General features: G+C 45.3%; 1 protein-coding gene across 1 annotated transcript; it reads right to left on the bottom strand.

Annotated features, from left to right (window-relative positions):
• Positions 1-17,696: 17,696 nt before the first annotated feature.
• Positions 17,697-88,501, bottom strand: LOC138292877 (mucin-17-like). Its single transcript, XM_069231724.1, has 6 exons — positions 88,305-88,501; positions 46,328-46,866; positions 43,199-43,301; positions 31,721-31,896; positions 23,686-28,050; positions 17,697-19,615 (listed from the first exon to the last, which is right to left on the bottom strand). The coding sequence occupies exons 2-6, from the start codon at positions 46,791-46,793 to the stop codon at positions 19,197-19,199; spliced, it is 5,529 nt and encodes a 1,842-aa protein (XP_069087825.1). The 5' UTR covers positions 46,794-46,866; positions 88,305-88,501; the 3' UTR covers positions 17,697-19,196.
• Positions 88,502-144,179: the final 55,678 nt, after the last annotated feature.

Genomic DNA, 144,179 nt, shown 5'->3' on the forward strand with positions numbered 1-144,179 from the left:
GTGTCTTTATGAATTTGGATTCTGGCCTGTTTGTTGTCAAATTCCTCCATTTGCGTAAGTTCTTCCGCAAATCTATGGCTTTCTTTCAATTGCTTGGAAAGTCCATGCTCCTCTGTATATGTGTGTCTTTTCGGCTCCGAAGCCGGTTTCCTCGGGATCGAAAGGCCTGGAGTATTTGTTGGCCTCGGCTCTGAGAGGGATTTTCGGGGCTTTGACTCGATGGGTCGGTGCTTGAGGATTTCGGAGCCTGTGCTTCGGCTTGAGTCCGAAGGCTTCGGTGGTGTGGCCCTTCTCGGTGCCGAAGATGTTGCTTGGTCACCAGTAGTTTTTTTACGGGTGGAGCCATGGCCTTCTGGCAGTGGTGTCCCCGAGGCCTTGTGTTTGGGATTCGACTGGGTCGGGGCAAGCGTACTCAAGTGTTGGCCCACTGTTATTGGTATGTCGTTGTCAGACTCATGCTCGGAGTCGGAACCCCAGAGACTGAGGTGTGGATCATCTCCTCCTCCTCCTCTGCGTTGAGGCATTCCGTGCTTCTCGACGCCTTTTCCAATCTTCGCGCTCTTCGGTCTTGTAGAGTCTTTTTCAAGAGAAAGGATCTGCAGGCTTCGCAAGTATCCTCTCGGTAGTCTGGAGATAGACACATGTTACAGACTAGATGTCGGTCCGTGTAAGGGAAATTGGCGTGGCACCGAGGGCAGAATCTAAAAGGGGTCCGGTCCATGAGGCTTCGACAAGACGTTTGGTCGGGCCAACGAGGCCCGAGTTGGGCACGGGTGCCCCAAAGGGCAAGTAGAGATCTGTAGCCGTCGGTACCGAAGTGTCGATGATAGATGGTACGCGATCGGAAACAATACCGACGATTTTAGAGAGTTTGTAGTACTTTTCCGACTCGAACAATCGGAGTGAAAAGAAACATGTCCAAACCCGATGGCGGAAAGAAAACAATCTAAGATGGAGTTGAAGCCCATGCGCAATGGAGCCGAAAAGGAGGAGTCACTCGGTCCCGTGACTCGAAAAGACTTCTTCGAAGAAAAACAACTTGTAACACTCCGAGCCCAACACTAAATGGCAGGACCTGTGCATAGCATGTGTATCTGCAGCTACACATCCCATCAAATATATTGAAAATGTCACTTACCCAGTGTACATCTGTTCGTGGCATCAGTCGCTGTAGATTCGCATGTTTTGCATAGCTCGCCATCTGGTGTTGGGTCGGAGTGTTACAAGTTGTTTTTCTTCGAAGAAGTCTTTCGAGTCACGGGACCGAGTGACTCCTCCTTTTGTCTCCATTACGCATGGGCGTGGACTCCATCTTCGATTGTTTTTCCCCGCAGAGGGTGAGGTAGGAGTTGTATTGTAGTAATAGTGGCCATGCAATGGAGTGACTAAGTATGTACCTATTTAAGGTTAAAAGTAATATATATACAAATAGTTGAAGGTACCTTCCGAACTGCTACAGGCTCCCGGGGAGGCGGGTGGGCACATGCGAATCTACAGCGACTGATGCCACGAACAGATGTACACTGGGTAAGTGACATTTTCAGTTCGATGGCATCTGTCGCTGTAGATACGCATGTTTTGCATAGACTAGTAAGCAGTTATCTCCCCAAAGCGGTGGCTCAGCCTGTAGGAGTGGGAGTAGTTTGAAACAATGTTCTTAATACGGCTTGACCTACTGTGGCTTGTTGTGCGGATAACACGTCTACACAGTAGTGCTTGGTGAATGTGTGAGGCGTAGACCATGTGGCTGCCTTACATATTTCTTGCATTGGGATGTTTCCTAGAAAGGCCATGGTAGCGAGAGGTAATTTTGGCGGTCTATTAACACCAGATCTATAAGGTGACCCTGTGCTTGTGACCACTGTGATGCTAGGCACTGTTGTAAGGGCCTCATGTGCAGTCTTGCGTTTGGGACAATGGCTATGCATGAAGACATCATGCCTAGGAGTTGTAATATCATCTTTGCTTGTATTCTTTGTGTTGGATACATGCGTTGTATGATGTTGTTGAAATTTTGAATTCTTTGTGGGCTTGGAGTGGCTACTCCTATTGTGTTTATTATGGCTCCTAGGTATTGTTGTACCTTGCATGGCAGAATGTTGGATTTTGCGAAGTTGACTGTGAATCCTAGTTTGTAGAGGGTTTGTATGATTTGATTTGTGTGGTGTGAGCACGTTATTAACGAATGGGTCTTGATTAGCCAGTCGTCTAGATACGGGAATACATGTATTTGCTGCCTTCTGATGTGTGCAGCGACTACTGCTAGACATTTGGTAAAGACTCTTGGTGCGGTTGTTAAACCGAAAGGCAGTACCTTGAATTGGTAGTGTATTCCTTTGAATACAAACCTTAGGTATTTCCTGTGCGATGGATGTATTGGTATATGGAAATATGCGTCTTTGAGGTCTAATGTTGTCATGTAGTCGTGTAGTTTCAGCAATGGTAACACTTCTTGTAGTGTGACCATGTGAAAGTGGTCTGATTTGATGTATGTGTTTAGTATTCTTAGGTCTAGGATTGGTCTTAGCGTTTTGTCCTTCTTTGGTATTAAGAAGTACAGTGAATAAACTCCTGTGTTTATTTGTGTGTTTGGTACTAACTCGATTGCATTCTTTTGCAATAGTGCTTGAACTTCTATCTCCAGGAGCTCGGAATGATGTTTTGATAAATTTTGTGCTCTCAGTGGTATGTTTGGAGGGAATTGTAGAAATTCTATGCAATAACCATTTTGGATAATTGCTAGAACCCAAGTGTCTGTGGTGATTTCCTCCCATGCTTTGTAATAATGACCTATTCTTCCCCCCACTGGTGTTGTGTGGAGGGGGTGAGTGACATGTGAGTCACTGCTTAGTTGTAGGGGTTTTGGGGCTTTGAAATTTTCCCCTATTCCTAGGGAATTGCCCTCCTCTATATTGGCCCCGAAAGCCTCCTCTGCACTGTCCCTGGTAACTGGATGTTGTTGCCTGTGAGGTACTGGCTTGTGTGGCCTGACCCCGAAACCCCCCTCTAAAGGGTGTTTTGCAGAAGGTGCTGTAATTTCCTCTGCTCTGCGGGGAGTAGAGTGCGCCCATGGCTTTAGCAGTGTCCGTGTCTTTTTTAAGTTTCTCAATCGCCGTGTCCACTTCTGGACCGAACAGTTCTTTTTCGTTGAATGGCATATTGAGAACTGCCTGCTGAATCTCTGGTTTAAACCCAGACGTTCGTAGCCATGCATGCCTTCTGATGGTCACAGATGTATTTATTGTTCTTGCAGCTGTGTCTGCTGCATCCATGGAGGAGCGTATCTGGTTGTTTGAAATGTTGTCCTTCCTCAACCACTTGCTTTGCCCTCTTTTGTAGGTCTTTGGGTAGATGTTCAATGAGATGTTGCATCTCATCCCAATGGGCTCTGTCATAGCGCGCAAGTAGTGCCTGAGAGTTAGCGATGCGCCACTGGTTTGCAGCTTGTGCTGCGACTCTCTTTCCAGCTGCATCGAACTTGCGGCTTTCCTTATCTGGGGGTGGTGCATCCCCAGATGTGTGGGAGTTGGCCCTTTTCCTAGCTGCTCCTACAACGACAGAATCTGGTGGCAGCTGTGTGGTGATGAAAATAGGGTCTGTAGGAGGCGCTTTATACTTTTTTTCCACCCTTGGTGTGATTGCCCTACTTTTGACCGGCTCCTTAAAGATGTCTTTTGCGTGCCGAAGCATACCAGGGAGCATAGGCAGGCTTTGGTAGGAGCTGTGGGTGGCGGAGAGGGTGTTGAATAGAAAGTCATCCTCGACTTGTTCTGAGTGGAGGCTTACATTGTGGAATTGTGCTGCTCTAGCCACCACCTGAGAATATGCAGTACTGTCTTCTGGTGGTGATGGCTTTATAGGGTATGCCTCCGGACTGTTATCTGACACAGGGGCGTCGTATAAGTCCCATGCGTCCTGATCCTGGTCACCTTGGCTCATGGTGGTGTGAGCCGGGGAATGTGATGGAGTTTGTGCTGGTGAGACGTGAATTATAGGTGGAGGAGAGGGTGGCGGAGTAACCTTTTTCACCATTTTTGTTTGTGGTGTTTGGTCAGTTTGAAATTCCAGTCTTCTCTTTCTCCTAATAGGGGGAAGGGTGCTTATCTTTCCTGTCCCCTGCTGTATAAAAATACGTTTCTGCGTATGGTCTACATCGGTGGATTGCAGGTCTTCCTCAAACCTATGCTTTCGCATTTGGGAGGTCATTGATTGCTCTTCTGTATAAGAGCCTGAAACTGGGTCGGTTGCAGGTTGTTTTGGCACCAAAACCCTGTCTGCATCTTTTTTCGGCTCCGAGGTGACTTTTTTCTTTTTCGGAGTCGAAACATCTCGGCGTCGATCTTCGTCAGTGCCGCTGTCTCGGCGTCGAGCCGTGTCTACACCGCTATCTCGGTGTCGATGTATGTCTCCAGCACTTTCTCGGTCCCGAGAAGGCTGCGTGCCGGTGTCTTGACCGGAGTCGGGCGGTCTCGGCACTGTTTGGGCCTTTTTCGGTGCCGACGGTCGGTCACCGAATTTATGGGTGGAGCCATGGCCTGGTGGCAGTGGCGTCCCCTGGGCCTTGACAATCTTCTTATGAGTGGTTTTCGACGTCTTACTCACGGTTCGTCGAATTCCTCGGAGTCCGATTCGTGTATCGAAAAGGTTTCTTCCTCTTCTTGTATCTCGAACTCTCGGTGGGCTGTCGGCGTGGACGCCATTTGAAGTCTTCTGGCCCGACGGTCTCGGAGTGTTTTTCGGGACCGGAACGCACGACAGGCCTCGCAAGTGTCTTCACTGTGCTCAGGTGACAGGCACAGGTTACAGACCAAGTGTTGGTCTGTATAGGGGTATTTGTTGTGGCATTTGGGACAGAAACGGAACGGGGTCCGTTCCATCGGCGTTCTTCTACACGCGGTCGGCCCGAGCAGGCCCCGACGGGGGATCGAAAACTACCCCGAAGGGCTCCGGAGCTCTTCGATCTTCGATGCGGTGTTGATTCTAACTACGCCGATCCCGAACGCAACAATACCGACAAAAATCTTCCGAAATTTAGCTGTTTTTCCGTTCCGAAACTCGGAGCGACAGGAACACGTCCGAACCCAATGGCGGAAAAAAAAACAATCGAAGATGGAGTCCACGCCCATGCGTAATGGAGACAAAAGGAGGAGTCACTCGGTCCCGTGACTCGAAAGACTTCTTCGAAGAAAAACAACTTGTAACACTCCGACCCAACACCAGATGGCGAGCTATGCAAAACATGCGTATCTACAGCGACAGATGCCATCGAACATATATATATATACACATACAAACACACACGCAAAATACTTGCATTTCATTGTAAAGGCATGCATGGTAAAGGTGTATGTGTGGTAAAAAATGTGTATAGTAAAGACGTGTGGTAGTCATGTGAGTTGTAATGGATGCATGGTAGAGGTATTGTATGGAAACGGCTGTGTTGGTAATGATGTTTCCCCACCAGCCCCCACTTCACCAATGATCATTGTTTGTTCAGCCTTTCAATAGGCCTCATTAGGCTCAAAATTAATGGAGTGTGCCATCATTCCTTTTAACATCATTACAATTCTCACGTTCAGATACGGAGACATCTGATAGGGGTTTGTTCCTGCAATGCCACTACCATTTTTGCTGACAAGGATGCCAAAGCTATGTTCAGAGTCAACATCAACCCTAGAAAAGGAATATGTTACTTATCTGGAAAGCATCTGTTTGTGACATGTAATATTGTAGATTCAGATGTCCTGCAACATCTGGACAGCTAGTGTTCGACTTTGACGTGTGCAACTTGTTTTTTCTTTGACGAAGTCTTTGGACTCATGAATATGCCTACCATGGTTAAACTGTCACCTAAAAACCTAACACCCTAGGGGCTACTTCAATATGCTATACTAGAAGAGCATTGAGTAGTATAACTTGCACTTGCATCTAGAGTTTCTTAAGGAAAATCATCTGTTTACAGTCAAGCTCTGTAACTATCAGTAGTCAGGGAGGCCTTGTTCCCTGCAAACGGCAAACATGTGTCACATCAGCTCCTCCCCTCCTGGACTCGATATCAGCTTTCATTTGGAAAGGTGATACAGCAGCTTCTCCTGCAGTCAAGATTGTCTCTGGCTGTATCTTGTGCGATAATCTAGGGGTGAAGGACATCTCCTTACAAGTGCCAGCCCTTTTATACTACATCCTATTTAAGATGTCTGGCATAAACAGTGGGTATCAAAATGCTAGTCTTTTTTTTTTTAATTCCGTTTGATTGCAAGTAAAACAATAAAACAGTGCAGCAGTAGAAATAACATTAGCAGTTTGTAGCTAATCAATACCACATTGTCTGGATGGCACCTGTTCCCCTCCCTTCGCACCCAGAGTACTCAAGAGATACCCATATTGTCAAGTTGTGTGCATCACGATCGTCGGGTACTGCGAGACTGGGCAGGGTACACAATCTACCTTGATTATTCCACTTCCCCCAGGTTTTAGTCCATTTGTTTGGACAGCCCTTACTCTTATATACCACTCTCTCCGCCAACAGGCACCAATCTAGATCAGTCTTCCAGTTAGCCAGCTCCGGCAGCTGATCTGCCTTCCAAGTTCAGGCAATATTGCATTTCACCACCATTAACCCCAATCCAGGTTTGGTCCATACGGGTAATGTCAACACCATTTAGGGGAGGATTCAACAATTTTTCCAGTAAACCTATTTAAACAGGACACCACAGACTCCCAGCTCCATGTGGCTGGGCAGTTCCATAACATATGATAAAAACGTCCCCATGCCACAATTTCAAGGGCAGATGGGCAAGGCCACTGTATCCATCTTTGCCAGGGTGGCGCAAGCAAAATAACACCTATGAAGGATTTTCAGTTGGACTAAATGGAGTCTAGAATGGAGAACTACTTAGCGTGGGGAAGCTGACGCCTCCGTCAATCGTGGTAGTCTAATTCTCCTAAATCATGCACCAGGTGTTTCCGCAGGCTGCCAGGTGTATCGGAAGTGTTATTGATGAGTCTGCAATATGTGAGGGAGATTGCTTTTTTGGGCACGTATTTGGTCAACAGCCCATCTTCAAGTCGGGAGGCTTCTAGGATGTCTTCTCCTTTCGGCATTATCTTATGGAAGTATGATGGATTTGTAGGTCAAGATGCTAGTCTCAGATGAATTTTTATAAACATAAGGTAAAAATGTGACAATGCAGACTTCACTCTTTTGGCTACTTTTTTTGCTTGACCTTGAAATAGAGCTAACAAGGCACTTTTCCAGACTGGTGTAGCTTCAGGTGTCTTATTGATGTCTATGTCTGAGTGACTTGACATTTTAACATGGCCTTGGAAAGGTAAGCACAGACGACATCTGTGTCAAAGGCAGACATGATGATGTTGGGAAAATACACAAAATGGAATCTTGGCCTGCTTAAAATGGATTTGGGCCTTATGCTCTTTATGTCAACAAGGTATAATGACTAATGGTTCTGTCAATTTAGTACGAGGGCACGCTTGACATCCAGAGTATGGAGGACCCTCTCTGCCAGTCTCACTGTGGGAAGAAAAACAGTAACTCAATGGTTTGATTAAATTGGAAAGGGGAAACCACCTTTGGCAGAAACTTAGGATTTGTTTTAAGGACAATGAACCTGGAAGAAGGCCTCCTCCAGGGTAAGAGCTTAGAGCACACCCCCACACCTAAGACACAACAGCAACAAGAAAGGAAACCTTCTAAGACAGGAACTGCAGAGGGCATGAGTGGAAGGGTTCAGAAGGAAGGCCCATGAGTTAAGTAAATACTACAGTGAGGTTCCAGACACAGGCTGGAGGTACCCTAGGCAGAATAAACCGTTTGAGCCCTTCCATAAACATTTTGATGACAGGGACTCTGAGCAAGGATGACTACTCTCTATTTTGTAAGCAAGCTGCCACTACAGCCAGGTGAAGGCATATGGAAGTGTAAGCAAGGCCTGATGTTGGAAGATATAGAAGGTAGCAGACTGTAGCCCTCATTTCAACCTTGGCAGGCGGCAGAGGCCGCCCGCCAAGGTTGAACCGCCTAAAGGCAGCCTACGCAGCTGCAAACCCACCAGCCCAGCGGGGATGTGGGCCGTAACATTGCAGCCGGCTCCTAATGGAGCCGGTTGCAATGTGGCAGTGCGGCCAGTGCAGCAGCTCCCGTTGCGCTTTCCACTGTCTGCCAAGCAGACAGTGGAAATCACGATGGAGCTGTGCCTGGGGGCCCCTGCACTGCCCATGCCAAGTACAGGGGCCCCACGAGTCCCCTTACTGCCAGCCTGTCTGCCATGGACAGGCTGGCGGTAAGAGGAGTCAAAATCCCCAGGGCAGCGCTGCTTGCGGCACGATGGGGCTGTGCCTGGGGGCCCCTGCACTGCCCATGCCAAGTGCAGGGGCCCCCAGGGGTCCCACGAGTCCCCTTACTGCCAGCCTGTCCGCCATGGACAGGCTTGCAATAAGAGGAGTCAAAATCCCCAGAGCAGCGCTGCCCTGGCGGATTGCGACCGCCGGGACATCCAAGGCGGTAAACCGCCTGTGCCGGTACCACCGCGGTCATAATGTCACATTTTGTACCGCTAGCCTGTTGGCGGTACGAACGCCACTTTAACCCTGGCGGTCAGTGACCGCCAGGGTTGAAATGAGGCCCTATGTCTTGAACCACTCATTTGAGGGGACCTATGTGTTTGTAAGGAAATACTGGACAAACGTTTTCACTTGGCCACATAGCAGGCCTGTTTGGTGGGTCTGGGGCCTCTTTAAGAACAGACATGCTTTCTGCAGGCAGATTAAGGTAACCAAACTCTAAGACCACAGGAGACAGATTGCAAGATTGAGCTAATGGGGGTATGATACCTGATGGTGCTTTGGTTCTGCGTGAGAAGGTCTGGCTGGTTGAGCATTTTCTTGAGGGGAGCCACTGACAATTCTAGAATGGTCATGAACTGGAGTTGTAGGAGTGGGAGAGGCTTAAAAGTTTAGGCAAATCTCCCTGATCAGTTCATCCACACTGCATTGACCATGAATTGTGGAAACATGGAGGTAAAACTTTGGAATTTTGAGCAGCTACAAAGAAATCCATTTTGGGAAACCCCCCTCCCTCCCCATTACAGAAGTACAGGAGTAGGACTTGAAGGTGGAGTTCCACTCGTGGACTTGCAGCATCCTGTTGAGCAGGTCTGGAAAAGTCATTGTCCACTGCCAGTAAGTACTCCGCAGGAAGATGCATCCTGTGGTGAAGTACCCAACATATCCTAAGGTGAAGTGCCCAACACAAAATGTTCTGCGCTAGGGCTGACAGCTGCAGAGTGTATGCCTCCCAGTTTGTGAAGGTAATACATGGCTGCCATGTCATCCATCTTGATAAGGACCACCTTGTGTTGGACCTGGCGGGAGAAAGCCTTGAGTGCTAGCTCCAAGTAACTGATGTGGAAAGCCTGTGTGTGGGCCACTCGCATACCCTGGATGGTCATATGCTGCAGATGCCCCCCTCCACTCCATAAGGGAAGTGTCCATAGTGATGGTCACCTGTGGACCTGGGTTTAGAAAGGGCTGACCCTGCAACAGACTATTACAGTTTCACCACTGCAGAATGATGTGTGCTGACCTGAGTGAACACTATATCCTCCCATTGACCCTCAGTGGGTTATTATGTCACTAGGAACTCTTGCAAAGGACACGTGTAGTCTTACATGAGGAACTATAGCAATACAAGAGGCCATCATGCCAAGAAGGCAGATTACTGTTCCTGCCAGTAAGTGGTGATCTAGCTGAAAAAGAGCTAGTAGCAGTTGAAAAGGGTCTACCAGTGCTTGGCTGGGGGTAACCTTTCCCAACGACTGTTGAGAATTGGGCCCAGGAAAGGCTAGAACTGGATGGGTTGCAGGTGGGACTTTACTATGACGATAGTGAACCCTAAATTGTGGAGGTCTATCGAGTTAGGAAGCTAGGCGAGACACTGCTGCCTGTTTATGGTCCTGACCAGCCAGTCATCCAAGTAAGGGAATAAGTGGATGCCTTATCTTCTGAGGTGAGCAGCTACTACTGCAAGGCATTTCGTGAATACCCTGGTGGCCCTAGAGACCCTGAAGGGTGGCACCTTCAACTACCCACTTACCATGAACCACTGGTATTGACTGTGAGCAGGATGGATGGCTATGTGGAAATATAGATCAAGAATGGTCATGAAGTCACTTTTTTGCGGCAGAGGGATGACACCTTGTTGATTAACGATATAGAACTGTTCTGATATGATGAACGCATTGAGCGGCTTGACATAGAGCATGGGCATGAGAGTCCCATCTTTCTTGGGTATGAGGGAGTATAGGGAGAACACCCTTCTGACGTGCAAATGTGGCGTTACAGGTTATATTGCGCTTTTGAGAATGAGATCCTCTATCTCCTCTTGAAGGAGGCACGGATGTTCTGCAGGGAGGGTGTGTCTACGAGGTGGGATGTTTGGTGCAGATGCAATGAGCTCTATGCAGTAACTGTGCTGTATGATGAAGAGGACCTACTGGTCAGAGCAGATTCCTTCCCACTGCAAGCGCAATCTGTAATCTTCCCCCAACAGATGTGGTGTGATCAGAAGAGAAAGTTACTGCTTTGCGGAAGCGGCCCCCTTTGGCCACACCTCCTTTGCGCTTTCCCTGGTGTTACCTCTCTAACCCCATCTACCCGAGTAACCCAGTGTTGACTGCCGCTATCACTGGTAAGTGACAAGCAGGTCATGGGATGTGGTTTTAGGCTACCCTCCCCCTCCCCCAATGTACTCCTCTGGAGTGGGTGTCTGAAGAGCACCCATATCCTTTGTTGCGTCATCGCCTTTGTTAATCCTCTCCAGCATCTTATCCACCTGCTGTCTGAAAAGATGTTCACCATCGAGTAGCAGTTTTAACTGATGCTGTTAAATGTGTGGTTTAAAGGCAGAGACATGAAGGCAAGCATGGCACATAATGAGGGCACTAGAATTGATCCCCCTAGCCATGGTATCAGCTGCGTCAAGGGGGCAAAGGATAGTAGTGTGATATTATCTTGCCCTTCAATACCAGCTCACGGCCACTTTGTCTTTTGGTCTGGGAGGTGCTGGGGAAGCTCCGCCATCTAGTCCTGCGAGGGTCTATCATAGCAAGAAAGCAAGCTGCCTGAATTTGGAACTATCTAATGCGTGGCTGACTGCAGCAATCCTCTTGCCTGCTGCAACAACCTCCTTCCTTTCTTTATTGGGGTGTGGCATCACCAGTCCTTTGGGCACTGGAGTGTTTGCAAGCTGTGTGGACCACCAGTGAGTCTGGCAGAAGCTGACGTGTGGTAGACAGGGTCTCAACCAGGAAGCTGTAGTATTCTTGGACGGTGTGCAGATCAACCTTATGGAAGATGGCAGCCCTGTGTATCACTTTGCAATACAAGATAGTGTTGTCAGGAGGGGAAGACTTCGACTAGGTAGCGATCCGGATCGGTGTCCCTCGTAGCCATCCCACGAGCTGTCCCTCCTCTCTTGTAATAGAAGGCTTCATATGAGTCTACAGAGCACAAGGGGCTGTACCCTCCATGAGGGGAATGTGGTGAACCCTCTGAAGGAGGCATATATGGTGGGAGCACTGGAAAAGGGGGGGGGGGGGGCGGGAAGGGGATGAGGAAGACAAATAGGAGGTTAGGTAAGGGGAGGTGAAGGGGGTTGAGCTGGGAAGGGGCTAGTGGCCCTGGTCCTTTCTTGATGCCTTACTATGCTCGAGAGGCGGTTTACTTTCCAAGGCAAGCTGTTCTTAGAAAGCCAGTTTCCTCTTTTTAGGAAGTGCCTTGCACCTTAGGTGGCAGCTTTGTGGAGATCTTCCTAGTCGGTGGGTGGATGAAGAGCCTCTTTTGATGTGCATCAAGCTCTTCCAGGAGATGCTGGAATATCGACTACTCCAAATCCTTGGAACTTGGCATCAATGGGGGTGGATCTTCCACCAAAAGACTTGTTGAAGGGCTCTTTTGGCTTCTTGGCTCCAAGATGCGTTTCAGTGCTAGTTGAAGTTTCAGAGCCGAAGGGGGGTTTCAGTCCCAGCGCTGACAGAGCGATCTGAGCCGCAGATTGTAAGGACTCTTTGGTGCTGGTAGAAGGAGTTGGGGTTGTATTGGCTTAGAGGCCTTTTGTTGGTGCCAACTATGGCCTACAGCTAGTGGTGGACAGGGGGGGGGACCCGTTGCCAGGTCTCTGGGCTCGATGTGTAACCACCTGTGAGACATAGCTCAGCCTGTGCAGTGACTGGGTGCAATTGGAAGGTAGGAGGCTGTACTCGCGGTTGATAGCTTCCAGACCTGGTGCGCTTCCAGATCCACTTTTCCCCCGTGTCCAATTCAGGCTTGGAGCTGGCTGTGAGGCTGCACTATAAAGGCTGGGCCAGTCTTTGGCTTCTCCTCGACATCCCTTTTCCTCCCCCCGAATATGTTAGGGGCGTTATCTTCTTGGTGTTGCATTTTTCTGCATACATATCTCATATCATGTTGATACTAGAGTGTCTTTTTGGAATGGAAGGTGGGGGAGGATGGACAGGCAACCTCATCATAGTCGGGTGACCTGTTATGTGTTCCGAGGCTGGAGTGCTAAATGAATTGATTGTGTGTTTGGCGGATATGATTCTCCACCAAACAAATGGTCTGCCCATTCTATGTTGATCCAGACCGGTCGTCATGTTTCCAGCAGCACTGGCCTTGCTGGCTCTGCCATCTAAAACCCTACACTGATTGTCCAACGCTGTTGGGCATTCGGTGTAGGTACATCAGATATCTACTTGATTTAGAGTAGACTTCTAATGCACTGTTTGATGTTTTTTTTTTTTTTAGCCAGCCCGTGAAAATCTGCATACCCCGAACTTAAATAATGAACCCACACCCTGTGAATGAGCTTTGAGAGTGTCAGGGTTATTTATTTTTTGTTTTTCAAAAACTAACTCCCACTGAAGTATGGCAGCCACTTAAACTTTCAGTAACTTGACGTGACAGAAGCTTCTCTGAAGCCACAAAATCACTGCAGGCCAGCACAGATCTCTTGATACAATGGGTGTTATTCAAATAGGGCTGTGGAGGAAAGACTTCTGCCACTCTGATGGAGGGCAAACTGTCCACCAAAACATACAGAAAGCATAGTTTTTTTAAAGTTTTTTTATTGCCTTGGTCGGAACATTTTAAGATTTGAGATCATTCTGTACCTGTCCCTCAAATATAATATTAGAAGGATATCAAGTATAATCAATGCCCTTGAGGTTAAAAGAAATAAAAATACTGCCTCTAGTTAGCGCATTGTTGGGGAGTATGCCTTGCCCAAGTCTTGTTAATTGAAATACCTCTCCGGAAAAAAAAAGAACATCTAATCTACAGGTCACCCTGATCCCAGTTCTGCAAAGACATTGCCGACCTCATCACCCCCCCAAGGGCCCATCTACTAAGTCTACATCATACTTGGTGACCTCAATTTCCACCACAATACCCTCAATGACCCAAACACCTCAAATCTCCTGGACAGCCTCACAACTCTCAGCCAACTCATCAACACAGAGCCGGAACCATTCTCGACCCAGTCTTCTCAGCAGAGGACATCATCACCATCTCTCACACCTACTAACACCATTGGACTGACCACAAGTGCATCCACTTCACCTACAGAAAGAACACTGCACGCCACCACACCCCTGGATCCCTGGCAGACGCTGGAGCAAAGTCACAGAAGCACAGCTCACCAACGCTTTCAACCACTCCCTCCCACCGGATGCAACAGGCATTAAAGAAGCTGCAAGCAACCTACACAGCTGGCTCTCAAACTGCACCGACAACGTAGCCCCCCCCCCCCCCCCCCCCCCCAAGGAAATCAGCAGGGAATCAACAGAGCAAAACACCCAAGTGGTTTACATCAGACCTACAGGAAACCAAGCGTGTCTGCAGATGGTTGAAACGTAAATGAAGACTCAGCAAATCCACCAAAGACCACACAGCCTACAAAATAGCAGTCACCACGCACCACCAGAACCAATAAAAGCTGTATTTCAAGCACGCCTCAACACCAGCACTGCCATCGTCAAAGAGATCATGAAACCCAGGTCAGACACCTTGTCCATCCATCCGTCCATCCATCCATCCGTCCATCCATCCATCCATCCATCCCTCCCTTCCTCGACCTCTGCAACAACCTTGCCAATTTCTTTCACTTTAAGACCCAGGACATCTACAAATGCTTCAGGAACAACAGCCTGCCAGCACCGCTCACCACCAGGGACCCTGCACCTCACCAGATACTGAACTACTGGACCCCCATCACCATGGAGGACACCCAAAGACAGATGAACTCCATCCACTCTGGAGCAACCTCATATCCAGGCCCTCATCACATCTGCAACTTGGCTTGCACCTCCATAGCACTGGAGCTCTGCCGAACCATCAACCTATCCTTCAAGACCGCCACATTCACCTCAGACTGGAAACTCTCCGAAATCAGCCAGCTACTCAAAAAACTTACTGCCGACCCTCAGGAGATGAAGAACTACAGACCCATCTCTCTGCTCCCTTTCCCAACAAAGTAACAGAGGAAAGAGGTCAACCAGCCACTCACAGAGTTCCTCGAAACACACTGTATCCTGGACCCTTCTCAATCCAGTTTCAAAAGCAACCACAGCACCAAAACTGCACTCTTCGCACCCACTGATGACCTGCACATCATCCTGGACCACAGAGGCACTGCCACTCTCATCCTCCTCGAGCTCTCCGCTGCATTTGACACAGTCTCCCATTCCACCCTCTGCGACAAGACTGCACGATTCCGGCATCCGAGATAAAGCCCTGAACTGGATCAGGTCCTTTCTCACTGGAAAAACACCGGTCAGACTAACACCGTACACATCAGAACCTAAAGACACTTGCTGTGAAGTGCCCAGAGCATCCTCACTCAGCCTGATGCTTTTCAACGTCTACATGGCCTCGCCCACTACGATCACCAAACAACACGAGCTGAACATAGTCTCCTGAGCTGACGACACCCAACTGATCCTCTCCATGTCCAAGGACACCGTGCAAGCCAAGAGGAATTTCCAGAACGGGATGAGAGCAGTTGCCACCTGGATGGAGGCCAAGTGCCTCAAGCTCAACTGAGACAAGACAGAGATCCTCATCAGATCCACCCCTTCTGCCTGGAACGACTCCTGGTGGCTCACCGCTCTAGGTAATGCCCCGCCCCCCACAGACCATACATGCAACCCGGGCATCATCCTGGACTCCACTCTATCAATGACCCAACAAGTTAACGCTGTCTCATCATCTAGCTTCCACACCCTCCATCTCCTGCGGAATATTTTTTAATGGATTCTCTCCCCCCCCCCCCCGACACGAGACAGTCAGTCACCCATGCACTCATCACCAGCAAACTGGACTACAGCAACACACTCAATGCCAGCATTACCAAAAAACTTCAATCAAGACTACAACAAGTCCAGAATGCAGCAGCCAGTCTCAACCGGGACATCCCCGACACAGCCAAATCCCCTTCCACCTCAGAGAACTACACTGGCTTTCATTCAAAAAGTGCATCACATACAAACTCTTGATCCACATCTTCAAGACACTGCATTACATAGGACCAGCATACCTCAACCAGAGCCTCACCTTCTATGTACCCAACAGATGTCTCTGATTCTCCCAGCTCACCCTTGCAGCCATCCTTAAGATCCAGAAAAGTACAGTAGGAGGCAGATCCTTTTAATGCCTTGCAGCCTGGACATGGAAAGACACTTCCCCTCAAGCTCAGGCAGACCACACCACTGAAGCAGTTCAGGAAGGACCTCAAGACCTGGCTCTTCGAATGAGCAGCACACATACATTCAGCACCTGGAAACCCTATGGGTGATTAGCCGGGCTTTACAAATCCCTGATCGACCAATTTAACTTGCAGTGCTTCCACTGCCCTTGCTGTCTTATTAGTTCAACAGATTGATCCACTATTGCACCAAACCATTGTTAACATGTGAACGGTTACTTCAATTTTAAAACGTGAAATGTTAGCCCACGTGAGCCTGTGCAAGTCTGTCCGTGTTGTTAGTTGTCTGATAACTGCAGCATCTTGAGCAGATGCCCTCATTACATCTGCAACTTGGCTTGCACCTCCATAGCAGGTGTGTGCGATGGTCTTTCCTACCTCTACTACTACACTATATAATTTGACCTATTATGAAATTATTCTGACAAATGGTTAAGTCAGGCATTAGTAGTAGCCATACACCACTGCATCCACCCACTACCATATTTTTACACTAGACGCATACTCCTTTATCTGGTGGTGGGCCTTGCATAGTTAGTGTTTGTGCCCTGTTCCTTGATGTTTTACTAATAAGGGAGGAGGATTCACATATGCTCTAATAAGTTGTTTATCCTCAAGCGACAGTAAATATTTTTTTCTCTACTCTAGGTGAAACCATTCTTCGGATAGCTGGTTTAATGACCATGCATGTATTGTTGCAAATGTGTAATCTGCTCTTTTTTAAGCTGCCCACAATATACAGTAATAAACCTGACAGTGAAGGCCTAAAAGTGCATTTCCACTTCATCCTGTGGTGAATATGTGTTTTTCAGTATTTCCTCTTCTCAAATATTGTCACCGCTTCTTAATCATCTTGTATTTCATGTAAGGTATAGTGTATATATTCCCCTCCTTTGTTCCTGCCCTTCAGAGCTCGAGGTTTTTTTTGCCAAACTTTTCTGTTTCAATATTCCATTTTCATCTTCGGGTCTTTTAATGTTAGCCCTTGGTGTGATATTTGATGTCGGGTATCTTTGAATGTGTTCATTTTTTTAAGAAACAATTTTCAATAGTTTTTAGTCTTGACTGGCTTCAAAGTATAAAGTCTTTCGTTCGAGGTCAACAACCTCTCTTGACTCTTGTAAACTCCTTCATCTGTAGAGGCTAAGTTGATGCTTTTCCACTCTTCCCTTCCATCAGCTTTTGTCTTGGCTCTAAAGCAATGGAATTTCTCAACCTACTCATTGATTGTCATTGTTTTTTTCTCATCATTTCATGTTGTAATCTACAATTTGCTTTTTTACACTCATTCTCTCGCTAAAAAAATGCAACTAAATCTACCAGTGGGTCAAAAAAAGCCTCTAAGATGGAGGCCACATATTGGAGCAGTGTGGGCTTACGGTCTGCATCATAGTGAGTCATACTGGCTCCACCTGTGTTGACACTTAAAGTAAAAACTTTGAAACAGATCTACTTCTGGACCTAACCAGCAGCTGGCAGAAAAACCCGTGCCTTGTGAATCTGGAAAGATCCGCCAAAAGATGGTACCACGTGGACGGGTACTGCGAGTTTTAGGTTGACAGCTTAAATATGATCTGTTCAACATGCCACTCAGCTAAGACTTTCCAAAATACCTCAGAATTTCAGGTCCAACAAGTAGCTGGCATGACAATGCAAAGTAAGCTGCAAAACCTTTACTGATTAAAAGAAGTTTGCACCCAATGCGGACAGCATAACAAGGAGGCCTGCGGTCTCAAAAACCTTGGTTAACCTCTGAAGGAATGAGAGATAGGTTGGCTGCTAAAATTGCCTGCAACCTTTTTCCATTCATGCTTTGCAAGTTCAACTTGTTTTTAAATCCGAGTTTCTAGCAGAATTTAAGAAATAAATGATGTAGTCAAACCCCTTTCCGAGCACATTAAAGTCCAAAGCATAACAGCACCTTTCAAAGCAGTCTTTATTAAAAATGCAACTATAATTTAAAATTCATAACAAAACACTCAAGCTTCTAGATTAGATTTCATAACACAGCTCAGTCAAACAGGGTCCGATGTTCTTCCAGTGGCTTCAGCGCAGGAACATTTCGCCACAGCTCACAAAATAGATTTAGTACAGTGGCTAACTACAAATGGCTCTTTCTCTGCTATTTAATTGGAAACGTCTATTCTGAACAAACTAAACAACTCAAACAGTTCTTAGGGATTGGGATGGATTTTCTAGTATCCCTCTTAGGTAACTCCTTAAATGTATGAGCCGCTGGGGCATTTCTAGGATTGCCAGGTAACCAGGAACAATACAATTCCCTGCCTTATTCCTACAAAGGGAAACAAAGCGGGAATTGGCCATTCAGTATAACTTCCCAGCAGTTATGTCAGCAAATGCTGTATGTGTACGGGGAGCAACAAACTCAGCTTTGCAGGTCACTGGGGGGAACCACTAAAGGTTTGTGCAAAGAGGATAAAACTATTCGTCTACTTCACCAGTTCCCAGGCAAAAGTAGAGAGGTTAAAGTGCCTTCAGTAAACTTTATTCTGCCATAGGAAAGGAACTGGGAACAAATGTGACCAGGGACAAGACGTAGCGAAGACAGCTGCAGAATTCTGAATATAGGAATTTGGGAGGGTGGAGTCTCATAACTGCTATTTTGACTTAAGGGGGAAGCCTAAACGATAGAGGGCTTTAGCTGTAAATTCAGGGGTGAAATTAATATAATATGGCTTTGCCTGCGTTTCGCTCTTCACTCCAACCATCTGTGAGGGCCTATCTTTTACTACAATCACTAAAACACTTTTCTTTAGTGGGTCCCATTCTTTTGCAACTAACTTCCAAACATTAAGGGTCCTCACTTACAGGTGTTTTCGGTTACAACTTTACTCCCTCAAATATACACAAATACACCAGTGGTATACTGAAGATAGTAACTCCCCTCATTCCAATACACCAGAGGTGTAAACTGGCAGGAATTTGCTTGGTTGATCTTTGTGCACTCCCCTCCACAGCAACGATGGGCCCAACAATTCCTTCTAATTAACCGTGGACAAGGAGGACACCATCTGCCACTCCCCCACCACGAATCCCTAGAGGGCACCAACTAGAGCTTAAGTAGTACGGTCTCATTTAGTAACCCATATTGTAAGAGACCGCATATAACCACGGGGAATCCAGCTCACCTTTGAGTGACAATTTTGTGTTTGCTCTTGACAGTTAATGGGATCAACTTCTTTGATGATCAGTACCTTGGCAGCCTTATGATTGACAGAGCAGTGCAATCACAGTACCATCAAGCTACGATCGCGTACCATCATGCACAGCTGGCAAGAAGAGTAGGAAAAGGCTGAAAAGCAAGAGGAATGCTCAGTAAAGCAAAGCTGTTTCAAGTGCAGGATGGGTAAGAGGGTGGGGAGAGGAATAAAGGGGAGTTGTGATAAAGAAGGATGGGTTAATGGAAAGTTTCAACTTCAACCACTGTCCAGTCGCCCTGGGGCGAGGCAATGTCCTCCGGGGAAAAGCTTGTGACTGATGTGATGCTGGCTCGGGACTCCTCCAATGGGGACAGCAGCTCCGTCCACTTGCCGAGCTCAACTTCGCTCATCACACCCTTACTCAGTACTTCACCACTGCCACCCGCTGTGAAGAGCAGCGTCCGACTGATCAGCTGCTGCACAACATTTGCCTGAAGACTGCCAAGGTTCATCTCGGTCAATGTTGAGTCCTCCTGTTTTTGGGCCTGAGGGAGCGGCTCCGCTTGTAGCAACCCCGTCTCAGCAGGTGGGTCCACTTCGTAGATTGTAGAAAGGATTTCTGGTGGGCCAAGCCCCTGTGCCCGGAGGAAGGGCTCCGGAGGGGTTCTGCCGACACCTGGAACAGGGCACAGCACTATTGGTTGGGACAGCCATCCTCACAAGACAAGGATGAACATGTACACAAGAACACAGGAGTGAAAGGGGTCGGGAAAGGGAACAAGGGACTGCAAGCCATCACAAGCACAGACAAGAACAGAAAGACAAGGTGGGTTAGGAGCAAGAAGGGAGTGGGAAGTCAACCGGGGCTGCCAACCGGCCCACGTTGACCCATTCCAGATGAAGATTATGCCAAGAAATAATGCATTACCCGTCCCATTAAACTGTCACAAAAGCTTAGTTTTCCTCCCAATAAATGACTCTACAAGTTTTTAACTCTGGCGTAAAGAGGCTAAATCACCCATGAACAGGCTAGAGTTTCACAACCGGAATGACAACACTGCCTGGTTGGCAACCCCCAGATCGGCAGCAGAGGGACCCACCCAATTTGCAAATCTAGCAACAAGGTAGTTCTTAAACCCTTTGCATGCCCCATCTCTAATCGTTAGCTGATAAATCTTTGTTGAAGGTTTGACAAAGGGTCCTAACAATGAAGAGTTAATCTTGAAGCTGAACGCATCCTGACTATTCAAACACTTTACTCTTATGTGTGCCTTGAAGTCACTGTTCATCTTAGGCCGGAGTCCTTTTATCCTTACTCAGAAGCCCACATCCCTGCAGTAAGAAAACCCTCACCAACCCTGTGTATGTACAGGAAGGAACGCAGGCCCAATATTTTGCAAAGCTAGCTACCCATTCTGCAACCTAGATGGCCTCCTGAAAGCAAGCTCACCCATTTGGGGTTTGACCCATTCCTATATGCTTACCATGATATGTAATCGAGTATCTGTTACAACCCACAACAATGTTTTCCAGGGACGAGTGGAAAAGAGATCTTGCTGTCTTCCATGCTTTTTACAGCAGAGGTGGCCAACACTGACCCATGGTGGCCAGGTACAAATCAACCCTTCAAGGCCCACATGGGATCAATTTACCTCCAATGATTCTTAATGGAGGTCAGCTATAGAGTTAATAGTTATCCTGAAAAACGTAGCAAGAACCCTGCACTAACTTTGGACATTACAGTTCAAGAGGATGCTTTTTTTTTTTTAAAACGTGCACCACCCCTCATCCACTGCTTCCACTTGTTTTAGACTGAAAACGTTTGATAAATGGCTGTGAGGAACAGGTTGGGTATATTATCACTAGATTCATTTCAACAGTTTTTCATAGAAGTGTTGATCACTTCTTTATATATCTCAGAATCTGACTCAGATGAATGATTGTTTGATGGAAGAAAACATTTTAGTCTCCACATGTTGGATCCTTCTGGAGTGCCTCTGGCACGAGTAACAGCGTCACGGAGCACTGGCCAGCCTCCTGTGTTAAACAGTCCTGGAGACCATGGTGACCTTGGAGGGCTGCCTACCTCAAGGCAGAGAGTGCAAGACTCTGGTGGACCATCTTAGCCTGCCCAATATGCAAAAATTCAGCATACAAATCGAAAGATTTATCTGTGATGAAGACAACGCTAACGGGCAGTCCCAGTGGACTTGACGGAGCAGTGTCACATGCCATCATCCTAAAAAGCAGTCTCTGCCATTGGCACAAAGCAGACAACAAAGTGGAAGGGGACGAAATAGGCTGCTGCTGAATGAGTATCTGAACTTGGTCTACCTCACCAGATTTCCTGTAGCAACTTCAGAAGACTTCAAGCTTTGAGGAAATGCAAAAGTGCAGGATTAAGATTCTTTACATTATGTATACAGTTTTGTTTTTATTTTTCCCCCCCCCTAGTACTTGGGAGGCACCCCGATTCAGATGTGTTGACACTGCATGTATGTAATATTGCAATAAAGGATGAATTTTCTTGAATAATCTAGGTAGTAGCTATATCGGCTTGGAAAGCTGAACGCGTGAGACACAATCATTTCCTATAAATATTTCTATAAGAAGGACCCACTTCTGATAGATGCTTGGTGGTTCTGGTGGTTACTTACTCGTATTTAGTGATATAAAGATAGTCATGACACGAGGCCTTTAAGGTTACAAGCTTACCCTGGACATTACGGGAAGGTTATTGTAGAGAGACTGAAATGAAAGAAAATAATTTGTAGTTTTTGGACACTAAAGACCTACTAAAACAGAACCAATAGCAGTTTGAATGGATATAAAAAGCCTGATGATATATATTTACACACTTTGTAGTAGCTGCTAGATAAACGGACCCAATTTGGTTTATGTCTCCATGTGGCAATCTCTTGAATTTTCAGTACTTTATCAACCAGAGCAAATTTACACAAACAGTATTTTAAACATTTTGTAACAAAAGTGTGCCTATATGTGTGTAGCATTTTTTGAAAAAAAGCTAGATAGGTGCAGCAGTAATTCTAAGAAAAGGCCTCTTTGTTACAGGGAAACCATATGGCACATTTTGAATTAACCAGCTCTAAGAATTTTTTCAGTCGAGATAGCCCACAACACGCCACTTCCACAAAGGGTGGTATGAATTATCTATCTGGGCTTGGAGGAAGAGAAAAGACCAATGCCACCACAGGCCGTTTAACAGACACTCGAGATAGAGGACAGATCGGTAGGCACCGTATGTTAAAGTAATTTTCATCCAGACTTGGAGATTGCTTTATTCCCTCTCCTCTCGCAATGCGGTCAGTTTTTTGTGGCATTGAGCACAATACTGTTTCAGTAGCAGCAAAAACAAAAACAACAGAAAAAAAACAACGCATTTTCTGAGTGTCAAGTATCTGAGCCCAGACCATGGTACAACGTTTTGTCTTGGAGGGCATCACGAACAAACACGGCTTGAACATTTACTGACAGCTGGTTAACAGGAGCGGCTGAAGTACTAAAGGCTGAATATTTGCATTGTTGTAAGATAAGACATGAAGGTGTTGCATCAAGTGAAAGTATGTTGGAATGTAATTTTAAGGTTCAAGTTCTGTTCAGGTTCTTCTTTCGAAAAGAGAGGCAAATGATCTGCAGGGTGGAGCACGTCTGACTCACCCGTGCCACTGTCGGAAACCGGGTGATGGCTGCCAAACATTTAAATACGACTGGAATAGACGAGGAGATGTTTTGTGGATGTTAATTGCATAGGAAGAAAACTGGGGTAGCATGTGGGCAGAACAATCTGAACCTTTGAAATTCCAGTCACAAAACTTCATGAAGCCTTCCCTGAAAACACGCCTATCATTGATCACTACTTTTCCGAAAGAACAAAGGTTGAGGGGTGGGGGGAAATAAATAAAATAATTAATAGTGCTGTATCTACCCCAATCCCCAAAACAAAATCCAAAATGGAGGTCGAATAAAAACAAGGATGCATTTTTTATTGAAGACTAATACTTCCCAAAGGACATGGTATAAACAACCAGGTAACTGCTCGCTGGATGTGGTTAGTGTTAATGGGCGGACATGATCAATGATGCAAAGTTTTAAAAAACAAACCCCTAAAAACAACTTGCGCTCAAACTAAGGGGCGCTGGCTGGTGTCTGCGGAGAGGGCCTGGACAGAGTAAATGTGTGTGGGAAGCTGGGGGTGTCTGGCTCAGAAAACACCACTTCACATACATTCGAAGGCTACACCAGAGCTGCGGCTTGAAAGGACAATAAGAAATGCAGGTTCTTCGGTATAGCGCCTGGACTGACTTACAAAGATAGCAATCCGAGGGTTTCCATGTGCCACTCTTGCTCGAGGGAATCAAAAGCAGCACTGGATGCCCTGAAGGGGGGCAATTTGGGAATAAGGATTACTGGTGGAAACAGACTGTGCTAGGCTGCCCTCTTTTTATCCCATGGTGTTATGACCCCAATAGTCCCCCAAACTGTCTGCCTTTTTGTCTAGTCCATGCAAAATTGGGTAATATTAAGTCTATTCACTGACCGCACAACAAGGTGGATCTCTGCACTTCTCCTCCCTAGTGTCAACTCCAATAGTTAATTTAGAAGACCTTTAAAATGGGTTTCCAAGCCGCGAAGAATGCTGCTTCCCCTGAGCCCAACGTGAACGTTCTTTTGGAATTGGCACTCACAACCAATCCACAACTCAGTAGGGACACCCCTATACATTACCTGTTGTCATGTTATCTGTCCCTACACCCGTGGTGGCACTGTACGACTGTGCTGCTGTGTGCATGTCTGCAGTCGGCATCAAGTCACACTCCAGATCCTTCTGTCGATATGTTGCTAGTGGTGTAGGTTGTGCCACCCACTGGGGCTCATCACTGGACTGCCCAGTGAACCCCTGCAGGTTTTCCACATGCTCTCCACATGATGGACTTTGCTCCAACTGCTGACCCCAACCAATGGATCCACTCCCCAAGAACTCTTGTTTCCACCCTGCAGGTTCAGGAGGCAAGGCAGGATGGTGAGGACTATCCTCATCCTCAGATGGAGTCCGATGATATTCTTCCTTCGGAAGGGCATAGGTATCTACGGAAAATCCTATCTCTCTCTGAGGCCCAACTAGGAACTGGTCACGACTTCCTTCCAGCACGTGCTCCTCACTATCTAGCGAGGAGACCCCTGGGCTTTTGCCACAGCTGTCTGTCGAGTGCAAGTGGAAGGCACCGTCAAAAACATCATATGAACCTGCAGAGTTGGTGGATGCCGGAGTCTCAGTGCCAGCATCACCAGAGCCTAGTTCTTCTGACTCCTCCACAGAATGAAACAGTGAGGGCTTGCAGGGCGGAGAAGCCAAGGACACAAGAGGCTTGCTCTTATTGAACTCTACGCTAGGTTGGACTAGTTTTTCAAAGGCAGGGCACTTAGTGGATCCATTGAGAGAGAGGTCTCCATCAATTTCTGCTTCGGAGTGCTCCTCTGAAGAGACTGTGGGTTCAGTATGAGGGTCCCCCAAGACCTCATCTGCTGGCAGGGTTTCTGCCTCATCATCCCCCTTCTCCATGTGGATTCCTAAATCTTGGTCTGCGGGTAGATCATCGAGGGGACTGAAAGGCTGTTGTGACTGTGCAAACGCTAGGTCACCAGTGCCACCCAGCTTGTCCTCTGATTTGGACTCAACGCCAGAGCTACTGTCATAGTCTCTAAGTTCTTCAGGGGTGCTTGTTTCACTGCTACTTTTTCCAGCCAGATCTGGCCCACTCAATGTGCTAGATTTAGATGAAACCTTTTCTGGTGACTGTTCTTGAAGTGCTCCCCGTGATTCTGATGAGGGAGACTGCATATTTCCTTCATATGGAGAGAGTGGGTTTCCATTTAATTCAAGAGAGACGTCTGCAGTCTCAAGAGGAAGATTATGGGGCTTGTGGACCATGTCTTCACTTTCATGCGTTAGAACGGGATCTGTGCATTCAGGGTCATCCTGACTTTGTAAATTCCCCTCCTCTATTTCGACAGTCGTTACATGAGGAGGAACATCATCTGGAGGAGTACTGGGCATAGTGAGCTCTTCAACCTTCACCACACCAGCCCCTTCTACAGGAAATGTTGACATTGGGGAGCCGATACTGATGTACTCTGCAGCCTCGTAAGACTGTGGACCTTCATTAATTAAAGAAACTTCAGCAGACAAATCTTCTGGGCAAAAAGGAGTTAGTAAGGTCGAGCTGAGTTCCAAACATGAACTGGTGATTATTTCCGGAGCCCCAACATCTGTAACCTGCTCTGTTGTTTGACCAAGCATTTCTGGCTGGTGGTATTCAGAAGGATGAGCTTCAGGCAAGCTGTCAGAGAGTCCACCAAAGATGGGAAGAGGTTCTCTCTCTATTGTTTCCAAACTTTTGTCACATTTTTCATCTACATGTTCCTCGTAGCTATCGGACACCAATATGTCACGGCTCTCCTGAGCTGGATTTAAAGACAGGAATTGGTAGGCATTTATAGATTCATCCTCGAAATCACCTTGGGATTGTGCTAGAGAGGTCGTCAGGGTCCCCACAAAAGCAACCTCTGCAGTGTTTTTGTCTAAAAGTTCCATTTCAGGAAAACTACTTTCAGAAAAACCTCTCTCTTCAGAGGAACTATGCAAGTAATCTATCTCTTGTGAGCTTTCAGTTTCTCTCTTCTCTGAAAACTCTTCTTTGGTTAACGCATCATACGCGGGCACAGATGTTTCCTTCAAAGTGCAATACTCATCCACCGTTGTCTTTGAAACCTTTGCTTTCTCTTCTGTGACGATCACTTGACCAACAAAGTCAGGAAGTACTGTGGAACATTCTATGGAAGGCTCCTCATCCATAGCATCTTGAATAGGGTTTGCCTCCTCTATATGTACTTTGTCTTCAGGAACCAACTCTGGCGCTTGATCAGCAACTTGATGTTCAAGTCCATCATTCTCAGTTATCGTCTCTTCAGAGCCATCTGACATCTCATTTAATAGCAGAGACCCTTTAGAATTTTCTAGCACGGCGAGACAATCTGGTTCTTCCAAATGCAAGTCACACTCTGTTGGTTGCTCAGGAGTGACATCAGTTTCTTCTACTTTCTTCACCTCTGACTGCAGCAAGGGTCCTTCCTCCTCTGGAGCAGCCACTTGTGAGACTGTACTCTGCGAGACCATGTCCTCTGTGTGTGAGTCTTTTGCCTCTAAAGGTGGAATTAGTGTGTTTTGTATGTCAGCATAAGGGTCTCTGCAGATAAGGAGTTCATCTGGCCTGTTTTCAGCCCAATCCAAGGACAAACTGTGGCTCTCATTGGGTTTCTCCACTGCTTCTAAAGTTGGCATCATGGTTGAAACACATGCTAAATTCTCCTCTACTGCAACATAATCATCTAAGATAGGGGCACTCGGGCCAGTCTCTGTACTTTCCCTAGACTGACTACAGGTGTCAATGGCAGCCTCTTCTGCTTCTTTTGGCAATGTGGGAACACCACATGGTGGCGTATCATCAACTGCAACAGAGGGAAATAATGCAGGGGCAATCCCTACAGTACTTTCTGCATGGTCAAAGTAAAAGTCCTCTTCTGCACTGGCTAAGATTGTTTCAGCAGTTGGTGGGCCCGTCCCTACTACAACAGAGGACACCTCGATAGGTACATTAATGTCTGCCTCTGCAGTCCTCTCTAAAGAGTCCAGAGAGAGACCTCGGTCATTTGGAAGGTGGTCTTCAAGGTAAGGCATCTTCGGTTCAGCACATGGTGGATTCTCATCTACTGCGACTGAGGGCACCAAGACAGGCACATTCAGGTCTGAGACTGCAGTGTTTTCAAAGGAATCATCCCCAGAAATATCACATTCTGCTTCTAGTAACTTTGCTGCAACATATGCGGAATTATCCTCTATCTCAACTGAGGATGTGAAAGGGGAGGTATTTAGGTCTGCCTCTGTAGTACGTTCAAGGAAGGGGGGGTGGTCATCATAAGGTATCTCTTCTGATTCAGGAAACTTTGTTTCAGCCCCTAGCACTCCCTCATCTATCACAGTAGAGGGCACAGACACTGTCTCAAGACTACCTTCAACAGAGTAAGACTTTTCAGCACTAGTAATCTGCTCTTCAGATTCGGGCAGCTTCGACTCCGCATTTGCTGCAGCTTCGTTTGCTTCCAAAGAGAGGTTTCCTGGGAAGCATGGTTGCATTGGTGACATTTGGGGAGGCAGCTCTTGAGGTCGCTCTTCAAGCAGTGGAGAACACTTCTCAGCTGATAAAGGTTCTTGATTATGTTCTGGCAAGCTTTGTTGTGCTGGCAAGTCCATTAGGAGCTGTTCTTCTGCCTCAGTGCCCAGTTCGTTGCAATTGTTTACCGGTTTAGCATGCTCAATGGGGGTAGTTATCTGGTCATTTGTTGGTTCCTCTGTTAGGCCATGCACTAAAGTGCCAGCATCCTCTGCGGGATAGGTTGGTATTTTGTCGAGTGCAGAATGGTTTTCTAAGTCAGCTGAGAGGATGTCTCCAGACTCTGGAATTTGGCAAGTGTCTGTTTTTGCTTGGGCACCACCAAGTGGCAATGCATCTACTGATGGAGTAAATGGGCTCTCCTCCAGTGAGCTCTCTATAGCAGCCAGATTGGTTACCGACACTTTCTCCACCACTTTGTCCTCTGCCAGCAGTGGCTTTGTTACATCCTCAGCAGCCGGTGAATCAAGGCTCTGGTTCTTTCTCCTGGGCACTGCAACAGGCTCCAGGGAGTAGACTGGTTCCTTTTTTGGCGTGGGTTTCCCAGAGGCAGACTTGGTAGACCTCTTGGGTGTGGTTGACAATGCCTTCTGTGTAGCCACCTGCTTAGTGGGTGATGCTGCGCTCCCTGGCTTGGTTGTAAGAGTCTTGGGTGCTGGTGATCCTGCATTCAAAGGCTGCCTTGTTCGATCTGTTGCTTTCGGAGTGGTGCTGGTCACTGGCCCCTTTGTCTTAACATCAGTCTTTGTTTCTGTTGCAGGCTTTGGCACTTTAGCGGGCACAACCTTTGCGGGGGTGACAGACTTCTTGGGCACTGAGGTAGGGGTGGAGCCCTTGGTGGGCGTGGAAACTTTACTAACATCTAAAAGGCAAATGAAACAACAGTTAGGAACATGTTCTATTACACTGGGAAAAAAAAACAATATATAAGGCTATTAATACGTCGCCATGTTAGTTTGTATGAAACACGCACAGATCTGTGCAGAACTACCATTAGTGTAAAATTTGTAAAAAGTAAAAATATAAATAAAATGTGCAGGGGCTGGAAGCTTCTCTTAGAAGCCTGCTGCCTAGACTTCTCAAACCTGTGGGTCACAAATATCAAGGCTGCCACCTCATGGGCAATCTCGCACCACACTGAGGTCCCTGTCTCTTTCACTCTCACAGGTTATTCATCACCTCCCATATTTTGGTACTGTTCTACTATTTTCTCTACCAATTTCTCCCTTTTCTGCTTCTCTCCTCCTCGTTGTGTGACAAAGTCCAACAATAGAAATTAAGTCCTGATCCTAAAATGTTAGTGCCTGTTCTGAACAAATGCGACCACTGACACAAATTAAGCACTTGATAGTCACTTTAAGAAAACAGCTTTCGGTTTTCATACTAACATTTGGGGAAGGAGAGGTGACACCTCAAGGTGTGACATGTTCATCTCTGGTCTCCCTTCTGGGTCAGGTTACCGTGCAGAGACCCAATTTCCCGTCCACAAACTCCAGAAAGAATCAGTTGGACCTCCACATAGTGAGAAAGTGAAGTTTAACACACGTGGTATAATTTATAGCAGCTCTGTGAAATCTTATAAATCAGCTAGCGGGGGCTACAGGTTGGAGAAATTTCTAGACTAAATGGTAGGGCACAGGTCAGGGGTACACGCAGGTGGACCCACTATTTTCACAGGGTGGATGCAGTCCATCATGTCAAGAAGTTGGGCCTCACTGTATAATTTGATAAAACTCGCCTGGGTATAATTTTCAAACACCAGGACACATTCATGCTCATTGTCTGCTTTCATTCTGAGCAGCAACGTGCAAGCAGGGAGGGGGGCCTTTGTTATTTCAGACTCCAGCTGGGCCATTACCAAGGCCAAACTTAAGGGGCCTTTTGGCCTCCTTTGTTCTAAAATCCAGGCTGTGAGCTGCCTGTAGCCTCACACCTACATGTAAAGGCAGTGGAGAGGAAACAAAAGCACACAGATTGTTAGCACTCCACAGGTACTGAAGAAGGGCACAATTCTGACTTTGTTCAGACCCTGTATATAACAGACATGCATGCACTGTAAGAATGTCAGACATGTTACTCTGTGCCAGTACATGGTAACAATTTATACACCAGTATTTTTATTTCTTTCACAGCGATATTCATCCCAATGCAGGATGTCAGACCACTTCACATGACACATACACATTATACTGACAAATCATAAAAGTTTGTGAATCAGCGCACAGGCTATGTTACATAAGAGTGAGGGTTACAAGGTAAGGGAGTCATATCATTCACAGCTCACTGCGCTATAATAGAGGGATTACAAAGCAACTCTAAGTAACAAAAGGATCTGTGTTAAAAGCAGTAACCTATGTATCTATTTACATTTAAAAAAAACAAGCATTTGCAATACAATGGGTCTCGCGTTTGTTCAAGTAAGTTCTATTAGCGTTGTAAATTCCTAACTGGACTTTTCTTGCCACATAAATTGAAAATGAAAAGTAAAACAGTAAGCCAGCCGATTCAAAGTGCCATGGCCACCATGAGCATGAGTACAAAGGTAACGACACAAAAAGAAAACAAAAGTTCGCTCACAGTCAAACATATTGGCAATCGTGGAATTGTCCAGATAACAAGGTCCATGGCCAAGGCGATAACAAAAATTCCCCACGGAAACAAAGCATTTACTAATGATGATAAAGGATTTTTGAAAGGCAAGCTCATGAACGAGTGATAGCAATGGGTATGAGGTGGGTGTGGTTAAAAGCTCACATAGCTACCAACACATCAGAAAAGCAGTGCTGTGCGCTGCTAAGCTCGGAATAAAAAATAAATAAAAAAAACTGTTATCTACATGTTACATGATATGCTTTGCAGGAGATGCAATTTCCATGGCTGCTACTTTGAGTCAAAACCGGGACTAGGTAAAACACAGCTCTTTCCAGCAAACACATTAACCACAGAATTATCTTATCTGAGATTACTATTATCTCAGATTTACTGGGAACACAAACCTCTGTGCAGCAGGTGCCTTAACCTGATTTACTGTCACGTTTCTCTTTGTTGCCAATTTCTTTGAGGCAGACTTCTAAAAAAAATTAATATATAAGTTGAGGCCCAGATTTTGAGTTGTGGTTGCGTCACTTTGCTAGAGCAACCATGATAGAAAATCTATTTTTTTATCTACTATTCAAAAGTACTGTTTGTGTGGCTTTGTACTGAAATAAAGAAAAAACATTGCCCTGCCTTGCGTTACCTTGCATCATGTACACATTACATGGGTGGTGCTCCGTCACCACCCATGTATTTTGATGAAAACTCATATTTACAAAGATTTGTAAACATATGTTTGCACCAAACTGGTAAGTCTAACTGAGACTGGTGTAACAAGGTGAAATATATTAAATTTCTCTTCATTATTTCCTCTTTGTTTGAATGCTGCAGTACACATGCACAGAGGAAATAGCCTCATAGGAAAGTTTTTGCGTGGCTTTGTAAAGAAAGAACAAACCAGAAACTGACGCAAGGCAGCGCATTGAGCTGCCTTGTGTTAACATGTGTTGGGTAGGGATTGGGCATTCCCTCCTACCTCCATCTATGTATTTTGTTTACAAATAATATACATCGTCTTCTTAAGAGAGAGACATTTGCTTTCCCCAGGTCAGCTTGAGTCCCACTTCCCAAAGGATTGTGGTTATTCCCCATTTATGTGAGGTGACATTGCAGCTAGGCCCTGCTAGTAAGCTCAAGCCTTGGAAGGAAAGAAGAAGCCTTGGAAGGAAAGAAGAAGCCTTGGAAGGAAAGAAGAAGCCTTGGAAGGAAAGAAGAAGCCTTGGAAGGAAAGAAGAAGCCTTAGAAGAAAGAAGAAGCCTTAGAAGAAAGAAGAAGCCTTAGAAAGTCAGTATGTCTCTGCCCTGTAGCGTGTCAGAGCAAGCTGTCACCATTTCCTTCTCATCTTTGGAGTCCTGGTGGCTTACACCTGATGTGGAGAGGATACCTCTTACTGTGAAATGTATGGTCCGATCTTTGTGTGGGTACTCTGGTTGTGTTGATTCCAGGGTAAACGGTCAGGTTCCACCGGTGAAAGTGAGGTGCTTTGGATATAGTTATGCCAACAATAAGATAATGAGAGATGTCTGATGCTGAATGTGGATGTGATATTTGGGGGAAAGGTAGTGTGTAATTTGTAAAAAAAAAAAAAAAAAAAAAAAAAAAAAAAAATGCAGAGCCCTAAACCTTTTCTTAAGTTCCTACTGGTAACTGCCAAGTTTACCATAACTTTTTTTCTTTCACTACTCTACACTTGCAGGTTCTTTTTCCATCCTATTTTCTGCCTTCAGCATTGATTTCCTATCGTTCTTTCTCCCCTTTTTGTCTTGCCATTAAGAGCGTTTATCTAACGTATTTTCACTAGATGTTCTTAAATCTGAGGAATCGGAACCAGTCGTTAGAAATCATTAATACAAGGTGAGCTATAATTTCCACTAGAGCAGTGGGGTAATTCTACCAACCCCGTCACTTTCTCCATCCATGCCTCATCGCACTCCTACCTTTCTTGGTTGCATCGATCTTCGGTCTCTCTGGCGTCGCTGCCGTGGTCCGGGCACCAGATGGCGCTGCAGGTTTGGGTTTGGCGGAGAGCGGCTTATCCTTAGCGGGCCCTCTGCCTGCGCTAGGTGGTGTGGCTGTGCGGGTAGAAGCGGCTGCTGCTGTAGACGATGACGGCCTGGAAGCAGGGACAGGAAAGACAAATAAAGCACTTTTGCCTAAGACACAACCACCAACAACGTACTTGCGGAAGCAGAAAGATAAGCGACAGGGGTTTACCATTACTCAATGTACGGCCTTAGGAAAAATTAAACGGATGCTAACCTGTCAGGTGTAAGCAGCAAGCGCCAACTCCACGAGTTTTAATGCACACTGCACTGAAGTCGGACTGGTGTGCATCGGCGTGGTGGCCTCGCACTGCGCATTCTGCGGCGGAGTACTTTTTAAAACGTTATCATTCATCTTCTATCGTTACATCCTGCATACATGTATGGCAGTTTTTCTTCGGTCGCTGTTTAAGGCACGATTTCCCACTTTAAAATGTATACTGATAAAGTCGGATTTTGTGCGCGAGGGACCAGCCGAGACATAACACCACTATGCAAAGCAGCAACGCATATTTGCATCATCTCTGGCACAGCGGAATAAGAGGAGGGGCAGGTCACCGAGGCATGGCAAACGATAAAATATTGTGAATGACGTGGGGGCACAGAGCTCTCCGCCTGCGTGGCGGGCCTCGTGCTTCTCTTCGGGGTGTGGTGGGGTAGTGCGCGCGGCACCAAATAAAACCCGCCAGTGCCCCGAGAAATGGCTGTTTTCGGAGTCCAGGGAACTATTAGTGAAGCTGAATCACTTCAGCACAGAGAACGTCACCGAAGACTCGAGGGACGGGGCGGAATGTGCACCCTGCGCCACTGAAGAGGCCCAGCGTCCCCGTCAGCCAAGTAACAGAACCGGAAGGGTGGCCTGGCTTCTCGGGTTTGCCGACACAATCCCAAATAACCCCCCCACAGCCCCCTCTGGATATTTCCAGTACATTTAGCACGTTTTCTCAGACGCGTCGAGTGAGCAAGGAGCCGAGTTTTCATGCGTTACAGTGCAGAATTAGTTAGCAGCCACTAGTAGAAAACACTTTGTTTAAGGAAGAAACTACCGAGCGTTAAAGTTGCATCTAATTGCTTTGCATGGACTGGAGAGATGTCAAATGCGCCGTTAAGAACAATGGGCTCTCCCGTGGCGTATAGTGACTATCTATCAGCCTTTAAGGAACGCGGAGTTAGCTTTCGCCAATAAGTAGGATAGGAAAGTTGCCATTAACTGTTGGTGCTTAACTGGGTCTAATGCACCTTTATCCCATTGTATAGTCTCCCCTTCAACTCTGATCCATAATTGCATTTGAAGAGTGTATTTATGTCATATGCCTTTCTTTATAAGTATTTTAGTAGGAGTTTTAGATTTAAAAATGCGACTTTCTTACTGAAAATCTTACTAAAAACTATAATAATAAAACTCAATAACCTCTGGACCATCACTGGAAGATGACAACACTGTTAACCACCTATGGGGTGGGCAATAATGTTGCGGTAAATGTGGCAGTATACAGAGGGGAAGGCTAGCATTAAATAAGTCTTTACCGGTGATGTACACCTATGAATAAACTAACATCTTAAAAAAAAAAAAAATAGCACCGGGAGTGGTTGTTAAAGAGACAGAGGAACCTTCAAGATGCTATGTTAAGGTATTAATTAACTGCAAGAAATCTAGGATATAAATTACAGGCTCCTTTCCTGCACCTACGCCAGGTGGGTTAAATCCAGTGAATAATGAGTGCTGGTGTTTACAAGTGCTCGGCATCGACACCCATTTCTCATCATAGGACTTTGCTACTCTACCACGGTCCGATTTTTTTTTTTTTAAGCGAACACTTCAACAGAAGTAATTAACAATCGAATACATTTAAAAAAAAAAAAAGGCAAGCTATTCCAGGCCATTTTTTACATCTTTGGGTGACGTGGAATGGTACAATCTTTAACATTTGCGTCAGTGTTATGGTTAGTGGATAATACTAACATTGGCATTTGGCACTGCCGTCAGGGGCAGTGGCTTCCTGGGAAATGCATAGGGCCCTTACACTTCCTTCTTATATAAACATTAAGCTCTGGCTGAATGTTTGAGTTTATAAACGTTCCAGCAGCGTGGGCCTTCAAGTTCATTCCCTCCCGACTGACACAATATTCATGTTTTCTGTTAACACATTTTGCTCTTGCACTTTTACACAAACTAGAACATCACAATTAGCAAGATAGTGTTTTCACCATAGGGTTGTTTCTGAGGCTAAGTGTTGCATGGTATCTCAGGATTCCTATGGCCACTTCCAGTTATTAAAAAAACGTAAAGCTCTCCAGAATGCTATAACACTAATATTATTTCAGAAATTTAGTAGAAGCCCTTTATCATAAATCTAGGGACCCCCCCCCCCCCCGCCCGCAAGCAGCAGGGGTTGCACTAGGTGTGGGAGTGGAGGAGTGAATTACATCTGTTCTTTCTGCATGGATCGCAAACGGGAGTTGTCTGTAAGGCATTGGTGCATGCAATAGGTCTTCAACACACTGTATGAAAAAGCTAGAAACTTAAAATTTGTGCCAGAACATATGCCAAGGGGCCGTTATGCTGCAAGACAAACTGTAACAGAACATAATGTAAACTTGTGTCTGAATTACTGCACAATTCACATTCACAATACAGACTTAAACTCCCTTTAATACAGACCTGGTTTTATTAAGAAGCATTAGCAAAAACGGTAGGTACGGCATTGGCTGCCAGCCTTTAGCCTCTTTCAATGCTCGTTCGGACACAATTTTTCTACTGTTGTGGGAGTCTCTATATAATATATATTATAGAGATTATATATATAGTTGCCACTAGGTAGTTATGACCTAGTTTCAATAGAAAAGCGTTTTTTTTGTTGTTGAAATTTTGCTAATAACTTTGGTGTTGTTTAATTAATCTTCATGAAAATTTCATAACGTATACTTAGCTAAGTTTAGCTTCTGCCTGGAAATTTCTCAGGTGATCTGTCAAGCAGGGATGAGAAAAAGGGGCAGTCCCAAAATCGTTTTCCCCTATTCATTTTTCCATAGGACCTTTGGACATGCCTACAGCCTAAACCACGGAATGGAATTACATCAAATTTGGAAAAAAAAGGTAGATTCTGTTGCACAGATCATGCTTTCTGCGATTTGGTGTAAATCTGTTCAGTAGTTTTGGAGAAATTCAAGGCCAAAATATACACATATATAGGGATGCGAATCCACGCGCCACAAGATGAATCTGATTGGCTGGCTGCAACCGGATAGAAAAGTTGCAGCCAACATTTTGTTTGTTGCATCGACTCGGGTGGGAAGAGGGGAAAAAACACATAGGGGGTCAGGATACAGGTATCCTGACCCCATAGGACACATTGAGGGTGGGCAAAAATTGGGCAATTTTTTTTTTACCATCCCATTTACGAATCCACAGATCCAGGATTCGCGAATCCAGAGAAAAATTGTTCAATTAAGTTGAGAACCTAACTATAACTTCCCTGTAAGCTTTGTTTTTTCAGTGAATATATATATATATATATATATATATATATATATACACATACATACACATATATATACATACACATATATATACACACACACACACACACACACACACACACACACACACGGCTAAATCATTACTCAGAAAGCGTCCATTTAATAATTTGGTGTTATTCTGTTCAGTCGTCTCAGAATTTATTGATATTTGTTACGCAGGACTCCCACGAGAAAAAAAACAGTTAACTATTAATTCTGATCAGTCTGGCCCGTAGGAGTTCTGCAAGACCACCCGATGTGGTTAGATGCCGCAGCATTAATTAAAAAAGTTTAATCTCCATTGCAGGATTCGAGGACTTGGTCCCAGAGTCCTGAAAAATACAGAAGCGGGCAGGTTAGAGATATCCTGACCCCTTATAGCCCTTGTTTGGGGGTCCCTTTGGCACAAACCTTCAAAGGGCCTGAAACCCCCACCCCCCCTGTGGTCCAGCAAGGCCACAAAATGCACAGGAAAAAAAACCACAAGGTTAAATTGATGATGTAGTTAGATGAAAATATCAGTCTTACCATCACTTAAAAAAAAAAAAAAAAAAAAAAACACTGCAACTCACCAGTTACAGTTTACGGAGGTAACACAATGGGGTCTTACCTGTAGAATTAGTTTGGCAGCTTGGAAGAGTTCTCTAAATTCACATGCTGTGCATTATTCTGCCATCTAGTGGTTGGGTCCAGAAAGTTGTGTTCTAGTCTCCCCCCTGGCCCATACTCCCACCCCTCTTGGGGCGTCATCGAACACCACTGCTGCTTAGTCCATCCTCTTTGTGACACAATACGGCTCCTCAGACGTTCCGGTGTGTGGCCTCCATCTTCAGATTTTTTAGGTGGGTCGCAGGTGAATCCAGAAAACTCTTAAAGCTGTAAAACTACTTCCAAAGGTAAGAAACAATTTCGTTTTGCAGCATGAATCCTATTATGGATTCACATAATGTGCATTAGATTATACAGCGGTATCCCCTACTTTGGGCTGGCTGTGGTGAAATGTGCATGAGCTGGCAAATGGGTGTCGTAGTACTTCTGTCATACTTGTGCTTCCTCGTTCATTTAAATGTCCACACAGTAGTGTTTTGCAAAGGTGTGTAGCGATGCCTACGTCGCTGCTGTGCTGATCTCCTCGATAGGTATGTTTACCAGCTATGCCAGCGCGGCACCCTTCTTTCTGGTTGAGTGTACTCTGGGTCTCATCGTTAGCAGTTTCCCCGCTTTTGTGCAGAAAATTTAGTCCTTGTGTATCTTTAAGTAAGATTCCTGTGCCGTTAGTGCATGCAGTTCGCTGACTGTGTAGCGATAGGATTACCATCAGGAAGGCTGTCTTTAGGGAGAGTGACTTTAGATCCGATTTGTACATGGGTTTCAATGTTTGTCATCAGTTGTGTTAAAACGGTCTTCAGGTTCCACAATGATGTCGGTGCTGATCTTGGTGGTGCCACTCTTTGATCCTTCTAGGAATCTCTTTAATACAGGTGATGTAAAGCAGCTGGATCCTGATGTGCCCCCCCCCAGTGTATGCCACTACTGCTGCCAGATGTACTCTTATTGGTGCATAGGTGAGGCCGCTATCTAGCAGGTGGGTCAGGTATATTAGTACTGTGTCCTGGAGTCCATCCTATTGTCTGTGCACCAATGGATGTATCATTTCCATTTGTGTAGCAATCCTGTGTGCTTGGTTTCCTTGCTTCCCTCATGATTTCCACCGCCCTTGGAGGGAGCTGTAATTGGCTAAATTCTAAGTATTCAGGAGCCAAACTACTAGGTTGAGTACAGCCTGGTTCAGGGTGATAAGACGTCCCCACGTTGTACTGTTGGTAGATTCTTCACTGGTTTCAGTAAGATTACCTGCCACCTGGACATCTATAGTAGATCTGAGAACCAGGGCTGCCTTGCCCATTGTGGGGCTATGAGGATGATCTTGCTCCTTGAGTTTCTGGCCTTCTTCAGCACCCTGTGGATTAGGGGAATAGGAGAAAAGGCATATGCAAATTTCCCTGACCAATTTATTGACAGAGAATTTCTCTTTGACAGGGAGTGTGGAAAAATGGAGACAAAGTGTTGGCATTCTGTGTTTGTTGCCGTGGCAGACACGTCTATGCTTGGTGTGCCCCAGGTGTTGAAAATCCTTTGGATGAGCTTTTGCTTTAATTCCACTTGTGTGAGCTGTTCTCTTTTCTGTTTAGCTTGTATGCCTCTGTGTTGAGTGTTCCTGGTAGGTGAATTGTTTGGAGAGTTATTTGGTGCTGTATTGCCCAATACCAAATGTCTTGGGCTAGCTTTGACAGGGTGAAGGACTTGGTTTCCCCTTGTATGTTCAGGTAGAACCTGGTGGTTGTATTCTCTGTTTGCATTAGAACTGTTCTGCCTGTCAAGTGTGCATGGAAGGCTTTTAGGGCTAGGAGGACTGTTTTCAGTTCTAGGTAGTTGATGTGTGTCACTGCATCGGAGTCGTTCCACAGGACCTGTACCTTCAGAGGGCCAGTGTGAGCTCCACAGCCTGTGTGTGAAGCGTCTGTTGTTATGGTCAGAGTTGGAGCTGGTGTCTTGAAAGCTTTCCCTATGCTCTTGTTTGTTTTCCACCACTGTATCTCCCTTTGTACCTTTATTGTGACAACCACTAGATCCTCACAGCTCCTTATGGCCTGTGACCATTTGCTGCAGATCCATTCCTGGATGGGTCACGTGCAATCTTGCATGAGGGATCAGCTGTATGCATGATGCCAGCATCCCCATGAGCTTCATGGCAGTCCTCACTGTCAGGGACTGATCCCTCTGGTAGAGAAGAGTTTGCTTCTCAATGGCCTCTACCCTCTTCTGGATTGGGTATGCCCTTGCCCTCCTGGAGACCAGTGTGGCTCCTACGGACACCTTTACTGGTTCTGTTTGAGGTGATCAATTCTTCAGATTTATTGTAAAGCCCAGGAGCTGTAACATGTGCATGACCGTTTGTCCGTCTCTCTTGCATTTGCTCCTTGATTATGCCTATTAGGCAGTAACCCAAGTATGGGTAAAAGTGGATTTTTTTGCCTTAAGTGTGCTGCTACTGCAGAGAGAACCTTGGTAAAGACTCTTGGTGCAGATTTTATGCTGAAGGGTAGCACTGTGAACTCGTAGTGTTGCATGTCCAACACGAACCGGAGATATTTATTGTGGCCATGGTTCACAGGGATATGTAGGTACGCATCCTTTAGGTCTAGGGTAGCCATGTAATCTCCTCCCTGCAGTAGTGGGATTACTTCTTGTATCTCCCTTGTAACTCCTGGACTCTGCCCCCCACTGGTGTTGTGTTGGGTGTCCCTGACCTGGGAGTCATTTGTTTGAAGATCCCGTGCCACATTGGTGGTGGTGGAGGTGGTGGATTGTGGGGGAATGGGAATAGGAATAGGGGAAGGGTTGTCTTTCTGGGTGCTGTTAAGGCTGTGGTTGAATGGTTTGGAAGGAAGACCCCTGTTGCTGACCTTGTTGCTGCCCTGTATTAAAAGCGCCCTACCTGTGGGTCTTGTAATGGGGTGGGGGGGCTTTTATGTGTGCCACTGAACTGTAGCACCCCCATTACTCTTGCCATTTCATTGTCCTCTTGGTTATTGCAGGGTGTCATCTGCTGCCTGTCTGAATAGGGTGTCCCCTGTGAAGGACATTTATTATTGATGCTTGTACCTCAGGCTTGAATCCTGAGCCAGGTGTGCCTCCTTAGAGAGTGGTACCTGTGCACATTTGTCTGCATCTGCCACATCTAGTGTTGACTAAGCATGTATTTGCGATGCCTTCCCTTCCTGTATGAGAGACTTGGCTCTAATCCCCAGAGAGGTGTTGCATGAGGTCTTCAATTTCCTGCCATTGCTGGTGTCCGTAACAGTTCATGAGGGCACTGGAGTTGGCTATCCTCCATTGTTTGGCAGCCTCCATTTTTCTTCCTACCATATCCAGCTTTTTACTTTCCTTCTTGGATGGTGGACCGGTGGAGGTGGGCACGTTGTTTCTCTTCCTCGCAGTAGTCACGATAATGAAGTCTGCGGAGACACTGCCCTTCATGTATTTAGGGTCCTGCGTGGAATGTTTGTATTTTTTCTCCACTCTGGGCGGGAGTGCCCGTGTTGGGTGTTTCCAGAAGGCCTGCTTGCCCTGATCCAAGATGCTGGACAGCATGGGCAAGTAAAGGTTTCTCCTTTGGATTGGTTATAGTGTTTCTAGGAGGCAGCATGATCCCTCCTTTTCCTCTTCTTCCAGCTGTACCCCATAGGTGTCTGCAGCCCTTTTTTTTTTTCCCCACCATGCAGTTGTACATGGCCAGATCATCTGGTGGAGATTGCAGCGATGGGTAGTTGTCTATACCCTCTTCAGAAGAAATAAACGTGGAGATCCTGCCATGTGTCCTTGAAATGGCTGGAATCAAAACCATGAGCCTACTAGTCTACTTCAAAGAACTCTTCCTGCTCTTCTTGTGGTTCAGGGCTTGCTGGTGCCTCCAGTGCCGATTTGGCCTCCTCAGCAGGATTGCAGAATTTTTTCAAGAAATCAAATACATTTTTCTTTGGATGAGAGCGGCCATTTTTGCCTTGAGCTTCCTCTTTTTTCTTTCGAGCTCCTGTGCCCCTAGGTCTCTTCGTCAGACGTCAAAACTTTCCTTTTGAGGGTTTGCGCGCTCTAGTGTCTGTGCTGTGGCCTTCTTCCTTGCATTTGAGGGCTTTCGTTGGTTCTTTCGACTATGCCTTCTGGCCTCTGGTATCCTTTGGTCGGGATCAGTTTGGCTCAGCTATTGCTGACTTTTGGTCACCATTATCTTCGATGCCAAGGCTGCTTTTGTTGGTTTGTCTGAGTACTTAGGGACCAAGCCTTACGGCAGACTTACCTTCTTTTCGGCATCCTTCAACTCCCATCTTTTGCGGTTGGACTTTTCTGGCTAATATTTTGACGTCTGAGTCTCCCCCTCTTGCTGTTTCGGCCTCCTCCATGTTCTCCTCTTCGCCGCTCGAGAGGCTTATGTGCCTGAGTGACTCTTGCTTCTGGGACATGTAGTGTGCCAGTATTTGCCTGTGTCATACCTTTGGTGTTTTTGGGACAAATTCCACTCAGGCCTCGCAGTCCTGGTCATCTTTCGGCAGGCAAAGGTTGCAGACCTCATTTGGGGGGGGGGGGGGGGTCCCTTTTTGCAAAGTTGTGGCGGACATTTGGGCAAAATTTAAAAGGGGTATTTTCCATGGGCCTTACTTGTCACCTCTGTCTTCTTTCTCTGACAGTGGTGGGTCCAATTCCCTCCTCTGGTGAACCCGACTGGGTCTGCAGGTGTTTTACTGCAGTGTCCACTCATGGAGCACAAGGCTGATTTCTGGTGGCGTCCATCGGTGGGGAGTGGCAAGGTCTCTTCTCTTGCTGTCTTCTTCAATGTGGTCTTCCAAGTTTTCTTCTTTGTTTGAAAAAACTTTTAAAAAGTTTATGTTCGGAGCTCCTCTGTAATGCTGCCAGACCAAATGGCAGAAAAAAGATTCTGAAGATGGAGGTCACGCTCAGGAACTTCCCGGGCACCATCTGACATCACACAGAGGACAGACTAAGCACCAAGTGGTGGTCAATTACGCCCCAGAGGAATGGTGTGGTTTGGGAGTGGTGGGGGAAAGACTAGAACACAACTTTTCGGACCAAATCACTAGATGGCGGAATAATGCACAGCATGTGAATCCAGAAAAGGATTCATGCTGCAAAACTAGCTTGTCACACCGCCATGCCCCGTTCATGACAGTACAGTATTTCAGATATGAAATGAATTCCTAAATGAGGGAGAATCATGTACTCCATAAATTAGTATTTACACACTGGGGCTCCCCTAGATGGGCCAAGGTCCTCCTGGACACAGCCATCATCCTGTACCAAGCACTTTGTGGATAGTTTAAGTAATCTGGCAATTAATTAGACACAAGATGCAAAACCCATGCTGCAATCTTTGCCCTGTAATATGTGAGTCATGAGCAGGGAATACAGGGGCGCAAGAGCTAGTTAGCTCAGTAAACTATAATTGGTGAATTTCAGTTATTTTTTTTATTTTTTTTTTTAATTGTTTAAAACGTGCTGTCATGACCAACTACAACTTCACTGTAACCTTTGGTTTTTCAGTAAATTTCTAGGGATTTTTTCAATATCAAATTAAATTACCTCACTAGCTATAACGTCACTTTAACCTTCACAGGCGATACTTGGTTTCAACAAGATCCACTGTCCATTATTACATCTCCAAATCAATGAGCAAAACAAGGGCCAGCACACTCCCAGATATGAGAAGTGCCCAAGTTAACTGGATTTCAAATGCAGCTTTGAAGAGTTCTGGCTATGCAGTAGTCTTGCTCACAATTTGGTACCGAAATTCCTAATGTAATTGTCTTTTTCGGTTCCGAGGAGCTTTTTCGAGGCTTGTTTGACTAGACAACTCTATGCCGAATTTTTTCGGTGCCAGAATCTCGACCAGAGTCGGAAGTCTTCGGCAAATCTCTGGCCTTTTTCAGTGCCGATGTTATTTGGTCACCTTCCTTTCTGTGGGTTGAGCCATGGGCTGCTGGTGGTGGCGTCCCCGTGGCCTTGAATTTCTTGGTGTGACACAAGGTGTGGGACGGGGCAGGTTTACTCACAGTTTGTTGCGCCGTCGAGGGTTGTTCACCTTCGGATTCATCCGAGTGTTTCTTGGATGGAAATTCTCCCTTCCTCTTCGACGTCGAGATCTTGTTTCAGCTTCGACGCCATTTGTAGTCTTCTTGCGCGTTGGTCTCTTAAGGTTTTCTTCGATCAAAACACTCGGCAAGCTTCACAAGTATCCTCTCCGTGTTCGGGCGACAAACACAGGTTACAGACCCGATGCTGGTCTGTATAAGGATACTTTGCGTGACACTTAGGACAGAAACGGAAGGGGGTCCGGTTCATTAGTCTTGGATGACGGGTGTGGTCGGGCCGACCAGGCCTTGATGAAGAGCGGAAGCCCCGAAGATTCTTTTCTAACTGTCCCGTTTCGAAATACAGAGCGAAGAGGAACATGTCCGAACCCGATGGCGGAAAGAAAACAATGTAAGATGGAGTCAACGCCCATGCGCAATGGAGCCGAAAGGGAGGAGTCACTCGGTCCTGTGACTCGAAAGACTTCTTCGAAGAAAAACAACTTGTAACACTCCAAGCCCAACACTAGATGGCAGGAACAGTGCACAGCATGTGTATCTGCAGCTACACATGCCATTGAACATTATATAAATATATGTATGTGTGTGTGTGTGTGTGTGCATTATATATATCACAAAGTCTGATAAATATTAGGAAGAAGTTGTCCTTGGATGTGGAAGTTAACACATGGATTGCAGTCTGTTTTCTAAACCCTTCGCTATGTACACTCCAAAATGGGGACTGTAAATGCACCCACCTCGGATGAAATGCAAACCCAAGAACTATTAGAAGACGGAGGGTGTAAAAGACCCAGGTTTACCGGGGAGATGCAGGCAAGCTAAGATAGGGTCGGTAAAACATCAGTGTGCTTAAATATGCACGTACTTCACACCCACAAATGTATCCACTTGGTCAATGCCAACATGAAGACAGTTTACACCTATGACAACATGCTGCTTGACACTATGAGGGAATTGCTACTGCGAGTGACGTTAAATGGAGGTATGCTCAAATCTACAGCCAACCACCCATCCAAGCCCCTTTACCACCACAAGTCAGAGTACTAACTCCATTACAAAGGTCGAGAACGAGAGATGGCAGTTAAAGTGTTGCTCACAAGGACCGAAATGACAGCAGGGTTTCTTATTTTAAAGCATGCAAACTCAGACGTAGCATGCCTGTATCTAAAGAACCCACACGCTTCTATACCTGGTAACAGGAGTGTTTCTGGTCGGAGCCGGCCTTGCAGTCCCAGGGCGCTCTGGCTTCACTGGAGCAGTTTTCACAGTCACAGGGGCAGCTGGCTTAGGACCTGAAATGCACAATAACATTTTTTTTTACAAAAATAAAATGTCAATCACCTAACCTTTAAAGGATGAGATGCGAGCATCCTTTGGCATCTCAAAAGCTATATAGGAGAAGAAAGTAGAATTCATTGTCAAAGTGACGCATCACTAATGATGCATACTGGAATACACTCAAATTGTATTCCACTTGTGTGCTGGGCAGTGGGCCTGTGACCGCAACAGATCAAACGGAAAATCAATAGGAGTTCTTGCGTGGGGGCTCCTATTGACCTCAACTTGATCGGTTCCTGTTGCAGGCACCCGGCCCAGCCATACAAATGGTGCAGCATTTTTATCGGCGCATGTGGGGCAATTATGAATGTTGGGAATGTAGTCGATTCCTCCGGACTCCAGAAGTTTCCATCACAGTAACGCAAGAAAAATGTCTGATTTCAGGTGAGATTTGCAGGGCACTGTGGATAAATAAACCTTGTGAGATTCACACAAGATACACAACCACTGAATCCCCCTGGTTTCATACTTTTCAGAAATGTCTGTGGTTGGTAGGTTTCCATTTATGGCGGCAGAGCACGGCCCCAAATTTCTCAGCTAACCCATTCCGGTCTCTCCACGTACCCCTTTAAGAGCCTTTTATGTCAAGGTATCTTGGTCCACCTACACAAGGGAAGTACCATTTTTATTTGGAGCCTATGGAAATGCTCTGTGGGAGGAAATGTGTGGAAAATGTGTTTTTAGTTAACGTTTCAGGTTTGCAGGGCACTGTGGGTAAGGGAATGGTGCGGGATGCATATGAAGCACACCACCCTGGAGTTTTCAGAACTGTCTGGGTCTGGTTGTTTTTTACGGTGGCTGTCTACCCACGCCAAATAGTGCAACCATTCACCATTGCAAGAGGGACCATATTGTGAGTCAACCACACTCTCCTGGCCCAGGTGTAAAAAAATCCCAAAAGAATCAAATGTCCTCTTGCTTGCCACTGGGATGGAATGCTTTAGTCTACACAGAAGCAGAAAGATTGTCGAGGTTTTAGTGGTGAGGTTCGGACCTGATGTTTGGCTGGGAAAGACTTAAAGATGTATTGCTGCCGTGCAGTGGGCTTTCTGCCCCCTTCAGGGATGGGAGTTTTTTTTTGTGTGTGTGTGTGTGTGGGGGGGGCGCATTTCATATCAGGGATAATTATCACCATCTCCCCTGCAGAGGGCAGAAAGACTGTTGCTCCATTTTCTTGGGGGCTGCATGGCCATGCCCAAGCCAGGCAGCTCGCCACCCCTATATTTGTTTTTTTTTTTAAATCCCCGACATCTATTGGGCTTTCTGCACATGCACTGGTGAGGTAGTGTAGTTGTCAACCATTGGCCGACACCTGCACCAACAGAGTTAAAGCAGCTACTTAAGGAACAAAACAAAAACACTGCTTTTTTTTCTTCAGCTCGGTTTTCTTAGCTGTATAATGACGATCAGAGATATTTATGGCAACATGTTTATTTTTTCTACTCATTAATTATCTAACAGCAAGACTCTTTCTGCATGTTTTACACATTACGAGCTACTGCACCTTTATAATTTGAAAAAAAAAAAAAAAAAGGCATATTAAACTAATTCGAATATCTTTTTGCAACAAATATCTAACAGCCTTTTCGATATATACTATTTTGCACTGGAAATTCTTTATGTCTGCAAACATGCATCCTCCTTCATATGAAAGAGCTGCGCACCAATAATTTAAGTGGTTTGTGGAAAAGTTGACAGTGTGATCATGTATTATAAGTTGAACTGCAATATCCTTATGTAAGTATGGCAGGGAATACTTTATCCTATATATTAAATTAGACGTTTATTTTGATGCAGTCGACATTAAAATATGCTTCTTTTATTACAAAAAGATACCGCTTATTAACAGAAGGAAATACAGGACTGCTCCTTGGCTCTCTTTAGTGAAACAATAGAAACCTGTATAAACATGTCCAGGAGGTACCTTTTGGTGTTCTATAATAGTCTATAAAAGCGAGAGTGAACAGGAAAAAAAAGAAGAAAAAAAAAAAAGAAGAGCATTGCAACTCCATTCTGCAAGGTGCAGCTAACAATAAGCCATGATCAAGATTCAGTTCACTTTTATGAAACAAGGTGCAAGGGTTAGCGTAGTGTGTTTTGATACTTTGTTTATTTAAATGCATGGTCAGGTTTAGAGAATAAGTAGTTGGTGAGAGTGAAATCCTATTGGATGCAATCGACATCTCCACAATCATGGGAAATAATTTGCTGGCCTGTCAATTAAATATTGGTTTTGAGAAACTGCTTGTTGTGCAATAAATGTAGCCGGACTTGTATAACTGAACTGTATACCGATGTATTTAAGATTGGATTGCAATTTCCATGCAAAAGTGTGGCATTATGCCGCCTCCCAATCTGAGGTTAGGCGTAGAAGCATACCGAGTCTTAAGAAGGGACTAATACGGATACCAGAAGAATGGACTGGACTCCCCTCTCAAACAATGATTTCTTGAGCTATTTGGGGACAAGGTGAGCACATCCCAAGATACAAGGTTATACAACTGATGGGGGGACATTTATTTACTTCAAAAAAATCAGATTTAAAGACATGAACACTCTTCCCCCGATTTCTCAAACACTATGCAAATTAAAAAGTGGTTGTATTTTTTCTTTTTAAAACCACAAAGGTCAAAAACCCCACACATGGAGGTTTATGAACAGAGGAAACGTGCAAAACACATTAAGGACTGCTTGGCAAAAGTGGCGGGAGAAGGGGACACTTGAAGTGGGAAAAACACGTTGCTAAAGGACAACCTGTTCCTAGATACATCTGGGATCACGGGGAGCAGGCTTTGCCCATTTCCCAACGAGAATGGGTCCGAGGACGTAGGCACATGGCAGGGCTGTAATATTAGCTCCTTATACAAGGCCAGCTGACTTTTCTGTGAATTAAGTCTCTTTAAATGAGGGGGGGGGGAAGGGGGGGAGGGACATACATCACGTTGACAAGGTGTGAGGGACCAAGAAGCTAGGAACGCACCTGTGGGCTGCTTGGTAGTGCTTGTCGTCGGCTTCCCAGTTGATGTCCGAGCTGGTTTAGATTGAGTCTGGTCTCCATTCTTCACACCCACTGCCTTCTCTACTTTCTTCCCATTGGCCAAGATGCCTTCACCATTGGGCTTTGCGGCAGGCACCTTTTTCACTGCAGTTCCTGACGGTGCAGGGTTTCCTACCCGGGGCTTGGGTGCTGCATTTGTTGACTTCTTGTCAGGCCCCTCTGCCTTCTTTAAAACTCCATTACCCAATGGTTTGGCAGTGGCAGGCCTTGAGTTGGGCAGTGGCTTCTTCTCAACACCTTTCACCTGGTTCTGCAGGGAGTTTTTGGTGGGAGATACTTTGGCTGCCGATGCCTTGACTTTGGTTGCTTTTCCTGTTCCATTCTCTGTAGTGGGGGCTTTTGTTTGACTTTCTCCGTCAGTGGGATGGTGGGAAGGCTCAGCCTCCATCTTTTTTCAGTCACCGGCTGCTTGTTGTATTTCAGAGAACAGCCACCAGTTGAAGACCTGGGTAGTTGGTTATCTGCAGAAAAGAGGAGAAAATTAACCACCATTATCCAAAGATACTACGGTCATCTGGGATAATATCTAGGGGAGGAAGTAGAGGGCCACATAAAGGGAGTGGTAACCAGGGATGACTGGGGGGGGGGGGGTAGGTGGGCGGTTAAAATATATAAAGAGTACTAGGGGGAACGGCAGACTGGCTAGAGAAGATGGGGAAGAACAGGTGGACGAAAAGGGGTTGACGAGGGGCAGGCCAGCCTGAAGACCTAGGATGGGTAGCTGAGCCAGAGAGGAATCAGATGGTCCAGGGGAGGGGACATAGTGGTGTCCCGAGGACCGGGAAAGGATGAATAGAAAAGACACAGGGAGAAACAGGCCCTATGGGAGAGGAGAGAGATAAAACACAGGGGGAGTAGATTTGAGTAACAAAGGATGGGGTGTGCAACTGGCAAGAAAATGGTTCAACTACATAAGGAGTGAATTGAAGGACAAATAGATGAGAAGAACGTTTCAGGGGTAGAGGAGTGAATATGTATGGGGATGGAGAGGAGGTCAACCTTCCTGCAGATAAGGGGATCTCAGCCATAGTCTATTCTAAGAGGATGCCGGAGCATTCAATACCCCAATAACCCTAAGGACTATGCCCATACCCTCAGGTCTGAAAAGGACTGGCAGAAGGTTATTGATGAGAATCATGAATCATACAATACTTTACATTACAAGGGGTTTCATACAGCGTGCCGTTCACCAATTTCATGGCGTGTATACAGGAGACTGAGTAATGTGACTGTGGTTGTTTTTAACTGAAGAATGTCCGTGAGAAAACCCTTTCAATCACCCCTGATTTTAGGTAATGTGTCGGTGATGTATTTTTCATGGCTTGGTTTGTGACTGCAGTGCTGCGCCATGCATGGCTTTGATTATGGACCATAAAAGGAGGGTGTATGCTTGTGAGGTATATACCATAAATTGTCTATGTGGGATGATCATTAATATGGCATGCGGATGGTTGTTCCGGCCTCCCGCCTTACACCCCAGTCATTTATGCAGCTTCTCTAGTATGTAGTCAGTGGTTTTGAAATGTTGTACAGGTAGAGGTCTTGGCACCATAAACTGGGTACTGGGTTAACGTTTCAGTTGAGGGGCTGGTAAGCTTTTTTTTTTTCAACATGCACTCAGTTCCAGAGACAGATCTTTTCATCCACCTTGACTAGAGAGAGAGAGTTAAATTTAGTTGTACGGTTCTAGGTTGGCCTGGGTAGTAGCGCTGTTTGATTAGTGTAATTTCACATTATACTTGTTATGTGAAATTACGCCATTCAGTGTAATTATGTGCCTTTTGGTGAAATTTGACTGCAAAACACACAGGATCAACAGAACGCAATTGGCTGGTATTCGCCTGCATTTTTTTAAAAAGGTGTCCTTACGGCAAAAAAAAGTGACGCAAGGACGCATTTTGGGCTAAAATCTATTGCAAAATTATGGATTTGCAGTTTGTGAAATTTTGACTTACATCTGCAAATTGTGTACACATCTAGCCGTAGGTACTATGCCTGGCCCTACGTCACTTACATAGTTTTAATTACGGAGGGTCGCACAATTCAGTTTCTTTTCTTATAAATTCTGATCCACGTTGTATTATCTTGTGCATATATACCCGGCCTCAGGAAGTTAAATAATGTGTTCTACAAGGAGCTCCTACAGTACAACCGTGAAGCGCAGCGAGGGCATCCAACTCCGTTGGATCAGCAAGTCATTGGTTATCTTTCGTTCAGACACTTCAAGGATGTAGGTAGGACACATGACACAGGACACATCCTTGGGCTAAAGGTTCAAAGCGTGAGCTGGGAGGTAACACAATCTTGGAACATTATGGATCGATTTTAATCAAGAACATGTCAGGCAGCAGCTCGACCGGTCTTGTGTTTTATGTCCACAAGACCCTGAAAGAGAGGCTGTCTGAACCAACCCCTGGATCTTCTCAAATGGGCCTAAAGGGAGACATTCCCCATAAATCACTGGCCAGTAGACTTTCAGGGATAAAATACTTGTCGCTGCCACTGCATGGGCTTTTTCAATCCATAAAGGCTGAAGAACAAGCTGTTCATTAGTTGGCATAACCTTGCAAACAATTATTTAGCATAAATGAATTGCTTTGTAAGAATACCCTTTTAATATTCTGTTCTGCTACCAAGTTACATAAACGCTGAATATGCAATCTATCTCAAATGATTCATTCTGCTTTGAGGATCACCTGGTGCGGTGGTCCCATGAAGCCCCCTACATATACTGGTTAGGATTTTTAATCTAACGCGTTAGAACCCCTGCATGTATAAAACTTTTCTGATGGATTTAAGATTAGAGGGTATAGACATTTCTTTCTGCCAAGTTTTCCTATTCCACGAAATTTGCATGTTTTCTGGTTTACCTTCACCCCATGCTAAGTTCTTTTCCCTAAATATATGGAAGTAATTTCCACTCCCATGGAGCACAGCCAAACTGGACAATGTATGCAGAATTTCTCTGCCAATTTACCTTTCACTGAAGAGGGGAGAAAAAACGAGGAGCCTCATTACAATTGCCTCCCAATCCCAGGCGGCCACTGCATGCCTGAAAAATGTACCTCCGTGCCCTATCGGATTTTGCACACGGTATGCCACTTTTTCAGCAGATTTTTTCCCTTTCACACTGTGCAATTTTGTTTTCCTGACAAAGTAAAAGGAGCATTAAAAAAAAAAAAAACTGACTACTGCAAAACTCAGAATATTCAGGTGAAAACTGGCATTTTAGACCCATACATGAGTGCACTCAAACAAAGATTTATGAGCCAATTATAATGAAGCTCTAGGTAAGGGGTGTCCAACTTAAGTCCAAGAGACCCAAATCTATGGAAGATTTTCCGCATAACATTAATTATGTAAATAGGTTATATTCACATTAATTACGTGCAAATTTATTTAATGGGGCTATTTCGATAGTCTTGCCAGGATTCGGTCCTTCTGGGACTACGAAGGACATTTCTGCTCTAACTGTTAACAGTGACATGTTTTTCAGCGCCCGTTTGTTATTGTTAAAAACAAAACAAACAAAAAAGAGATGTGCAATACGGTTTGTCGCAAAAGTGACGACTGTTAGGAAAACGACAAAGCAAGTTACAAAATTTTCCTTAAATCTTCATGAAGCTTTATGAAGAAGACAAAAATTAGGCAGCATTAAACGCACCCAATTTAGATGCTCCTTAGGCACATTAACAGGCCTTCTTGGTGCAAACCTATACATACTACAATCTTGTGCGCCCAAACTGTGTAAGCTCAAAAGATGGCGAGAGACAGAATGTTTGTTGAACCTACCAGAGTTCGCAACTGGCGCCTAGTCCAGCATGTAGCTTTATGTAAGCCAGAACCAAGCTGTCTGTATGCCAACACCCTGTTTCAACACACGGCTCCCCCTGACAGCTCCAGGCCTCTATTTGGCAATATCATCAATTTCCTATTCGCCAGCACCCGGAGTAAAGTACTCCAGTATTAGCCAAGTCACCAGTTTCTTTTCATTCCAAAGCTCACAGACCTAAAGTCCAAAAAGTGCACCAGACGTTAACCAATCACTGTGTAGTTACTACCTTACTGTAATCGGTCAGATCTCTGGCTTTAAAGTCTAACTAAACCGAACAGTTTCCCTATTCCGGCAGTGCGTGCACAGCAACCACAAGGCTGTACACAGCACCTCATTTCTGTGCGGCTACTACCTTCAAGATGGCTGCACACCCAAAAATGCTGGAACATGCGCCGCCACAGAAGGTGACCAATGAGGAGATATACAAATGTTGTAAACACCCGTCACCCCATCCCAAAAGTAGTGTGGGCATCTCGGAGGAAACCTACCTCTCTGACTGAAGAGTCGGGGTCATGAGGCATGCCTCTGAACAAAGCGTGGCCGCGCAAAGATCCCCTTTATTACACGAGGCGGGCACTTCCGCCCTCTGAAGACAAACATCGTGCTGGAGGTATTAGTCACAGCTCATACAGGAAGTATCATGGGATCTAAAAAACGTAAGAGGCACTACTGGTCTTGTACAACAGGACCAACAGGGGGACTTACAGGCCGTGTTCCTGTAGAGATGTAAGGAAATTACAGGCCATGTGCGCAGAGGATATAAACGATCTTATACACAGAGCAGCATTACAGGTTTGCATATGCAGAGTTGTAGGAGTATGACAACTGCCGTCATTCGACACTGCAGGACTTGCACACAGAGCAATATCGGACTTTGCAGGTCATGTACATTAGAAGACAATGCCGGTCTTGAGCACAGAGCAGGAGGCTACATTACAGGTGCGTGTCTTATACATGGAGGGGTCATTGGAGGCGTTGCACATACATAATGCTGCCCTTTTCTTTTGGTTGCTGCACTGTCTTGTTTCGTATTCAATAGGCCATTGCTTTCTAGTACAGCTGTGCAGTGTTTCTCACTTTGCGGGAACAGTCGGAGTCCCTGGTAGACAGAATAAATTCTGTCACATCCTGGGTTCCTTGGCTGAGCACTGTAGTTGGTCTACCCTTGCGTACCTCATTTCCCTTGTATCTTTATGTGTTCCTGTGACCACAGCCATGCTCTAGGGTGCTTCAGATCTTAAGCCCAAAACATTCCCAGGCAATTGGCGGAGCTGGAGGTTTCAGACTATCCCTCTTGTGGGCCTACTGCGAGTTCTCTGCCGGTTTTACACCTAGGTTAATGACACTCCGCTTCATCTAAAGGCCTGTGCCCACCTAAGGGCCCATTATACAATTACATCCAGAAGTACTAACACTTTTGAGAGAGGGTTATAAGTGTGTTAATTCAGCTTCCAGACAAATTCTTCTGCTAGGGCCAAGACACAGGTTCCACCCAGTCTCGCACACTGCACAGTAAAACTAAACCAGAAACCACTTCTGCACTGCAGCACTGGTACAGACCATGTCTGACACAATCATTCTAATTGGCATCCCTGTGAAATGCATTATAGGTTCATTTACGGAACTGGAAAATGTAACCACTTTTTCCTCCTGAACTAAAGGATTTGCTAGTAGTGTGAAGAACCTGGAAAATTTAAGATTTGGATAAAAATAAAAAAACGTGTATGTGTATATATATATATATATATATATATATATATATATATATATATATATATCTATATATATATCTATCTCAGATTCGACGACGCAACTACATAATTCTCTAGAATATTGAAGGTCTACTCTCTCCCAGTTGTCAGAAGTCTGGTGGAGTTTCTATAATTATGTAAAAAGTAAAGGTCTCCTGTTTAGATTGTTACCCGTTTTGATTGAAGCCAATCAATGACAGTCTTGCAGTTAACTTCTTGTGCCTTTCTTCTCTCTACACCATAGGTCTTCCCATACCTCCTTGCAGGACCACCTGCTTAACCTTCATTCTCTTTGTCCCTAATCATCTCTTACTCGCATTCACGCCTTCCGCTGTAAATCTATGCTCACCTAGATTTTCTCCCCACTTTTATTTGCTTTAATTCCATCTTGAGCACCTACCTTTTTAGGCCCTCTAACCTGCTGTCTTACCAGTTCCTCCATGGCCTCTTATTTTTTTCAAATATTAATGGCAATCCATCATGTCTGAAGCATTTGCGTACAAATGTGAGATTAAAAAGTTAAAGAAAAAGGGCAAATCAAAGAGCCGGCAGATATACGAAATAAAAACGAGTGCTTGATTGGAGAATGAGGTTGCTGGTGGGGGCCACCAGCATTTATTTTCGGGGACCTGTAGTGGTATTTTTCTGCATCAGATATTTACCAAGGGCAAGAAACGGAAAGCCAAGTTGGAACGATGAAGGAAGACAAAAGACAGAAAAACTGCCACAAAGGGAGAAAGCAGAAACCTACAAGAGAGATAACAGAGCACTGAGTGTTTGGTAGTGGATTAAAGAGGCAGAAAGTGGATTGAAGACTACCAGCCGTGGTATTCGGCACACTGCCATTTAGATGCTCCGGTTGCAGGCTTATGTGTAGAGGCTCAGGCACTGGCGTTTTCTTCTACTAAGTAAACACTGCGGTTTGCTCATACGGGGTTGTCCGATGTGTTTAGTGAGATATTTTACTTAGCCGACTTTGACTCGGTCTTGTCCATTTTCTAGTTGTCCTGGGCATGAAGAAATGTCTTTATAAAGGATAGGGAAGTACAATGGGTAGGTCCAGCTTTAAAGTGTAGAGCTCCACTTTGCTCCTCTCAGACCACTGCAAGAACTGGCAAAGGATTGCATTAGCTGCAGGTGATGGATGAGTTGTACATCTCACGAAAAGTAGCTCTTTCCTATTCTTTCACATGAGCTCTAGTATTTATGACTAGCAAAGACCACGCTAGATACATTTGTTTGTGGGAATTTTTTTGCGAGTTTCTGGGGCCACTCTTAGAATACAACTACGCACAATTTGTAATGTTGCCCATGTCTTAGCGTAGAGGCAGATTGAGAAACAAACCACCAAGAGTATGAATCGGCTGTGGCAGAGCTTGAGAGATTCTATGACCGTTTTCACGCCACACCTTACTCCAGTGTTAAGAATCCCAAGCTGAAGGCAATATCTTTTGACTTATCAGTTCAACATTGTGCGTTGGTTTGTTGAAAGGGACTAGAACACATCAAGGGCTTGATGGACAAGAGTTCGATTTAAAATGTTCTCCGAGTGTTAAAAAAAAAAAAAAAGTCGGAACTATCTATGTGAAATGGGCCAAAAAAAAAAACATAAGGGTTTGAAAGAACTAATGCTTTCTGATCCAGTTACATGAGAAACCATTTTAACCGTCCCTTGCTTCTGCTAGCGTGCCTATGATGGTCCTCTTCATAATTTTAATCTTGCTCCTTCTATGCGGATGTTGTTATTTTACTCCCTACAATTCCTGATCCTTGCCCTGATCTCGGACTGTTTGAAGAGGATAATCTCAAATTCCAACCCTCGGCATTGGCTACAAACGTACAATCACACCCTACCTAGAATATGCATGAAAATGTGGTGCCAGGAACATGCTTACACAAGCAATCCCCAGAAACTCTTCATCACCATAACTAGGTAGGTGGGCAAAGAAAGCGGGGGCAACTCCACACAAGCTTTCAGCTGTGAAGCAACCTGCCCACGCAGAAACTACCTCCAACCTCACTGTCTCAGCGAAGCCATGGAAACCAAGGACAGTCACATCCCAGATCCAAACACGAAGACCCAACAAGCAAGCCGAACAGGCAGGCCTAGAGACGGTCACACATTGGCATATCGCATTGACCATACACACCCTGTCGGTCATGCGGCTCCTTCCAGGCCCACCACAACATTTCCTCTATCGGTTCTTCAGTGTTACCTCTTTCTCCGCCTCTTCTTTTATTCCAGTCCCTACTATGGAGAGTGTTCCCTCCCACCCTGCTCTCCGCTAACCCATTTGGCTCACCCTCTGCCATTCTCCCAGGGATCGCAGCTGCCCACGCGCCCCTACACCTGCCAGCTCGTGGAACTAGAGGGAGTGAAGTGAATGGGGGTCTGTGGTGATGAGGAACTGAGGCAGCTCTCATTTCCATTCTTCATTAACACAAGAATAGGTCTAACAAAGGGGCCTGGCAGTGCCAGGAAATCTCCATGGAGGAATCAGACTTAAGCAAAACAGGAAGTGGCAAACTTGGCACGGCCCCTCGGCGCGGGAGGGTGAGGGGGGAGAGGGATACAGAGGAACCGGCGTGAGGTGGGGGGCAAGGGCGGACAGGAGAGGGTTAATTAAAGCTGTATCAGGTATCAAGATCGAGAATAAGAGAGAGGTGCTAAAAGGTACGAGTAGATTAAGAGACAGCGGACTGCGGGATGGCTGGAAAGGAAAGAGAAATAGCTGCAAAGAACTGGGACGCAAACAATTTTAGTCAAATATTTAATCAGAATATAAACAAAACCGAGCTATTCAGTTTTTAAATGGTAAAACTGAAAGTGGAGGTCCTCACTATTTCCGATTACCTGTTTGCTACTGGGAAACGCTGGTAATGTCCCATTAATGTACTAAGGCCGACAAGCGTCCGGTCTCACTTTCAAATTAAAGAGGTGCAGGTACTCTTTCTGACAGCATCAGCCCATATAAAGCACTCCAGCCATCCTTCCTGGTTTGCTGGAACAAATAAAGTACAGCTATCACCCCCCAACCCCCGCCAAATCTTCTACTGCCACGCCGATCAGAATATACAAGTGAGGAGGCCAGAGACTGTACCCCGAAACCAAGGTCTCAGAGTCGAGCCCACGGAGGGATGTATATGACCACTTCTTTATATGTCACAAGAACACGAGAATATAGGACTATATTAACAAGGCGCATCCCTTTCTCCACTTTGCCATTCTCCAACAATGGCAGCTCTGGACCGAAACTAAAAACAAAATATCAAGATAGACAACGAAGAGCAGTAACCAGCTAAGTAGACTATGATCTTTCGAAATAAAGCGACCTGCAGAGCCGCTCACAGCTGCCACCATAACAAAAAACACAAACTGAGCATCTACCTCACACCTCTTCACCCACCGCAATGCGAAGAGCTGTATCCGTAAACACGAAAACAAAACCTCGGTGCATGATATGGAAACACTTCCCACATGTGATCACAAAACAAACGCAATACAAATCCAACCACATACCCTATATGGCGTAGCTCGCTGCCTAGGTAGGGAAGTGCTTGAGTGCCCCACACAGGTGTAGTAAGCGCTATATAAATGCTACAATATAATGTAGAGGCTCATCTCCCCTTCTGGCCCATAATCTAAGTCCTTTATAGAAGCCATGTGCATGTATACAAGCGTGATTTCCTTCCTAACTCGATCTACAACAGGTCAAAAGCACTGTACATAGCGCCTGTTATACATAGCTTCCCTCTTGACGCTGGTGATTAGTCTGCGGAAGGGGGGGGGGGGAGCTGCCAGGGAGATAGCCTCAGAAATCGATTCTCTCCAGATGGTTGTAGTTTGTGGGGTGGGGTAGGGGGCAGGCCTCTATGTATATGGCTTCTTTTCAGATGCCTAAGGACTGAGGAACAAAGACCTGATTTAGATAGTGATGGACGAGTTACTCTGTCACAACGGTGACGGAAATCCCATCCGCCAATATTTAAATCAGGCCCCAGGTCTTTTATCTGGAGAGAAGCCATGCACAAAGAGGCCCACCCCCAACTTTCAAAGATCAGCCCTCTAAAAACAGACCACGTTCAACTCAAGAGCCCCCACCATATGCCAAGTACAAACCTAAAGGGTCCTGAAGCCATATGAAACCCTATAATAGTTCTGAGCTCAAGAAATTTATAATCCGAAAACGCTTCCAAGCAATACACAGCTCGTAAAAGGTGTTTGTCACCACAGAACCCCCAAAACCCATGCAACCAGTCAAACTAATATTCAGCTGTAAAGAGCCCTAGAGCCATTGCAATCCTTTAGTGCCCTCAGAACGAGTGGAAGCCCGACGGACCGTTTTTAGGTTCAGAGAGACCTTATCAAAACCCACAGCAGTAAATGCTTTAGAGAAGGACCATGTGCCAAGCAGCCTTAATCCGAGAGCCAACCTTGACCCAAAGATCCTGGCACAGCTCCAACCAAATACTACTCTTCCCAAGGATCAAACAGAAACGGGTGGGCATTGATCACAACTAAATTACAGATTGCCAATAGCGTTACCTGTGACGTGCCTGCAGATATGTTACAATAAAAATAATGTTTTGTCTCTTTTCCAAGACGTTTTTGATGCTTCCTGAGAAAAGTTTAAATTTTTTGCTTTTATTCTTGAAACGTGTGGTCTCACAGCTGCATAGCTTCCTTGATGCAAAGAACTGCTTGTCCCCTGTCCAGTAGAGAGTCTGGCCCAGACATGACAGTGAATACACTCTGTTGTGCACCAGAGACAATGTACTACAGACAGGACTGGGAAACATCCTGTATTTATAGGCATCATCTTGTCCATGGCCTTCAATAGAGAAGACCATTGTATTCTGCTGGAAAAAGTGATGACAGCTGCCCACGTGGGCATCTCTTAAGCAATGATTTGAAAGCTGTCCCAATAACGTCATGATGACAGTTATGTGCATCAGGACCTGGTTAACTCGCAGAGCCCCCCACTGGCCTCCACTTTCACCCATCAAGTAAAAAGGTTTAAATGGCACCCTTGTCTTATCTGAAAACTGTCCAAGCAAGCATGCAATCTTATCCAGATAATACAATGCTTAGAAGAGTTCTCTCCCGCTTTCAGACAAAGCCGTAAGGGATCTGGGATTGAAAGATTGCCCCCATGTCCAGCTCAAATCAATGGAATGCTGAAACAATCACTTTTGACCAGAAGGGGCTAGGATGGCTTAAATTAAGCAAATTCTACCTGGGACGGCGGTGGTTTGACCCTTTCAGTGTAACTGTTTGTTTTATGGAGTTAATAGATCACATACACTGTCCACAGCGTGATCCAAAGCACTGATGGCCTATGTAAAAAGTTAAGATAATTGACTGAGCCTACATGTTGTAAGAGGTGGCGATTTTATTGTTAAACCTACCACTGAGGTGCATTCTGGGAACAAAGAAGGGAAATGGGGACAGCCATTATGAGGGTTGTTAACGAAACGTAACTGCAAACTGTAGTAATATGGAACTCTTCACAGCGCGTGGTGTCACTACAGTATGCAGGCAGAATGGGACAACTACACAATGCAACAGAGCACGTTTTTCATAAGGTGGTCTCTGTAAATGGAAATCCCTCTGCTCGCTTAAGGTATTAGTGCCTGGGAAGATGGTACTTTGACAGAAGTAATGTGCCCTGCCTTCCTATGAGCAGTTCGCCTGCTTAGATGAAAGGGACCCGGGCCAGGTCTCTGGGGTCAGAGAAATTAGTCTCCTTAATCTCTACCGCTGAATGCGAACCCAGAGGCCTCGGGGTCTGCACACAGGTTAGCTTGAAAAGCTTTCTCCGATGAGCCGGGTCCTCCTTCTGCGGGTCGTCTGAACAGCTACTGAGCCACAAGGCAGTTCCAAGGTCTTCTTCATGCTTTAAAATGTGGTACGGGTCAACAGTGTACCCCGTTATTCAGTGCCGGTAGGTATGTGGGGAAAACTTTACCAAGGAACTAGGGCATGAATTTGAGGCCCTGGTGGATTGGCTTTGACAGTCTGCAATCTTTAACTACAGATAAAGGCCTGGATATATGAACACTGTATGGCAGGGGTCACCAAGGACAACAGCTATGGCCGTAAATATAGCTGTAAGAGAACACAAACGCCCTCACTTTATAGGCACAGAGGTCGCCCTCCTGTCAACCCTCAGAAGTGTACTTTCTGGGGCAGGGCTCTCCAACCTTTTCTGTAATAGGAGTGACTTATGCTAAATAAAAATCACCCAGAGCTACCAATATTAGTGTGGTAATAACAGCATAAAACAAGATTACCTTAGAGGCCACCAAGTGCAAGATTACCAGCATTGAGATGTCAATACATCATGCATGGTTGCCAGCTGTAATTTAAAATAAATGCTTGGTCAAAGTGGAATGCTTCTACATTGGTAATACATAACACCTATAGCTGTAATGCCCCTGTCCAAGGCAATAATATTATTAATAGGTCTCCCACACAGCATAATTGTAATCACTCAAACATCAGCTTTAAGCGTAGTTGGGAAATGCAACCATTTTTCTCCAAACACACACGCGTACTTAGGTTTCTCCAGCCCACCTTGTGCTTAACAGCCAGGTTGGAGAAACTGCGAAGACCCTAGGGCTGTGACTCACCGGCAGTCGCTCAGACCAATCCTGGTGCTGTTTTCATGCTAGATTTTGCATGAAAGCAGTGCCAGGATTGCTGGGGAGCCTGTACTGGTGTCCCAGCAGTGAATGCTGGATACCAGAAAAAGAGGAGCGGGAGCAGCAGGGACAAAGACAAGGTAAGTTTTTTTTTTTTTTAATTTATCTTTTTACCTCTCTCGCCCCCCCTCCTTTGTGGTGATAGGAAAGAGCCCTACCTCGACCAGGAAATGGAATTGAAATTCCCTGTTGTGTGGGTTCAGGCTTCTCAAACTAAATGTTCAGAAAACATTGTGCTTCCAGGACCCTGCTTGCTCGAGCCCAGGCCTCCATCCTCAGGGGGTTCTAACCCTCTCAGTGTGACGGCTATGACTAACGGCAAAAGGTAAAGGAGGCAGATTTTAGAAGGAGGAGAGAGCCTAGACTTAAGTAACAAAGTAACAGAGACATCACAAGGGAAACTTCTCAACTCACGTGCCACGGCTCATTACTATTCCCAGACTCTGGGTGGGTTCCACAGCATTTCTAGGTATTGCACCAGAGCCCTGTATACGACAGCAAAGAATACTGCACTGCAAAATAGCACGCTGTATTGCAGCACAGCACATTGTATTGCAGTATATTTAGTTTACTGGAGGATAGTCCTGCCTACTACAGGGCAAAGCATTACACTGCAGCAAATTCCTAGTTACTGCTGCACAATATATTGCAGAGCAGCACATGTAAAGCTTCTCTATGTAAAGCAGAGTAATGCAATATGCTGGAGGGCTACTGTGCATAAGGCAGCACAGCATGCTGCATTACAATACGGTCCTCTGTATTGTAGATAAGCGTTTCCACTGCAGTCCAGTTATGAGCACTGAGACAGCAGGACATTGAACAGGTTTACTGCCGCAAAATTAATAACATACAAATTTCACTACAGTATTGCTATATAATATGCAAGATTGTACTGCAATATAGTCTTATGCATCGTACTGAAGTACAACCCTGTGTATCATAGCAGAGCGCATCGTATTACGGTGAAATTGTGCGTACTACAGTTTATTAGGCTGTGGTGTAGTCTTCCTTCCTGAAGCAGTCTTGCATACACGCACTATGCCCTACATTAAAGTTATATGGATTGCAGCCCTTTTCTATGTGTCACAGTATTACATTGCAACATACTGCATAGTAACAAAGCACAGTGTGACGTATTACTTTATGTTAAGTTGCGGTACATTCTGTTGTACTGCAACACAATCGAACTTTCCTTAGCCGAATCCTTAATGCCACCGCACAGCTTTTTCTTGTGGCACACAATACTGTACTAGACCACAGTGCTCTGTGTGGCACTATACTGTACGGCAGTGAAGCACAGTGTATTGCTTCCTTTCACACCGCACTCTACTGACGTCACTTGAGTAGCCCTGCACACGTCTAGCGAGGCCCCAAGGGTAGCGTGCAACTCCACAGGAATGCTCTGGATTGGGTTGTTTGTGCCAAAACCGTCGGTGTGGGGATTTTAAGGGTCTAAAGATAAATTATTATTGCCTTATTCTGTGGAAGGAATGCACTTGGTTCTCAAATCAGTCTTCTCGCGGGGCAAGTGAGTCACAAAGGCAACAATTTGCTCGTAGAGCAGAGGAATAGATGTAAGAGGTGGAAATGGACTTCCAAGGAGCTTCTCCCTTGTAGCAGCCCCAAAATAAGTGCTCACAAAACAGATAACACTCCTGTGCATCTCAGCTCACAGTGTGAAATCGATACTGTGCAGAGCAGTGAAGAAGTTTTGCGATACTGCAAGTTATAGTCCCAGTCCCGAGATTCTCAGTATAAACACCATGCACCCTAGTGGCGGGGCTGGAAATTGCATCTGCCTAGGTTTAATTAGAGCGCCTGCATGCCTGGCACGAAATATGTGGGCGTAAACCATACACGGACATGCTCTTTTCCTGTGGTGGGGCATAGCCTCATCTGTTCTATTTTTCACCCCACCTCACTGCCACCATCTCTCATTATTGTGGATCAGAGCGTTAAGCGAATTTTATTGCGGGGACCCTGCCCCAAATTTCTCAGTTGATCGCATTTAAGTTTTCCACCCTTTTGCCCTTTTCCTTCAGCAGGGGTTTCTTATGCTTATTGCTCCGAATTTAGTGTCATTAGCTGCATACATCACCTTGGTCTCAAGTCTCTTACGCAGTCACGGCGTGCGTGCCTGTACTGTGCGCTGTACCACGGGCACAAAGTTCTGCTTATGGCACAGTACAGACAGTACCGCAGCAGCCTCTTCTGGCTCCATTCTTCCCAATTCAGGGTCTCCTCACAAGAGGTAGCACTTTATGGTTCTGGACACCACCATTAATACCAGTACCAGGGAACATCACTAGTTAGACCCGACCAATCCATGGCCGTTGAGGCCATTGCATCTCTGTGAGAGAATCATGGCATCTGTGCACGGGTGGAGGTCTAGTCTCTCCATGAAATCCAGCGCTTGTTATCCATCCAAAATTCGTCAAATAGGCCCATCATCCCAAGTCCCAGGACAACAACAAAGCGGGCTCATAAAAACATTTCCATCTCGTCTCAGAGAAACCCTTCAATGTGTTCTGGTGATGGCGGCTTGTTTATAGAGCAAGGCTTTGCCTGCCCCTATCCTGGGCCCTGCAGCATCAAGATGCACCAGTTCAGGGGTCTCTCAAGGCGAATCATCCAAGTGAGCTAGAGACTACACCTATGGAACGAGCTGAACACTTCACTTCCTCACCTGCAAACTACCTTCAAGACGAGTATTTCTTTTTACTTGGGAAAATATTCAGTTTAACCATAACTGTGGGTGTTTAAGAACTCAGCAGCAGCATTATGAGCAGTAAGTGGTCTTTTCATACACGAGCTGGCATGACTGGGGCGTTTAAACCTGAAACCAAAAACCCAGACCAATCATGGAGTTTTTTTTGCCAGAAACTTCATTACACTACCCACTACAAAATCAGCACGGTCAATGCCGCACCTCTGGGTACCATCCAAGTGCTATTGGGCAGTTCTTAAGCCTGTTTCTAACAGGTAAATGCTTTCTTATTTTTTTTAAGTCATCAGTCGGCCCCAAAAGTATGACAGACTCATTTATCTCAGCTTCACTCACTCAAGTCCATGACAAAGGCACCAGCAGGGGTGCTGTCCCAATGACTTCCCTGGGCTCCACGTCTTCCCTGGCTCCATCTCCGAAGGGTCCATGCTACATCCAGCAAGCAGGGAGAAGGCTTTCCCCCAATTTAACTAGGGATCCAAATCCAAACAGATCCCTGGGTTTCTTGTTCGTATTTACAGCTGGGCTGTAAAGTCTCCCCAGTTGCCTCACTGCAGTCCACCTCTACCAAAGGGACACCTCGGGAACAACTGCAGGAGCTCACAATGTATCTTTTTGAGCAATAGAGTAGGCCACTCTGTTGAAAAGGTGGAAAGGTTATTACTCCACTGCTTCCTTATAATGGGGATTGGCAGAGGGCTTCGTCCTGGGTGTTCAAGCTCGCTACACGTTTCTCTAGCAGCAGAAGTTGCAGAAAAGCAAGGAAGGATGCTCCTAAAAGCAAAAATACTCTTCTGCGGTTACATTCTGTAGACTTCAGCAGCATTTTCTCACCAAGCAGATGGAGCAGCATGTGATAACGCTGGAAATCAAGCCTGGCATCAAACAAATGCAAAATCATGCAGCAACCTGGCGACAGACCGGCTGTAACTAGGCAAATACATAGTCCAAGCTGGATACCAATGGCAGCATGCAAAAATATACCACAACCTGGAGACGTACAACAGATGTGCAAAAACACAGCCTGCCAGGAGACCAATAGCACGCAGGCACAACCTATTTACAGATCATGTTTTTAAAACCATGCCACAATCATCTAGGCAAAAACATAGCGCATACTAAAGATATATTGAATATATGCAAAACTGCATAGCGATCTGAATACATGTAAAGTGTATGTAAAGACAATCTCATGTATACAAAGATCTAATCCAATTTGAGACCGATCATGTTTATGTAAACCCAACCGAGGAGAGCGATGACATCTTTCAAAACCGAATAATTTGGTGACAGAACATATGCAAGCTTATTAGCAGGAGACACCTTGCATGCATGCAAAAATAAAACTCTTCCACACGACAAATGGTAAGTATGCAAACCATAGGACAACCGAGAGACTGTGCATGTTTGCAACCAAAAAAAAAAAAAAAGTCCAACCAGGAGACAGATGACTACTTAGAGGAATCAGACACAACAACAGTTCAAGGTAGGAGACAGGGAATGAGAACCCTGGCCGACAGGGTTCCATTAGAACCTTTACCATGAGTAACCTACGCCAGATTACACGCAGAACATCCTCAAATACTGCACTGGAAAGGCTCAACATGAAGCGCTTAGCTGGCTTTGACCGTGCAGCACCCACTGTTCCTGAAAGAGTACTGCATATCTGATCCAGGTTAGTCAGAGCCTCAAGACCCCACTGTGACCCGCCAAGCAGAAATAACCCACTGCGCACACAACGTTCACACCACTTAGGTCTGACAGTTTAAAAGACCCACCAAATATAACAGAACACAACTGTGAGGATTATCCACCACCCACATACAATGTGATCACAGACAAACCTGTGCAAAAACTGCCAAGAGATCGAGTAATTGGTGAACACTGCTATACAAATAGCTAGTAAGATAACATACAAAAAATAAACACACAATATGGAGTCGTATTTTAGATTTGCAAAACAAAAAATATCCTAGTGGAGAATGTATGTGTGCGTTGAAAACTATACCCCAAACTGTAGATACAGCACATCTACGCAACAACTTTCCATCGGTGGCGATGCAGGGAATATTTGAATTAGCCTCCATGCATGTTTGTGCAAGAGATTCTCTTGCTGCATGTGTTCAGCAATCAATGCTCAGATTCTACACAGCTGAAGCTTTACATGGGCCTAAATATGAGCAAGGCGTCTAGTACGTGGTCTCGACGTCCAGTGAAAATTAATTCTTCCTTCTGGCCCAGATCCACGTCCATTCCCTGGGAAAGGCTCGTGCCTACAACGGAAGTTACGCACTAGTCAAAGAATGCCGGATATTTTTCTCTGGCTACGCCCTAAACCCGAGCGTGCATTTTTAGACTCGACACTCGGTGAAATGTTCTGCAAAACAATGATCAGTGACTAAAGGAAAAAAGAAAAGAAAAAAAAAAAAAAAACATACCCGAAGCCATGTAGGGAAAAACCTGACACACAGGCAAGCAGACAAAGGTAGACGATCCCACAAAAGCAAAGTCCAATAGGACACTGAACGCAGCCGGGCTGGACAGATGCACTGATTGCGAATTATAATCCCATGCTTATTGTGAAACCGAAAATTAAAGTCCCAGAATGCAAAGCGCTGTTGATATAAAAGCCTCCACTTGCTGATGCCGCCTCTTGCCAGCTGTTCAGATGTGCACATCAGGTGACAAAGGGTCTAAGCCGCCTGTGTGGTGGACACACTCGTGAGGACACACCAAACAAGCCCTGTGCTCCTGAGGCGTGGCAAGGAGAGGCGCAGGCAGGAGCCGCCCTCACAGGGAAAGAGCATTGACTGGAATAGTCAGGTAGCCGAGCCGAGCCAAAATATTACAGTGCCAAAGATTGGGAGGTTGACACCTCCAAAATATATTTCTTTTTACAAACCAGTGTACAGTACCCCGACTACCCGTGAGATGCAAACATGCAGGAGGGGGAGGGTAGTCAAAACATGAAGCACAAGACATGCGCAGAACGTGTTGTGCAATCAAGAAACATTAACAAACAAACAAAAAAAAAAAAACACACATCTCATATATATATACACACACATATACATATATATACACACACACCACACACACACACCACTCTGAATTATTAGGTAACATCAGCAGCAAATTTTGTAATAAAACGCAGGATACTTCTACAATATTTAAATAATCCATTGCAAAAAGCTACCTCGGTGCTCACTGTAAATTTCGCTCCCATAACAACTATTGCACTCATCTTTGGAGCTCGGCTAGCTTGCCGTTTTCTCCACCCAATCCTTCATGGTCATTTATTTTGCAGAAATCGCTAATGGAACACCACTATCCCTCTTGGTTCGTGGGCTCTGTGCAGATCTATCTACCCAGTTTACAAAGCCTTTCAAGGTGTGTTACAACTCCGTCATCTCGGACACCACCCAGACAGGACTCCCTAACTAATGCGCCTCTTAACAGACATGGTTCCATTATTTTGGCAGTGGTTACACTGGCGCAAAATGGGGACTTGAGTTGTACAAGTTGAAACACCGCCATAGCCTTATAACTGTTGCTCAGCACCACGTTTGTTTACTCCCATTGCAACGTCGCGCGACTCTCAAAGGTTCGTGAGTTGCAGGTTCTAATCCAACTCTGAACAGGGGAGACACCTCCCCCCCTTCGCCGCCCCATGGCAAAGGCTTCAGAAGAAGTGCCTTCAGTGAGTCCCTGGCCCTGTTGTGCACGAATCACGTTACCCTTTTCCACATGGAAGCAAGACGCGGTTCAAGTGTGCAGATGCTTAACACTGTGTGGAAACAGATATTACAATGTTCATAAGCAAAATGGAGTGAGATGGCAATTCCTAAAATACTGGACAGCTTCTTAAATTATAATGGGTTTATTAATTACACATTAGGGATTACAGGATAAGCAAAAGAGGGCACACTTTTTTGTACATGCTCTGGGAATGCTGGGCCACCCACTCCTTCAAAGCTTGGGTTCAATCACAGAAAAAGTGGGGATGGGGTGGGGGATACCAGACCTGATAACACTGCCACAAACAGGTCAACTGAAAAATGTATCTTGTATCCAGAAATTGTGCTTCTGTTGCTGTAACTTCTACGAGTAGTCGTTGAGGATACTATAGAATTGAGGAGCACCTTAGTAAACACTTGCTGCATAGCACATCGGGGCGTCCCATGAGACCCCCACATTCAGACATTGGGAGGGGGGATAATTAAAAATCACAGAGGTCCCTATAATCGGCTGGAAGATAAGTAAACCAAGGTTGATGTGAGGTGGGCTGTAGATTTTCAGGAGGACATCAATATGGTCGCCACACGTCAAGAAGGCAGCGTGTGGATATCGCACTGGAATGGCTGCAAAGTTCAGTGTCCATACAGAGGCTAGAAATAAAAGGCACAGAGCTCGGGTGCAGCTATCAGAGAGAGCAGGGTGACCATATTTTAGGACTGAGGGGAATTTACACTGAGTTCGTAGAAGCAGCGAGGGCTCCAAGACTGTAGGAGGCCGCGAGTGCCTAAGAAGCTGGAAGGATCGGGAGCAGCTGGGAGAGAGTGAGTCACGGGAGCACTGGGAAAGAGCAGAGGATGTGGAAAGGCCTGCAGTATAGTAGCCTCGGCCAGTGGGGATGGAGAAGAATGGGGAGGAGACGTGCTCTGATGGAGCTGCGGAAAGGATGAGGGGAGGAGTAAGTGCTGATCGAACCCTGGCACTAGGACTAGACAAGACCAGACGGCAGCCTGAACTGAAGCCATCTACAGCGAGCGTAGAAAAAGCGAAGGGGGAAGGAAGTGCCGAGATCTCAGTCAGGGGTATGAGTAGACAGAAGATGAAAAGGAGCTGTAATCAAGGAGGCGAGGGGAGGTAGAGAGAAGAGCTGGCCCTATCCTCCGCCGATAAAGTCAGAGAAGCAACAAGCAGAGGAAGTGATACACACATACATACATACACACTCAGCCAGTCATAGCAAAAATATCAGCAACTAAAACATTGTGGATGTAAGTAGATATAGTAAATATAGGTTTACTATTGTCTACCCAGCACCTCCGTATAAGCGCACAATTATATAATAGTCATCGTTCATATAAGCGGAGTTAAGGATAGTAAATCTATACATTTACCATGGCGATACTTGGTACGATAGTGGTGCAGGACAATATTCCGAGCTCCATATGGCAGTACCATGCCCTCAGCGACCCTGGAGAAGATGAAGAGACGAGGAAGAGCTTCTTGGCCACGAAGAGCAGATTACTTATGCTCGTGTGGCCACACTAGTGTTTACAGGCCGTGTGGACAGCAGCTCTGCTAAGCACGATCCAGGTAGAAAGAGAACACGAGAAAGAAGCTGGCACCGCGCATGGTCTTCAGGGCCTCACTTCTATTGTGGTAAACCGTGCACTCCCACGCCGGGAATACCCCCGGGTAGTTACGTGGACGGAGGATTAGCTCCAGTTAACGAGCTGCTGTATTCCCATTAAAGTGGATCTCATTTAATCCCCCGCAACAAGAGCAACCCTGGGGCGAGGGCATCGGGAAAAACACCCAACAGGTTAGTAATCACAGTTTATGTACTCCCGGGCAGTCCGTGCTATTTATAAGGATGTTGGGGGGAAAGGTAGAAATGTCAGGGGTTTATAAATCACAGAAATATCCGCCCTTTTTTTCCCAACACTTTTTTGCAATTCTATAAAGCCAGTACACAAAGAGAGAGTCACCAGAGATGCTGAGAGGAAGGCGAGATCAGGGGAGGTTTAAACAAACTTGACATTAACGAATTGCCATTTATGAATCAGACGATCAGTTTAAGGGAAGTTTGATTAAGACACGTTTTATGTGATCCAACATCCCAAAACACCCAGCAGTGTTCAGTTTCATTCACCTCTGGAAAGAAGGGCATTCTACACCTGGTCCTTAAAATGAGCTGATTTTTGCAGGTAGGACCCACCAGCACTCTTAATTTTGAGGACCGGGGCATATTTTTCATTGTCAGACTTTGACCTAGAAAAAGAGAGAAAGGCAGAAAAGGAAGGAAGTAGATAAAAGAAAAACGAAACACAGTGACAAAGCGAAAGCAGGGATGAAAAAGAGCAAGCAAGAGTGACAAAGGGACGGGACAGAAGAGCAGCGGTTGAAAAAGGCATGAGGCGGAATTAGGAGTAGACAGTCTTGGTATTCGGCAACCACAACATTCGTCAACTCTGGTGAGGACCATCTCAGATAATCTTTAGGCCCTGGTACGAGCTCAACTGTGTACCTGACTCGTAAAACCTGAAAATGCTTAGCACATGCTGCAGACCAAGTCAACACGCTGTTTCTTCTTGCAGGACCTAGTGCACCAGGCTACCCCTCACGTGGTGAGCCACAAGTGGTGCACCAGGCGAATGCATTTGAAAATCCAAAGTTCATGCTAGGTGTTGCTTGTGCCATTGTTCAAGTGTTTTTCGAGACCCAGATCCCTGGTCGATAGTTTGGACGATGAATGGCATACGTCATCCCCACATACACAGACCCTGTCAAGGTTCTGGTTCTTAGTGCATGCTCAATCGTTGCTAATCTAAGCAAAAGGCAGATCTGAGGCCATATCTTTGAAGAGATAATGAGTTCCATTTCTTGCTGTGCACAAAGAGCTGAATTTTATATTTTGCCAATGTCAAGTGCATCAAGACACCTGGGAGATAGAGTCAGGGATTGAAGCGCACACTCACAGCACTCTGGAGTACCAGACCCCAGATCAGGATCGCTGGATGGACAAACTCGAGCTACAGGACATGACTCACAGAGAAACGAGTTGCAAAGTGAAGCTTCCTGGTCAAGACACGAAGACCAGATTACCAATGCTGGTGTGACCACCCTCAAGGGTAGTGTGTAGCTTACGGTTTACAGTCAGTGTTCGACAAAAGCTATGCTATGCACACTCTTGGAGATGTTAGATCACATATCAACTGAACCAGGCCCTTCCGTATAAAGTATTTAGAAGCTATAGCTGCGAGTCGCCTTCACTTGTTGATATACAGTTAATACACTTACAGGGATCTACCTACATTCCAGCCAAGGGCATGCAGCACTGCGCATGCTTATCTCATCCTGTTGGGGAGGACAACCATATTGCATCTTACTAATCACACACACACACACACACACTACCACAAACTTGCTATCCCAATGCCCAAGACAGATCTCCACACATCAAGTAATGACCAAGCTGCTGCAATGGTTACCAAATTTTATGCTGACTGCCCATTTACGAATCTATTGATGTATTCCTCGCTTCATAACTGATTCTTTCTTCTTTCTGTTGGTGGTGCATATCTCCACAGGGTACCTCTGCTTGCACCGTCTTGCCTCTTTCCTGTGCGCTCCAGGGTGGTGCCCAGTACCAGGTTTTCTTGCTTAGGTCTTTAGTTTTTGAGGTCTCTTGGACTCGTTCCTACTTTCCCACGAACATCGATTAGGGCACCTCTGCCTCATACTTGAAGGGTGGCATGCCTCGTGTCATCTGGTAATGGCATCCCTGTGCTTGCCCGGATTCTCATTTTGTCCCCTTGTGGAAGCTTCCTGCCCGGTTGGTAACTTGTACATATATATATAATCGTCAGTCCCCCAGTCCCAGAGGCAGATGCAAGAGAAGAGTGGGTTCCTGTCTCAAGAGAGCAGACGCAAGAAACTCACCAGATGTGAAATGTGTACTACAAGGATAATCTAAAGCCTACACACAGCTCCTTATATGGAGCTGCAGGTCAGAAAGTTTGCGAGCTCTGTGTCCTCACTTCCCCGAGTTTTTTGGCATAGATACAGAGTAAAGCCTAGCTGTTCCTCCAGAGCGGTTTCAGTGACCCAGCAACTCCATTGACATCTACAGAACATAATTTATACATGATAAACAAAGAACCAGTGTGGTTAGACAGTGCTATATGCCAAAAGAAAAAGCCAGACGTTCTGTATTTATTCCAATATCATGCTGTACTACAGACTAATAAAATAAAAAAACGAAGGTTTTTACATCGGTGTTGAACGTCTTCAAAATACACTATTTGTAAAATTAACAGAACGCACCAATACTCTGAAGTGCCCAAAATGCTGCTTAACTAACTGCTCCAACTTATCAATGAGGTTATCCACCCCAGTGCCAGTTCACTGACAAATTCTGGATTTAAGAGTAACACTTACCATTTAGAAAAATATTTAAAAAACACATACATACATGACATGTGACTTAACATCTTGAGTCAAAATGATCGAGAGGAGTGATCCCAAACACTCACATTGGTTAGTTGATGCTAGGGCCAATCCTCCCCCCAGCTCTTCTCTTAGAACAGAGGGACGTTTGCTTCCAATTAGTTGACCATATTCTAGTTCCTCAACAACGATTCCATATTTGTCATGGTGCAGATGCTCGAGCTCTACAGCCAATAAGATTGCCCTGACGTGATTCTAACAAATTTAAGTGGATCACCCTTGATAACATTCAAACGACCTTGATCCTGACTAGTCACCTGAAGTACAGCGCTGGAGACAGCGCCATGTGGCTGAAAACCATAAGAACAGGCAGTGGTCCAGGAAACTCAAATGGACTGGATATTCTCCCTCCTTATTTTCAGCCCTCAAGTACACAGTGGATCTTTGGCATCACCTTCCCATAAAGATGTCATCCGGATTCCAAAGATATGCTATACCCAGTTTGTTTGTAGTCCACAGGATAGGGTTGAACCACGTGCATTTCAGCAGAGGCCCTGAGAACATTCAGTATCTGATAAAACTGAGGTTGTGCAATCAGAATATAACCTCGTGGTACTTGAGAGCAGACACCACTAAATCACATTAAAAAAAAAAAAAACTAACCAGCTAAAACTTTGGGGTATTATGTGATAAACTGGATACCCGCTTTTGATATTAACACATAGAATGAGTGGGCTTCCACAACTGTTTTCTTTCCGAGACACCCTCTACTCCTTTGAGCTGTTGAATGGAGTTAAAGGGGACCTACCTACTTTGTCTACTACTAAATTGCTGTCTACACAAGAGGCTTCCCAAATAAGCTGCAAAGACCAGAGGACCAGAGTGCAGGAAGGTACTTCCATCTGCAAAGATGAGACCACATGAATCCAGCTCTGAAAGTGTTCCCATTTTGTTTACAAGCATACAGTGTCTATTGGCCGGCTGTTCATTTTCTCAGATAAAACAGAGTTACTGAATCATCTTTCCAACTCTCTTTCCTACCCTTCAGATGTCCTGTAGTTGTTAAAACTACCAGCGGATTCCTTGTGGAACCATATTTGTCCTACGCTCTTTTTATTGCACTTGAAGAGTCGTCAACATTATGTTGTACTACTGTTTGCCATGCTGAATATCCATTGATTCTAAGTAGGGAAGAGGTCGAAACATCAACGAATTAGATGTCTGGACTGATCATTTCCTTAGTCTTGAACATGTGGTCTTAAACCACCAGGCTGTTAACACAGGAATGTATTGCCAAACAAAACATTTAAATACATTGATTATATTGAATCTTAATCAGTGCACCGTCACCTGAAACATTTTGTAACGCCCACAATGCCTGATTATTCAACATCTCACATTCGACAAAAAAATAATAATAATCTTTGTCAAAATCCCTTACAAACTTTTGGCCACAGTACCGTTCCCCTATTCCTAAAATAGTTTTTTTTAGCAAAGACAGACAATTAACATATGTGCACCTGCGTCAGGCATATTTTTGCAGTCCTTTCATTGTTTAAACGTTATGTTAAGTGAATTACCTGGAACCACTGCTTCCTGTTATATAATTACATCTCCACTGGCTCCAAGTGGCGTCTAGAGTCACGTTAAAAACACTAACATTCACATTACTGCTGAGGCAATCACAGTGGGCACCTATAAGTTACTACAACCCCACCATACACTCAGAAACCAATGGCATGCCACCTGAAAGCAGGCCCAGCGAGGATCCTACAAAGAACCGAGGCATGGGAGCCGGTCCCAGTGTGGTCGGGGTCCCAGATTCCCCACATTACCCCATGTACCAATGGGTATCCCACGTGCACACGTTTCAGAAGCCCGAAGCTGAACTCTTCGAGCTCGTCCGCGACTGAGTCTTGATAATCCAAAGGTGATCAATATCTAACGAGGAACATTGATCGGTACAGCTTTTTGAGAATGTGGTACATTACAGACAGCGCTGCACACGCGAGCGCTAAGAAGCGACAGAGCCTCCCCAGCGAGGATCTCTGTAGTTCGGGGAGAAAGGAGGGTAGATGTACAAAAAATACGCAGATTGCAGAACAGAACAACAAGCTAATTATTTTAGAAGAGATGGGTCTGGCAGAACATGGGACTGGAACAGATGTAGGATCAAAGACGTGCGTAGGAGAAAGGCGTGGCAGAGGGCTGCAAGGGAAGAGGAAAAAAAGGGATCTGGGCTCGAGTAATTTCATCGATCCACGCGTAATTCCACGTAACGGTTCGAATTTATTACTCAGGGTCAATATGCGCTGGTCAAAGTACTGACTTCACATATCTATCAACCTGAGCCACTCCTGGCATCCCCAGTCACTTCCGCCCTCCACGCCCCCGAACTTTCGACCGAGGATGTTTATCTCTGAGCAATGAAGGAAACAGCTACTCCTTATGGCGGTGGCTTCACATGAGAACCGTTCTCAGTTTCTAGTGTTCCAGCTCCTGGGGACTGCCGGGTGGAAATCACCGGATGCGAGAGGGGGAGGGGCGATAGATTTGTTCAGTCCATTAAGCACTGCGTAATAGCTCACTGTTCCCTACAGGCCGCCAACGTGGCCTGAGGCTGGGACGGTGTCGGATACCCCCTCTCGCAGGCACTGGGAGGCCCCCAGCTGCTGCCCATTTACAGATCTGTCAAGCACATGCATCTGTGCCTGGCTGGTGCCGGGGAACGCAAGCGCATTAGCTGGCACCGCTGTTCGCTGGTACTAACACAGATAACCGCATACTGGGGCAAAGAAGCAACCACCACTGCTGGCGGTTACTCTAGCAAGCAAACAGATGGCTTACCACCACCCACACGAGAAATGAACGGAACAAGCATACTAGGAAACGAAGAGGCAGTGGAGTACCACTGTTGAGTTTACTGCAGCGGTCACACACGCTTTACCACCACTCACACCAGAAACCACAGAAGGCACGTGCAATTCTGGGAGTTGTAGATCAATGGAGAAGCACCACTGCTAGCTGTTACTACAGAGAGCTAACACGTGGCTTACAACCTCTCGTACCAGGAATCAATGAATGAACGAACAGGATTACGCATTCTGGGAAACGAAGAGGCAATGCAGCACCACTGTTTTGTGTTTATTACAGAAGGCAAACGCGTGGATTACTCACACTTGTAGCAGGGATTAAAGCAGGCAGGTACATCCTGGGAGCCCAAGGGCAATGCACAAATACAAGGTTTGCAGCTACAACAGCAAGCAAACGCACGTTTTAGCGCCATTTATACCAGGGATTGCAGCAGATTAAGTGCATATTGGGAACCTAAGAGGCAAGGTAACCACCGCTGCTTGTACTACGGCAGGCAAACGCATGACTTAACCACACCTAGCCAAGCGCATCCCGGGGCCAGAGCTGCCAGGCCAAGTGTATAGTGGTATTTGAAAAAGCAATGAACTGCCAATACTCTAATCTGCAATTGGTCTATTCTATCTATGAACCCAGGGTCTAGAACACCACCACGAATCCATAAGAACTGCTCTGGAACAGCTGCAATTCATGAGAGTTTAAGACTCGCCTCTCCAGGAGAAAACTGCTTCACATGGCAGTAACAATCCAACAAACAGCGACCTCTCTTATCAATCGAGGACTGCAGGCCCTGCACATTGCTTCGCTGCCGTTTTGTCTAGCTTTGGGCTACACAATACATACATACATACAGGCGATCCCGGGTAGCAAATGTATATGTGGCACCGACCTGCCACCACTGATAGTTGACGTCACCTCAGCGAGGTGCATCCTGGGGGCAGAGGAGGCAATGAGCCGTCCCCGCTGTAAGCTGGTATCACTGTACACAGAGGGCATCATGTAACCGAGTTGAGGGGTATCAACTACAGAGGCTTGTAGCTGGGTTCACTATTGGCCGATTATTACAGCAGGCAAGGCCATATGAGGGGAGAGAAGCAATGAGCTGGCACGCCTAATGGCTAGTATTACAGGAGACAAACACAAACTGGGCACCGAAATTGGCACAGGGGTGTCACCGCTCTTAATAATGGAAGGATGAGTGTCAAGACGGCTATTCCCTTTCCGCTAACATTGCCTCGTCTCCTCACAGGAAGATAAACAGTTCTCGTTAAGGAAGGATGAGCTAAGGGTCCAATGTGCCTTTGGGAAATAACAGAGTGGCCTGCTACAAAGTGCCTAGGAGGCAAGATACAGCTCCATGGAAACAGCTATTGATAAGCTTTTAAAACGTGCTGTAAAGTCCCTGCTGCCAATCCCCCTGAATAATCTAAGCACCAGTGGCAATGCCCCACAATAAATTAAACAGAGAAGCTGGCAGTTTATAGCATTTCTCAACAGGGAGGCGGCGTCCTTTGAAAACAGTGATACTACATTAAAAATTATAAATTAATTGCATTCTCGTTGAACGGTCTGTGCCTCTTTGTAAAGTGCAGGACTGGCGCGCTTCGCCCTTCCCCGAAGTATTTACCGCGCCGTCAGTACAGGTAAGAGCAAACCACTTCCTGACGACGGTTACCCGCTGTCATTTTAACACTGCGCATCTCAACCCTTTTCCAACGTCATTTACCGGAAACAACGGACAACGGTTTTCAAAGCTCATTAACTCGTGTCTGCGGCTTATCTTGAAACCTGCTTGCGGGCATATTACTAGCCACTTATTTCATCCAGCGGGTAAGCCAAAGTCTTCCCCTGAGGAGCTCCGGGGCAAGCGGTTCACTCAATTATGTTTTTTTTAAAAGGTTTATATATTTTGAGGCCAGTTCTTAAGTCACGTGTGCAGTCTCAGGGTCACGGTCAAAGTAACCAGGAGCAATATTTCTCTGCAACAGCAATGTATGTACGAGGCAGCATTCAAGACTGCTGTGGAGTCAGAGGCCTGCTTCGATCAAGGATAGAGACGGTACATAGCTGCTACCGTGACGTCACGCACCTTACGTCACTAATTTCACATCAGGTGGAACAGATGGAATTCCGCCTCCGGGACAAACCACTGAAACGATGTGGGTAATTTTTCAGTACAGGACGATGTACTGTTCCAAAACCAGAAAAAGGCATGGGTTGTGAAGCTGGCAGTAGAGGGAGACACCCCCTTTGAAATAGTGGCTAAGCACAGGGGGCCTTTGAGTGCAGGATAGGCAACCTGTTGAATATTCACTTTAGCAGTGGTCTGGTCATCAGGAGGTGCTGCCCGGGCATCTATATTATCGTTCAGGGGCCGGACAAAGCTGCCTCCAAGTATACGAACGAGTTACAAAGCGTCGCAGGAGAGTGAGCAGCTGCTCAGGAGATGCTGCGTCTCTACATTTGGATACAACCCTGGAGCAAAATTTTTCCCCGAGCCAAGGGAAAAGTGAAAAAAAAGTTATTGGAGCACAGGTCTCCACTTGCCAGGTGACAGGAGATTAAGCCTTGAACAAGGCAGGCAGCCGAGGTTAGAAGCCTCCGTCAGGCGCCCAGAGCCATCTCACTACGTGGCAGAGGCCTTCATGAAGCTGGGTGCTCCGAGCAAAGCCACAGCCAGCCCGACACTATGGGCTGGGCAGCCAGCTCAACGCTCCCCCCACACACATATTGGGGCTGTAAAGGAAAAGGGGTGGTTACCAGTCTATCGTCAAGAGTTCACTTCTCTACACACCTGGCCTTGAGAACCAGTCGCTCATCATTGTGGTACCACAGGAGTCCTGGGGAGGGCTCCAAACAAACTACGGGCCACCGAGAAAGAGCGACCTCTCCTTTGATGTCACTTAACTGCCTACACTCAATTACCGAAATACATTTGGGCTCCACCTTTATTAGATACGGCTGCACAAGAAACCACTATGGGCACGCAACCAGCAACCCATGGTTTATTAGTGCCCAAACTTGTGTTCGGGCCCGATGTCAGCTCGACTCCAGACAGACAATTTCCTAGTCTGCCTATCAGCGGAACCAGCAGCACGGTCAAGCAGCGTTTTGTTTTTTTTATGCATTTCATCGTTGTATTGTATTCAACTATTCAACTCACCGCAGCAATCGATTCTGACACGGGAATAGAACTAATAAATTAGAAGGGATGGTGAACACCGGCATCTCATGAACGAGTACAGATGCGTTTACTAATGGCACTGGGTGTAAAACAACTTTACCTAATATAACCTGGGTATACACCAGAAAGAAGCCGATATCATTTCGCCCACCGGGTCATTGCTGAAGCTTGACTTAGGGTAAATAAAGTAAGTGGGCTGAGCCCTTCAAGGGCAATAACACTAGCAAATTTGAGATCTGTCAACAATAATTGTAAAACGTCACTTATGCTGGGTGTTAGACCTGGCAGCTTTTTGGTGTGTCTCCCTTGTCTTTTTGCCTTCTGACCTCCTGTTTTTATGGTTTACTAGACTCTGTTTTTGCTGGTTTGTCTCTGCGCACCTTACCACTGCTGATCAGTGCTAAAGTGCAAACACTCCTTAGGTAAATTGTACTGTTGATTGGTTTATCCATAAATGGCATATTTTATTTACTGGTAAGTCCCTGGTAAAGTGCACCAGAAGTGCCAAGGGCCTGTAACTCAAATGTTACTAATGGGCCTGCAGCACAGATTGTGCCACCCACATAATTAGCCCTGTAAACGTGGCTCAGACCTGCCACCGCAGTGTTTGTGTGTGCAGTTTCAAACTGCCAATTCAACCTCACAAGTGTAACCACTTGCCAGGCCCAAACCTTCCCTTTTGGCACAAGTGAGGCACCTCTAAGGTAGGCCCTAGGTAGCTCATGGGCAGGGTGCAGTGTATTTAAAAGGTGGGGCATGCACTGCTGTGTTGTACATGTCCCAACAGTGAAATACTGCCAAATTCTGGTTTCACTGTTGTAAGGCCTATCTATCTCCCTGATAGGTTAACATGTGAGCTGCCTTTAAATAAACTTTAAAGCACAGATTCCCTTTGAGGGCAGATAGAAATATGAAGTTTGGGGTCTCTGACCTCACAATTGAAAAATACATTTTTTAGTGAAGTTGGTTTTTAGAATGTGAGTTTGAAAATGACACTTTTAGAAAGTGAGCATTTTCTGGCTTAAACCATTCTGTGACTCTGCTGGTTTGTGACAGTTGGGCTGTTGTGAATTCCCTCTAGACAGTGACACAAAGGTGTCTGGAGGGGGGTAGCCTGCATATCCAGATGGGGCATCTGAGCTAGAATGGAGGCAGGAGTGGTTTTACACCTGAAAGGACTGTGCCGGCCCTCACAAAATGCAGTCTCAAACACCCTGGTGTGTGTCTGAGGTCCGGCCTGGCCAAGTAAGGATCTTGCAGACACATGAGACTTTGCTTTGAACTTTGCCAACTTCAAAGGCAGAAAGGGGTATAAGAAAAAGACCCAAAACCCCAGACTTTTAGAATCAAGAGGAACCTCTGCCAAGGAGAAGAGCTGGAGGAGGAGTACTGTCCCTTTGCTGTTTGCTTTGCTGGACTGGCCTGCAGTTGCTGCTTCTGCCTGAAAGGAGTGCAAATGGTGAACCTTGCTGTGTGTCCTGCTTGAGAAAGTTCTCTAAGGGCTTGGAGTAGAGCTTGCCTCCTGCTGAAAGTCTCAGGGACACTAAAGACTTCAGTTTCCTCGACCTGAAGCACTGGGAATTGTGTGTTTTGTGCTGTTCATGAGGAGAAACCATAGTGACTCCACCAATGAAGGCGCTGGCCTGCACCATGGCCTGCTGACACCGCAGAGTCGCATTGCTCAGCTTCGCACCACGACCATGGTCTCACCGACTCAGTCATTGGACGACTTCACCGAGCCGCTGCCCGCACGGTGGCCTGTGGGGCCCGCACTCTGGCATCGCCTGCTCACACCAGAGTCTAGGCATCCCCGACAACAACACTCCTGCTGACAGTGGCACCGCTGCCTGCACCGTGGCCACCGCACGTCACATTGTCCCACTTCGCACCGCAGCCCTGATGCCATCCACACCAGCGCTCCCGACTTCCTCAGCCGGGAGTTCGATCTGCAAGGCGTGCAACTTCAAGGGCCGATGACTCTGGAACCGACAACGGGACGCCGCTCTCTGGAGCTCTCGGTGAGGATCACAACACCCTGCAATTCCAAAAGGTACTGTTTGAAGATCTTTCCAATACCGTACCTGGCCCACAATGATAGGGCTGGCCTGAACTGTTGGTTTTGTTGATGACGATGCCGTGATAGCCCCAGGTGGAGCTATTGACTTCAAGAAACTAATTTTTAGTAAATCTTGCAGAATTCATATATTTATTACTGTATGGTGGATTTTTATCATACTGGGTCTTGTTTTATACAGACAAATATTGGCTATTTTTCTAAAACTGGTGTGGTGTCCTTTTGGAGTGTTTTCATTTATTACTGTGTGTTATGTGCAAATGTTTTACACATTGCTTATGAGATAAGCCTGACTGCTCATGCCACGCTACCAAGGAGGTGAGCAGGGGTTAGCTGAGCGGGTATCTCTCTTATCCTGACTAGAGTGAGGGTCCCTACTTGGACAGGGTTCCAACAGACTGCCAACTAGAAACCCCATTTCTACCACCGGCCCTCTTTACATTTTACTTCATCTTGCATTCCAAAGTAGAATTTCTTCCCAGATGTTGCGTTTCTGAAGCTTTTTTCTTAGCATCACACAAATCCTGTGTGCTGCATATTATGAACTGAGACATCTCCAGGTGTCAGGGTGAGTTCAGGTTATGGGTGGGTGTTTGTGACTGGGCATGATTGAGAGCTCATAGGTGGAGGCTGAAGGCAGTGCACATTTCTGATGACTGTCTGTTATCAAACCACATGTGCATCCAGTCCTTTGCCTCTCTGCAAAGTGCACGCAGCAATGATCACATACGTGCCAATAATAACTGTGGGAAGGATGTCCACAACAGCTGAAAGCTGGACTGCACCAAAAGAAAATGTAGTGCTTACACATGGGTGGGTGATTGGTGCATGGGAAAGATGGTGAAGTGGAGGAGCTGAAAGGTGGGAAGAGGTGAACAGGAGTGATTGAGACATCTGAAGAGCGCTCCCTCTTGCACAGACCTAGCAATGTTTAGTTTACAGACTCATATTTTCAGAATTAATTTTTGTTTAAATGCTAATCATCCAGAAAAATGATTCCTTCTTTATTTGATGCTGCTAGCATGCACTGGCAAAGCCAGTCATATATGTTTCAGGAGCTAGTTCCATGGTGTTATATGCCTTGATGACATAACAGAAAATTCACAGAGACAGGAAAATACACATGCTGTATGAAGCACAGGATTTTAGTTTACATATTTTAAGCCATGCCATTAATGATATTAGCCACGCCTCTTGGAAAGTATTTTAGTTATGTTTCTTACAGCACCCCCTTTTTTAAAGATCTCCCATCTTTTTCATCACACTTAAAGCACTAAGTACATACACTTGGGGAGTGCACTTCAACACAAGCTACCCTGAGACAACTGTCTTCTGAGGACTACATAGGATGATTTGCTGACCTTGTTTGAGAGCCAGAAGATGCCTCCTTTCACAGATTAAAAGAAAATTGTTAAAGTATTGGGCAACTTATTCTGAGAAGCTGTGCGCTCAGAAGAACTAATGGAATCTGAGTAGTAACATTGCAGGAGTCAAGTGTGGAAATATGACAATGAATTCTACCAGGGCGAGGGTACATGCCCCAATAAACAAGAGGACTGGGGTGATGTAAAGCATTCTTTAGCAAATGTGGTACATGCAATGACAGATCAAAGCAATGCTTTAATCTGGATGAGAAAGGTGAGGAAGCTCTAAAAGTGGTGTGGCCAAAGAAGTGTAATTAATTATCCTTTTTAAGAGATGTTGCCCACTTAATCTAAAATCATGGGCTTCGTAGTGTGCCATCAGATGAGTAGATGGGTGTGTATAAGACTTTTCTGTCACTGCACCCAGAACACATCCCACAACAACCAACACAAACCTCATTACCAATGTATGAGATTAATGGGTAACAAGACTGATTTTGTTGTCAACAATTAAAAATTAAAGTGATTCAATCCTGAAAATTTGAGTCTGAAAATTCAACATTACTTAGCTCTGTGGAAGGGATAGTGGCCATCGGAAGATCCCAAACACTCCCTTTCTCCCCCTCACATCAGTTCCTTCTGCAGTCTCACTCTGTTAAACACGTATACCCTTCTCCCCAAATCTTTCTGAAATCTTCCATGTGCATAATTCACTTTCCCACAATTACAATTGCCCTATGTACCACTGCTCTGTGCACTTCTTCTGAGGCCAAGAACTTGGTATGCAAGTAGCCTGCATACTTTTGACTCACTCACAGGCATTGTGAGAAATTCGCACTGTTTTCAGCTTCAAATGTGGAGCTGTCAATCATAGAACATCAACACCCCGCCACCCACAACGTAAACTTAAGACACTTGGAAGTGTCTTAGATGAAAGTATGCACTATACTAAATAGCATAAAAAGACCTCTTCAAAAAAACAAAACACACAGACACACACATCTTAAGGAATGCAAGCCGAATTAAAAATTATGAAATGTATATCATCACTGACATGGATTGCCTTAAGGGTTTTAACAGTCGTTGGTCAATCGATTGGTGTTTTGCCAGTAATGCTAAGGAGGTGAATAGACCAGTTTCAAAATCCGTTTTATGGGCCGGCCCCCATTCACAGCCCTTAAAAACAATTTTCTGTTTTATGCCGCTTCAATTGCAAATTTGGCCCATACGTACGACCACATTTTACCACACACAGAATTGGTAAACCCCTTGATAGACTTGGTCATTTATGTGCTATTTGACTGTCTCGTGGGCTATGCTGACGTAAAATTCGTGAGCATGCATTTCTCTAAAGTCTAAACTGTCCCCAAGTCTCTTGCGGAGAATAATCCGCGAGGATGTCGGCACGCTGGTGGCGTGGTTGTAATGTCTCCTCGATCGGGGCATGAGGACATTCCCTCCCTTTTATGGCTCCCGCGAGCAAAGTTTCAAATCATTTAGTTAAACAGTATGCCAGAATAAAGACGAGTCAGTTGGGGTGATTGGAGAACACGTGCTACTCGGGTCTGAAAAATAAAATTTCCAAACGAGAACTGCGTGGGTACAAACTACATCTGCTGCACAGTGAGGGGGAGGGAGGAGTCTGAGATTTAATTTACTCCTTAAAATAACTGTACTCCGCTTTAAAATACGTTCTAGCTTCGTTCGATGTTCTGGATGCTTCCCCCACTTTCAACTGCAGTCCCCACTTGTGCTTCGCTAGGCCTTAAAGAGTAGAGTTCAGCTATAAGAGAAAGGAGATGGTCTTCTAAACTGGGCAGATATTTCCACTGTTAACTTGTGAGCAGATCGCGCAGTTGTTTATCAGCAAAAGGCAGTCGTCGGGATTGTTCTCCAATATATTTTGTTTTTCCAAAAAGCTTATGGGTTTTTGCCATTAGCACCAGTGACCAGTCACGATGCTGACATCTCTGAAAATATATAATGACCTCATTCACAATGTATTTTTTTTATAGGCTGTACTCATTCTTACATAATTAACCTCTTCCAGAGCAGCGCAGACACAATGACAATTGAAAAACTACAAGTTGGGCATTGTAGGAAGTGAGGGCCATGATTCTTTCCATTTTGACCCGGCCTCCTAATCCTGCTCTTGGCTCACACAACCACCCCGTTGGCAGGAGGGCAGGACCCTCTTTTTTTTTTTTTTTTTATTACAAAGGAAACAATCTCTTAGTACTAATGCACCCACCTCCTTCACATCTGAACACCCTTACATGGTGTGTGGACTGGAAACAACATTTGATTGTAGCCGAGCCTCATTTCTGTGTGCATCTCACGCAGGCTATTAATTTTTACCCTGAATAGACTGGTAAGAACTATACTGTATACATGTTTAGGTCTGCTCTATATGAATGGTAAAGGATTAGGACTCGTGTCTGCAAGAACTTCTGTTACTAATTCTTTAAAATGCACTTAGCAGGGACTTTGGCTCCACTAAGACAATTGTAGCCCTCATCACATGCTAATGATTGTTTGGTGTATCATTCTGCGCTCTATAGAATACTTGCATTGCATCAAGTACTATGTCACATCCCAGAAGTACATAAAAATCACACGTTAAATCTTCATCTCAGACACATTTTGGGTAGAAACCCATATTTTTTTGTTCTTCGCCGCAGGTTTTAAAAAAATGTTTTATTCAAGACTTAAAACGTAAGCTAGACAAATCGACTCTGCCGATGCTTATTTTTTCCGTACTAACTTTTTTTTTTTAGCTAGCGTCCGTTCTCAAACTCAAACGTATACCAGTCCCATCACCCTCCAGTTTATATCCTTGCCTTGCAAGGCTAGTATCCCGCATAGATAAAGTTGGTGTGTACCGATACAGCCTTTACTCAAGCTGTGATTTCAAAATAAAGCTACAGATCGTTCTTCCTTTGTTCTCTCCTAGGATGCAGTCAGACATGCATCACAAAATTCTTTCACGTCGTAAGCCCGACGACAGCTCCTAGTTTTCACAGTCACTGCACTAGGGCGTTCAGCAGGTCTCGCTGGCTCTGAACTTTCAGTGAAATATTCCAGGACAGAAGGTTTCTGTAACTTCCACTGCTTGCTATACTGCTTTACTTAACTCACTTCCACAACATTCAAGAGGAGCCTGTGCTCATTCCACAAGAGTGGAGGCAGCATCAGTAGCTTTCCAGAGACATCGCCCCTGCAAAGCCCTCAAAAATGGTGCGTCGGCAAAGCGGTCTAGCCCCCGTCACTCCCTTATTATTCAACGCTGCTAGTTCCAGAGAAGATGCTCTGTCTGGTCACCTTGTTCTTCAAAACCGGTTTGCTTAAAGCCTGAAAGGTGTCTTTGCTGCCTTGTCTTCCACCCGACTCATGCTTCCCAACCGAGCTCAACAGAAAGAGTGGATATGTGTGTCCTGTTGAGAGCTTAACAATGAAACAAAAAAGTCGCAGTACGTTGGCATGTCTACCAGGACTGGGAGATTGCACGGTGGTCACGCTCATTCCCCGAGGAAAGGGCAGGTACAGTTAAAGAATTTTAGTACTGCAGCATCAATTTACCACACAAAGATTCACCTTTGAGGCCCTGGTGCTTCAAGGCACTTCGACATTGTCAAATGGCACTTTTTTGGAGCTTCTGAGGGCCAAATGAGTGTATTGAAGCATGCGTTTTTTTCAGCACAGTACGAGAAGAAATGCAAAGTTTCTATTTCAGATTATTTTTCTCAAAATCCAATCCTGTGTTCAGTCCAGTCTGCAAGAGAGGGGGCCAGCTGGGAAAGAGAAGCCTTTTCCACAGGCCCTGTAAGGCAGAGATCTGCATGTTCAGCTGTCATCCACCACAGGCATGAGAGGAATCTAGGATAATAGGGGAATTCTGCCAGGTCTCACTCCCTGAAGATAAAAGCAATGAAAATAGACTCTCCCTTAGAAGAGGGGGGTCTGGCCTCAAAGCCCACAACTCTTTAGCTGAAGGTAGCAGCAGATAAATTGCTAGTGGGCCGCACAACATCCTTAAAGTAACGGACATTAGTAGTTTTTTCCGGGTATGACATATTATCCAACTGTAGTTTTCAGGCAAACCCTGAAAAAGAATTGCAACTGGGAAGGAGACAACACTTAACAGACACAGAGGTGTGCTTTGGGAGACGGGCCTCCAGAATTTCACTTCAGTGGGCGCAGAAACAATGTCACACACGTGCTCAGCAGAAGCAAAATGGGAGTGCGTCGATTCAGTTACCGTTTCTGGCACAGAAGCCATTAAGTTTCGAACCTAACATTTTGGAAACCAATTCACATCTTGCGAAGCCTAAATAATTACGTGTAAAAATTTGGGATTCATTTACTGCCTTGACAAACAACTGGAAGTCAACTGGATGAGACGCCTGGGTAATCTTTGCAAATTACATTGTGTAAGTAATATAAAAATCACTTTTTTTTTTTTTTAAAGGAGGCACATTCTGTGCCCAGGTGACTGGTGGGAGGGTCTCGAGTCGAATTTGAGACAGGAGAAAAAAAAAAAAAAAAAAAAATGACTGCCTTATTAATAATACTTCAAATGCTCAGAGTCCGGCAGTCAGAATTTCAACACACTGCATTCAATAGAAGTGTTTTTTTTACTTTGTATTCATGTTTTTGGAGGGTTTTTAGAGATGTTCTAGAGCAGGTTACAAGTATCATTTATTAAGATAATGGTGCCATTGACCTTCATGAGCTTTTGAAGAATGGACACTCATCCTTTAAAGCGTCTGGTCCTTTGGGCTGATGCGACCTGTCCCAATGATGACTGGGTAATGCCACTTAGATGAAAGGCCCATAAGGTCACCATCTATGGCAAAGTCAAGCATTTCAAATGGGACGCAACCCTCTTCGCAGCTCTATCTGCACTCGACCAAATCTGGCATGTTTTTTTTTTTACCTCTACAGCAAGTTTAGATGCAGGTGGAGGGAGCAGGTGTACCATGGAAAGGGATTCCTCACTTTGTAGGCCGCAGAGTTAGAAGACAAATGGCTCTCTAGCTATAGTCTGTCTCATTTTGCAAATTGCCCTCTCCAAGTGATCTGACCTGCTTGGGTGGTCTGTGGTCTTCCAGAAGCAGCAAACTGAAAGGAATTGGGGCCACTTGGCTGATAGAGGCCTTCCATGACACATAGACGATCACAGGTGAAACTCCTTGGAAGAGAATGTAACAAATGATAATACTCGCCAGAGCGCACTTCTTAGCTTTTCACTCCACAATGTAGTACTTCCCCCCCCCCCCCTTTTTCACTCCACAATGTAGTACTTCCCCCCCTCCTCCCCCCCCAAAGGACATTGGTAAAGTGGTCTAGTCAATCTCTTTGTTGTGTCCTAAAGAGTAACAAGGTGCGAGTTCAAATGAAGATAGCCCAGTATTCATGTATAACACACAGAATATCAAGAGACTTTGGCCACTTTTTTTACTTTATTTGTCCACAAAACACAAATGCCTGTGTTCCACCTACCACACATCTAAATTTATGAGCAGATGTTTTCTGCTGTGGTGAGCTATCACAAGTGAGGTCAATCGAAATGATAATCACCAGTGTGTTGTCGTCATGTGGCATTTCTCACAGCTAGATCTGTGTGTCTACAGAATGCCAATCCATGGTATCATGGAAGCTTGTCTTACAATTATGTCATTTCTATCAGTGCACAAAAAATTCCTTTCTGTGTTCCCTCCACCTCTTTTCATTGGTAGTATGGACCAGAAAGGGCTCGGAGCTGCAATGACTCTCTACCCCAGTCTGAGTGGCAAAATGTGGTTCTGAGCCACATACAATACTGCGAGGTGCAATGGAGATAAAAAATTAAAATAAATGTACAATTGAACTCAAGTGTTTTGGCATCCATTGTACAAGCCCATTAGGTGGCCACTGAAGGACACGGGAAGACTTACCAGCAAAAAAAGAAAAAAAAAAAATGTTACTTAGCTTGACAGTGTTGTGCCAGTCGATACGTTGTAGCAGGCAGATATTTTTGGATTCAAAATTCTGACAACCATATGAAGACATGGAAATTATTATGCATGTCTTGTTTCCTGACTCTATAGGATATTAAGCATTATTCATGGTGGCAGTTTTAGCCTTTACAGTTCCTACTTTGCCATGTAAGTTTTTATTTTTTCACTTTGTATAATTTCGAACTTTTGCCTTCGTTTTCCTCCAAATTGCTCTGGGGCTATGTTGTGCCATGACATCACCCAAGCATTTAATCCCATTGACTTATAACCATTGCTCTGCAGAACAAAGCATGAGCGATGACCTCGCCTTAGAAGAGGGACCCTAGTTGCCTCATAAGTGCCAGATATTAGATTTCGCACCATGACAAGTAGCTTTTGTGTTGGCTATAATACTGGAAGAGCTCATTAAATGTAATCTCTGCCCACACGAATTTGTCTTTTGCTACTTTAAAAAAAAAATAAAAAAAAAAAAAAAAAAATAAAAACTTATTTTTTAGAGTGCTCCCGGCCTCTGTGCGGAAACTAGGGCTGATGTCCACATTAGTAAAGCACTTTCCGTGTCTTTTCTCTTCCAAGCGCCTGCTGCTCCACCTTAACAGTGCTATAAAGACAATGTTAACATGGTCCGTGGGAGCTTCCTGGGGCGGACCAAGAACTAGAGAAAGAACCAAACCGTTTTCTGATATTTAGACTTAATCTGACAGGATGGGTGACATGAAGCAAGTAGTATTCGAAGAGAAGGACTGAGGAAAAAAAGCATTACTGGTTTGATGATCTCTTTCTGTCACCCGGCATTTGCCCATCAATCTAGGTAGGTCTAACAGTGGCAATTCTTTGAGAGCTTCTCATGGCCAATAGACCCGCTATTCATGTCTCCTTCACACCTCCACACCCTTCTGAAAATCTTTAAAGCGGTTATGTGAAAATATGGCCATGCACTACCTCTTTGATGCAGATTCTGGGGTCAGATGCCAAAGTGTTGTAATTAATGTGTACTGAGGCTACACCCAAAATCCAACAAAATCACAGGAGGGCCACAGTGATGTTGCATTTCACCAGAATGGAACAAACTCATGCTAGAGAGAGGCAAGTTACTTACCTGTAGTAATTACTCTCTGACAAGGCAGCTGTAATAGCAACAGCCAACATCTTGGTTTCAGCACCAGCCCCTTCCAAATACGGAGAATAAAGATGGCTGCCATGGGCTGCATCATTTCCCAGATCCCCTGGTCCAGGTACCCAAAGCGGTTTGAGGTGGCACCAGAAATTCAACCAGATTTTTCCTTTTTTAGCTAGATCATAATGATTCTCAGCTTGACAACAAGTGAGGCTACAGTCCACCCAACAACCCAGCCTCATTTTCTGACTGGACAACACATTCTACGGGAGCCTACTATAATTACAGCCACGATGTCCTTTCCTGCCACCCTACTTTAGGCACAGTCCCTGAAGGGAAGGACAGCTGAAGACTACCACACCCAATCACATACTCTTAGTGCACCACACTCCCTACAGAAAACAAATACACAATCGGGCCCCCTCCCACCAATAAAGACATTTGGACAAAGCTATCTAACTTTTTGCCACACTCCAGTCTCAAGAGCAATCCAACAACATAAAAAGGTGTCCTTCAGTCCAAACTGAACCATAAAAATAACATACACTACCATCTAGTCCAGGACTGCCAACAGTGTCAAGCAACCTTGGCAGCCTCAAAAGTGAAAGACAGTCCACGTCTGGTGGGTGACTGTGAAGAATGTAAAGTTACCCAGCTAGCTGCAGTGTGGTCCCAGACAGCTCAACGCCCCACCCCAGACTTGAATAATAAAGGCCACCTCATGCGAGTAGGGTTTCTTGGCCAAGAGACCGTGCTCTGAGTTGCTGTATTCCTACAGGGAACCGGTCATGCCAGTGCCCAGAGCAGCGTGTGCCAAGGGTCTCCTCGGTGGAGTACAGAGGTACAAGATACCCCCGCAGAACCCAAGACACTGCTGTCCTCGTATTAGGGCCTCTTTGCGAGGACACCACGCTTGGTGCTGCTCAACTCACACTCAGACGGTTCAGTGGGGTAGAGAGGCAGAAGTGACCCCTGGGGCCCTTAGCATGAATCTATTCTTGGGCGGCCTCTGGTGACCGTTTGGTGCCCCCACAACACTCTCCATCCGACTGTCAGGACCTCTAGCCTACAGAGGACTTCAAGGAGTCCCACGGCAATACCCAGGGCGGCAGCGAGCACTGACGCGACGATGAGCCGGCGTCGACTTGGTACAGTGCCCTCAGGGACCCACCCATGACAACCAACACTCAGAGCAGCAAACGCCACGGATACCCCGAGGGGCGCTGCGGTGGTAGGGATCCCTTGGGTGCCAACAACCGAGAAACCAAGGAAACAGCGGTCTGGACCACGAGGTCCCAAGTGTTCATCCTCTGCCGCATCACGACAGACAATAACTCAAGGACCACACAGAAGAGGAGTTGGGAGGGAGGCCCGGCCACACCCTGTGACAGGATGGCGGACCGAAAGCACTCGATGGAGCCTTTTCGCGCGTGATCAGAGAAACGAGGTTATACTGCCGTATTCGTTTCTTTCTCTAAAGAGATCTTGTAAATATCTCATGGCCGACAGACAATGCCGGCAGTGCCAGCTTCCCCTGGAGACGCAGGGCAGCGGCAGTAGCACACGGCGCTGGTTTCACATGGGTGCAAGCTTCCTTCGCCAACACATCAAGCCCAGCCTATGCTGCAGCAGCGGAAACCACCAACACACTGAACATAATACATGTATGTGCTGCAGAAGCGGCGGCGGCAGCAGCGCAAGTTTGACTTCCGACGGATAGCAGGCACCGCGCAGTGGAAGCAGCGCAGGCTTCCCGCACACAAAAGCATAAACAATAGAAGAGCAAGCGAACTCCTCGGTCACAATAGAGGGTGCAGTAGCACAATCTTCCGTCACATACCTAGAAAATGTAAGCCACACGAATCAGCCGTGCAAACGTGTACAGAACAAAACGTACAGGGCGGTCAAATGTGCAAGCTTCCCCTGCACTGGAGGCAGCAGGAGTTTAACATTTCCCCACACACAGCACCAGTAAAGAAAGCTTCACTCATACACTGCACGGCAGCAACGCGTGCTTCCCTGGAGTCGGAGCAGTTTCCCCTCTCACAGCAGCAGCGCTATACTTGCCGCCCATGCTGAGCCCGCTTTCTTACCTCCCGCTGCTCCCCAACAAGGTTAGTGCCGGCACTGCTCTGGGTGGGGTTGTGGGTGGAGTGCTGCCGACCCTGAGCGGTTGCGCACCCAGGCTCTCTGGTGAGCTGCAGACCGGCTGTGGGACAGCCGGGTGGGGTCTGGGATCCGAGGCCGCCTTTGTGCGCTCCTCGCCGTTCCCTTCCTGCTCGCACTGGGTGTGTGATCCTCAGACACCGAGACAGAAAAGGGGCGGTGGCCGGGCCGGCGGCATCAATTCCCGCGGCAGCCAATGGGCGTGCGCCGCTCGGGAAGCATGATGTCACCCCGTCCCGGGGTGGGCGAGGGGGAGGAGTATTGTCTCTGGTCTCCACCTCCCCTTCCAGGGTGGCAGCTGGTGGGTCCTTGCAACGCCGGGTGTGAAGGGGTCTAGGGGTGCCTGCAGTAACCATTCCCTGCTTGCTGCATGCACCCCCCTTCCCCCCCCCCCCCCCCGCGGGACAGCGCAGCCCCACACAGACCCTCACCCCAGTCCATCTGTGCTTCCCTGCGTGGCACTCTTGCCGACTCCCTCCAACTTATCTTTGCTGCATGCCACCTCTAGTTAGAACCAAATATTAACCTAAAACGCCCCTTAAAGCTGACACACAGGCCCTGGACTCCCACCTAACGATTAATCCAGAATGTTAGTTTCTCTTCCTGCAGGGACACCGTTTTATCCACGAACCACCCTTTTCTCATGAAGGCTTGCCCTGAGCCCCCCCATAAATCTATGATGCAGAATAATTCTAGCCGAGTATGCCCCCTTACCTAATGGCACCCTTCGTCTATGACGCACGTCCCCTCCTTCTATACCGGACGCCCCCACTTTGAAATGCTATGTTAATGTGTTGCCCATGACCTCACCCTGTAAGTCCCTACCCCCCGTGCCCCGGTACGGTAGAAACGTCACCCTCAAACGTCTCCTTGCATCTGTGCTCCATGCCCCCATCCTGCTGTAGGAGCCCCACCCCTTCCCCATGTCCCCACCACATAAAGGATAAAGTAGTTCTTTTCTGTTTGTCGCGCTTGTCTTGGGCACCCCCTGCTGCCTAGTGAAAGACCCCTTTCATGGTTTCTTTTCACTGGAGCCTCCTCATTCACCCTACCCCCGCCTGATCACCGCCCAGCCCCCACTCCCCCATTTTCTATTCTTTCTGGAGGTGCTGAAAGCAGGCAGCGAGCCGACACCAATTTACTCTGCTTCATACTAACAAGCCCCTAAGAGGGCGCAGCACGTCTGTGATTGTTGGCCGCCTTTGAAAGATGTGCGCTTTTTCCTGGGAGACCTGTATCTCGTCTTTATTAATTTTTAGTTTGTCTTTTATATGCAGTACATATATTATCCAGGCGGTTGTAAGGGTACTGTACAGCAGGTTTTCCCCCCCAGTATATTTGTAGTTTATTAATCATGATGCAGTTAATTAAAACCTTTACGTGATAAAAAAAAAAACAAGGGTTGAAGAGGGCAGTCTTACAAAGACCGGTTACTCGGGGATAATATTTTATCAAAATATTTAAATTACGCAAAGTATAAAAAGTTCAGAGTTGTTTGTGTGAACATAATGGCGTATGTAGAGGGATGGCCTCAGCTGCCATTCAGTAGAGGACAAGGGAGTGTTGTCTTTCAAAGAAGCATTAGGGGGTCTATCTTATTTCAGATGGGATGTCGATCAGTATATTAATATCAAAGCCTGGTGGGAAGCAGGATAATGTTAGGATTGTGTTGCAATGCTTAATACCAAGAAGGATATTAGTGCGTTGCAAATGTTTGTGTGTGGTTCCATAAAATACAAATTTTCTCCCTGCTAGAAATGGGGTCTCAAGTTGGGCAGTGATATACACCCTTGTCCGAGTGGGGACCACAATCCCAGTCAGGTTAAGTCACAACACAAACCAAATTATCCTGTGCCCACCATAGCATGGCACTGAGCAGTCAGGCTTAACTTATAAGGCAATGTGTAAAGTATTTTTGCAGAACTTTATACAATAACACAGTGAAAACATCACAAAAAGGCACTACACAGACTTAAAAAAATATATCATATTTATCTAGTAAAATTATTGATAAACAATGCAAAATCAATGTACAGTAATTCAATTATGTGTTCTTTGAGGTTTAAATCCAAATACAGTACTGAGAAGACACAATAGCTCTAAATTGGGCTATCACAGCATCACGAACGGAGTCGATCCCAACAATCTGACGCCACTGGTGCCCATCACAGAGACACACAGACCCCCAGGTATAGCACCTTGTAAAATTGAAGCTAATGAGGAACAAGTGTGTCACATGGAGTCGGAGAAAGGAGTTGCTGGACTCAGTGCTACGTCAGTCCCTTGAAGTGTCTGGGGAAAGAGGCATTGGTTCCTCGCTGTGAAGCAGGTGGAGGTGAAGCGTCGATACTGCTGGATGCAGGGGGAGATGATTAGGCACCATCAGAGATGGGTCGATCATTTGTGACCCAGCGGGCTGCTGGTTCTGGTCCATCAGGGTGTTATATGTTGACTTCGCAGTGTGGCAATGTGTCCCAGCGTCGGACTTGCATTCCAGGCTGGGGTTGTTGTGTGCAGTGAGGTCCACCGAGTGGGAGCAGGCTGCGGCGTCACTGGCGTCGCCCACGTCGTAACAAAGTCACTGAAGTCAGTGTTCTAGCAAAAAGCTAGCAGTGAAGGTCTTTATAGTCCCAGAGACCCCAAAACAGGAGACAAGCTCAATCCAAGTCCTTGAAGAGCACTTTTGGGGGAAGGTAGAGTCCTTACAGCACAGTCAGATGCCAGCAGGGCAACATCAGTCATTTGCAGCAAAACAGTCCAGTGAGTCCTTTGGGCAGCCAGGCAGATCTTCTGACCAAGTTCAGGTGCAGGTCCAGAAAGAGTCTGAGATGGTGGGGTCAGAGACCCAGTTTATATACCCCAAATTACCTTAGAAGTGAGGGAGACTTCAAAGAGTGGTTTTGAAGTGCACAAGTTCCCCTTTCAGCCCAGTCCTGTCTCCCAGGGTCCCAGTGGGGGGTTATCAGTAATTTGTGTGAGGGCAGGCCACTGGCTTTTGAAATGTAAGTGTCAGGCCCTTCACACTTCTAGCCCAGAAAGACCCATTAAGTACGCAGATGTGACTGAGTGTTTTGTGCTTGTGGGTGTCTGGGTGAAATGCACAAGGGAGCTGTCAACCAGCACAGACCAGACGTTGATTGGAGACAGACTGTAAGGCACAGAGGGATTTAAATGCAGAGAAATGCTCACTTTCTAAAAGTGGCATTTCTAAAAAAGTAATATAAAATCCAACCTCAGCAATAAGCAGGATTTTCTATTACCATTCTGGCCATACTAAATATGACCTAGTTACCCTTTTCAGATCAGAATCTATCACTCAAAAAGAATATGAGGGCAGTCCCAATGCTAGTCTATGAAAGGAGTGGGCCTCACAGTAGTGGACAACAAATTTAGGAGTTTTCCAATACCAGGACATATAAAACACATATGTACATGTCCTGCCTTTTACCTACATAGCACCCTGCCCTTTGGGTTACCTAGGGCCTACCTTAGGGGTGACTTATATTTAGAAATAGGGGAGTTTAAGGCTTGGAAAGTACTTTTAAATGGCAAGTTGAAGTGGCAGAGAAACTGCACACACAGGCCCTGCAATGGCAGGCCTGAGACATGGTTAAGGGGCTACTTATGTGGGTGGCACAATCCGTGCTGCAGGCCCACTAGTAGCATTTCATTTACAGGCCCTGGGCACATGTGGTGCACTTTACTAGGGACTTGTAAGAAAATCAAATATGCCAATTGGGGATGAACCAATGTTACCATGTTTAAGGGAGAGAGCCTATGCACTTTAGCACTGGTTAGCAGTGGTAAAGTGCGCATAGTCCTAAAACCAGCAAAAACAGTGTCAGAAAAGTGGAAGGAGGCAGGCATAAAGTTGGGGGATGACCACCCTAAGGCTGTCAGGTCTAAAACTCCCTTACGTAGTGAAGTGTGTTATGTTTCAATGCTTTTTAAGTGATGCACATTTTTTAGGCAATGATATCTTCTGTTTGACAGGTAAAATACGTCTCATGATGGAAAGGTGCAAGAGCTTTACAAACCACTCTGTACGGTCCCTTTCCTCTCATTTGGTTGCCTTTAAATCGACTGCTGTAGAGGTAGATGAGCCAGCGGATTAACAGGGAGAGCTGAGCCAAAGATGATGTTAGAAAATGTCAAGGTGTCTTCAGAATTCAAAAAAGTGTATTTAACACACAGAAGTATTTCATCTTAGTACATCAGGTCATATCTCTGCATTGAGAAGCATTTATTAAAAGCGGTGCTTTTAAAAAATTAACTGAGAAACACTTCTGCCCCGCCTAATGACAATGTTATTAGTGTATTAGGAGGCACGTAAGTTGTCAAGTTTACCCTGTTTGTGGCCTAGATTCTTATTATAGATGAAGAACATTATAGGTTATTAAATCAACCGCAAGAGAAGTTTCTGTACAGGGCACATTCTGAGCACATATATTTGAAAATGCTCTATGTGACAGCAAACAAAAAGTGAAACAAAGCAGTTATCTAGGATCACTTAATTTGATCTGACAGGGAAGCGGGGATTGATCCCAGATGCTCCAGTTTCATATTGTGCAATTCATACACTAGATGTGTATCTCTTTCTGACATTAAAGGTTAATGCTTTCTTGCTAATTCTTGGAAAATGAAAGTGGGTGACAGACAGAATGCACATTTTATTTTTTGCCGTTTTACATAGCACAAACCACACAAGGACATGAACAGACACAAGCTATGTTACAAATCTGTTTTTTTGCCGCAATAGGGAGGCCAAAAGATGCTGAACCGAGGCCAGGACTTAAACCTGCTTCCCTATGCTATATATTCAGCAGCTGTAGCTAATAGGCCACATCCCCCCTCATAAAAGCTTGGCTGGTTTTGGGCTTGAAGTTGCCAGAGGACTTTGAGTTGAGCCAGAGACATCCATCTGGTTCGAGCTTTCCGAGGCTCGCACACCATTACTCTGCACATGGAGTATTCCTTGTCGCTGTGCCTTCAGCTGGATATATGGAAGCTAGAAGGCGGTCTCTCACACTCCTTGCTGAGATTTTCCTCAGGGCCTTACTGTGGGGTGGAAGTTGAAGTATGTGTCTAGTCAATCAGAGACTATTTCTTCTGCGTGAGCAGGGTGTGGCCATTAGAAAGTGTGTTACTGTCGAAAAGAGCACAGTGCAATGTGGGACTAAGAGCGATTGTGCTGTTGCATGTGTGTGAGAGCATGGTTCAGACTTGTAAAAACTGAATTATCCAGTGTGAATGGCAGTGCAGTGTGGTCCAGTAGAAGGTGTGCCTACCACAGTGTGTGAGGGCTCACTGTTGGCCATTAGAAGCTGCACTTCCGGTTGTGCATGAGTATGGTGCGACCCAGTGACAGTTCCTCATTTGGAGATGCCTACAAGTTTGATGCCTGCCACTACTGGTTGTGCATGAGTTTGGTGTGGACCAGTCACAGGGGAGGATTCGGTCTTGAACAGTAGTAAGTGTGCGAAATTGCATTTATCCACCATGAAAAACTGATGGAATTACTTTCCAAAATAATTCACAGCTCTAAATCACTTGGCCGTGTACTAGACAGTGAACGCAACCAACATGCATGCACAAATGCACTGGTGAAAGGAGCCCACTATTAACTAAAAGACAGAAAATCTATCATAAATGATGTATCTGTTGATGATCTAACAAATCTCTGATGTATTATTTAACAGTGCCTACTTTTCAAACTGTGCTGCTTGCATCATCATCATGCAGATTACAAATGCCAGTTTGATCACATTGTGTCTTTGCTTATCAGACTTCTGTAACTTCCTCTCCAAGAATGCTGTATGCTCAGATTAGCATCCATCATTTGGAAGGCATTCAATTGAAATACTTCATGCTACCTGATAAAGAAATTAACCCTATGAAATTGGAGGCATCTTCATGCAGGAATACGTTCACGCTCATTCTGGGACTTCAGGTCCAAGATCTGTAATAATATATCCGCGGAGATAAGGCACGACTCATTCTTCACAACTTTTAAATCTGCCTAACAATACATCCGCTACTGACCCCACAGCCCTGCCAAGCTTTCCAGGTCTGTATGTAATGTGCTGGTCTGCTCTAGTCCAGGATTTGTATTGGAATTCTGGGACTTGTAGTCTTGTTTATCCCTTTATACAACATGACTCCAAGTCCCTGAACTCAAAGGAAAAACCCTGGACTGGAGCAGCACATCCCACACGGACCTGGGAAACTTGGCAGCTATGACCCATCTCTACACACTTAAACTTTTACCTTTCTTTCATGAACACCCCACTACTGACTCGTCCTCCAGTCGCTAGAAGACCAGCGCTTAATTTGTAAATAAAAATGTGCCGGTGCCCAAGGCCCTCCTCTTAAACATGCGGCTGCTGCAATTAAATGTGGGAACACAGAATACTGAGGCAGCGTAATCCTGAAGCCATCTCCGTCCTCGTCAATCCATTTAATGCCACTCCCTGCCCCTTCAGATTACTCTTGCAGCTTTCTACTTTCTGCCTTTGTGATGCTTTTTCGTTTTTCTCTTCCTCCGTCTTTCCCATATGTGTCTTTTGTTCGCAGCAAATGCTTGAGGCAGAAGAATAAGTCCCGGCCCTCAAAAACAAGTCCTGGTGCTCAGCACCGGAAACAACAAGCACAAATTAAGCACTATAGAAGACCATACATTAGAAGCCACCCGTTAACTAGCAACGAGCCTCACCTTCCTACTCCTGGCACCCATGGCCAGCGCTCTTAGGTGCCCATGTTAGTGAAACCTTGTTGTTCCCCCATCCTTAACAAATTGTTTACGAGTCATCCCTAACCGTAAGACATCCCAGATTTCAAGAGAAAGTCCCGGATTTTCATCATCGGCCCCTGCAGATTTCAGTAAATTTTGTAAATGTTCTGGTTATCAGAGAGGGTCGACTGAACACGGAGGATGGGAACGTTTTATGTGTTCAAGTAGCACCATCCCTTATCAGAAAGCAGTTTAATGAGCACAGGTAATACCTGTGTAAAAGTTGGATGTAATTACTCTGTGCTTCACCTTTTGTGTGATTTTGTGTTGGCAAGCGTGTCAATCAAGTCACTGTAGAGCCCTCAGATGATGCAAAACGGTGGTCCTTCTTTGATGTTTGTGGAATGTCCGAGTTCTTGGTTGTCAACAACTGGTCACCCTACCTATATGTATGTATATATATATATATATATATATATATATATATATATATATATATATATATATATATATATATAATGCACATATTAATGTATGTTCATGTTAGAATACCTGCATGATGTGGTGGTCACGTCCCCGTTCCCTTTGAGGTTAAGAATATGTTTAGACTTCTCTAGTAGTCTTTGTAATGTACAAACTTCTTCTAAAACACTCAAACAAATATGTTAATAAATAAAGCATCCTTCCGCATTTGTGGTTCATGACAACTCGCAGCCAACAGCAGTTGTTCTCTTCAGCTTCCCTCTGGCCTGTTGTGTTTCATGAACATAGTTCCCATGCCTGGGGAATGTGCTTCGGTGCAGAATGCATTTGTGACCGGCCTCCCCCGCCTTCTCGAAACCTACTGCTGTTTATCTAGTTCTGGGACAGCCTGCTTCTGACCAGGCCTGGGGAGGAAGTGGTTCAGTTTTAGCTCAGGCGGCTACTGGTGAACCCGCCCCCTCATTCCTGGGCCAGGCATGGAAGAAAAGGCAACCGTTTCTAAACAGTTTTCCCATTCCTGGGCAAGGCCAGAGCGGGGGAGACTCTTTGCCACAGCACAGGCAGGGAGCCTGCTCCTCTGCACCATACCGGGGATGAAGCTCTCATTCTCACAGCGCTGACAGGCAAACTGCTCCTCCATAATGGTGTGCACCCTCCGAAATATCGAATCAACAAAATCGATGGGACAGAATATCGAGGACAGAATATTGAAAAAGATATTGACAGGTAAGTCTTGATTTCCTGTACCTTGATTTCCTATACCTATCTCTACATTTGGTGTGGCATATATGTATGTACTTGTGCTGTCCGCATATCCTCCAGGTACGTAAATGTGGAGTTAGTATAGTAAATCTATACTTCCATTTAAGTACTTAACATTCAGTATTTTGTCCCTCGATATTCTGTCCTCGATAATAGTATGATATGATGTTGTTGGTGCCGATAATCAGTAGTACAATCATCCATAATTCCTTGGGAGGAAGTGGTCAGTTCTAACAGTAGAAGCGGCGAGGCTTCCCCTCAGCCGTGCCTAGGAGGCAAGTGGCTCGTTTCCACTGCCTAGACACCCAACCTGCTTCATGACCATGCCAGTTGAGGAAGTGATCTGCATAACACGGCCATTCTCATTCCTGGACAGAAATCAGCCGTCTTTGCTGATCGATGATTCTTCTGATTGAAAAGCATTCATTGTCATCTACTGATCCAGTAATTGACATAGTTACCAAGAATCCCATTGGTGGCATTTTTAGTCAGACCTCGGTTTTTAGGCAGTTGCTCGTCGCCTCCTTGGACTTGTAGATGGATGGGGTCATCAGGAGGGCCTGGCCTAGGGATGTGGGATTCCTATACCCCAACACATATAGTTTGGGGTCAAGGGCAACAAGTTTTCATGTTTATTTTGTCCTTGGGGCAAGTAGGCCCACCCACCTGCAGCACAAACCCTTTGGCTGCCAGCTTATAGAGAAGGGAACTGTCTGCAGTTGAGGTAATATGTGTGTCCATATGTTAATGCTGTTCGAACTTGTATTTATGGTTCATTCACGAAAAGCCTTCATTATTCGGGAGAGCACTGTCAATAAATGTTTTAAGGTCACACCGCATAACTGACAGTTGTTCCAGTAAAAACAAAAAAAAGAACACCCAGAACGCCCTATATAGATGTTTGCAGAAGCTTGTAAGGCTTGTAAGAAAGAGTGATGATTCTTTACTTTCAAGATAAAAAGTTCGGGAAAAAATGCAAGCAGGAAAAAGAATGTTTCACTGATATGAAATTTTAGGTGCTATTTCTTTAAAGCATCATTTAGTAAACTGTGTTGATGCATACTAGTATTTCCCAAAAATATACCTAATGGAAAATCAGTGCAACCATTCTCAACAAGATTATGGAAATCATGAAAATAAACAAGCACTAGCAAAGCCAACTGATCCAACATTTTTTGGGAGGCTTTTGGTTTTGTCAATGTGTGTCTTATTTTTACATGGTTTTTGTAATACTTTATTGTTGTGGGAGCTGCCACGCCCTCACCGTTGTAACAAACACTGACAAAAAGAAAAAAAAGGTTTAGTCTCAAAAAGCACACATTGCCACCAGTGGCATAACAAAGGCCCCACAGCCCCCTTCCATGGGGACCCCCTCAGCACAGCACCTGCCCTGAGTGAGTCAAAGGGGCACCTCCATGTTCTCTGCAGAGGGGTGGTCTCGAGTTTCATTATGCCACTGATTGCCACAGTAGTTCCTGGCACTGAACAAAACTACTTTGTGTGCCAATATGCTCCTTGTGGAAGAGCAGAATGCCATCACTCACAGTAAAGCCAGCCGATAGTTCGTGAGAGAAATAGAAGTTTAATAAAAACAAAATGTCTTTGTTAACACCAGACCTAATAAGGGACCCGATTTTTAAAGAAAGTCACAAAAGTGCACCCATGGTATATGTCTTTGAATTAGTGGCTCTCATGAATTCACAAGAACTTACAGAAGTAGACCAGGAAATTGTACTTTTAGAAAATATTTGTGAACTGTATTTTAGCACGAACAAATATGCATTTGTAGATTTGGTTGCTCAGGTGAAAATCCATTTGGCGTTTACAAGTTCACTTTTCCTCCAACTACTTTTTTCCCCAACCCTGGAAGAACTTCTACTTCTGCCATTGTCAGGAGTAAATTTCCAACCTTTCTCATTATACGAAAAGATTAGAGAAGAGCTGGTAAAAATCTTTAAAACATGCAAGTTAGTAGGTGTGCCGACTCAAAGGCATTCCAGGCCAGGAACTATTGCTTACTGCTTCCTCAAGCCCCAATATGTAGGTCTGCGGAAAGGTGGCAAAATAAGGAAATTGTTATAGTAGGGATTGAAATTGCAAGTATTCAAGCCCTAGTATAGTAGTAGTAGCCATGGCATAATCAGAGAGGCTATTACCAGAGCTCTTACATAATGAGATTACTGCCATAATTTGTCACTGTACTACATGGCACCAAAGGGACAAGTAGATTTGTTTACAGGGCAAGTAGATTTAAAAGCAACCGGTCCCATGGACAAGTAGTTATTTTCTTAAATTCCACACCCTTGGCCTGGCCCCTTATTATGTAAAAGGTGCATTGCCCATTTTTGCACCATGGAGCTCCGTTAGGCAGGGGCCATTTGATGCATAATGCCCTTGGGGTGGATCGGGCATGTGATTCCACTTTCTGTGGCCCTGGGGTACCATGGTATTACAAAAGGGCTGCAGATGCTTGTGTGCCCCTTTCTGTAATACTGATAGTGCTGGTGCCCATGTAGCACCAGAGATGTTTTAATGCACTTGCCCACAGAGCCGGCTCCAGGGCGGTGCAACTGGTGCCACCGCACCGGGTGCTGACTTTGGGTGGGGGCGCTCTGTTTGCAGGTATATTATTTTTTTTAAAGCTGCTGCTGTGGCTGGTTCTAGGGTAGTGCGACCGGTGCCACCGTACCGGATGCTGACTTTGGGTGGGGGCGCCATGTTTGCAGGTATATTATTGTTTTAAAAACACCTGCTGAGGCGTTCCTTGCCTCCAGCAATTTTCAGGCAATAATACAGATGTCAAGATAACTCTGCTGATTAATGTTCTGCCTGGAGAGAAATTTCTCTGGTGGAAGTTTTAAGGTAGCGCAGGGGGTTAATATGCTTGCTGTAAAGAAGGTGTACCATGCAGATCACAAAGTGCATTTAATGCAAATAGGTCAGCGGGTTACTACTTGTGTCTGAGAAGTCATTTTGGGACTTGCTGTTTATAAGTCAAAATCCTAATATAGAACAGTGAGCTATTAACTGTTACCAAAGAAATGCATGCATACTGCAAGGCATAAATTAGAGCTTTATGATTTTTTTCTCTGCCTTTCATTATCCTAATGTTAGAAAAATGGTTCATTTGGGTAGAAATCAATTCTTAATAAAGGATCCCAATCATGATGTTACAGTTTAAATTCTGAGAGTGTGCTCGGACTAAGCACTCTTAAACTATGCAGCCTACTAGTATGGATGATATGTGATTCCTACACCTTGTAGTACTCTATCTTATGTAACATTTCTTATACACTGATTTACACACCAATGATTGATTTCCTCTGTGTAATGTGTGTGCAGTGTAAAGTGCTCTGACATCCTACACTGGTAGTGGAGCTATAAAACGAATTAAGTGCATCTGAGAGAGAGTGGTTATGGAGACTTGAGTGGCTCTGTTAAAGGGTGGCAGTGAGGGAATCTGTGGTGGAGATGGTGAATGGGGGGCGCCAATGAATATTGTTGTAGGAAGCTGGCCTGGGATGTGGTGAGCACCTATGGTGTTATCACCTTATACCAGGTCCAGGTATCCTCTATTAGTGAAGTGTAGGCAGTGTCTAGGAAGCCAGGGCTCTCTAGAGGTAGCTGTGGATGAGCAGCCAAGACATGCAAAGCTTACGCAATACCACTTTAGTCACACAGCACGTACACATATGAAAGAACCACACAGTGTTACAAAAATAAAGGTAACAGAAATACTAGAATACTAATAGGCAGTCCCCCAACTGAAGGAAAGTAAACACACTAAATATATACACAATAGCAATCAGTAAGGAGCATAAAAGAAACATGCATTGGCAAAAATATTAGAAAATAGTGTAGGCCCTAGGGGAGGGCCAAGCCATATACTAAAAAAGTGGAATGCAAGTTACAGTCCCCCACACAAGGATGTGGAATAGTTAAAGAGGAGCTGGGGGAACTAGGAACCCCAAGAGGTGAGTACCAGAGTGACCCCCAGCGACCAGGAGTGCAGAGGTAAGTACCTGGTTTTTCCCCCAAACCAACAGGAGGACTTAGAAGAATGATTGTGCAAGACCCAAACCAGACTGGAAGGACCCAAAGGTAGATTCTGGCAGAAGAGGACTGCAAAGGAAGGGGACAAAGTCCAGTTTGTGATGGAGTGTCCGGTCGTGGGAGGAGCCACTACCCACCCTTCTGTGGATGCAGGACCAGGTCAACGGAGGATCAAGAAGACCAGCTGTGCAGCGCAGGAGTATCAGGAGTTCCTGAAGTGATGCAGATGGTGTCCCACATTGGCTGTCGGGTTGCAGTTGGTCAGTGCTGCAGGAAAACCACCAATAAGCCTCTGCAAATACAGAAGAAGAAAAAGAAGTGTTGCAAGGCTGAATAGGACCAGTAAGGCCCAGGGGACTCAACCCAAGGCGGGAAGTCCGGGGTGACCATCAGCAGTCGGGAGAGTCACCAGAAGAGGATGCGGCCCCCACAGGCAACCCACTAGCAGCAGGCACAGCAAGTTGCAGTAAGGCCCACTCAGTACACCTGAAGAGGAGTCCCACGTCGCTGGAGCAGCAGAGAGGAGACTGTGTTTGGCAGAAAAACGTGCTGGGGGCCTGGGCTACACAAAGCCTGAAGTTCCCTTGGAGCAGGAGCAAACAAGCCTTGGTAGCTAAAAGAGTAGTGTTACACAAGGGTACTGTCCTGGAAAGAGAGACAAGGGCTTACCATCTCCCAAGTTGGACAGCTGACAGAAAGAACCAAGGGGACCACTCCCCTGTGATGCAGAGTCCATTTCTTCTGGAGAAGAGCAGGTCCACACAGCCAGTTGTTGTTGCAATTGGTGCCTGCAGATGCAGGAGAGTGAATCCTTCACTCCAAGGGAGATTCTGTCTTACTTCTTGGTACAGGCTGGAGTCTTGTCACCCTCAGAGGAGCACAGCTGGGAAAATGTTGCAGTTGCTGGAAGGAGCTGGAGAAACAATGCTGCAAAGGGGAGTCATCACTGGAGTTGGAGATTGTCGGTTCCTGAAGAGTTCAGTTGCGGTTCCAGTGGCCAGAAAGTAAAGTTAACGATGCAGAGGAGTCCTGGTGGAATCTTGCACACTGAATCTGAAGAACCACCCAAGAGGGAAACCCTAAATAGCCCACATAGGGGGATTGGTCACCTAATAAGGTTACCACCTATCAGGAGGGGGCTGTTATGTCCATTGCCTGACCTGGCCACTCGTTTGCTCCCAGGGGCTTCTGCCCCTCTCGAATTCAAGATAGCAGAATCAAGTGGCCACCAGGAGGGGCTCTGGGCACCACCCCTGTGGTGATGCTGGTTAGGGGAGTGGTCACTCCCCTTTCCTTGGCCCAGTTTCGTGCCAGAGCAGGGACCAGGGTTCCCTGGACTGGTGAAAACCAGTTTATGCGAGGAGGGCACCAAATGTGCCCTTAAAAGCATACCGGTGCCTGGGGGAGGCCGCCCCTCCCAAGCCATGTAACCAGGGCCGGCTTTAGGGCGTTGCAAGCGGTGCGGCCGCACTGGGTGCTGACCTGGATCGGGGGCGCTTTGGTTAGCAATAACTTATTAAACTTGCAGTTTAAATGCACCTGCTTAAAAGTTCCTTCTGCGTCCAGCCATCAGGAAGCAATTAAAATGTCAAGATACCCCATGTGATTAATGTTCCTGCTAGGGAGAGAAATTGGAGTTTTGTCTAGCGGCAGCTTTGACTCATCAAAAAGTAGCGTAGAGGGTTAATATGCATGCTGCAAAAACACGGACTTTATTTTATGTGGATAGCTGCGTGGAATAGTAAAGCCAGCCTTTGCAAGCGCTTTAAAACAAATTAATGTATGTGAAAGGGGGGCTATGGAAAGATGATGGGTACATAAGCCAGGTGGTAATGAGGGAGTCCAAGGATGTGGTCGTGGGGTGGGGTTGGGGGGCAAAAAAGACTGTTGCACAGGGAACCACCAGCGCTAAAGCTGGCCCTGCAAGTAACACCTATTTCCAAGGGGAGAGGGTGTTGCATCCTTCTCCCGCAGGAAATCTGTTGTTCTGCCTTCCCCTGGGTGAGCTCGTCAAGCAGCAGGACAGAAATCTGTCTGTGGGGTGGCAGCAGCCCAGGCGGCCCGGAAAACCCCAGAAGACTGGTAGAAGCAATATTGGAGGTCCTCTAAGGAGCCCCCAAAGTGCATGGAATTGTACAACCAGTACTGGCAACAGCACTGGGGTATGATTCTGACATGTTTGATGCCAAACATCCCCAGATTCGGAGTTAACATTATGTAGCTGGACACAGGTAGTGTCCTGTTTCTAGTACATAGGTAAAATGGCTTTCCCGCACTTAAGAAGTCCAATGCAATGGCCCTTAGGAGGCACACAATATTAGGCAAACAAAGAAGAAGTATATGGAAGGTCACTTGATGCCAGTTCTTTTCAAGGTAATAGGCAACCGTCTATGGCTCTACCAGTAGAAAAGTGACAAAGTGTCCTAACAATCAACAAATTTCCAAGGGAACATAGGGGGGAAATAACAAAATTTTATTTACTTTTAAGGGTAGAATAAATCATAATGCCAGCCCTAGGAGGGCAAGGGTGTGGTAAAATAAGGGTCTACCACTCTGCTATTATTTACGTAGAAGTGAGGCATTTAAGTGACTTCATCAAGTCTTAATGTCAGTTGACTCAAGAGGGTCTTTAGAGTAGGGTGATCCCTTTGAGGAACAGGTCACTTTATCCAATGCTCCTTGCTTGCGTTCCAATCGCGCTCTCCTAAGATCCATCTCTACGTACCAGTCATTCCCCACTGGTTCTTGGTTACATAATAATCACTCCTCCAATGCTTACTGTATAGTTCATCACTCGCTCCAATGCTTCTTCTCAAATATTGTTCAATCCCCCCAATGCTCCTTGTCTACATATCAATATTTCTCTGCTTGTTGTCTATGTATCGATCAGCCTTTCCAATGCATACTGCCTACATATCAGACACTCCCTCCAGTGCTCCATCTCTATGTACCAATCACTCCCTCTAATTCTCCCTCCCTGTGTACCAATCATTGCCTCCCACTTTCTGTCTCTGTGTATGCATCACTTCCATCAATGTCACATGTCCACATACTCATCCCCCCTCTAATGCTTCTTCTCCATGTACTGATCAGTCACTTTCACGGTCCGTGTCTATGTATCTCTCTCCATTGCACTTCTTTTCCAGGCATGGTAGATTTCAGAATATCTCACTTTATGAAGCAGACTCGGTACCGCTGTTGGAGCTTACGCTATCCAGAGCTTGCCACTAGTCTTCAGAAGTGTGGTAAAAATAATACACACTGGTTTGATGTGAGTCAGCAACCGACAGGCAACTCCGCCCTGTGCATCCTGGCATCCGTCCTGTTTTTTATCTGTAGAATCATACATTAGTTTCCACATGCTTTGTTTGAGCAAGCCCAGGATAGTTGCAGCACCATGACTTCACCTCTTTCTCCACAGGTTTCATGTTGTGAAGTGATCAAGTGCAGCTCATTGTATTTGGGGAAATAATCCATCTCATGTAGCAGTATCGGAAGGTTGCTTGGAGAAAGATTGTGCTCACAGGCCCACGTGCCTTGGTCATCGCTGTAGACACGGGTTGACACATCTCTGCGTTGTTTGGGGTGTGTCAGTGCTAATGTGCCATTTGTTGCAAGAGTTTGGTTCTGCCCTACCAGGCCTTTGATAATGTGTGCACTCATTCAAAATTAGAATAGGAGACAGGCAGAAGTGAGGGCAGGTTAGAAAGACAGATAACCTGTGAAAGGTTGGCAGACCTTGAGCTTTGGAGATGGCTTAAATGGATATGAAAGACCAAATCATATGCTTGTTTTGTTTTTCACCATCCAATGACCTCCCAAAATATCAAAAATACAAAATCATTGTCAAGAGGTGGGCAAAAAATCTTAAAATGCTCCGCATTTGTAGTTGAAGGCAGACATGCTGGATTGGAGAAGTCACATTTTCTGAAGGTGGGACTTCCTGTATCACCACCCCATCACACACATTTCCTTCCTTGGCAAAATCTCAGAAGAAACACTTACGAACCAATGGAAACCCCACAGTGACCTCAACAACATATCCTATTTGTATCAGTTGGGTTTCCAACCTGAACGCAGCACTTAAGCAGCCTTGATTGACGGATTCAGTGATGGATTCCACATCACCGACTGTCAGGACCCTTGGTACTCATGCTGCCTTTTCAAATGAACTCTAGGGCCAGAATTATACATAGGGTGCACTGTGCCAGCTTGCATCACAGTTTACCCTTCAAAAGGTGCATCTGGCGCAGACTTGGATAGTGCACCCTATTATCATGAATGTGCTGCCCCAGGTCAACTGGGAGATAATTCTGACGGCTTCTTTCCCCAGGCTTCAGGAATCCTCTTTGGAAAGGTAACGTGATATAACTGATGTCAATAGGCGATGCTGAATTTCTATTTGTCAAATACTAATACTTCAAAAAGGCTGCACTGTTCTCTGTTATTTTGGTGGCCGAGAGTTGATGCATTCATTTCCACTTATGCTCATGGGGCGCTTTGTGTTTTTGGGAGTATGATGGGCTAACTCTCCTAAGGGCAGGGGCTGCTACTACTACCTTCTTGACACAACTTCAGTGCATTTCAGAAGGGCTGCTGTTCGGTATTCTGTCCATGCATTGCGTAGCATTCCTTCCTGGCACCAACTCCAGAGCTAAGGTCTTTCTTACCTGACTTGTTTTTTTAGCAAGATGTGTGAGGAAATCACTGGGGGCTGGTCATCCCAGCTGTCGCTTTTCCTTTTTTGAGAGACTTTTAGAAGAACAGCAGTCAACAAAACTACTGATTTCTGTTTAAATAACCAAGGACACACATTTTATGGCTTAACAACGTTTAAAGGCAACACCCACATTGTTAATCCTGTCCTACCCCTAACAAGCATGAATTATAGGGTTGCAAGGGGTATACAGACCCATAAAAACTGGCCCCAGTGCCCACATGTCTCACCGGTGGACTGGTCCTCTTTCCTCAGACAGGCGCACTGCTACAAACCAGTCCACAAAGTGTTCTGAGGCGTGAGAACAAATGTTGAATAAGTATCTTGTTCTTTTGAGTAGATGCACGTCAGATGACTGATAATCAAGTATTCGCTGTATGCCTTGCAGGCCAAAAGCTCCCATCCAGTCAGAGTGGACGCAGCCTTTTATTCTGCTTAGGTCAGTTTATGGAGTAAGTACACATTGCTGAAATGCGTGTGCCACGCAGGCCACAGGTCCGCTTTCTGTCAGAGATGAGTCTGCCTTTCATCTTTCGTTTGCTGAATTATTGAGGATAACTATGCTAGGTACTGTGTTTATTTAGCATGCTTTGAAGGGGCAGCTCTGTGTCAACAAGTGCTGTGCAAATATATATCCACTAATTGTTAAAAGCAAATGGCCCAACCCTGGGAATAGGACGCTTAAGCACCCCTCCCAAGAGTGTTCTTCTTTTTAGAACAGACAGGTCAGGTACGGGATAAAAAAACGATTTAATGCAAGTTTTTCGTTGTTTTCGTTTCCTTGCGATCGATTCTTCTCCGTTGTTTTGCTTTGCGGCGCTGAATATCGCAGTCCTACAAATGTGATGTGTCGTGCGGGACGTTGCGTCATCGTGGGCCTCGTAGAGAGGACGAAATCGAGATGAGCATAAGGCTCACTCAGGATAAACAGCCCACGCCAACCAATTGCGAGAAGCAGGTTGCCAGGGAAGGCACATGCTGGGAAGGGAAGAGCTCGTCGTCTCCATGGGAACAGCGACAAGCGTGCTCTCCCCAAAACCAGGCCCAGCAGCACGCAGCTGCGTCTTAGTTACACAGGCCGCGTGGTTGAGAGAAAAGGAGGAGGCCGCCCACCAGTTGAACCAGCTCCAATTTTAGCTTGACTGCTTTGGCTGGTGAAGCAGAGGGGAGGGCGATGAGGCCAGGAAGAGCCCCGTGGAAGGCTGTAATCTGGCAAGTACCTTAGTGTGAGAAAGGAAACTATTAGCAAAAATCTCTATTTGAGGTGACATGGGCCACATGCGTTTCTGGGCCTCATTGCCACTTCACCTGCTGCACTTTGCTACGCATTGCTGCAAAGCGTGACACCTGCTCCTCGCCATTCACTAACAACAGCCACCAAAACATTGGTGGAAATTCCTGTTGAGTTAAAGACGGTTCGTAGTAGATCCAGTTGGTAAATTACGTTTTTTTTTTTTTACATTTATTGAGTTTTAATCCCTGTAGGAGATGTTTCATAGTGCTCCGATTCTGGTTTCAACCTGGTACAAACCAAGAATTGACAAGTTATGTTTGCAAGGCTCAATGGTTAGAGCGGCAGACCCTGATACAGAAATCTGGCCCAGAACCAGGGTTCAATTCCCACCTCGCTGGGTCTTGGGCTCAACTTCCTCAGACCTGATAATTCTCGCATCGGTGCCTAATCTAATTCATGGGTCCCACTCTGTAACTCTGGGCAATAGCTTGCTTAATCTCCACAACGGCCCCAACAGCGCTGGGATGCCTGGCTTCACCTTGGAGGTTGCCCAGGAGTGGGCACCTCACAGGGAAAAGCCAGGAGGGGTTCCACAGTGGTATGTGTACAGCGCCTTGAGACCCTAACGGGTGAGTAGTGCGCTATACAAGTACGAAGTTTACAGTTTGCAAGTGTCCTTTCACCATCAGCATGCTGTTACCCCCCACCAAGATTGCCCACCATGTTGGGTCCTCCCCTTTCACCCTAATGTATGTTTAAGATCCTTTACACAATGTTTGTAGAGTCCAGCATCCACTAATTACTCACGGACCGATTTACAGTTACCACCTTCATCGCAAGGGTTCTCATCCACCAAATTTAGAGATGTCTGCTGGCCCCACAGACATCCCACTACATTGACAGGATCCACTGTTAAGTCAGTTCTTGTCAATATATAAAAAAGTTTGATAGATGGTACTGTCAGCTATGATGGTCAGCTGGCAAACTTTTCTAAAGTTTTTTGTTTTTGAAAAACAAGCAACTAATCACTGCCTCACCCTAAGAGTTTTCTCCCAAATTCTCGGAAGTTTTTCTGGGGTTTTCCATGTCCCTGACCACTAGTTTTTCCTGGCAGTGAGAGACAGGAGTAAAATGCATTACAGCTTGCACGAGCCAATGGAGGCCACGGGGGACTCTAAAATGCATAAAGTCTATCTGTCTTTAAATGAGGCAGGCGGACAGAGAATTTGGCGGACAGCGTACTCCGCCCTTTGCAATGAAGTGCCCTGTGCGCCAAATCCTAAAATCAGGTTTTTGGTCTTTTGGAGCTGTACGATGCCGGTAGAGTCAGTTATATAAACGTGTCTCATTTTCTGCCCCTCTTTCTGCATTTGGGACTTGCATATTTAAGTTTCTCACTTGAAATGCCAGGGATTCAATGATCAGAACGCTAAGCGACGTTACTTTAAAAAAATAGGAGTATGTAAGAATCTTACACCTGCGGCGGGCAGACCAAGGACTCTGTATGTACTGAAAGGTAACGTAAATGTTAGTAACAAGCAAATGTAATTAACACAAATGTAATGTAAACTTTGAGAGGTTCCCTGCAGTGGTCCTGCAGAAACAGTCTGTGTGTGGAGGCCCAGAGGCAGCCAGGCGCCTGCCTTGTCCACCCACAGCCGCCGGGAATTCCACCGACTGCCTGACATACCAGCTAAAAGGGGAGCACCTGCCAGCTAACTGTCCACCACCCCAGCTCCTGTCGAGTAGGCGCCCTGACTGCAGAGTGGTCTGCCCACCCTCAGGTCGGCAGCTGTTTGGCTGCCCGTCCCACCCCAGACCCCGCTTCATGTTTTGAATGCAGCTAGGATAGCTCAGTGGGAGAATTCACACACCGCTGAGAGCTGCTGTCGACCCACAGGGCAAAGGGATGTATTCTGGCAGCTCATTGAAGCTGCTCCAAGTCTGATAAAACGAGGAGCAAGTCTATCGTGTAAATCTCAGCACAGTGCGATACAATTTAACTTAGTGCCTTATGCTTGACTCTGCCCATAAAACACAATGCAACAGAATTCATACAAACGTGTAGTTACAGGGTTACAGGCAGATCCTACTGATATCTGCCTAACTATATATGAAAATCTGCGGAAATATTTTCAAACAAGGTCAAGTGTACAAAGATAATTGTGAGCAAGCATTGACAGAGCCAAGAGGGCTCACGTTTGGGACCTATTGGCGTTGTCAATGTATTTTGATGATGCTGTACCACATCAGCAAAAAACAAAATGGTTTTAGACGATGCTGCATAAATTGCATCATTCAGGAGGCACATGCATGTATCACGACCTATGCACGCGCATGTGTGATGACGTTTGTGCACACATGCCTTATCATGCTTGTACAAGCCTACTGATTGGGGTGGGCCTTTCTTTTTTATGTTTACCGATCTAAGATGGCGGAATCCACTTCAATCGGTGATAAAAACTAACCAAAAATTACCAGTGCAAAACATTTTAATACAGATTGACCCAGTAGCAAATGGTAGCTCCCATGCATTCCAACATATTTTTTTTTAATACCGTAGGACATGGGGGAGCATAGAATGTGGAGGGGGGAACAGTAAAAAGAAGGTGAAAGATGTAATAAAATAAAGGCTAGGAGGAGGAAGTAATGTGCAGACTGGGGGAAGGAGGGAGCAACAGGGAGCGCAAAGGGCGAGGGCACGAAAAGTATCACTTACTAGTGGGAGAGCAAAGATGTGGAGAGCAAGTGAAGAGAAGAGGGAGCAACATGGACCGAACGGGAAGGAGTTCTGTGATTTGTTGTAGGTGAAGCTTGATGCAAGGGAGAGATCCTGCAAAAACACACACTCTTGTGGAATGCTTAAAAAGAAAAAAAAGCAGTTCCCTAAACGTGATCTGTGGAAGGATGCAAGTCAGCCAGCAAAAGCATGGTAAAAAGGCTATGTTCCAGAGGACAGAAAACACAAGATGGGGAAAGCAAGCCACTGAATAAGGAGCATAGAAATATGAGCATACATTCCAACAAACCCGAGCCAGGGAGAAGACTCACGATTTTTGAAGGCAAGAAAAGCTTTATTTTACTTGTCTCTCACCTGAAATTGGCTCTGATTCAAAGCATGTCACGAGAAAAATGCATTCCCCATATTGTTTTCAAAATCTCCCACTTTCAACTTGTAAAATGTTTGCATTTATGCATAAGTGACAATGAAGCTAATCAATCGAAGCAGTGGACCCCAGTGTAAGTTTTTGGTTTAGTCTATGAAATGTGTTTTGCAGCCAGAGAGATCATGCTGCATGGTAGACGAGAAGTAATGAAGTCAATATTTCTTAGATGAAAGAAAAGTAATGTGTAAAATACATGAAGCCACACGTGCTATTTTGAAAATTTCAGATTGTTCGCAAAACAAGCAAATTGAAATATAAGGAGTCTCTTGGATACATCTATTTTCAGCTGCAGGGGATGATTCCTAATGTCAAATGCTGTGCTAATGCTGGCATGGTTGGTTTATTTTTCTCTGTCCTAGAATATGGGAAAGCACACATTTCTACAAAGTAACTGAAAGGCTAATTGACTATTCTAAGTGACTCAGGATTAGAGTCTATTTTGCGAAGCTGGCTGCAAAGCCCAGCCGACAGGCCAGTTGAGCTGTTATAAGAATAAATGAGTGTTGCGAGTCTACATTAATAATAGCCATAATCTTTATTTGTTAAACAAATAACCTTTGTGGGACTCACTTACTAGATATTTCTTCCTACATGCTTGTAGTTATTCTAGCTCAAAGTTGGTTTACGCTAAAAGTTTGTTCAGATTGTGATTACGTTCATTTTTGACCATATTGTCCCTATTTACATTTTGTTTTTCAGGTATGGATGTTAATTTCAATCCACAATAATTCTTTAAGATACATCGCTTATACATTTCTCTTTCTAATTTCTTTCCTTTTTCCTTTCTATTGTTCTTCTTTCCTCTCTTCTCTCTCTTTCTTCTTAACTTTTTCAGGTCTTTGCTGATAAAATCATTACATGTAACAAGTTTTGCAAAATGTATTTTTTTCTGTTTGAATTCCTAGCCTAATATTGAGCTACTATGGAATTACTTGTCAGTTTAAATATATGGTTTATTTTTCTCAATACAAATATTAAACAAAAAACATATTAGCAACTGTACCGTGCCTCCTTGGGCCCAGTCATTCCTCCTTTTTTTCTTAAGTTTTTACACACTTTTTCATTATCTCCAAATGCGGTCAGCGAAATAAACTCTGCCACCAATTCAAAACAATGTAAAAATCTACAGAAAAACAAACATTTGTCCAAGATCAAATCTGAAGCAACACAGTTGACCTTGAAAACACACAAAATTCCCAAACTCTTACAACATTGAAGTATCCAAACAAAAATGCAAACATCTCTCAGCCGTTGTCCAAAACAAAATATAAAATATATGGAGCATGCTGGCTACTATCTGGAAACACCCTTCAACAACTTAAACTCTAATATCTTTAAACACTGATCATATTTCCAAGAGGTAACCCAAAAAGATTTGGTAAGGACCACTGTGGAGCTCAGACCACCCTTTCATTTCTCAGATGCCATCCCACTCATGCGAATGAAGGAGATTAGCCCTTCCCTCACCCACCACCCAACAGGCCGGGTCAATTAGTCCCTGAAACATGGCATAGATCCTGGTTTCTTAAAAACTGGCAAAGACACTACATTACTCAAAAAACAAAGACCAGCCTCCCTTTCTATTCTAAAGTTTTGGAGAATTCTGGACTGAAACAACTAACACTGTTGAAACCACCTATTGATGTTGTATAATCATAATTTAGAGCTGACTGAAGTACAGAGAAGAGTACGGACAGCTCCAGGGTGAAGCTAGGTATCCAAGCACTGTGAGGGCCCTTGTGGAGATTAAGCAAGTTATTGCCCAGAGTGGAACCCATTAATTAGATTAGGCACCGAGGCAAGAATTAGCTTGTCCAAGGGAATTGAGCCCAAGACCCACGGATGGAGGAATTGAACCCTGGACCCAGGCCAGATCTCTGCATCAGGGTCCTGCGCTCTAACCATTGTGCCACACTCCTTCCTGTCATTCCTGCCCTGCCAGCAGCATTTGATAAATCAGTTATTCTTTTCTTTTGAAAACATCCAATTACATCCAGGTGCTGCTGCTCACATTGTTCTAGTAAATAACCCCTTTTTACTGTGCTGATTTGTTTTTGCAAGGAGTGTTAATGATACCTCATTACCAGCTAAATATCCGTGTGAAAGGATATCCCTGCCCTGTTAGCCAATAAGCTGTTTGAACCTTGATTGCCTGCATGAAAAATTCGAAAGTCAGGAACAGTATTTTATTTTGCATTTCACAAGTCTGCTAAGTGGCACTATGGAATATGATATTATCACTTATTACTTTGTTTTCAGCCAGAAGCATGTTACATCGTGGGGCTTGCAGATTTGCTTTTAACAGTGTAGTTGTGCGGTCAAAGCCCATTCATGCAAAGTGCTGTGCCTAAAGCGCAAGAATTACCTAAGGCAGGGTTCTGCAAAGTCGGTCCTGGAGAGCTGGGTCCATGCCAGATTTTCAGCATATCCACATTTAGAAAAATGTAGATTACTGATTTTTTTTTTCTAAATGTGGATATGCTAAAAATCTAGCATGGACCCGGCTCTCCGTGACTGACTTTGCAGAACCCTGTAAGGTGTTATACATGACACTGAGTCACTCGTCACCTGTGTTTTGCAATTTGACATAGTTGTCTAGTCCATTTCAAAAACAAATTGTTTCACATGTAAAGCCAAAAGTAAACTGCTCACATATTTTGAGAGCCCACTTGTTCATTTAAGGCTCCTAACACAATAAATAAGTAAAGGAGTGGCAACCACAGCAGGGGGAACCTCATAAGATTATCTCACACATACGGACCAGGTAGCTACCACATTAAAGAAGGAGCAGGAAGGTTCACAGTACAATTATATGCTCTCCATAAACATACAAACCACTTACGGAATCACCAGATGCTCATGTACTCATATAGGATGATGAACCCCCCCCTACCTAGTGTGGTAGGCTTTATCAGTAGATTCCATGTCTAGCCTTGGGAATCATCCAAGAGTGCTACTGTTCACTGGTTGTAGAGTCTGATTTGTGGATATTTCACTGAGGGATAACCACTGATGCACTCTAGGAGGAAATGTTTGCTCCATGATGATTTTTCTGCACCCACCCCTCTTGCCCTGTGTTTCTTTGTATATAATTTACAGGGGGTGCTCTCAGGCCACTGCTTATTTTTTTTTACAGGAGCTGCACCTCCTGTACTGCTGCTTCCCCAGTCACTCTGCTGTGGTATTTCACCAACTGCACGTTTTACATTGTTCTTTCATGTGGTGGGGTGCAGGTGTGGAAAGGTTCATTGACACTAAGGCTGCATACTGTAGAGGTCTCTTACTTAAGTATGAGGCTATATCCCTTGTGAGAACATTGATGTCCCCCAGTTTGTTAAACTGTCAGACCAGTATTAAAACTGTTTGGGTGAGCTAAAATGTTTTTGTTGGTGTTTCCCTACCACAAATCTAACAATAGGAGAGTCCTGCTTTTTCCTTCTGTTCACATGTTTCAGCGCCTAAATATTGGCCCGTCAAGTTGAGGCGTCTTCCTCAGGACTACAGATATCTTACATCACCTATTGTGAAATGGTTCCTGGTTTCATAGAGCATATTATGCAAGTGCATTCAATATATTCTTTGTTGTTTTCATAACATTGGGCAACAACAGTGGAAACACCCCTTCTTCAAAGAACAGATACACTTTGGACAGAAATAGTGCAAGCTTTCCTCCTTTAGAGTACAGGTAAAGATGCGGCAGCAGCAGTGCAAGTTTTCCCATCACAGGACACAAACAATTCTTGCAAAACACGTATAACATGGAAGTAGAAAGCAGACATAAGGCAGGAAGTGCAATTTTCCATTCCCCGCAGAACATATTCAGAATGGCAAACTAGTACAAGTGTTCATCTCTCACAGAACATGTATACTTAAGTCATGAGTGACATGTAGGTTACAGGCAGATTCCTGGAATGGGTGCTGTAAGGAAATGCCTCCTTGGCATGGTTACCCCCTGACTTTTTGCCTTTGCTGATGCTAAGTTATGATTTGAAAGTGTGCTGGGACCCTGCTAACCAGCCCCAGCACCAGTGTTCTTTCCCTAAACTGTACCTTTGTCTCCACAATTGGCACAACCCTGGCACTCAGGTAAGTCCCTTGCAACTGGTACCCCTGCTACCAAGGGCCCTGATGCCAGGGAAGGTGTCTAACGGCTGCAGTATGTCGTATGCCACCCTAGGGATCCCTCACTCAGAACATACACACTGCTTGCCAGCTTGTGTGTGCTGGTGGGGAGAAAATGACTAAGTCGACATGGTACTCCCCTTTGAGTGCCATGCCAACCTCACACTGTCTGTGGCATAGGTAAGTCACCCCTCTAGCAGGCCTTACAACCCTAAGGCAGGGTGCACTATACCACAGGTGAGGGCATATGTGCATGAGCACTATGCCCCTACAGTGTCTAAGCAAAACCTTAGACATTGAAAGTTCAGGGTAGCCATAAGAGTATATGGTCTGGGAGTCTGTCAAACACGAACTCCACAGCACCATAATGGCTACACTGAAAACTGGGAAGTTTGGTATCAAACTTCTCAGCACAATAAATGCACACTGATGCCAGTGTGCACTTTATTGTAAAATACACCCAGAGGGCATCTTAGAGATGCCCCCTGAAAACATACCCGACTTCCAGTGTGGGCTGACTAGTTTTTGCCAGCCTGCCACACACCAGACATGTTGCTGGCCACATGTGGAGAGTGCCTTTGTCACTCTGTGGCCAGGAACAAAGCCTGTACTGGGTGGAGGTGCTTCTCACCTCCCCCTGCAGGAACTGTAACACCTGGCGGTGTGCCTCAAAGACTCACCCCCTTTGTTACAGCGTCACAGGGCATCCCAGCTAGTGGAGATGCCCGCCCCTCCGGGCACTGCCCCCACTTTTGGCGACAAGGCTGGAGGAGATAATGAGAAAAACAAGGAGGAGTCACCCCCCAGTCAGGACAGCCCATAAGATGTCCTGAGCTGAGGTGACCCTTACGTTTTAGAAATCCTCCATCTTGTTGAAGGAGGATTCCCCCAATAGGATTAGGGATGTGCCCCCCTCCCACAGGGAGGAGGCACAAAGAGGGTGTAGCCACCCTCAAGGACAGTAGCCATTATTTAGGGGCCCCAGAACCGAGGAAGATAGATTCCTGCAACCTAAAGAAGAAGAAGGACTGCTGACCTGAAGCCCTGCAGTGAAGACGGAGACGACAACTGATTTGGCTCCAGCCCCACCGGCCTGTCTCCCTACTTCGACGAAAACTGCAACAGTGACGCATCCAACAGGGACCAGCGACCTCTGAAACCTCAGAGGACTGCCCTGCATCTAAAGGACCAAGAAGCTCCCGAGAACAGCGGCCCTGTTCAGCAAACTGCAACTTTTTGCAACAAAGAAGCAACTTTAAAGACCCCACGTTTCCCGCCGGAAGCGTGAGACTTTCCACTCTGCACCCCAGCTCGACCTGCAGAAAACAAACACCTCAGGGAGGACTCCCTGGCGACTGCGAGCCCGTGAGTAGCCAGAGTTGACCCCCCTTAGCTCCCACAGCGACGCCTGCAGAGGAAATCCAGAGGCTCCCCCTGACCACGACCTCCTGTAACAAGGGACCTGATGCCTGGAACCAACACTGCACCCGCAGCCCCTAGGACCTGAAGGAACCGAACTCCATTGCAGGAGCGACCTCCAGGCAATCCTCTGCCTAGCCCAGGTGGTGGCTACCCCGAGGAGCCCCCCTGTGCCCGCCTGCATCATTGAAGAGACCCCCGGGTCTCCCCATTGCTTTCTACACAAAACCCAATGCCTGTTTGCACTCTGCACCCGGCCGCCCCTGTGCCGCTAATGGTGTACTTTCTGTGCCTGCTTGTGTCCCCCCCTCGGTGCCCTACAAAACCCCCCTGGTCTGCCCTCCGAGGATGCGGGTACTTACCTGCTGGCAGACTGGGACCGGGGGACCCCTGTTTCCATTGAAGCCTATGTGTTTTGGGCACCTCTTTGACCTCTGCACTTGACCGCCCTGAGCTGCTGGTGTGGTAACTTTGGGGTTGCCTTGAACCCCCAACGGTGAGCTACCTGGGACCCAACTTTGAACCCTGTAAGTGTTTTACTTACCTGTGAACTTAACATTTACTTACCTCCCCCAAGAACTGTTGATTTTTACACTGTGTCCACTTTTAAAATAGCTTATTGCCATTTTTGTCAAAACTGTACATGCTATTGTGATTATTCAAAGTTCCTAGAATACCGGAGTGAAATACCTTTCATTTGAAGTATTACTTGTAAATCTTGAACCTGTGGTTCTTAAAATAAACTAAGAAAATATATTTTTCTATATAAAAACCTATTGGCTTTGAGTGTGTGTTCCTCATTTATTGCCTGTGTGTGTACAACAAATACTTAACACTACCCTCTGATAAGCCTACTGCTCGACCACACTACCACAAAATAGAGCATTAGAATTATCTCTTTTTGCCACTATGTTATCTCTAAGGGGAACCCTTGGACTCTGTGCACACTATTTCTTACTTTGAAATAGTATATACAGAGCCACCTTCCTACAGGTGCATAACTCACTGAGAGCAATATAAGTGGATAAGTGAGTGAATATGAGAATACTGGCACCTAGGTGATATTCCATGTCAGATTCCAGAATCTACTGCTCATGTGACTCAGAGACCTGCTGTTTGTGTTGATTCTTTGGTTATACACATATTGCGAAGTAGCTGTTACTAAGTAGGTCATTTTTAGTTGGAGAAACCCAGCCACAACCTTAATAACTATGCTCTAAACATGCACACAAGTGCCAACCTCTTAGAAAAGGTATTGAATGCATGCACACTCCCTGCTACAGTTTCGCACCTGTTCAAAATGTTGGGGGCTGGCTTTGCTTGATGGACAGTGCATGCTACAACAGTAGTGGTCATTTTGCCATGGACCCTCAAGCTTTGAGGCACGCAACTAAGGAATTCTGTACCATATGCTCTTTTTGCTTCACATTAAATTTGTGCAAAACCAGGTGAATTTTGAAGCATCAACCCTTTACTCTCAAATTGCATTTCTGGTTCTGTTTATGAGTGAATGAAAGTGGATAAATGTAAATTTACAATGTTTTACACTGCATGTCATGAGTTTAGCCTGATTCTAAGCTCTCACAAATTTGAAAGATATAGGCCCTCATTATAACATTGGGGGTATATACCGCCTACTACAGTGGCGACTGCTGCCAAAAGACCCTCGCCGCAGCTACCAGCCATCAGCCGGACTATGACCATAGCTGGATTTCTGCCAGGAGGATGGCAGAAATCTGGCTGTTGTCATGCCAACGGACTGTGGTAAGGTGACGCTGCTGCTAGCAGCAGCGGCATGCCAGTAGACTGCTGCAGACCGTATCATGACCCATGATATGGCCTGGCGGAGTCCTGCTGGCGGACGCTGATGCTGGTAGCAGCGCCTGTCCTGTCTCCTGCCGGATGACCCCCCTCACAAAAGGTAAGTCGGGTGATCTGACAGGGGAGGAGGAGGGTGTTGTGTGTATGTGTGGGGGTGTGTGTGTATGTCTGTGCGTGGGTGTATGCGGGTGTGTGATGCGTGTTGTCAGTGTGTGCGTGTATGGATGTGTGAGTGTGTGTATGTTGTGTTGTGTGCATGCGTGTGTCCATGTATGTATGTCAGTGTGTGTGGATGTGTGTGTGAATGGATGTATGCATGCGTGGATGAATGTGAGTATGAGAGTGTGCATGTGGGTGTACGGTGGTGAGTGAATGTGCATGTATGTCGTGGGGGGTCTGGAGAGGGAGGGGGTGTTGGGGGTTAACCTGGGGAGGGGGCAGGGAAGACCCCTATCAGTGACAGGGAAGGAATTCCCTGTCACTGATGGTGCCTACCGCCTTGGTTTTCGTGGCAGTAAGGTTGCCACAAAAACCATGTTGGAAGGCTGGGTCATAATCCAGCGGGCGGGCTAGTGACGGATGCCTGGGCCCGGCAGTCGTTGCTGTCGTGGTGGACGCTGTGGTACATTCCAAACCGCCAATGTTGTAATATGGGGAACAGTACCGCCAGCCTGTTGGCAGTAATTTTCTTCATTTTACCGCCGTCCGCCGGAGTCATAATGACCCCCATAATGTCTTATTACTTACCTGTCATCTTCCTTATTCCTGGTCCTGATGTCCTCATCCCATCCATTACATTTGCGAATAGCTAACCTGAGAACCTGGCATTCATAGGAAGACATCATATAAAGGAAACAGACACCATAATTGTAGCACCCCAAAGTGAATTATTCACACAGACAACGAGGCAATTCATGACAATACATAATTCAAAGCTCCCAACCCAAATTTGGTATCATCACCCAAAACATTCGGCAGTCAATAATGCCTGAAAAAGGTATTGGAGTACGCCCAAGTAGCAGCCCTGCAAATCTCAGAGATTGACGCACCTTTCAACTCAGCCCAAGTACCTTCCACCCCACGGGTAGACCTCACTGAGCCCTGCAGGAGGCGCAGTCCCCAACAGAGAGTAAGCAAGAGAAATCAACTGCTTGATCCACTGACTGCTAGACAAAGAGGAAGCCTTGTCCCCCCCCCCCCCCCCGGAAGAAGCATCAAATGAAGCAAACAAAAAACTCAGGGGGTTATTCTAACTTTGGAGGAGGTGTTAATCCGTCCCAAAAGTGACGGAAAAGTGACGGATTTACCACCAGCCGTATTACGAGTCCATTATATCCTATGGAACTCGTAATACGGCTGGTGGTATATCCGTCACTTTACCGTCACTTTTGGGACGGATTAACACTCCTCCAAAGTTAGAATAACCTCCTCAGTCTTCCGGAAAAAACTTGTCTGCTCCAGATAGACCAACAATGCCCCCTTCAGATCCAATAATGACCACTGGTCTCCCTCAGAAGAACCGGACTCAGACAACAACACAGGGAGAATCACCTCCTGAGTCACATGGAACTGAGAGGCCACTTTTGGCACAAAGGATGAATCCAACTTAAGAATGACCCCATCTTCTGAAAAGGACAAAAAGGGTTACCTAGCCATCAGGGCACCCAGTTTCCCAATGCACCTTGCAGAAGCAATCGCCTCCAGAAAAAACACTTTGAAAGTAACAAACTTACTACCTACAACCTCCAAAGGCTCAAAGAGAGCAGAAACCAGGGCTTTCACACCAAGGGGTGAGAAATAGAAAAGCTACACAGCCACCTAGCCACTAAATGTTCCACATCAGCCACATTTCCCCAAGATGACTGGAAAGCCTTAATAGCAGTCCACTGAACTACAGAGTAGAAACAGCCAAATGTTTCTCAAAACCTTCCCACAAAAATTGCAGAACCTCAGTGAGACTACAGTCCAAGGGTGACAGCTGAAGACCACACCAACGCTGAAAACTATCCCAATGCCTTTTCAATGATTTCAAAGGGGAAGGCCTGCGGGACTGCTAGATGGCCACAGCTAAATGCCGGAGGAGCCCATTATTATGAAACCCCCTCCTCTCAGTATCCGAATGGGGAGATGGAGTCTCGGCAGAGACAGGAATGGAGCTGACTGGAGAGGAGAGGGAGAGCACGGAATCATCAGAAATTTGAGCTTGGGAAACCAAGTGCACCGGAGCTAAAATGGAACTATCATCACCACCACCTGGAATTCTCCCAACAGCTGAGTCATGGAATGGTCAACGCATTCCCCCCCCCACCTTCCTCTGGGTTGTGGGCCCAAAACCTGGGAACCTGTGCATTGAGCCAGGAAACAAAGAGGTCCAGGAAAGGAACACCAAACCTTATGTACACCTGGAGAAAGACATCTCTGGTAAAATACATTTCCTGGGTGGGAGAAAAGGACCGACCAAGAGAATCCACCATGCCATTGACCTCTCCCTTCATGTGAACTGTGACTAGAGACTGCAAATGACACTCCCCCCACTGAAAAAGCGGGCTAGCCACAGCATTCAAGGAACTGGAATGGAGACCCCCTGATGATTCAGACAGGCCATCTCCACCTGGTGGTCTGACCGCACCACCAGATTGTGATCCACCAGAAGATGACAGCACCATTACAGCTCTCTACACAACCATCAGTTCTCACCAATTGGAAGAGCGCCAGTCCTCCTGCAGAGATCTCCTAGCCTGCTGGGTACTGTCCCCTACGTGGCCCCACCCAAAAGCACTGGCATCCGTTGTAAGAACCAGTAGCGGACCCAGCTGCAATGGCATGCCCTTGGAGAAATTGCCCTCAAAGTCCACCAACTCAAATCCTGGTTACTTCAGTTACTGGTACCGCATAGTTGGAGTCCCCTGATCTCGGGTCCCAAAATGAATGAAGATGAACCCACAGAGGTTAAAGATGAAACCTGGCCCAAGGAACCGTGAACACAGCTGCCCTGATGTGACCCAGCAGCCGCAACCAGTGCCGAACTGAAAGGGAAGCACATCTCATGACCCTTAAAGAAGTGACCTCAAAAGTGCAGCTCTGGGACCAGGAAGGAAAACTCTGTTCAGATTCGTGCAGAACTTGGCTTCAGTAAAAGTCATAACCCTGGTTGGAACTAACTGACATTTCCTTCATTATCCCTGAGTACTGAGCAAACCAAGGCCAAATTGTGAAGGAGCTGCTTCTTTGAGGGGACATGGATAAGCCAATCGTCCAGGTAAGGATACTAATGAATGCCCAGCGGATGGACCGAAGCCACCAAGGGAGCCACTACCTTGGTGAAAACTCTTAGTGCTGATTTGAGGCCGAAAGGCAGCACCTGGAATTGTTAATGGGTCTTCTGAATTCAAAACCTCAGGTACTTCTGGAAGTGATGATGAATCAGAACACGGTAAAACGCATCCTGAATATCTAGGGTGCACATTAGATGTTCCTTGATCCCCATTGGGATCACTCTTTGAAGGGTTTCCATCCTCAAGGGCAGAGATTGCAGAAACTTGTTGAATGCCCTCAGGCCCAAGACAATCCTGAAACCTCTAGTGAACTTTGTCACAATAAAAATGATAGAACAGAAACCCTTGCCCCTCTCCTCCTTAGGGGCTTCCAGAATTGCTCCCTTCTGCAGTGAAGTGCAAATGTCCTCAGCCAGAGCCAACCTCTTCTCTCCCCTGGAAGTCCACAGAGTCGGGTGGACTCCTGAAGAATTATGAATCTCCATAAACTCTATCTTGTACCTGTTTCTCAAGATGTCCAACACCCAAGCATCTGAAGTGGATGCCTCCCCGGCCTGGAGAAACTGCTGGATCTGACTTCCAACCACACACTCCCGATTCTCCAACATATAGTCAGGAACAAGGTTGCGGGGGAGGCTTTGATTTCTTGTCTTGATCCCGCCCAGCCTTGAGATTTTGGATACTGCCTTTGAGAAGGCTCATGAAAAGGGGATTTAGGCTTCACAGGCTGCTTTGCAGGAGAAGAAAGCTTAAAAAAGGAGGAATTATTTTTTTCCTTAAATAATTTGTGGAGCTTATCCACCAGCTCTGCCCAAAATAGTTGATTAACCTGAAAAGAAATCCTGAGAGGCGATGCCTTCTGGGCTGTCAGTACATCAGTCTTTGAGGGCCAGGTTATGTTGGGACACCACACAAGCCACTCCAGACAAAGCTGATGCCATACTACATCAAAGTGGACATCTGACCAATACTCAACCTGATGTTTGATTTGCTCCAACAAATCTGAACAATCAGATGTATGATTCAAAGATCTATACAATGTCTTAATGTCAGAGATCAGAGACTGGGCCACATAAATTAAGTTGCTTCCAACCCACAGAGCCAGATGCGAGGCAGAACACACCTTAAGGAGGAAAACATACATTTTCTTGTCAACATCATCCTTTATTACTGCATCCTCTGCCAAGGATTTTCTCCCCACCAAACTGGCCACAAAAGAATAAATGGGGATTAAATCTGGCAACTCCTTCTGAAAATCTTGCAAAGCATACAATTTGGCCATGAATCTAGGGAGCATGATCTTGTCCAGATCCTTCCATTCCCTTTTAAGGGCCTCATGAATTTAGGGACGGACAGGAACATCAAGGGGAGCTGAACTCTGAAACTGGCTTCGGAGAGTCCCCGCTGACATTTCTGGCACCTCACCATTCGGAAAACCCATGTTAGCCTTCACATGTTTAATTAAGTCAGGCAGTATGTCCCGGGCAACGTGCTTGCCCTTATGATCATCAGAGCCAGGTACCTCATCCTCTGATCCAGAGGACTCAGATTACCCCAAAGGTAGAGCCTCCTTAGGGTTAACATTGCCCCCCATCTCCAATAAAGTCTCTTTTATGAGACTCTTAATCCTGGCATCATCACTCTCTTTGCGATGGTTAGGCAGAGGGGGAGAGAGAGAGACAAGTCTGATGAAGAAAAGGAAGATTCCCTCACATAATTTCTCTTCCATGTATGCTTGCCCATCTCAGTAATGCATGGAACCACCAACACAACTCGAAATTACTCCAGAATAATATGCTCTCTGGTCAGGTAAACTTCAAAGAAACGATATGCGATGCCCACCCCGGGGCCAGCATATGTAGGCTACTCAAACATGCCAAACCAACTGAAAAGGCCGACACCAGCTTGCCCAGACACGCACTCCCCATGCAATGCTCATACTCAGAACCAGAAAAGTCCAATCAGGAGGTCAAATGTCCTTGCGATCTTTATTGTTGCCTCACCACGAAATGATAGCCCATCGTCTTGCGCATCTCCCTACAAGCCCTGCAGGCTGGGAGGTGTGACATCCAGCTGGCCGTCACAATCATCCTTTTGTGATGACAAATGCAGAAGAATCCAACCCAAGGGCAGCCCCAGTATCCCCGTTCCTTCATTCTGTTGGCAGACAGAAAAAAGAACAAAAGGAATGCTGGGTAAGTACTGCTTAGGTACTCCTGGTGAGAGGTGGCAAGAGGAGGGTATTCCAGTATTCCTTTTGTTCTTTTTTCTGTCTGTGAGATAATGTATATCACAAATGTAAATGAATGAGACGAGGACCAGTGGGAGCTGGGGAAAATTGAATTGATTCCCATTGAGAAAGACTAATTTGTAAAGGATCACACAATTTGGAGTTAGAACTTGTATGGCTTACCACAGGGTCTCCTTGTTCTATGGCTGACAATTACTAAAAGTACCCATCTGTCCAGGCAGAAAGGATGTATGGAGTCCTTGACGAACAAAATATCTGTAAGAACAGAGACCAGCAGTAACAGGTAATCACTTTATTCTTAGATAATGCGGGTACATTACAGGAGCAATGCCGGAATCGCTCCGTTCATCCCGACTGTTTCCATTCTAACCGCCACCTCCCGAACCCCCGTCTCCTAGATCGAATGTCAACCTTCCACATTTGATCTACGCACCACACATCTTCCCCTCTTATCAACAACAACAAAAACAAATAACATACTTAAAATCGGGAAAATACATATAAGAGAAAATACATAATACATGTACCTCTAAAGAAAATTAATTTTCTACATTGAATTGGAAGCATTCCCATTTAGTTGACTTCCCATCACAAATTCATTGAAATGCCTTGGTAATTTCCTTTCTCTCAAACTTTTACGAATAGGTATCACGTCATCCTCCTGATTCCCGGATTCAAGACCACGGGATTCACCACCTCCTTCACCTCTGTCTGACCGCGCATCCTCGTATCCCCACAAATATCCACTCTCTTCATCAAAATCTTCACACACAGATTCCTGGGGAAGGTTACTTGCCCTAAACAAACTCACATGCCGCAAATTACGTACTCTTCCATCCTCAAGCTGAACTGCACCATTCAATACCTTTACCACTTTCATAGGGCGTGACCATCTCGCATTCCCTTTATTTATTAGCCCAAAATTTTTTACACGTACATACTGTCCAACGGCCAAGTTTGGCATAGTTTTTCCACTATTGATTTTGTTTAAAACTTTGTTTTGATACTCTTGCACCTGATTTTTCACAGAGCTAAAGTCTACCCCACCAAAACTTCCTTGCCTTCTGTTCATCAACCACCAAGGAATTAGTTTAGAAGAGGGTTTCCGACCCCTCAATAACTCAAAAGGTGTTTTCCCAGTGACTGAATGTGGCGTAATTCTGTATGATAACAACATATTTTGGATGGCCTCCTTCCAAGACAAATTAGATTCTAAAGCTAATTGTATAGTATCCTTGATAACCTTGTTGAACCTTTCAACCTGACCGTTACCTTCAGGATGGTATAATGACACCCTCACATGATTTACCCCACAGCTCTTCAAAAAGGAACTCATTTTAACAGAAGTAAGTTGTACACCATTGTCCGAAACAATAGTTTCAGGAATTCCTTCCCTCGCAAATACATCTTTTAAGAATTGGATCACAGTATCAGTAGTTATATTGCCAACCATACGAACCTCTGGCCATTTGGAAAAATAATCAACTAAGACAATCGCATACCCTTCCTTAGCAGGTAAGTTAACAAACGGACCCATAAAATCAATTGCAACTTTGCGCCACGGGCCATCTGGCAACTCAACCAACTGTAATAGTACCACTAATGGTTTCACAGACTTGTCACTCAATACACACTTACCACACTCTCTTACCCAACGATCTACCATACCATCTAACCCCGGCCACCAAAAAACTTCTTTGATCTTTCTCCTGGTACTTGCCATGCCACCATGACCTTCATGTCCCAACTTAACAATGGTATCACGCATACCATAGGGAGGCACAATTTTATCACCTCTTAATATTATGTCATTCGACACAGACAATTCCTCTTTAATCTTCCAAAATGTACTGCTCTCGCCTCGTAAACTACGCTCTGATGGCCATCCTTTCAAAATAAACTCTTTCACTTTCAACAAAACCACATCCTTCTGCATTTCTCTCATCCACACACATTCAGATAAATTGTCATGCACATTTCCATTTTGCAAAAACATAACATCCTTACAAGTGAACGCAACATCGCAGTCTCCATCATCAATTTCCTCTGCACTACTATGCGATAGTGGTAACCTAGACAACCCATCCGCCACACAATTACTTTTCCCTGGAAGATGCAAAATCTCAAAGTGATACATTTGTAATTTCGAAGCCAACCTTGCCAACCTAGGAGTAAGGTTCCTTCCCCCTCCCATGCTCAAAATATTAATCAGAGGTTTGTGATCCGTACAAATTTTAAATTTGCGTCCCCATATATACATCCTAAATCGTTGCACAGCCCACGTAGCGGCCAATAACTCCTTCTCAATTACAGAATAGTTCCTCTCTGCTTGAGCGAGAGTACGAGAAGCATATGCGACCACCCATGTATCTCCTTTCTTCTTCTGAGACAAAACCGCACCAATACCATATGCGGAAGCATCTACTGCTATAGTACATTCAGCAGTTTCATCAAACGATTTGAGACAAGATGCATTGACAATTTCTTCCTTTATAGTCGAAAACTCCTTGGAATGTATCTCTGTCCAGCAGAACGTCACATTTTTCCTCAGCAAGGCACGGAGGTTCTCCACCTTGGATGCAAAGTTTTCCACAAAACGAGAATAAAACTCTGCTAGGCCTAAAAATGATAACAATTGTTCCTTGCACCTTGGTTCTGGAGCCTCACTAATAGCTTTGATGTGACTAACCTTAGGTCGAATACCATCCTTAGAAATGATATGACCTAAATATTCCACGTGGCTCTCTCCAAATTTGCACTTTTGATCCTTAGCAGTTAATCCAGAGTCACTCAGTGCTTGCAATACTGCTTTTAAGTTCCGGTCGTGCTTAATTCTGTCGCGACCATATACTAAAATGTCATCCTGGAATACTTTTGCCCCCTTAATATTCGAAAGTATTTTGGACAATTCCCTCTGGAAAACTGCAGACACACTAGCCAATCCAAACGGCATTCTTTTGTACTGGAACATTCCTTCCGGAGTAATAAAAGCTGTAAAATGTTTAGACTCAGGACTTAAATGTATCTGGTGATACGCACTCGCCAAGTCGATGGTTGAAAATACAGTAGCATCTCCAATAGAGGACATCAATTCCTGCAAATTTGGTAAAGGAAATGCATCTATCCAAATTGCATCATTGAGTGCCCGCAGGTCAACACACAACCTGAGGTCCCCACTGGATTTTACCGAAATCACAATCGGAGAAACCCAATCGGAGCACTCAATTGGTTCAATAATATCATTATCACACAAATCCTTTAACATCTCCTTCAATTTTTCTCTATAATTCAAGGGAACATTCCTCAACTTCTGCCTTATAGGAACAGCATTCTCCTTTAATACAATCGTATGTTTAAAATTTTTCATACTTCCCAAACAACCACTAAACACGGTAGGAAATAGTCCCTTTATAGCACGATACAAATCATTCTGCGACGTATCCATACTCACAATGCACACTGGCGGAGTAGCATTAGGGTCCATCCTCAACCCCAATTGACATATATGTGGCCAACCCAGAATAGTTGCCCCTCCTTCTGCCACAAGAACTTCACCTGAACACTTCTTTCCAGCATATTCGATTTCTGCCTGTATTTTTCCTACAATAGCAATTTTATGACCAGAATAACTACAAGGACTGGTTTTAGTTTTTTGTAAACTCCTTCCAGGCCACAACTGATTAAATAGAGACTTGCCTATTATGGTGTACCACGCACACGAGTCCACCATAACTTCCACTCGTACACCGTCAATATTTATGTGACACTTAGGAAATTGAAGCTCTTTTCCCTTAATGTTATGCTCTTGAATGCTTAGTACCAAGTTCTGAATTCCTCCCTCAACCTCATCATCATCCACATTCTCCACAACACAACTCACTTTTTTTTCAAAACTTCTGCATACACGTGCAAAATGTCCCTTTTTTTTACATGCACTGCAATTTTTCCCAATCGCCGGACAACCATTAAAATTTGCAAAATGCGAACTGACGCCGCATCTAAAGCACACTTTAGTATTGTTGTACATGCTAGACTTGTTATCCCCAGATTTGTTGTCCCCACTACCAGCCCGTGCAACAATTTTTTTCTTTTTATCCATGCATTCCCTGTTTTTACTTACAGTACAAACGTTGTCACAATCTTTAACTTCCCTCCTCATAGTTTGAATGCAATCTTCGGTAATCTCAATGCTCCTCGCCACTTCAACAGCCATTTTTAAAGATATTTCCCCAGAAGACCAAAGTTTCTCCTGTATTTTTTTAGACTTAGTCTTCATTAATAATTGGTCCCTCAAAACTTGGTCATATGTCATATTGTCAAAAGCACACGTAACCGCTAAGCCCCTTAACACTGCCATATACTGGTCAATGGACTCATCAGCCTTCTGTTCCCTGGAATAAAATTTGTATCTTTCCATAACTACATTTATTTTCCGCACATACCTATCCTGTAACTGTTGTAAAGCACATTTATACACATCTACCCCATGCACATTATCTACCGGTGGTAAATTTTTTAATTCCCTTAACCCTACAGCGCCCAAACGATGTTTAAGCAATGACAGGTGCCTATCAGGTGAACATTCGCCCTCTTCCAACACATCAACATATGCCTCAAATAAATCCAACCACAATTCCCACTGAATGGGCGGATCTCCTGGTTCATTAAAAAAAAATGGTGGAGGTTGAATACTAGACATTCTGTAATTAACAATGTCCTATATCAATAATCACTGAATACAGTTGAACAATACAATTTTCCTTTTTAAAAAAAAAAAAAAAAACAGAGTCCAGTCCCAATAAAATTCCGGAAATGTATAGATAAAAGGTTCTTCTTGTAATTATAAGCACAAGGTGTGCCTATCACCGTATTCCAAATTAAACGTGCCAAATTCCTTGTAATTGTATACAATATTTGCATGCACGAGGTCTACTCCTTAAAGATGGCTGCTAACTTGCTATTTGTAGAAGATTCAAAAAGATCTCTGAAGAAACTACTTCAAAATGGCTGCCTCAACGGTGTTGTTCACTCTTTAGAGTAATTTGGGCACACTCCAACCCATAATTCCTGGCGTAGTTGCAAATATTTTTCCCGAAACAGGAATCTTGCCAATACAGGACGTCAAGAGGTTCTTAATGCGCCGCCCCTCAAGTTATGGAAACACCAGCAGCCAGAAAATGGCCATTAGACATCAATAGGTACTTAATGCGCAGCCCCTCAAATTATGAAAGCAGCAGCAGCCAGAAAATCGCCAAAACTAAAAGCAGGATCCTCACCACCGACATCGCTCCTGCCCGCCTCGTCGCCACTGTAAGAACAGAGACCAGCAGTAACAGGTAATCACTTTATTCTTAGATAATGCGGGTACATTACAGGAGCAATGCCGGAATCGCTCCGTTCATCCCGACTGTTGCCATTCTAACCGCCACCTCCCGAACCCCCGTCTCGTAGATCGAATGTCAACCTTCCACATTCGATCTACACACCACAATATCCTAACTTTGTTGAACTAGACAGTTATGAGCACCAATGCACCCCAGAGCACCGGAGTTTATATACTAGTGGTTGGAATGCACATTCAGCACAGTACGCTTATCTGTGTACCTCCATGATGCTGGCAGGATTTAAGCTGTGCAGATTTCTCTGTTAACTTTTCCTGTCGTGTGTTAGCCCTGAACTTGGTACACACAAACATGCATCAGGTGAGGAGGCTCATTTCCGTATGACCTAACTTGCACGGAGCCCAGAGATGGACTAGAAACCAAAATCATACGTTTAAAATGTTCAAACCAGTCTCACATGGTAGAAGTTTGCATCTAGAATGGGGCACTGTGGGCTTTCAAGGTAGAGCCCGGGCAGTCCATCCCATTCTGAAAACAGTCCCATAGCCTGCATCCCACCCAGAAAATGCTATACTCAGAGGCGTAGCTACCATTGGTGCAGCAGCTGCAGTGGCACCAGGGTCTAGCGCTCTGAGGGACCCTCTGTTCCCTGATATCTGCCGTATTTACTTCCCCAATAGCAGTCAAATGGGCCATGTTTCTTGCTTGCAGCAGGGCCTGTGGCACCCTTGGTACTCTACTGGTGGGGAAGAATGGCCAGTTCGACACCATCCTCAGCCAGGCGCAGTGAACATGCCTCTGGGTATGGATGATGCTCTGTGGGTCCTGGGCAACTTCCAGATCCCGCCTCCATGGATAAGCTCTTGCTTTTCACAGTTTACAGCAGCCGAGCTGCACAGCCTTTGACTCTCTTGGAAAAAAATACAGACAGCAGGGTTTGGACTGCTTCATTAAGATTCGTAAAAATAATTACCAAGGCAGAGACATTGTTTTGATGTTTTAATTACAGTACTTCTGTGGCTGGGAGGTTGCCTCTACCGGGTCTCCAACCAGAGCCACTGGGCCTGTCTCCAAGGGAGAGCTTGTGCTGAAAAGTGGGTGCATTCTCTGGTAGGCTCCCTTTTGTTCCTTGCTGTCACAGTATGTCCTTGTCAGTTTTTACCTTCCCATTTCATTGCTGTTGTTCGCTCTCTTTTGTTACCTGCTATGTCTCCCTTGAAAACACGAGTGTCTCGCCTAGAACTAAATCAGTGGTCACAGAAGTCTGGTGAGTGTGTTTTCCCATGTCTGCTGAGGGGAGGGAGAGGGTGGTCTCTCTTCCTGACAGTGCTGCAGCCTCTTTAAGCTCTTGCGTCACAAGAATCTTTAATTCCACTGCCAGATTCTCCTGTCGTGTCTTATTGCTGTCTTTTTATGCCTCACCTGCCGACCGCGCATGCGTTGTCTCTGCAAGGGGTATTTTTTACCATAATGGGGCTTGGAGCCCACCCACTGCTTACCGTTCTTGGGCTTCATTGCCTCTCATATTTACTGCCTCCGAATTGGCCAGCATTTGCCAATGTCACTTCCTGTTTTTTCGTTTGTAGCACAGACCAAGTCCTGATTGATTTAGTTTGTTTAATGTCCTTCCACTGTTTGCTCTGTGATTCAGGTACTATTTCTGTTGTCAGTATTGCTTTACTCCTATTCCACCCGCCCGTTGTTTCTTCTGCTTTATCTCCTTCACACCCATCGCTTGTGTTGTTTTAGTCCCCCATTGTTTATTTTCCTTTCTTCTTCCCACCCCATCGTGTTTGTGTTGCTTTATGCCATCCAACCCATGGTGTCACCAGTGGTCGCAGCCGTGAACCACAGCTTGCCCCTTGCCTCCCCTGGCACTGTCTTTGTGACCCCTGGCCTCGGAGATGCCAAATTCAGTGCCAGTAACACAGTGGCAGCTCGTCTTTATTGACGTCACCTGGGCTCCACTGTCTTTGTTTTCTGTTTCCCGTCAAAGCAAACCCCCTCCAAATTAATGAGAACAAATGCTATGACTCTGCAGGGCTGGCCACGTCACAGTTCTTTTTTCCATAACTTTTAGCCATGTGGCTCAGGAGACCTGCTGCTGTGCCACATGGCTAAACGCATTGAAAAAGCCAATAGCTTCTGTAGGCAAGAGATACTGGCTTAGCCGCCAATGCTTGTTTGACTTTACAATCTGTATTTACTTCTCATTATCCTTCTCTCTTTTCGTCTCCTTATATTCCACATTCGCTGCAATCATCTCTGTTGGTTTCTTTGTCTACCCCACAGGGACTCCCTCTCATCCTGTCTTCCAGCGCTGTCCTCCTTAAACTTTTATGTTCTCCTTTTCAGGAAGTGTCTCTTCTCCCCCGTTCTCCCTCTAGCCCCTGCTCCTCCTGGGAATACCCTTATTGTTTTCTCTCAGGTGTCCCCTTCAGTTCAGTCTCACTCTGCCCACTTCCCTCCTCTCTCATCCTCTGTGCATCTAAATGAATCTCACAGGACCTATTGCACCGGGTGCAACCTTTACAGCTAAGCACCGCTGTGTTCATGGCACTATGGAATATGTTCATTAGCAGCATAATGCTTCCACCATGTTGTTTTACACCTCAGTCACCTCACCCAGCATAACGCCCACAGGCCAATCAGCACACCACACCCTTTTCCAGCACGCAGTGTGAAAGACTGATACAAATCAGAGTGTGTCACAACATCAGCACGAGTATACAGTGAAAAAACAGAGATGAGGGAGCCACTGAAGGATCAAGCCAGGCTCGAATTAGAGACAAAGCATCAAACTTTGATGTAAAACAGGAAAGAGATACCCATGGAGTGGCTGAATTGCACAATCGGGAACTAGAAAACAAGGATCAATCCTGGCACCCCCACTGAACCAAAGTGGGTGGTCCTGGGCAAATGTTAATTTCACCAAACCTCCTTTTTCTTCGTTATCACATATAAGAGCACCTTCAAGTATGGGAGTGTGCTTTGTTATAGTATAACTGTGTATTATGTCAACAAGAACTTCACAATATAGAGACATAGGCTACTTATAGTATCAGTAAATGCTGGTTTGTTTTTGCTAGCTCACTGTACCACATCTCAACTCCTAACCTGACAAGGGTTATAGATGTTATCGGTAATCTTAAACATGACCACTCTGATTCCCAAGGAATTTGTGGAAACAGATTTAACCCTTTTGTTTGTTACTTTTGCATGCCCCAGATATCACCAAGAAAATAAAAAAATACATTTTCAAATATTTATTGACAAAATCATATTCTTGTAATAAAAACATGAGCTGGGACGATTAAACAGATAAGACACAACATTTTCACCAGCATTAGTAGGATGGTGAAAAATAAAACAATGCAACCAAGTAATGTTGCTTCTATCTGTCACCAATAACTATCCACTAAAAAGAGCATAGCGGGAGCACCCTCTGACAGACCTGTTGGGATGGTCTAACCCCTATACCTTTATATAATATGTCAGGAAGCCAGTCTCATCGCATTCACAAATTTACCAGTTTAGGCTACAGACTCTCTTCCTTCTCAAGATGAAAACTGGAGTCAGCAGGGCTGCACCTAAATCACAGTGCACAGTGGTTCCATGCTAACCTCAGCATGCAGTGCTGCTCTCACTGAGTGTAGCATGGATGATGTTTGTATAATTAAACACTGTCCTTATCGTACTGTGCCAGGGATGCAGAACAGCTCATTAGTACGTCTAGAATAAAATAGTTGCCTCCGATGAGTACAGAAAAATAAAGCAAGGACATCGTGTTCTGATTGTACGACCCTGGAACTAAACATGCAGACCACAGGGAGATAATGCCTACCAAGAATAAATACATATGTAGTACATTCCTGTGTTAGAGGAAAATATGTAAAAAGCCACTATTAGAGGAACTATAATGTTGCTCCATGTACAATAAGAATGTAGGCCACATATTGATTGCACATTACAACTGACTTGCCTGTTATTTCACTAATAGCATTGCCATCAAGGCAGGGTCAAGGGGACATGGATGTTTCTAAATTCCTGTTTACAAACTATTACTTTCAATAAGTACCTCTCAAAGCATGGATATAATCTGGTATGCTAAGGTGCAATGCTTTTGCTTTTAAAGAAATACACTTTTTGAATTTTGAAGAGTCTTTATTATATTTCTACATAATGTTTGTTGCACTATTTACTTGCCAAATATATTTATGACTCAGCTCATCATGCACGGGCTCTTAGAGCGAAGCCAGACCTGTGACTTGGCTCCCCCTGCTGATTTGTTGGCTTGTCCAATTCTAATAAATACAAATGCAATGCAATACATAAAATACTAGACCCATGTGCATTGTTTAACATGTGGCAAGCAGACCAATGACTGTAATTCATTTATTTCAAACTGGTCTCTGCTATTATGAGATAGGAGTAACCATATGCAAGTTATTATTGCAAAGTAACATTTTCTTTAAACAGGATACAGGGATCCCCAGCCATATTTCTGTCTCCATGGGCACCATCAGTGAGGTGGCACTTGAGCAAAGGTTGCACATCTGGTTTCAGCTGTCCCCCCTAGGGTGAACATCATATAAGGAATAACTAATGAAATGTGTTGGAAGTGTCTGAACATACATGTCCAAACCACTTTGGCAATACTACAATATGTCTAGCCTGTCTGTGTCTTTACTAGACAGGCCAAGCATGTGCAAATCTGTTCAGCCCCATGAGAACCTACATGACAGTATGCAAGGCTGCCAGCATGACAGTGACACTTATGGCTAAGCCTTCAAATTCATGCATAGGCACAGCAACAAAAGCAAGATAAGGGAGAACTATAGTTCTCAAGCATGACATTGATGCTGCCCAAAGAGGCCACATAACAGCCATATTCCTCTATCAATAGAGTAGCATTCTACCCATTTACAGGTACTTCAGCACCAAGCAGCGCTAATTTGATCCAATCGCAATGCAAAAAGAGCAGCACTGAATAAAAAGGTAGATCAAGTTCCCAATGCATGAAATAACATGTGGCCTGTGAATGCGTACCTGCTTTTAGTTCACTAGTCAGGGGACTACTGGTATCTTGGAAGTGGTCCAGTAGCCACTATGCATCTAAGTCCCATAATTTCAGATCTGTCGAATTAGCAAGCCTGGTTTTTCACTCTTACTCTCAGACATTTCTTACTCACTTGGTAGACTACAACCAGAAGATCCCATTGAAAATTGCTCCTGCCCTATATGGACATGCTCAGCCAGGAAGTAGGCTGAGCTGGGGCCACATGCATCCTCTTATGCGCCTCCCAGAGAAGCTTTTTATTCTGCTGTGTCGAGGCTGAACTTGAATTTTCCTGTGGAATTGTATATCTATTTTAAGAACTTGGTATTCAGATTTTAAAAATCTGGGTATAGTATGGAACCTGCTTGTTACAAACAGTGTATCAAGAATATACTGTGTTTGCTGACTTGTCGATAATTCTTTCTGCACGAGAACAACACACACCCTCTTTAAAATGGGAAAAAGAATACAGCATGAAAGGGACATTAATCTGTTAAAAACATGCAGTTCATTACTATGGATGTTTTACCTCTGCTAGACCTACCAATACAAAGCTCATTCAATCTGCCTTCATTCTTCAATACTTGTTTAAGTCATTTCTCTTGTTTTAGATTGTCCTCTAGTTACCATTTTATGGGCAACCTCCAACCTTGGAAACATGATTTGTCATCAGAAGACGGCAGGGCATGCTGTGTGAAATATATTACCACACCAAAAGTGGAAATAAAATGTTTTTTCATTCCTTTACTTGTCTTCAACAATCAAACCGAGGCCCAGATTTAAGAGGGCCTAGCGCCATTCTAACACCACGTTAGCGGCATTTTTTAATGCTAATGTGGCGTTGGAAGGCCAAAAACACCGCACCATATATACAAAGTGGCACAATGCTTGTAACCCCCTGTGCCACATTATGCCTGCACCATGCATAATCTATGCTAGGTGGGCGTTCCAGTGCTAAGGGGACCAAAAAAATGGCGCAAAGAAATCTAAGAGCATTCTTTGCATCATTTTTATTGGCATTTTTAGGGCCTGCTAACAGCAGTCATTAAAGGAAGGCTCCCATTGTTTTCAGTGGGCCTCTGGGTGCTTTGCAGGATTAGCGTCAACATATTTTACATTAATCCTGCAAATCGCTGGAATAGCGTACAAAAATATAAGACAACCGCCATGGTGCGCCATTTTTTTAAAACGGCGCACACATGGTGGCGTTAGGGGGCGCAAGAAAAGTGGCACTACACTAGGCACAGCTCCACATTTCACAAATCTGCTCCAGAGTCTTTACTTTGTACCTCTGCAGCCTACTTCAATCCTCATCCTTGACTGATGGGGTTCCTGATCTGTAATAACAGGGAATGTGACGTTTTTGTTTTTTTAACTCTGTACACATGGGCTTTCTTCGGTCTTCTTGCAGGTGGTTTTATTTATTTATGTGCTAATTTACCATTATGATAGCAACATCTAAAAACTTTTTTTTAAAAGTATGCAGATATTATAATACAACACCACTTTGCTGCATTGCCCATCATATGTTGCTGAGGTATTTTTTATTTTTACGTGGCGCTTTACATCCACAACAGACTTCAAGTACATCACACAAATTGCTTGTGGCTTTGGTTTCACAGTTCCCTTAAGCAGGTCACTTAATTTGTATTGTACCAACCTCACGTATTTGTGTCATTCTTATGCTCTGAATCTATCTATCTATCTATCTATCTATCTATCTATCTATCTATCTATCTATCTATCTATCTATCTATCTATCTATCTGTCTATCTATCTATCTATCTATCTATCTATCTATCTATCTATCTGCTGAAAAAATCAAAGGTTATGGGGACGTTATAGTTAGGCTTACATTTTTAACATATGAAACTATAGAAATTTGCCTATTATGTCAAGTAACTATAAATCGTGCCCTAAAGTAACTGTAACTTGCGCCCGATATGCACAGTTTTTTCGTAAACATTTTTATTGCAAATATTACATTTATATTTTAAGTGATGTTATCAAGGTTGCCATGAGTGCTGTAATTTATGGGGTAGTTAGCAGTGCATGGCAATGACATGAGTTATAGTTACTTTAGGGCACAATTTATAGTTACTTGAGATAACTCTAACTATAACAGGTGAATTTCTATGGTTTTGTACATCTAAAATGTGAGGCTAACTTTTGTGTCCCTGCAACTTTTGTTTTTTTGAGTGAATTTCTCAGTTTGTTTTTAATTCTATTTCCTAAGTATAACGTCACTGTAACCTTTGTTTTTCTCAGTGAATTTCTATGTTTTTTTATGTATAAAAATTTTCTTTACTGTATGTTAATCCAATCACTACCCCGCACAGCCTTTGGCCGTGTGCAGCAGCGGTTGGCCAAAGGGCCTGGCCTGTGGCCAGGCCCTGATGCCAACCTCCCTAAAAGCACCCGACCTTGCACCATGCACGTCCTTTGTCTGTGCGCGGCAGGGGTTGCCAACCCCCTAAACTCCCAACCCTACACTGCGCATGTCCCTTTGGCCGTGCGTGGCAGATGTTGGCAGCAGACTGTCTCTCTGGGTGATAAAATAGGTATGAGGGGGTGTGTTTGGGGATGAGAGTGGCTTTGAGAGCCTCTGTATGGATGTGAGAGTGCGTGCATCAGTGTCTTAGTCGGTGCATCAGTGTCTGCGCAGGTCTGTGAGTGGGTGCATGAGGGTGTCAGTAGGTCTATGAGTGGGTGTGTGAGAGTGTGAGTGGGTCTGTGAGTGGGTGCATGAGTGTCTGATTGGGTCTGTGAGTGGGTGCCTAAGGGTCTGAGTGGGTGTGTGAGTGGGAAAAAGAGATTGAAAGACAGAGAGAGAGTGAGAGAAAGAGAGTGAATGGGAGAGAGATAGAGAGTTTTTTAGGCTTTGATGGATGATATACTTCTGGACAAATTTGTCAATTAAAAAGAGTGAGATTACCTTTCACTATGAACCTTAAGTCTGAAGTTTAAAAGAGTGAAATGTTGAGAGAGAGAGAGAGAGAGAGAGAGAGAGAGAGAGAGAGAGAGAGAGAGAGAGAGGAGCCACAAGGCCCCTGCAGTCCTAGCCGGCTCCCCACATCCTGCAGGAGCCAGCACTGCTCCCGAAAGCAGGAAGCTGCTTTAAATAGAAACTCTCTGCTTGTGGGAGCAATGATTTCATCTGTCTTTTATGCACGCATATTTGTGTGCAGGGAAGACAGATGAAAACTCTGCTTTCTGACAGTGGGAGCTGTTTGACAGACCCCCTTCATTCTTTTCATTATAGCCCCCGGAAGGTGGTGGTCCCTGGGGTTGGGAGGTAGGCATGTGCCCCCTGCATCATAGTTCTGTAAAGCCCCGGTGAGGTGGTAGTCCCTGGGGCTGTGTGTGGGGCGGTTCAGCGCAGACCCCCCACCTCATAGTTATGCAAAGCCCTGGGGAAGTGGTGGTCCCGGGGCAGCAGGGGGCCGCGCTTCCCCCACACCATATTTTTGTAAAACCCCAGGGAGGTTTGGGCCCCAGGACTGTGGGGGTGTGCAGCCACCGCATATTTCTGTGAAGCCCCATGAAGGCCATGGTCCCCAGGGCTGCAAGGCGGGTGAGTGCCCCCACAAAAAATTAGCAATGCCCCCTGGACTTGTCCCACCAAGGGGCTTCAGAATAAAGAAGTACAGGAGCCCGCACTTCATTTAAAAAAAAAATGTTTGCCCGATTCACAGATCTTACGCAAATCATGGTGAAAGTAAAAAACAAATGCTTTTTAGCTCGGGGGGACCCCAGCACCAGAGCTAAGGGGTCAGGGTGACACTACCCTGGCCCCTTGTTTTTTAAAAACTTTTAAAAACGTTTTTTCTTTTTTTGTGGCTGCCAACACTTCGTGGTTTGAAGTGTTGTCAGACAACCAGAGCTGTGCATTTCCCTGCACGAGCTCGTTTTTTTTGCGAAGTCGTCGCAGCTATGTAATTTATTTTACATTTAATATCTCCAAAACTATTGAACTGATTTTCAACAAATAAGCAAAAGCACAATCTGCATACCGAAAGCTAGCTTTCTGCCAAATTTGGTGTAATTCCATCTAGTGTTTCGGGCTGTGTTTGTGTCTAAAGGTCCTATGAGATTTAAGATAGGAAATACAGCTTTTTTGACCCCCCTTTTTCTCAGCCCCCACTTGACGGATCGCCCTGAAACTTTCTGTGCACAGCAAGAATCACCGGGGAACTTTTTTGAAACAATTTGTGAAGATTCTTCAAACAGTGCCAAAGATATAGGCAAGTCAAGAAACGCTTTTCTATGGAAACATGGTCCTAACTATAACTACTATATATATATATATATATATATATATAAATATATATATACACACATATATATGTATATATGTATATATACATATATATGATATATATGTATTATACATATTTATGTGTGTATGTGAATACATATGTATATATATATATATATATATATATATATTTATGTATACATATATATATATATGTTTGAATGTATGTATTATATATGTATTTTATATATATTGCCAACCGGAAAGTTATAGTTAGGGCCATGTTATCAGAGGAAGAAAAGTTTTTGGTTTGTTTTTGACTTTGGCACAGTTTTTGACAAATCTTCATGAAATTTTCCACAAAAAAGTCTCATCCACCTTGCTCCTACCTGGAAACTATTGGAGTGATCTATCAAACTGGGGCCGAGTAAAAGGTGGGGTCCCAAATGCATTTTCCCCATTCATTTTACCACAGGACTATTGAACAGCGATGCTGCAAAAACTGCTGAACGGAAATGCACCCAATTTAGCTGAAAGATAGAGCTTGATCCAGTAAGTGCGCTTTTGTGATTTAGTGTAATTCGATGCAGCAGTTTTAGAGAAATTAAGGGAAACAAAATATAGATATTTTTTGCTGTGGAGGATCCGCTGAACCTACACATCCAGAGATGAAATCTAATTGGTTGCCACTACATCAACAAAACTGTGATGGCAGCCACTTTAAGACGTGGGGACCCAGTCCCCTGTCTGAAAATAATGTTTAAAAAAACATATAAGGGGGCAGGGTAGGACTATTCTGCACAACCAGGCCTGGTGGGGGTGGAGGTTCCCCCTCTGGGGCCAAAAACAAACGTTCCCCCCCCCCCTGATTCCTCTGTAAATTTCTTTTTTAAAAAGCACAGGCTCCCACGTTTTGAAAAGGACCTGGATGGGCAGTGTAATATATTTTTAAAGGCAAGTGGGGCGTGCAGTACCCCTCCTCAAGCCATTTCTAGGTCCTGGAGACCCCATGCCCCCAGGGCCAGTTCATTTAAGTAAGGAAAGGAAGAGTGCAGCTCCCTTCCCCGGAAGGCCATTTCCAGGCACCCGGGACCCCATCTCCTGGGATTGAGTTAAAACCTGTGGGGAGGGGCATGCACCCCCCTCCCTTAGCCTCATTGAGGCCCCTGGTGCCCCACATCCTGGAGCTGTGCATACAATGCAGGAGAGTGGAGTATGGTCATGCCCCTCCAGCCATGGTATGGCCCCGGGGACCCCTTGCCCCCGGGCCCGGCTCAGTGACAGTGTCCATGGGACTCCATCTCCCAGGATACAGCTTTTTCCCTGCCTGTGAAAGTGTGGCCAGGGAAGTTGTCTCTGCTCCCACCCAACGGGAGCAGTAATCTGGGCATGGGAAGCTCCAGCATGTTTTTCAAGTGTTGTGGGGGGTTTAGGGAGTTCAGCACCCCCCCCCCCCCCCACAGATACTTAGAAAATAAGCCTTTTTGCTGAGGTCTGTAGAATATGACCCCAAGAAAAGTAATTTGTGGTTTTAAGTATTCCAAGAGCTGGAGATTTTGCTTCTTAACTTGGGAATGCAGAGACCCTTGTGGCCTGAGGAATGTAAAAAACAGACTGGCACATTTATTTTTATTACAAATCCTGTATTGAAATGTTTATTGACAAAAGGAATAGGCTTACCTTTCATACAATACACATAATTTACATTAAGAAAACCCTGGAAGGTCACTAAAAACATAAAAACACAAAGATTGAAGTGACAGTTATTGTTAGATACTCAGAAAAAGCTTTAGAAATTCACTGAAAAAAACAACTGTAACTCTTGCGCTAAATTAACTATAACTCAGGCCCTGCCATGCACTGGTAATTACCTCCCATATTATATCACTCATGACATGTTCTATGACATCATTGATAACACCACTGCAACATCTGAAATGATATCTTTAATGACAACACCGTGCATGGCATGGCATGAGTTACAGTTACATTAGAACATGTTATAGTTATTTCAGATAGCTATATCTGGTGAATTTCAGTGGTGTTGTTTGTTTAAAATGGTATGTTTTAACTGACATTTTTACCTAACTATAACATTCCTTTCACCTTTGTTTTTTTTCAGTGAAATAATATATATATATATATATATATATATATATACATCCATGTTCACTGACAAATACATAGGTTACTGGGACATTATAGTCTGGTTGACATTTTACCCATGCAAAACCATAGAAATTCAGCAGTTATATTTATGCTTATGGTCATACTTATGTTAAGAAGCTATAACTCAGGGCCTAAAGTTACTTAACTGCACAAGTTATAGTTTCTTCACTACCTTTGTGCCAGGCGGGGTTGGCAGCAGGGCCGAGCCTGGGGCTGGGTGGAGCGGGTTTTGGTGTGTGAGTGGGTGTATTTTTTTAATTCTAATTTGGATCCCTGGGTCCCTTGTGGATTTACACTGAGCACCACAGTGGATCTGCAGATCAGCCAAAAAAAAATTGGGGGACAATTTTTTCTCAAGAGGTGTCACTCAGAGACCCCTCCACCTGTTCTATGTGGTCAAGATACCTGCATCCTGCCCCCTTATATCAGTTTTTGATTGTCCACCCTCTGGGCTGATGCGAGAAACAAAATTACAACTGCAACTTTCCTCTCAAGTTGCGGCTAGACAATCAGGGCCTTGCTTTTTCCCCTGATCCATGGATCCCCTGCAAGAGGATCTCCTAAGGATCCTCATCCCTAGATATTGATACATCTTTTTTCTTTTTTTTAAACATGTTTATTTATTGGCATTTCAAAAGTAAACAGATATCCAACAAAATGGTCTCAAGTAAATCTCTGAGTTATTCCTGTTGTAAGCTTACATGAGTTATCTGATAAGTAAATGCCTGCACCATAAAGCATCTACAGGAGAAGCTTAACCCTACTTTCCTCATATTGTAGGCAGGTAATGACAGTCCCCCTGCAGGATCAGAGGCGTTGGTACCCTCTCAAGATATCTGCATGTCAAAGTAGAATATTTGTCATACAAATACTCAGCATGTTAATCTGTTAACTTATAACTGTGTCCTTAAATTAGGCAGTCTTGGTGTTTGTGTGATTCAGGGGCAAAGGAACGCTGTAAACACAAGTGATGTTGTCAGAATGGTAACCAGTGGAACAGTCAGAGGTGTCAACACACCCTTACCTGGGTGTTAACTCTATACTGTACATCAGGGCCACCTCACCACGTCTCCTCACTGTTGGCAGGCCCAGCATTTGAATCGTCACTCATTCTCAAATGAGCTTGGTGTACTATTGTTGCTAGTCGACCCTACTTCCTCCTCCAGCCCAGCACTCGTGTCCCCTGTTGAAGCCTCCACTGTATCCTGTGCCTCCCAGTCATCAACCATCTCTGTCCACAAGGGCGCTATATAGGTCTGCGTCAGACTCCCCTATTTTCCTCCCTCTGTAATGCCTTTTCCCCCACTCATGCCTATCATATGATATCATTCACCCATGTTTCCAATCTAGGCCCCCTGTGTGACTTCCAGGCCATGGCCACACTATGCTTAGCCAACACCAGGGCCAAGTCCACAAACCTATTACCCACTTTCTTGGGTCCAGGCCAATGGGAGAGGCCCAACAGACAAACCGCAAAGGTGTTGTCAAATGTTCTATTCAATGTCCGGTTAATTCTCGAGACCACCTCCTTTCAGAATCCGGCAAATGCCCTGGGCATCCCCATGTCATATGGCTAAGATACGTGTCCAGTGTCCAACAGTGTCTACGGTCTCTTCCATAAATGGTCCTGATCCTGTGGGGGGTGAGGTAGGTCCTATGTACGTAATTAAATTATATATACACTACACTGGGTGGATATGCAAGTACCTTCCCTCATTCAGTGTCTGAAAGGTCCCTGCCTAAGTCAGTTAACCAGCAGGTGCTATGGGCATCCAGTGGTCTCCCCTCCTTCCCATTCAGAGCCCCATATAATCATGTAACCAAGTGAGTGCCTATCCCCATCGCCAACATGGTTTGAAGAATTGCGTGTGTGGGTGGTTCTGGATCAATGTGAAATTGTACTGGGGGAGCCCAGCCTGTTCTACCAGTTCACCAAAGGGGGTTAGTTCCCCCAGCCGGAAGCAGTCACCCAGTCACCCAGTCTCACTATCCCCGCATCTGACCAGGGGCCCATCTGCCTCGCTGTGAAAAAGGAGATGGAATCACTATGGAGGAGGTCCACCAATGGGGTCGCAGGGGTGTAGAGGTTCACAGTACCTGTGCACTTAAGCTCTTGCTGCCAGCTTGTGATGGCCACAGCCAACAATGTTCCCAGTCCGAGAATGTGCAGGGTCAGTCGCAATAATTTGGCTAGCATTATCCCCTGGTTGAACTCAGCACTCAAGGGACACAACCTCATCAGAGTTGTTCCACTGAGCCATCTCAAGATCCACTGAAGTTGAGCTGCTAAAAACTACATCTCAAAATCTGGCAATCCGAACCCATCCAGTGTGTACTGGAGGCGGAGGGTAGCCAAGATCACTCTCTGACGTCCCCATCCTATATCAGCTCTTGAAGGAGTGCATCCAATTCCCAGAACCATGTCACCGGGATCCTCACCAGGAGGTTTGTAAAGAAATAGAGAAGCCTCAGGGCATGACCATTTTAGAGAGGGAGATGTGTGCCATGATAGGTAGCTTGAGGGTGCGGCAGAAAGCAGCACAGGATCTCAAGGAACAGCATGCCTTCCCCAGATTCCCTTCTCTAAGGTCCCCCAGGTCATGAAAGATTTGGAGGCCAAAATATTAAAAAGTGCGTGGAGCCCGGGTCATGTCAGGTGGACATGCGGTGGGAGGGCAGCACCCTCCACCACCTGAAACACGCAGGTCTTACTCTGATTCACCCTGAGACCCGGACACTGGACAAACTCCTCTAGTAAGTGCAGCACTCAGGGGATAGCCCTCTCGCCATCTTATAGGTATAAAAGTAGATCATCTGCATACAAGGATATGAAATGCGCTGACTCTCCCTATACTATCCCCCAGTCCTGTCCAACCCGCGAAATCTCTCCACCAATGTCAATGTAGCCATGGCAAATAAGAGAGGCGATAGCAGGCACCCCTGTCTGGAGCCCCTTTAGATTGAATGGGCTCCCGAGATTGTGCACCCTGACTTGACCGTTGCCATCGGGTATGTATAAAGCAGTCAGACCCACTTTGAGCAGGCAGCTCCCAACCCCATAACGAGGATGGTGGCCTCCAAATAGTCCCACCACACTCTGTCAAAGGCCTTCCCCAAGCCCACCGACACAACCACTGCAGCAGAATCAGGTGGTCGATCACAGGCAAAGAGTATTGAGTAAAGTCTGCACAGGTTATTCAAGATATTGCGGGTGGGGATAAACCTGTTCTGATCACTGTGTATTAGAGCCTGCATGTAAGTAAGTGGTCTGGGGGCCAGTACTTTACTTAGTACTTTAAAGTCAGTATTCAGCATGGAAAGGAGCCTGAAATCTGATACTGTTACATCTTGCTGTGAGGATTTAGGTAAAGGAATCACCAAGGCCTCCCTGGTCATAGCTGGTAGAATACCCCAATCACTCATAAGCCTCAGCATCCATCTTGGTCAATTTCAGCATTAGGTGTTCCATAAACTGTATGTAAAACACCAGGGGGGAATACGTCCGTTCACGGAGCCTTTTCTGTTGCCAAGGTCTTAATTGTGTTTCTGACTTCCATATCTGTTACTGGGGCCCCAAGTGTTAGGAAACTATTTTCAACCCTCCCCAGAGTGGCTCAAAGAAAACACAAACACCAGGCAAGGCTCCGGAACAGATGAAATGTGTCTTGAGGTACCAAGGTTTATTGGCATGCCAAGGCAGAAGGCAGATGCACATCCCAGTGTTACATCTTACAAGCTGGCATCTTCTGCCCTGAAGCATATAAGTCAGGCACTTATATATGTTAATAAGTGCTGTCACAGCACAACCCCAAAAGGGGACACAGTCCAAACATGGGCACAAAAGAAATGCTGCATACACACAACTTAAGGTCCATAGTGTAAAAAATACATAATGCAGTGTGAGCACGAGCACGTGAACAGACAACAGGTGGTCCCTAAAGGAAAGGGGCTGGGTTGCTGACTGGCTGAACTAAAAGTGCGAGACCGAGCTAAACTTAACAACGTGGCTTGGAGAGGTTTGTTTGTACAACTGGCATAGGTGTCAGAGAGGTCAGTAGGGAAGTCTTACTGGGATTCAGATAATGGAGGAAAGAATTGGAACTAAAGTATCATATCTATAGGTACATACATGTGAATATATATTTTTCCCGACAATCTCTCCTTTTTGATAGTAATATCATACTTGATTGCAAAAATATATATATATACATTGCAGAAGCATAGTAATAACGTATCAATAAAATACATATCTTCGGATGGCATTACACATTTTGTTTAGATGAAACACATATATTGTCATCTAGGTATACACCTATGAGGTATTCATAATTTAAACATAGACAAAATGATATGCTAGTATCCAATGCATTCATGTGTTATGGGTCTATAGCCATTAAATCAAACATTTCTTTATGTGCTTCCTCTACAGCTTGTTGTATTCTAAGATATCTGTGGGCTAGCTCCTGCTCTGTAGGAGGAAGAACTTTAACTACAGAAATTGAATAGCTGCTTTTACTACGGAATTGCTGGAGCACGGCAAAAGTTATAGATATAGATATGAAGTCTTTCTGTTAATCAGTTCGAAGCTACTTTCTCTAATTGTCAGTGAAGCAATGGCACGCAGTGTGCTGTCCTCTGCTTCTCCTAATGGTCTGCAGTCGTTTTGTTCAGGGGCCGCTTCATGGACCTGCCCTGCGGTGTCCTCTTCAGTCTATTTTTCTTCAAGTGTGACTATCACCTTTCTTCGAGACTACGTTGTGTGCTTCCCTCAACTGCATCAGTTGGTGTCACCTGACACTTGATGAGGACCTCTCAGTGTGGTTCTTAGGAATGGTCTGGTCTGTCTCCCCCTTTCCTTTTATGTTGCGCTGCTGCACAGGTTGCAGATGCTCATCTGTTGCAGGCACGTCGGTCTTGGTTGTTGTTGGTGCGGATCAGCA

The sequence above is a fragment of the Pleurodeles waltl genome, chromosome 4_2 (genome assembly GCF_031143425.1).
Source record: "Pleurodeles waltl isolate 20211129_DDA chromosome 4_2, aPleWal1.hap1.20221129, whole genome shotgun sequence".
NCBI lineage: Eukaryota > Metazoa > Chordata > Amphibia > Caudata > Salamandridae > Pleurodeles > Pleurodeles waltl.

Coding starts and splice junctions, on each gene's coding strand:
- LOC138292877 (XM_069231724.1), bottom strand. CDS start 46,793: ATGGAGGCTGAGCCTTCCCACCATCCCACTGACGGAGAAAGTCAAACA. Junction 43,302..46,327: donor CACTACCAAGCAGCCCACAG/GTGCGTTCCTAG, acceptor TGTGCATTTCAG/GTCCTAAGCCAGCTGCCCCT. Junction 19,616..23,685: donor GACAGATAACATGACAACAG/GTAATGTATAGG, acceptor GCCCTGTTCCAG/GTGTCGGCAGAACCCCTCCG.